At 35.7% G+C, this 123481-nt stretch overlaps 2 protein-coding genes and 1 long non-coding RNA gene across 3 annotated transcripts; all 3 read left to right on the plus strand.

Moving 5' to 3' along the window:
• The first annotated feature begins 6684 nt into the window (after nucleotides 1–6684).
• On the plus strand, nucleotides 6685–42315 carry LOC133517072 (uncharacterized). Its single transcript, XM_061850216.1, has 12 exons — nucleotides 6685–8289; nucleotides 15013–15251; nucleotides 17864–18081; nucleotides 19830–19996; nucleotides 20763–20944; nucleotides 27922–28064; nucleotides 32659–32827; nucleotides 34769–34962; nucleotides 38895–39015; nucleotides 40454–40643; nucleotides 41465–41607; nucleotides 41699–42315. Exons 1-12 carry the CDS (start codon nucleotides 6741–6743, stop codon nucleotides 42272–42274), a joined length of 3891 nt encoding a protein of 1296 aa, XP_061706200.1. The 5' UTR covers nucleotides 6685–6740; the 3' UTR covers nucleotides 42275–42315.
• Nucleotides 42316–45072: 2757 nt separating this feature from the next.
• LOC133517073 (nose resistant to fluoxetine protein 6-like) lies at nucleotides 45073–114833 on the plus strand. The gene is made up of 12 exons (XM_061850217.1): nucleotides 45073–45691; nucleotides 83707–83879; nucleotides 96097–96290; nucleotides 97772–98054; nucleotides 99591–99754; nucleotides 102117–102285; nucleotides 102966–103159; nucleotides 103357–103482; nucleotides 103835–104040; nucleotides 104188–104330; nucleotides 106774–106885; nucleotides 108189–114833. The coding sequence occupies exons 1-12, from the start codon at nucleotides 45205–45207 to the stop codon at nucleotides 108272–108274; spliced, it is 2337 nt and encodes a 778-aa protein (XP_061706201.1). The 5' UTR covers nucleotides 45073–45204; the 3' UTR covers nucleotides 108275–114833.
• A 2961-nt stretch (nucleotides 114834–117794) lies between these two features.
• Nucleotides 117795–121661, plus strand: LOC133517075 (uncharacterized). The gene is made up of 2 exons (XR_009799321.1): nucleotides 117795–120156; nucleotides 121101–121661. It is a non-coding gene; the product is annotated as an uncharacterized LOC133517075 (long non-coding RNA).
• Nucleotides 121662–123481: the final 1820 nt, after the last annotated feature.

A 123481-nucleotide genomic window follows, 5' to 3' on the forward strand; every position in this document is an offset into this window, starting at 1 on the left:
TCATGCGTTTGGCAACCTTATGTTCATTTTTGTCTATATTTATTTCGAATCTGAGAGTATCGGTACTAGGTGCCCACAATACTCCCAGTACACTTGACTCTTTTGACAAATTATGAGAGTCAGATTCTGTGGCTTCCTGAAATATTTGTGGACAATTTGTCTTAAATTTGTGTATGAGAAAACCAGCAGAGTTAAGGACCTCGGTAACTGTTTTTAGGATGTGAGCTAGTTCGCCATTCGTCGCGGCACCTGTCAAGAGGTCGTCGACGTAAAAGTCGTTTTTTATTACCTTAGACACGACAGGATCAGAACATTCCATTGCTAGCTGAACTAGGCACCGGGTGCTTAAGTAAGGTGCACATGCAGTACCGTAAGTTACGGTGTTCAACTGCAGAGTTTTAAGTGGCATGTTATCCTGCTCTCTCCAGAGAATAAGCTGGAGATGTCTTTGTGACTCATCTACCATGATTTGTCTATACATTTTTTGAATGTCTCCAGACAACACGTATTTATGCTGGCGGTACCGAATGAGTATGTTGAACAACTCATCCTGGACTACGGGGCCAACGTGCTGAATGCTATTAAGCGACTTGTTTGATGATGATTTCGCTGACGAGTCGAAAACGACACGCAAGCGCGTAGTTTCGCTGCGCTCACGGATCACAGCGTGGTGGGGCATAAAGTACCCGAATTGAGGCCTGCTGATCTCAGTTAAGTGACCTAGTTCCTCGTATTCACGAATAAACTTGCAATACTCATTTTTAAAGTGAGGATCTTTATTAAGTTTTTTCTCAAGGCTATAGAAGCGCTTTTCAGCCATGCTGTATGAGTCACCAAGTGCTACCTCTGGAGTCTCTTTAAAGGGCATGAAAACTGAAAACCTACCATCATCAAGGCGCTTCGTGGTAGCAGTAAAGTAGCGTTCACAGAATTCGTTATCAGCTGACAAAGTTGGTTTTGAGGTTGGAACTTCTTCAAGGCTCCAAAACTTTGCCAATTGATCACTGATCTCTTTGGTGAAGTTACAATATACTTGTCGCTGTGGTTGTAGATCGGTATTATAAAGACGACCTGCCACCACCCAACCTAGCTTGGTTTCGACAAGCATCGGCTTTTCTGGGCCTAGTTTTATGTTATTGTAACACAAGAGATCATAGAACAACTCTGCTCCTAATAACATATCAATTTCTGAAGGGTGGAAGAAGTTAGGATCCGCCAGTTGAATGTTATGAGGTATGTTAAGTTCCGTTACATTTATTGGGGAGTTAGGGAGTGTCCCTGTAATGTCAGGAACCACTAGACACTTAAGACGTGTGCCAAAATCATTTACACATGATTGTATTGTCACTTCGCAGCTGTCATATATAGGAGTTTTTTGTTTCATCAAGCCGAATATACATGATGTATCCGTACCATTACTAACGTATCCGAGTTTTTCTTTCAGGTTCGTCGTGATGAAGCATGATTGGCTACCCCCGTCGAGGAACGCACGTGCAAGGTAAGTACAATTATTTTTAGGATTTATGACCTTGATTACGGCGGTGCCAAGGACAACTTGACCCGAAGAACGAGCCGGCAGGGACACAGGTGAGTAGCTACAATGATTTAAGGTAGTATTTGTTTCAGGTATGTGACTATCTACATGCAATAATGTATTATGTTTGCTTTTGCAGGTCTTACATGTACCCAAAATCCGACATTCATTTGTAGCGTGCCCCCTACGCAAACAATTAGAGCAAAGTTTTAATTTAGAAACCTCAGCACATCTATTTTCAGGTGACAGCTGCTTAAAAGAAGGACAATCTATAATCCGATGCTGCTGATTACAAAATGCGCACGAAAATGTCGGTTTGGCGCTAGCAGAGGCGACAAAACTTTTTAATGTTTTATTATGAGGGTATTCTTTATTTTTAGGTTCAGGTTTTTGATTATTTTTATAGAAATTAGATTTACTATCGCGTTTGTCGCTTCTGCTGATCGCCATTGTCTCAAGGATGTCACCACGGTTACGCAAAAACTGCATAAAATCGGATAAGGTCGGTAAGTCCTTGAATGTGTTTTTATGCTCCTCCCATTTAGTGAAGGTAGTTGCATCTAATTTAGTAGACACTAAGTATATAATGAGAACATCCCATTTGTCAGTGGGCTGCTCTAAAGTATCAAGCGCTCTTAAGTTTTTTGACACATAGTCTATCATGAACCGTATTGCTCTGTGAGACTCACTTTGAGGTGGTTTGTTGTTTGTAAGAGGTATGTCAGGATCGTAGCAAGTGGAAATCCGTGGTCTCTGCCTACCCCTTCGGGAAATAGGCGTGATTATATGTATGTATGTATGTATGTTTAATATAATAAAGTTATTTTCAAAAAGAATACTAAAAACTATCCCCCTGCGGCATAGTGCCGTAGATGCAAGCAACATCTATTTTTATTGTTTATCTAAAAAAATATTTAATTTGATCAATTCAATAGCCGTTACTAATATTTTTACTCAATTTTCAATCGTGGCTGGATGGCGTATTAGTCTGTGTCTTCGATGTCTAACCTGACAACAATGACAATATGGCGGACGAATGTTTGAAATGTCACCATATTTAAGAATTATATCGCTTGAAATTTAGTTTTTTCTTCGCGAATGTGATGAAAAACATTGTGTGTAACTCCGGGGGTAAGAATATTATGTAATGTCGAAGCAGTAATGCAGGTGCGGTCGGAAATACGTTAAAATCACCATATTACATGCAGTCGGTATTGTCATTCATTTTACTATGGAAATTGACAATAATACCGACGCCTTCAGGCCGCTGCTGCAGCAGTAATGTCGGAGCAGTAGTGCAGCTGTAGTCAGAAATGGACTGTCACCTTTATAGTAACCATATCAAGATCTAGATCTCGTTCAAACCAATTTTCGGTGGAAGTTTGCATGGTAATGTATATCATATATTTTTTTTAGTTTTATCATTGTTATTTTAGAAATTACAGGGGGGGGGGGAGTAGAAACCTCAATATCATTTTTGAAGACCTATCCATAGATACCCCACACTTATAGGTTTGATGCAAAAAAAATTTGAGTTTCAGTTCTAAGTATGGGGAACCCCCAAAATTTATTGTTTTTTCTTTCTATTTTTGTGTGAAAATCTTAATACATCTACTTACCAAGTTTTAACAGTATAGTTACTCGTATTATAGTTTCGGAAAAAAGTGGCTGTGACATAAACGGACAGACGGACATGACGAATCTACGAGTATCAGGGTTCCGTTTTTTGCCATTTGGCTACGGAACCCTAAAAAGATGCTGCCTAATATGAAGAGGTAGTAAAAGAGAAGGGTCTTGGGGGACTTTCAGTATGATTCCTGCACCATCTTCGCACTCAAAAGCTTAATGTGTCGTGTTGTGCCTCTGACTCTTATAGAGACAGCTCTAATTACGGAAATTTGTACTATAACTTTCAGCCAAAAAATAAATTATTTTGGATTGTTTATTGCCGTTAGGGCTGTATGCTTGTTTGCCACCGACGTAGTATATTAAAAAAACATTATCAACGATTTGTTAGAATTGACAAACATTTTATGAATAACGTCATAAATATAATTGGAGGCATGGTAACCATATACAGAAAATTATTGATTATATTATAAAAAATAGAATGCTGCATCGTTAGAATAAGAATTAATGAGATGCCGTTAAATACGTTACCGGTTTGGCCGAGATCATTCAAAGTTCATATCAAAATCGTGTGATATACGTTTTATCTCTTATGTAACTTTAATAAAATATTCTCTCGTTTAACTTGGTTAGAAAAATATACAAAAGAACGGCAATAATTACCTATAAGGGCTAATGTTAAGAAATAACTGGTACTCTGTGTTTACTTAATTGGGGGTGGTGCGGAAGTAGCAGGAACTAGATATGTTTCTTTATAGTACTTATAAATGTATACTTATTTCAGTACTCACGTACGTACATTGTAGTTACTTTTATATTTATATATATGTACACGGTTAGGTATTGTTAAGCGGATAATAACAGTAATGATCCCATAGCAAACCTCGACGAACACTCCAAGAGACTCTACGAGAAGTATCTCGTTAGGTAGATTACCTGTTTGATAACCTTGGGTAGTCTCATGATAGTGTACAGAATAAAATAGGAATTTTAAATACATACACAAACAATAGCCCTTGGAGACGAATGGAAAGTTCTAGTCTTACTTGAGTTACTTGGATAATTGTTAGATTTGTTTATGTGTTCCTAAAACTTCCTCGCTTTCCTCGGCCGGCAACTCTTTGTTTCCCTTAGCCGTACCAGCTACGGTATTTATATTAGGGTCTCTTGAATTCATCATCATCCTCCTAGCGTTTGTCCCGTGCTGTGATGGGGTCCGCTTTCCTACTTTTCTCCTTCCACTTCGCTCTATCCTGGACGTCGTTTACCGATAACCCACAGGCGTTCAAATCTTTGGCGATGACATTGCGCCAACGCTGCCTTGGTTTGCCCCTCCTGTTTGGGCCTGTTAAGGCAAAACTAAGGGGTTTGTTGCCTACGTATTTTGGCGGCCTTCTTTTGACATGCCCAAACCACCTCAGCCGACTTTCTTGGAGCTTATCGGCGACGTCTCCCACTCCGAGGCTACCACGGATGTGTTCGTTTCGAACCCTATCAATCCTGGAGACGCCTGACATCCACCTCAGCATCTTCATTTCTGCCACATGGATGGCTTGGACATGTCGCTGGGTCACTGGCCATATTTCGCTGCCAAGAGTGGGAGCGCTGCCAATTAGGGTCTCTTGAAATACTAGTTGGTATTTTTAAAAACAGTTTACCCCGATTTAAATAAAAAGGGCTAGGCGAGATGATGAATATTAATAATCATGATGAAAACATACTCACGTTCCCATAAATCGAGCCATGAAGATGACATTATTATGGTGTTATGGGACCCGGATTTGAGTGTCCTTGAGGCAAAACCCACGAGCGTTTGACATGTTTATTGTTACTGGGTTTATGTGATATTGTTACTGTTGTCGGTAGTGACCCTGCCTATGAAGCCAATGGTCTATGGTCCTGGGTTGGAATCCCGGTAAGGGCATTTCTATGTACCTATTTAAATACCTATTTGTATATCATATATCGTTGCCTGAGTACCGACAACACAAGTTTTTTTGAGCATATATACCTACTGTGGGGCTTAATCAATCTGTGTAAGGTCGTCCTATAATATTTATTTATTTGTGACATATTATAGTGAAGTGATAGGTAGTCTCAGTGGCCGGTAAAGTCTAGTAAAGCCAAATTCTTAAAATTTGTTCATTATTCAAAAATACCAAGCTGTCTGTTATTTTGCTAAATATTCTAATTCAGACTAAAAGTTGGGTGCTTGGTGGTTCCAAGCACTCCTCTCTTCTTGCTTGACATCGGGCCTTCTTCTGCGTGACTACGGCTTATCGGGTCGTATATTAAAAATATTTGCAAATTGCAATGATTTCAACGGGTCTTATCTAAAACGCAGACAGAGGCTCCTGTTGGTCTTGACTTGACCGACCTCACCTAGTCTTATCCAGTTGAAAAACACTGTAACTTCGTATGCTGAATTTTGTATGCTGAAAGTCATCCTTTGATGGTTAAACTGACAAAGCCCTGCCATTTTATTGTAAAAATGCAAATTAATACTTATATGTTTATATATTTAACGTACAATACTCTTAGTGTTTTATAATATTAGAGGAGAAATTACCCATTCATATTAGGGCTTAAAAGCTAACGATTTACTAGCTTAAAAGCTTATAATACTTTACAAGCATCAATTAGTTAATTTATGTTCTAAGCCTTTCATATAAATACATAACACAAAATGACAGATTAAGACAAAAGATTATTAGCTAATTGAGGCCTGTAGCGCGTTTATGAATATCGCCATAAATAGGTATTTACTTACCTAAAAACGATCACTAATCAGAATCACGTTTATGATCTCGCCCACATGTCTTGTACTTTATACGTCACATGTTTGACGACAATAGGTTATGTAATGTAACACTCGTGTTAGGTCTATCAAAATGATAATCATCTTTCCCACTGTGAACATTATGGTGAATCTCCGAGAGAATAAATCTTTGTTTAATACTGTAATTAAATGCTTAAAACATTGACACACGATGAAAAGTGTGACTTTTATTGATGTCTAGCGGTTTTTATAAGCAAGGTCAAGATTAGAGCGGTTTCGACTTTACAATAAGTAATGTGCATTTTAATTTAAATTTAGTTATGTAATGTTAGTAAATAACTTGTCAAAAGTTTTATTCAAAATTACAAATATACGAACGTGCTTTCTCACGGTACATATTTTTTTTACTTGAGCAACACAACGAATTTAAATGATATAGTTATTGATTACAATTAAGCAATAGACAATGCCGTTGCAGTCAATCCATCCATCGGGACCGGACAATTGCCTCTGCAACACTATTTTTACGCTAATCTTGGACTGTTGCCACCGTGCGTGCCCTCGCGCTATAAGACGCACCAAATCCTAACACAAAAAGGTCCTTGCTATTAAATATAATTTCTAATTGGCTAAATAATGCTCTACAATTACACTGCGATCTTCTACGATTCATTTTTATTTTAAACTAAATATTTGCGTTAAGTTTAGAACGCGTGATACAAATAAACGGTAGCGTTTCTCGCTGAAACTTTCTCAGTCGGTTCGATGATGGCGCGGTGAGCGTCTCACGCGTCGGTCATGGCGCGTAACAGATGGACGCTAGCTCTAATTATAGTCTGCTTACCTATCCTAGCGACAGTGATAACCGCATTCCGTGTACGCGATTTACCTAGAAGTGTCGTTGACAGTGCAGACAAGCTTACTAAACATAGTGTTAAAGATAGTGCCAAAAGTTACGAGGAACTAAAGAAAGCCGTAAGGGAGAAACAACAACTAATCAATCAAAAGGCCAGTGCGAAATCGGGTCCTGTGTTAAAAATAGTCAGTGATAGTGACCTTGATGATGATGATGATGACGACATTTTTGATATTTTCAAAAGTATTAATGTTGAAAAATCTAAAGTGAATTCTAAATTAAGTAGAACTGGAAAATCATCAGAGTCCAAGAATACAAAACATCCTACAGAAGATAAAGTGGAAACAAAAAGGGCAAATGAAAAATCAAAACTTTCCTTTGAAGATAATAAAGACGATGACGACGATGATGATGAAGATGACGATGAAACTGACTCTCAATTTGTAAAGAAAAAGCCTACACCTGTTGAATCGGCTAAAAAAGAAGATTCGAAGAAAGATAAAAAGAAAGAAGATATAAAAAACAAAGGCAAGCCACATATAAAGGTCTACTACAATGACGAGGACGACGAGGACGACGATGACGACGACGACGACGACGACGATGATGATAATGACAAAGGCTTTAAGAATAAAGTAAAAATATCTATTGAGACAAATAAAAAAGATAATATAAAGCCAAGCTTAAAGAAAATGCACTTTAAAGACAAATCAAACGTAGTTAAATCAAAGAAAGATGGCAAGAATGATGGCGATGATGACGATGACGGCGACGACGATGATGATGATGATGATGATGATAAACATTTAAAGAAGGACCTAAAATATAAGACCTCGAATTTGACACAAGAAAAAGATACCGTTGAAAAGATAGTTCTGAAAAAATATACAGATGCAAACACTTTAATAATGGATGAGAAAACGGTCACCGTAGATTCTATTAAAGAAACTAAATCTAGTGAGCCTAAACTAAAATCGGCAGAAATTAAGAAGTCGGAATCACAAAAAGAAAAACCACTACCTCAAGCTAAAAAAGAAGATATTAAACCTAAACTTGAACTCTTAAAAAAAGAGGAACACAAAGAAGAATCTAAAAAGTATAAAGAATCTGTAATAGACCCTTTCATGCCTAAATTAGCTCCAAAACCAGAAGAAGGCAAAAAAGTTCAAAAGAAATCAGAAGCAAAGAAACCTGAGACATCTAAGCATAAAAGCTCTGAAGAGGCCGTTGAAACTTCACATAAAAAAGAAAAAGATGGCAAAAAGAAATCGAAGAAGTTGGACAACGGTGAACCTAAAACGATTAATATTATTGATCAATTAACAGATATGTTGTATCGAAGAAATATGTTAGCCAGTGAATTTGAAGATTTTTACGCTTTTCTACCAACGTTCGCTCCCAATTTCTCAAGGATTCATAATCCAGAATGCAGACGGCATGGGCAAATCCTATTAAGGCAATTACGCGGGACGAAACTATGGGCTTTGAATAGTAAGTACGTAATTAAATAACTAACTTCTGCTCGAGGTTGCTGTGAAATAAATTGGATGATGAGAGTTTTACCGCAAATTTTTATACAATGCTAACATGATTTATACGTTTTAGGGCTGCATGATATATCAAAGAACTTGTAGTAAAGTCAAGCGCTTAATTTAAATGAACGTAAATATTTCTTGTGAAGTTATTGAGAAGACGTATAAATAAATGCTACATACTGCAAAAAAGTAACCTTATTTTAGGAAAGATGCGATTAAAGGTTATAATTTATAATATTACAGAGCTGTTATTGCGAGTGGCTTACACGATACTCGTATAATATAAAGTACTAGCTGTTACTCGCGACTTTGTACGCATGGATATGTTAATATGTCGGTTGCTATTGAGCATAGATCACTGTGCAGCAATAGTGCGTAGTGTAAAAAGAAATAAACAAGAAATTACGAAAAGGCGAGGGCTTCATTAACACGAGATAGTAATTAATTCCTGTACCGCCCGTGGTACACACGTAGAAAATAAATCTTTTGCCTAATTTCGTACGTACGTACATTACAGCCCTAGGTCGAAATTTAGGATTAACTGATCGCATCACCAACGTCACAGAGAAATAAGAAGTAATAGAGTGCTCACTCCATACATCAGTCTTGGTACCAAAATGCTTATTATTTTCGCAGTCAACTACAGTACAGTTTTTTTTAATAATTTTACAATGCATGACATTTGTCAGTCAATTTCAAGCCCCTTAATGAAAAAAATGTTCTCTATGTAATCCCTCTCAACCAGGCCTCGGAACCGGTTTATTTCGAAACTTCGAAATAGCAAAATATTTTTAATAATTTTATACTCTTTACGTAGGACTGGATCATGTATTAAGGTAACAACTTCGTATTATTAAATAGTCCCATTAAAAATGAAATAATAAACCAAAGAACGAAAAAGAACGTAACAATACTGGTATTTTTTGTATGAAGAAAAAGTTTTCCAAACAGCTGAAATCGATTTTATTATAATATAATGTCTTTTTATAGGTTGGAAATAGTAGGTTGTAAACTATGGTATGAAAATCCGAATGCGAGGAGACCAAACAAGACAAGTCAAATTTGCAAATTCAGTAATTATAGTGGTATTATTTTACCTACGGCTAAATACTAGGTCGATACCTACAGCCATGTTTTTTCCTTAGGACTTCGCATGTCTGAAGATAAATAATCCCCAACGAAAAACATTTAGATTGCGACATTCATGAGAAAACAAATAAACAAATATTTAAAATGGAACCTCGGGTCCTCCAACTTCGTCTCAAGGAACAGATGTTGCGCGAAACGCCTTTATAAAAATGCACCCTATATACACTAATAATGATAGCAAGCTTCGTTGGAGACTTGTGAAGTGTTATGTACTATCCGTACTCTTCTACGGCTGCAAAACTTGGACTCTGAATAAAGCGATGGAAAAGAAAACACGCATTTGAAATGTGGCTATATAGGCGCATGCTAAAAATATCCTGGACCGATAGAATTATGAATGTGGAAAGACTTCAAAGAATGAAGAAAAAGTTGGATTGGAGTAAAACCTCCATAATAGGTAACCCTCCTCCTTGGAGTAAAACCCAATAACCATACCACGGTTAGTTTCAAGGCCTGCCTTAGCTTATAAATTTGGTCACGGTCGCAGTCCTCGAATAATATACAGAGTGATACAGGAGACGTCACCAGGATTACCTTACGAATTCAGTAAATCATTTATGACGTCACATCACATTAGAATACTGACATCAAATTTAATCTGTTTGCTTTATCCTTGACAATTTTCAAACAGAATGTCAGCAAAATCTGATTCTTACTTTTGAAACAATTTACTTTATTCATAACCAAAGTACTGTCATAACAGATAAAGAGGTTTTATCTTTATTAATTAGTTCTGTTACCAGAACTGAGTATCGGCCCGATTCGAAGAATAAAATACGATAACGATAAGTTCTGGTTTAGATTAACAGAAGCAGCTCGATTCGGGCAACCAATGTCACTTTGACGTTAGAAATATCGAAGATAGATCTTATTGGGATCACATCAATTTTGACATGTCGTTTAGTTATCGATCTTTTACAGATCATTCTAAGATCTTAAACATGTCTTAATCATTCTTCGAATTGGGACGTTAGTCACGGTGAAAAAAGGAAAATATCATATTTTGGACACATAGACAGAAATTACAAATATAATATACTACAACTAATATTGGCAGGAAAAATTGATGGCAAGAGGGGAAGGGGAAGAAGGAGGTTCATCTGGCTTGACAACATTAAAAAATGGATGAACAAGAATAACGCAGCCATAGTTGGATAACGATCGGTAGCGAAGAGCTGGCCCACACCAGCCACACACACCGTCTCCCAAATGACGGCCAATTGACCTCCTCACCGGTCTGCGAAGAGCGACCGGCGACAGCCGCTACAGCCGAAAGGCGGAAGCGGCCCCTCAAACCCCCCTGACGGGGGGTATCGAACGACGTCCAGTCCAGTAACGCAGCCATACTGGCAAGAATGACCAAGAGTAGGAGAGAAATGGCAAAGGTGGTCGCCGACGTCCGTTAGGGCATGGCAAATAAAGGAGAAGACGAAGCTGGAGGACCCGCACGAAATCGCTTTTTCATACAAAAGTAGTCCTCTTTTCTTCTCTGGATATTAAGCTTATTGAAAATAGTTTGACACAATAGCAACCATGCCCGCTACGTTTGATTTTTTGATTATTTAATTATTATAAGAGTTGAAAGCATTTAAAAATATGTATGAAATATGTTATTCGCTCCTTATTTTTATAATAATCTAAAATCGAAAAAAGCTAAACGTAGAGGCAGAGCAATGATTTATATACATCAAATCATGTAAAAATAGTTTGCAGAATGTCAATATTCAAAGAAGAAAATGGGGACTACGTTTGTATGGAGAAACGGCCATCCTCTTTCCTCTTAAAGTATGAAAATCAGCGGGATTGCCTTTTTAATTTATTACTTGTTCGTTATAAAACTGACATTATTCATACTGCCAACATAATTAAACTAAATAATAAAATAAGTAAAACACTAAATAATAAAACACTAAATAATAAAATGAGTAAAATAAGCAATTTTTATTTTACATTTCACTTTATTTAACTACTACGTGAATAATGCCAAATAACTTTAAAAGCCCATTTAATGTCGTAAAAACCTTTAAGTGTGGCAGTATAAAATTCTGCCTTTGCAAGTTCAAGGTTAAAAAAAAACCTTTTCAGTACATATGGTGCTACTTTTCTGCACTAGTGCGTAAATTAGCACATTATGTAACTATGTCGAAAATTTAAAAGGTCATATGTTCTGAAAGACGTTGTACTCATGTCGATTTAAAACACTCCCTTCGGTCGCGTTTTAATTTATCGCCACTCGTTACGAATTTCCTATTTTTCGCACTTGTATCGTAAATAACTATTTAGGTGTATTCCTTTTGGTACCCGCCTTATGAAATCATTGCAAATACAATAAAAAAATGATCCAACGCGAATTAAAACAATTTATCAAATGATCCAATGATGGCGGAGAAATAAAGGATCTTTTTTCATTTGTTTTCACCTAGTTGCTGATGGGACGGGGACACAAAGGAGTGCACCACTTTTCTGCACTGGAGCAGAAACGTATCTCTTTCTGCGCACTTTATATATCAACTATGACTCACTTTCAGAGTATGAGATATGAAAAATATTATCAATCCCCCTTTAACTCCCTTAAGGACTGAATATTCAGAAACGCTGAAATCTGTTTTCTTATTTTCTGATATTATGATTTTCTAAGAAATTAAAAGTCTATTGGCCCCGCCCCGCATTTCGCACCTTTTGGTGTGAGCTACATTTGTTTATTAGGATGACCAACAGAAGATACCATTCACATACTATAATTTACATACTAAAATACCACATTTATAATTGATCCCCCACTTAAAAGCAACCACAGCATGCGTTATTATTTTAATTTAAACATTATGTTAAGACTCAGAATAAGAGCTTGATATAAATATTATTTATATTTATATAAACATTCATAGACAGACAGACATGCACTGAGACTGATATCAAATCAAGGACATATAAAAAAATTGGGGACGACTCCAGAGTATACAAGTTGCTAACGTTTCTTCGGCATGCCTGCATAGTACATTACAACGGCTATTTATTTATAGTGGCACTGTTTCGACGGTTTCGGCAACAGATGTTGCGCGGGGAAAAATCATAAATAACCATACCACGGTTAGTTTCAAGGCCTGCCTTAGCTTATAAATTTGGTCACGATCGCAGTCCTCGAATAATATACAGAGTGATACAGGAGATGTCACCAGTAGAATTCAGTAAATCATTTATGACATCACATCACATTAGAATACTGACATCAAATTTAATCTGTTTGCTTTATCCTTGACAATTTTCAAACAGAATGTCAGCAAAATCTGATTCTTACTTTTGAAACAATTTACTTTATTCATAACCAAAGTACTGTCATAACAGATAAAGAGGTTTTATCTTTATTAATTAGTTCTGTTACCAGAACTGACTATCGGCCCGATTCGAAGAATGAGATAATTTAACGATAAGTTCTGGTTTAGATATGCTCTCATTTAGATATCGTTTGTTTTTCGTATAATGACAGAAGCAGCTCGATTCAGGCAACCAATGGCACTTTGACGTTAGAAACATCGTAGATAGATGTTATTGGGATCATAGCGGAATCGAAATAAACGTCAATTTTGACATGTCGTTTAGTTATCGATCTTTTAAAGATCTTTCCAAGATTTAAAACGTGTCTTAATCATTCTTCGAATCAGGCCGTATGATTGTGGAGGTTTGAAATCTTACTAACCAAAAAGTAAACAAAAAGGAAAATATGTGGTTGTGTTGTGTCACCTAAATACGATTCTGAAAGATCTGTGTGTGAAGGGTTAATCCTGCTCACGTCTTATGATTCAGCCTGTATGAAAAGTTAATGTTGGCCATTAAGTAGGTAGGTACTTATTTCTGTGTATATTTCTTTGATATGGCTTAATAGTTTATTTAGCTTATTGGATTTTACAGATAGACTTTATAACAATGATTGTATTCAATTCATTTTTGTATTTAATGCATTCAAATTATTTTTCACCAACATTTTCAGTCACCTCTTGAACAATGAGGATATGTATGTTCTTGTATTTATAAAATTGATTTTTTTTTCAAGAAAACTAAAACAAATATTCGCTGCTAAACAACAATCAAATATAACAAGAGCAATTCCCTAATATTATAAAAATCACGTACGATGCGATGGTTTATTTGTAGACTGCCCTCGCTAATATTCAAGTCCATTTACGAGAATGCTAGCTTTGCTCTTGCAGCATGTGTCGTCACTTGTTTTTTGCATGCGACATTTTTGTTTCAAGGTAGACGATAGACTACTCTAGATTAGTGTACTCAGAGTACTCTGATATTATAAAGCCTTTATTTTCGTTGAGATACGTACTACTTATTGTAAACTTTACTTGAAAAATAGTCATCTATATATCATAGAAGTGCGAATAAAAAATAAATGAACGCGAAAAGTGAAACCAACAAAATGTGCGTCTATTAATCCTCCTTCATTAACTTTGTTTTTCGGATTGAATTTATAAATATGCTAAACAAAAGCCAAAATACGTCGGCTTGATTGATTAAATATTATTATTTAATTTGAACACAGATTTATTACAGACGGTATTTTACACCACCAAAGCCCAAACCCTACTAGGAGATACTTAATCACCACAAAAGAGTTTATTTATTGATACGAGGTAAAACAGATTTCCGTACATAGAGTGGCTATGCGCTTTTGCCGCTCAGTATACAGCTACAAAAGTACATGACCATTCATAATGTGTCCATGGAATTTTGTAGCTCGCTGTACATTATTTGATTTAAGCTTTCAATTTCATATCATTTTACTTTTAAGTCCCACCGACGGTTTTGTCTATCGATGCGATGATTCAATTATTAAAAAAAAATAAAGATCTGAAACACCTCAAGAAAAGTCTTGGCACCATTAAAACATCTTACACTTCATAAAAAATAATACAGATGTCCACATGTCAGTGTTTTAAAAGCTCATTCACCTTTACAAGCTGTGACCTTGTGTTAGCTAGGTTATGTATTATGTATATTAGTGCCTAGGTAGGTATTACTACTTATGAAGTATAATTAGCGATGTTTTACGTCACAATGGAACTGTGCTAATCTTAAAAGCCTTTTGGGCATTGAATGACGAAAGTTCCATTTTAGCTTTACAGCAAATAGTTACACAAACTCAACACCTTTGCGTGTTATAGCTCCCAGAGGACCGAAAACTAAGTATAAGTAGTGGCATGTGTTTTCAAGCACAAAACTTCACAACTAGACTTTATGATTTAATACATAAGGTTTACATTAGTAACTAACTCAACGGAAATAAAAGCTTTATAGTGTCAGAGCAGATTGGTATAATTGGAATAGTCTATCTTCTAACAAAAATGTGGCATGCAAAAAACAAGTGACGATGCATGCTGCCTTAGAGGAAAACTAGCATCGTGTAAAGCAACGGGCAGTCCATAATTTGAATGAACATCAAGTGAATTTTTAAAATGTTCGGAGATTACTGATTTTAGTCTTTATACTCTGTAAGTGTACTAACTAGCATTTATAATTCCAGTGCTAGACGCGTCAGCAAAGATTCCCTCGGGTATCCTTCAAGGCAACGGCATTCAACTGGGCGACTTCGACCAGTGCCTGGGAAGTCGGGCACGCGTCCAACTGGAGACCGGAAGCGTGGTGAAGGTCCAGGGGAAGTACTGCTTGGCTCGGCTGGACGTGAAGGCAGAGCATCAAGATCTGGAGGTGCCGGTGCATCTGGCTCAGGCCAAAAGCCTGATCAGGAGCCGGATAGATGATGTGAGTTTTAGTATTATGTTGGAGGTTGATTAGTCGACGTACATAAATAAACTAGTTGCTCTGTGAGCTGTAGACTTCGAGATTATAAGATCGATAAGCTTAAAACATGTAAATACGAAAAAAATACTTACTCAGTCATTTTCACAGCGTACTCACAATAGTCTTAAGTGCCAAAGACTCCAATGGCACTTAAGTTCTTTATACCAATTTCCACCATTTTGATAATTTTCAACAAAAACGTAACGACAGTAATATTATATATAGCTAATGAACTTGCTTTCAAAGATTCAGTTGAGAATTGCGACCTGTAGAGGAGAACCGTCCGAACGTACATAAGAAAATTGCCCAAGTCAAAACGTGGACCTTCGCTACCGCTTCGGCCAATAAATAAATAAATATTTGGGGACAATGCTCGTCGTACTATGGGTACTAGGCGACGATATATGTAGATACGTGTATAGATAAATACATACTTATATATACCCCGTTTCATTTACCATGGCGGGATTCCACTTGAAACTGCACAAAGAGAGCTTAATGATGGTCTATTGTTTAACAATTGCTTTAGGAGCTCAGCCGGCCTAGCTCAAAAGCTAAAATAGAACCCTTATAGGATTACGTGTGGCTGTCTGTCAATCCATCTGTTACAACCGATTTGCTCCGAAACTACTGTACCGATTGAATTGCAATTTGGCATAAATACTTTCAACATTTTTCATGTCCACAATATTACATTTTAAAATCATTCAATGCCATTTTCGTAAATAACGTCCCAAAAAACCATAAAACGACACCCATATTTAAGTAAGCTACCAACACGCATTTCGACCCCATCGCACCCCAACAAGGGATTTGTATTTCAAGTCCACTTCGTTAGATTTTACAATCGTTGTTTTTTTCGTAATTAGCGACCTGATAAACCATAGAAATAATACCCATGTTGCTTTTCCCGTAGACTTTGTCACCATATTTCCCCCTTTTAGGGGTTGAATTCTCAAAAAACCTGAAACACTTGTTTACTCATTTATCGTTAGGAATACTCTTGTAAAGTTTCGAATAAAATATTCTTACTAATCTTGTTTCCCCATACTAACTTTGGACCCCCATTTCACCCCCTTAGGGGGTGAATTTTGAAAAATGTTTTCTTGTAAAGAACCTACGTGCCAAATTTGGAATCTCTAAAACCAGCGGTTTAGGCTGTGCGTTGATATGTCAGTCAATCAGTTTCTTCTTTTATATATTTAAGAAGATAGATAGGTAGTGACACTACCCACTAGGCCAGACCGGTCGTCATGTGTCATACAATTTAATATGAAATGACGATCTAGTACAAAAGTTTAATGGACAAGGGTCCTGTCCTGCATTCCAATGTGACAGTATTTTTCGATTCAATACATTATTTATACAGGCAGCATAGATGCATAATACGCTCTGCGCCTGTGTTGCGGATTTGTGGTAAAAAAAAACTTACTGTAAATGAATTATTATGTACTTGGACGTACCTCATTGCTAATAGAAGAAGAAATAAATCTCTTTTACAATTGAGGGCTAAGGTAATTTAAAAAGATAAAAGATTTTCTGAAATAAGTCTTAATGATTAGATTTGACCAGACCTCAGGTGCTGTTAGCGAGCCATGGTGATTAATTAACTCTTAAACAGGCCTGACACTTTTGATACTTTTGAATATTGATTACGGTAGATCCCAGCGCTAATAGAAAGTAATTTCTTATAACTAATAATTCTTTAAAAAAACTCTGTGGTCGATCTATACCTACTGCCCATTAGGTACCAGTGACTCTTCTGTGGTACGTAGGTATGTGGCTGGTACTCTACTAGCCATACATAGAAGTTTTAAGGGTTAGTTAGGTCTTTACTACATGTAACCGTTGACATAATAAAACCACAATAACAGTTATGAAATATAGACATTTATTAGTTTTTATATTACGAAATAGTAAAATAAGGTCCGAAATTAAAATTTACTTATATTGTGCTAGTTTTGCCGTTAAAAAAACGGTTCATTCATCGTAATAGTCTAAACCTTAAATGTCATGTAAATACCCTGCAGAGCAGTGACAGGTACTGACCACTTGGGTTGATCCTAAACGGACAGAGATTCATATTCGAACCACAAACGTTTAGAGCGTATATTGTTCTAAAAACAATAACTGTGATTAATTGTGACATGCTACACATACATTATTTTGTATGTTATGTAACCAACAAATTAGAACACATAGCACTTGGCGTATTTTTTTCGGTATAACAGCAATTTTAGCGAGAGAAATGCGCACAAAAATGACCAAATTGTGTCAGTTTGTACTTGACAACTAAAACGTCTCAGAGAAATTTGTTTCGACACATTTCCTTTATCTTCGTTCTTAAATCGGTCACTTTATAGACTGCTCACCAAAAAAAGAAAAAAACATTTGCTATGTGGTCGCTATGAAATCACCGCCTGTTTAAGTAGTAAGTAGTATTTGTTAGGGAAAGTGGGCGGATAAGCTACGGCGTTGCGATTAATTGGCGTGTCAGTTACTTCGGTTTTCATTTTTGCGGTTGAAATAAAATCATGCATTATAGATACTAAGCCTTATCATAATTCGTTCAGCCAGGTCACTTCGTGCCGCGTTTTTCAACGTTGAGCTGGGGGGTTTGCGTGCCCTCGCCCTGCAACTCCGAGGATGCCGAGGTTGTTATCAAGGACTCGGTCAAGCACTACCAGCACACCAGCGGTTTGGTCATCAGGGTCAAGATCGATGAGAGGGACTGTCATATCCACGAGTCATCATGGGATGAGTGGTTTGAACTTCCGACAGTTCTGACGTTGTAAGTTTTTATTAAGTCAACATATTTAACTAGGCGATTAAAGTTAACCGCCCGTCGGCAGGGTGTTCATCCTCACACCTTAGAACCTAAATGGTCGCGTACTGTGCGGTTCAAGAGGAATTTCCTCCCGCGGACGCTCCGGCTGTGGAATGAGCTCCCTTCCGAGGTTTTCCCGAGGGTCTACAGTATGGGGTTCTTCAAAAAAGGAGTGTACAGGTTTTTAAAGGGTCGGCAACGCGCATGTAACACCTCTGGAGTTGCAGGCGTCCATAGGCTGCGGTGACTGCTTACCATCAGACGGGCCGTATGCTTGTTTGCCACCGTCGTGGTATTAAAAAAAAAGTTACTCTATAAGTATCGTTCAAAAATTTTAAAAATTGTTCGCAAAGGCGTGTTTAGTACAAAATTAATTACGATTCGGGATAAAGTTTTCGCTGGGGATTATTAGCAAATTTATTACTTAGCGGCAGTCAGTGTGTCACTGTTAGCATGTTAAAGTACTTATAAGGGACCACTGAGTTATTTATTTGGGTAGGTATTCGGCGGTTGCCAATTGTTACAATGTTTACACTATTGTATATAATTACTTAAAATTCATTTAAAGTAGGAATTAGCTTTTCTAAGCTTCTAAAAGATCCAGCTTTTGTTTTGTGGTTTAGTAATCAAATGTTTTCATACATGATTTGCCATAGTACATTATGATACAAGTGTGCTAAGTTGGTCATTACACACGAGGCGATATACCCATGCACACGCGTTTCATACGACGTTTTTCAACACACTTGCGAGGAAAAACAAACCGTATAAATTTGGTTTTTTTTTTTTTTGTCAAAACAGTAAAAGTACAATTTTTCGAATGGTGGCTTACAATTTTAACATCTGATAATTGCACCAAAGCGTCCTGGGCTTGTAGGCACTTATTCGCCAGTTTATTGAAGTAAGCTACCAACACGTTTTTCATTGAATAAAATTTTCTTATGCCGCCAATTATTTTTCACCCGATTTTAATGGTAAAAGGCTATCGTTCTCGGCTCTTGACTCTATTATAGTATTACTGGCAGCGTCAATTTTATGTGTTCTTCATTTTCAATGCTTGAAAATGACATTTTCGTCAATACATAAACTAAAACATGCAAAACTATTCCAATTTAATGACAAATACAGAAAATGGCTGGCGCGTTATTTTTTTAACGCACGATTCCAATGCGCGCGCAAGGCAAAGGCACGAAGGAAATCGACAAACCCCGTTAAAAGCCAATTAAAAAAATGTAAAAAGATAATATTTTCGTATTTCTATTCCACGGATGGAGATCAAATTGATAAAATGTTATGTTTATTCATTAATGTAATATACGAGATAATTTAATCTATAAATAATGTTTGGTGCGATAAAATCTCTTTGTACTAACATTTGAAACCTAATAGTTGGTTAAAAAAAATGTATTACGTACTCGACCAAATTAAGTAGGCTCCGTTTCCATGCATATTATTAACAATCAGTTACCTTCTTAACGCAGTCGGATAATATAATGAAAAAGCACGAGTGTTATAATATACTGAAAAAGCACGCTTGTGTAATATTTAGGATTATGAGCCAAAAATCAGTGGAATAAAAACGTCGTTTTGAGCAAGTGTGTTGAAATTATGTATTACACGGAATCCGGAAACCGCATGATATATAGCTTACATTACGGTGACGATTTATAAATGTTTGATATTTTATGCGTCACACGAATGCTGCTTCACAGGTCGTTCTACGCCGTCATCGTTCTCTTGGTACTCGTGGCCACCGTCCAGGACTATCTGTCTAGTGGAAACTCTGAGGAGCTGCCAAGCGAAGATACAGACGACAAGGCCGAGTGTGACCAGGCTGAAGAAGGAGAAAAAGAAAGAGACGATGCACCTAAATGTACAGGTAAGTGTTTGTTCAACTTTGGGGAATCTATTCTGTCACAACTTCACATATTATGTGTTATTCTCATATCCTGCACCTCAATTATTTTCCGTTTGGCCCATGAATTCACTAGTAAGGGCGAATCATCTTTTCAGCCCAATTAAATGCGGCGAAAATCCATAGACTGATTTAAAATTTGACCTAAACATACATACGAACATGTGTCATCAAAACAAGGAATGTCGAAATAGTCCAATGCTATCCTAGGTCAAGTTTACACTTCAAAAATCTATTGACAGAAAACAATAAGACTTGACCCTTCGATAGTTGCAACAGCCCAAACAGTACACATACGCATAGGTAATTTATGCTAATGAAAGTAATGAACACATTGTACTGTGCATTAAATTAGATGGCGAATCCGACGCTACACGAGAAACGTAACTTTAAAATTAAATAACTGATAACTTGAGAATTTCAATGAAACAAGCCAAAAAGCCAAGCAAAAATTTGAAGTAACTGTTTCAAACATTTTATAAATGGACAAAACACAAGTGCTGGACATTGATGTGCACGTACCAGCTATAAGCTGCCGCTGCATTCATAAATAATAATAATAAAAATTCCGAAAGTTAGTGTATTTAGAACTATTTTAACATGGTGTTGCGTGACTTAATAGGTCACGCAACACCATGTAGACGATGGTTGAAAGTGTAGCGTGATCGTAGTGATAATAAACAGGGAACCCAAAGTGGTGTTAACAATACATATCTTTTTTTATCTTCAGATAGTTTCCTCAGTTCCTTCTCCCTGTACAACACGCTGAAGAAGCTCACCGCGCCAGGCTCCAACGACGAGATATCCTGCATTCACGGTGTCAGGGGGCTGGCAACTATCGCCCTGCTGATCGCCCACAAGTTTTTGCCGGTCGCCGTTACGCCCTACAACAATCGGTTGAAGATTACTGAGGTATGTAAAATAAAATTGTGATGTGAACTAAGTACCAAACAAAACTTAGTTAAATCTTCATCTGGAATTAGTTGTGTGCTGTTTACAAAGTCAAATTTAATAAATAGCATGGCATTGACAACTATATCTGAACGAATAATAAATAGACGGGATTAAAAAAACGTCAAAGTTAATTACATAATGCGTCTGCAAAGTTGCAAACCTTATCTGATTTAGGTAAGCTTTTACCTATAGGTAATTATTTAAGAGCCACGCATTAAATTGTTCACCGTATGCTCGTCTCGTATTCACACTCTAAATCCAGAATAAATAGAAACTAGTTTTCCAATTCAAAATTGCATATTTGTAGTTGAGTATCGTAATTTCCAAAGAGCCTATTTTGTAGGGTTCCGTAGCCAAAATAGCAAAGACTGGACCCTTATTGTTTCGTCTTATCCGCCTGTATATCTCAAAAACATTTGTATGAATTTATGAACATAAGTGTAGAGGTATTAATTTTTGTAAGCCGCTACAATGGCCGCTACTAAGTTTACAAGTTTAAATTTAAAAATATGTAATATATATTTAAATATATTATATTGGACATGTAACTAAAAGTAGAATCGACATTTGGCACATTATTCGATAGGTCTTTAAAAATAATAATAAGGTTACAGATTTTTTCAATCAGTAATACCTTTTGGAAATAATCGCTCCGATGGTCAAAATATTGCACCTAAGTTCCAAATTTTGTTGATTATGATATTTATAATGTATGATGTGTCATTTTGGGAAGGGAAAAGTGATTAATTTGATTATTTATTATTTACTAGTCTGAGTCATATTTATTGGGTACCTATTTGTTTGTTACAATCGTAAATTCGCTTAATTTCAAGGCATACATCTGAAAATAATAATTTAATGTACATAGTCTATAATTGTTAGCAATAACTTGCTAAAGCTGAATATAGCTGAATTTCAAATGCTGTGCAATTAATTATTAAACTACTGCCCGGCTCGGGTCAATATAAAACTTGATGAGAGCGATGTACCGAGATTAATATCTAAAGGTATGGATCGGATTCAGACTATACCAACATTACTGCAGCCCAATTGCAGCACGACATTACTGCTGCAAATGTTAAAATCGATGTTGCTGTCTGAATTATTATTACTTGCTTGTATGGAGTTATGTATCTTCTAATCTGCAGTTCTGATCTGACCTCACTCGCACTTCCGAGCGTGCTCCAACTAAAGAATTGGGATCATTGAATCCCCGATGTCGCACCTAATACGCTTGGCAAGTTGCCAAGCTTGTTCTAGCGTATGACGCATAGGCGGCACATTTTTAATTGCTATGCCATTGTAAATATACGATGGCATTGTATTGTAATTATTAATTGTAATGGTTTATTGTCTCGCATACATAAATACCTTACTATGATATCTGCTCGTCTTGTTTTGTAAAAAGCATGTATCTAATTGATCCTATATTGGCAGGTAACTATGCAAGTAAACGAATGCACTGCACGGGCGTAAAGGAAATGCGAACTTGTGGGACAACTTATTTTCAACTTTCCTTTAGGTACTTATATATTATGTTTGATTGATTACGATTAGGTACTTGTACTATTGTTCATTAGGAGATACTCGTACTTACTTATTTTATTCCCGTACGTTGTTTTGGCTTGAATGATAAAATTGTTGACATAAGATTGATTATTATTTTTAGGACATGTTTTCAATAGTATCCATTTTATATTATTATTATTATTATGTAAATATTGATGACGATCATAATATAAATTCATGTAGATTAGTTTAGCAAATTTTTTAGTGTAATTTTATATTATGAGTACTTATAAATATATAAATCTAAATCTATTGTTCCGTGTTTAAGCACTACATTCATGGAGCTCTCTCTTCGGCCTTCGTTATTTAGAATGCTTAAGACACGTTTAAGATCTTGGATAGATCTTTTAAAGATCGATAGCTAAACGACATATCAAAATTGACGTTTATTTCTAACGTCAAAGTGACATTGGTTGCCCGAATCGAGCTGCGTCTGTCAATAATACGACATACAAACGATATCTAAATGAGAACTTATCATTATCGTATCTCATTCTTCGAATCGGGCCGATAATTGGGGAAGTTGCGGGAAGGGCGCTCCGAGCTTTCAGCCCTACGCTTACTCATAAAACTTAGCAAACCTTTGTAACATTTGGTCTCTTTGTAACAAACACTAAGGTCAAAATGGGACAAACGATTATCAACGGCTTATTAGAGTTAAGATACGTCACTACACCTTATAAAACAGTCCCCCGCTGCGTCTGTCTGTTTGTAAAATTGTATGTTCGCGATAAACTCAAAAACTAATGATCGCATTTTCATGCGGTTTTCAGCTGTCAATAGACTATGCTATGATTCGTGAGGAAGGTGTACGTGTATAATTTATTAAGGTTTTGTGTAGCCCGTGCGAACCCGAGACGGGTAGCTAGTTTATGAATAACGTCACTTAATGTATGTCATACTCACTATGATGGTGCCACGGCACGGTAAAGTACAAATGGAACTAGGCTGCAACTAGGTAGTTTTTTGATTACTCACTTACTATTTACCCAAAATTCATTGACTGTAGAAGAAAAAACAGTAAGATCGGAAGAAGATGGCGCTGTACTGTGCCGTTTTGTTAACTTTTGACAAACAGAGTTGCCGCATATTATAATTTATAATGTACTACATTAGTCACAAGAATGATTAAGACACGTTTAAGATCTTTCCAAGATCGATAGCTAAACGATGTGTCAAACTTGACGTTTATTTCGATTCCGCTGTGATCCCAATAAGATCTATCTGCGATATTTCTAGCGACAAAGTGACATTGGTTCCTCGAATATAAACGATATCTAAATGAGAACTTATCTAAACCAGAACTTATCATTATCGTATCTCATTCTTCGAATCGGGCCGTAAGTAATATTTGCTTTCCAAATTCGAAACACGAATTTGTTTATTTACATAATCCATTACTGTACTTATTACAATCAATGAATGTTTGTATAACATAGATTTGACTAATAAATTAACTTATTTGTTTATACAGATGCGTTTAGTATTTATTTTATTATATTCCGGTTCTATTTCCATTTATTGGCTTTCGAATCTATTACAGACTAATTAATTAATTATAGTCAGGTATAAGTAAAATTCTAACTTGCCTATGGACATACGACTTGGTAAAGGATAGTTGTCATAACATAGCTAATGAGACATTTCAGGCGCTATCACTATTTATTTTTTCATTATTATTACCTATTTGTTTTTTATTTTATATAAGTCATATATGTATAGTTAAAAACTTCTGTAAAGCCCCCCTTGATAAATTAGTTGATATTATCAACTAGTAGAGCACTTATATATTTATACGGAATATATTTATGACAAGATGGACAGGGTTAATCAAACTTAGAAGGATAAGTAAATAAAAAACAAAAACAAAATATATTTATTGGACTGCATTTCCGCATAATGTTTATCATGATACCCAATATGGTCTATTTTTTATATTATCCTAATGATAGCACTCGTTTTATCCGGAAGTGATTGTCCAACTCAAATAGGACCACCGTCACGGCTATATCTAATTGTTTCGTCGACATCAAACAGTTGGTGACAGCCAAAGTGGCCAAATAGGTATATTTGAAAACATCTTAGTTGCCACCATCTACAGTGAGTTTTTGATGTAAATGTGTCGTAATATTTTTGCGATTTTACTTTTAAGATACGCAACGCCTTGCTACTAGGTACAATATAAATATGACACATTCATTATTCACCGCATCATTGCTTATTTTTATTGTAAGGTCTAATTTAAAATAAAAATGTTAAGAGTCTCTAAATAAATAAAATGTTAAAACTCTTACATATTTTAAGGCAGTCCATAAATACAAAATAATGATATTTTCTCCCCAAAGGATTGCCTAATTTTTGTCAACACATTAAAAGTTTTTAGATAGGTAGGTACCTATCAAAGTTTTAAGATTTTAGATTCATTTCTTATTGCACATGTCGATTTCATGTTCATGTTGTTTTTTCATGTTGTTTGTGTTAGTAATTATTGCGTGTCTTTGAGAATGAAACGGTTTAATGAAATCTGCAGGTGTAATCAAGGAATTTTTTATATATTTTTCAAAAATAATTAAAAAATGCCATTATAAGAGTTTTTATTTTTTATTTTAGTAAATTATCGAACTTATACGTTGATAATAAACATTCCAGTTTTGGTCGGTGGGGGGTGTGGTTGGGGGAGGGATTTGAAAGGTAACTTTTTCATATTTCTAGGAATTTGTCAGTAATATCGAAAAGTGTTGTATGTACAAACTAAAATAGACAAAATTTCCTACAAAAAGGTTATATACATTTTGTTATAAAACCTATATTTGACTTATGAGCTGCCCAAATTGTGATGCTACACACATTTTTTTTTAATTCACTTGTAGACTTAATTTTCATCTTTATAATGTATATAAAAAGCATTTTAAAACATCTCTGGAGGTCAGAGATTTTCATAATTCACGGACTGTCACGTTAAAATCGAACGTCACCTGATAACAAACTTTTCGTTATTAATTTGAATATACATTGTATCTACCATTACAAAACACGACTTACAGTAATCTTATTTAAACTCACACACCACTTAACACATCACATTAAGAAGAAAAAAGCGGCCAAGTGCGAGTCGGACTCGCCCATGAAGGGTTCCGTACCATTTATGACGTATTAAAAAAACTACTAACTAGATCTGGTTCAAACCAATTTTCGTTGGAAGTTTGCATGGTAATGTATATCATATATTTTTTTTAGATTTTTCATTCCGTTATTTTAGAAGTTACAGGGGGGGACACACTTTTTTTCACTTTGGAAGTGTCTCTCGCGCAAACTATTCAGTTTAGAAAAAAATGATATTAGAAACCTAAATATCATTTTTGAAGACCTATCCATAGATACCCCACACGTATGGGTTTGATGAAAAAAGATTTTTTGAGTTTCAGTTCTAAGTATGGGGAACCCCCAAAATTTATTGTTTTTTTTTTTTTCTATTTTTGTGTAAACATCTTAATGCGGTTCATAGAATACATCTACTTACCAAGTTTGAACAGTATAGCTCTTATAGTTTCGGAAAAAAGTGGCTGTGACATAATTGGACAGACAGACGGACATGACGAATCTATAAGGGTTCAGTTTTTTGCCATTTGGCTACGGAACCCTAAAAAACGAAAATACCCTCGGCATTCAGCCACGATTGAAAATTATGTAAAAATAATTTAAGCGACTGTTAAATTAATTGAAATTAAATAATTTTAAACATAAACAAAAATATTAAATTATAAACGTCAGTATTTTAAAAGTAAAACTCATTTATGATACTCGGCTTGTATGAATAAGTGAAATAAGATCTTTTTAGAGCAAGTGTGATAAATAAATAAAATAAAATAAATAAAAAACTTTTATTTCAGGCAATCAGTACCCATAGTGCATACAAAATTAAAGTTTTGACCTGCCGAAACAGGGGGCCCTTTACCTTATTTGGACTCTTGTTGTTTGCAGTCACAGTATACAGTGTGTAAATTCAATACAGGCAAACCTTTGAACGGTGGTTAGCATAGGACCTAAGAACTATATTGATTTATATTAAATTGAGATAACTTTTGTAAAGCAATACACAAGTTACGAGATACGAGCGTTTCATAGTAGAAAATGTTAATTACGGGGTTACAATTAAGTGTAACCTATTCCAATTTATAATTGGAATTATCTTATATGCAGCGTGACATAAATTTCACGTCATCGTTCGCCAAGATTGCGATCATGATCATTATCAGGGCTAGAAGAAATCATGCCGATGACGTCAAGCCACTCATAGAATGATTTCAAATAGTATTTTTTTATTTTTCATAGGTGTTTCTCAGAGCGTTTCAACCGCTGTCAGCCAGATCAGTTGTATTCAAGACATCACCTTCATTGTTCATTTTCATTCCCACATATTTGTCGTAATTAATTTTAAATAATCGTAACTTACGGCATAGAGAAATTATTAATCCCTAATAGAGTGCTCACTCCATAGCAACCAAAAAGTTACACTAATTTCCTATTTACTCGTACAACAAGTTCTAAGCGAGCTTTGCCAAAACCTTTTATTTATAAAATTCACGCTCCGTACATATATATATATATATATACATTGTAAGTGAGGTAAAAACTTGCAAATATCAAGTTTTACTAAAACTTATTAATAATCTCCATATATTTTGATACTACTTGTTGTTTAATATGGTTGTTTTAAAAGTATCCGCAGGTGTTTCTCAGAGCGTTTCAACCGCTGACAATCTCCTGTTTATGTCGAAGTTCCTCAAGATTGGTATACTATTTTTGGTTACGGCAAACTAGTACCTTTCTTATTTAAAATAAACAAAACTGACCCACCGATTTTCTAGAACTTCATCATAAATGTGGGCAGGGGACTGTTAGCGATTGAAACGCTGTGAGGAACGCCCATGGAGTGAGCACTCTAAGTTTGGTTATATATACCTCTATCCTTACAGTAGCAAGTTTCGTGAGATTATTTTATTCAAGACATCACCCTGTCACCTAAATTCCATGGAATTATTTTGTTAGTTAGTGCGACATGTCACACGGTGGTTTAAATAAAAACATCCTGTGTGCAAAATTACGTCACTTTTGCGCCATCCGCATGATTTGTTCGAGCCCTGATCATTTTAGACTCCTGTCGCTTTCATCTGAACATAGGCATCTCTTCGTGTACGCCACTTATCCCGACCCTGGTGTATTCATATCTAGTCTCATTCATTATTTGAAAACTAAAAGTTTAGAGGAATATTAAAAACGTATGAATACGCGCGATGAGGTCCCGTTTTACTTTTAAATGATGTATTGTGTTGGTTTAAATCAACAGACCCACATCTATTTTTCAGGTGGTAAGCTCGCCACTATGGTCGTGGTGCCGCGCCGGCTGGGTATACACGGACTGCTTCCTGTTGCTGAGCGGCACCCTGACCGCTCACCGCATGTCGGCTGATGGCTCAGGCGCGTGGAGGCTGTTTTCGAGATATCTCAGGTACACATGACAGATACAATAGAAGATCGGACTGCAATTGAAATCAATTATTTGACATTGATATCTAATCTACATAAAAAGTTTAGAACAAACAAACAAACAGTCACATATATCTGTTCCTTTGACTATTTCTAATTTTACAAGAACCTAAAAATCGGCCAAGAGCATGTACGAGTACCTTTGCAACGCTTTGTACGTGTTTTTAATAAGAGAAGATTTTTTGCAATAACTCAAAAACGACCGGACTGATCATGTTCGCTATAGTTTTCATTTAGCTTTTGTTTCACGATTTTATTTTTTATTTTTTGGACTCATGGTTCAAAAGTTAGAGGAGGGGGGGGGGGGGGGGGGACACGTATGTGTTTTCTTTCAGAGCGATTATTTCCAAAAATATTAACTTTATCTAAAAATGTTTTCGGAGGCCCTTATTCGTTTTATAAGACCTATCCAACGATACCCCACATTATTGTGTAAAAGCAAAACAAATTTCTTATCTGTGATAATGTAGTTATTCCTTCATAACTACTTACATCAAAATCGATTTGGTTATACATTCAAATTTGGAACATCTCTGAATAAAAAAAACAATTCGGTTTGCCCTCTATTCTAATATCAATTGAGATGCCTTTTTGTTCGAAGTGAAATGTGAATTGCATACAATTTTGACTATCTCGCATGTTAGTTTGTATGGAATGATGCGGAAATAGGCCCCCGACTCTAGTTGTTGTCTCTGAATTAAAAAAAAAAACGAATGCGTGACAAGCGTGAAAAACGTTTTAATTTACCGCCATTTGACGTACAGTTTATCTTTTAATTCGTTTTAAGTATAAAATGAATATGTTTTGTGGTTTTTAAAGTAACTATGGCAAAAGTTTCGTGTAAAATGAGCGATAAAAATATTTCGGTGACGATGACGCCACCACATATTCGCGAGGTTCGCCAAGAGAGCAATGATGCTCCGTTGGCTGTAATTTGGGTTAGTGAATATATCATAGAAAGTTTATAATATGGGTGTAGATAAAATAGTGTATGTAACTGTACATAATTAGGCATTAAAACACTCGTGTGATTTTATTAACAAACTCACTTCGTTCGTTTCTTAAACCCACACTCGTGTATTTTAATGCCTTTTATTATGTAGCAGTCACATAAACTACTATTTTATTGTTTTTATTTTATCGTTCTATTGCAATGCATGATTTATGTATCCATGTCAAATTGCAGCTTTCTAGCACTAACGATCACGGTGCAAAGCCTCGGACGGACGGACATGGCGAAACTATTTGACTTGCAAGTCCAATCGCCTATTATTGAAGTTGTAAAAAGTGTCTCATTCATGTAGTTGTCACTAATACGAAGTACAATGCGGGAAGTACCGGCCTTCCCCATTATGTAACGTAACTGTAATTAAAGGCACTTAGGTTTTTGATAAAATCCTACCTATCTAACGAACGGTCGCACTTAGTTACTGTTGAGGCATACAGTAAGTTTGACGAGTTTTTCACATGAATATTTAAGTAAGTACTAAAAGCTTATGCTGTTCGTCTGAATATCTGTCAGCGAGCTCTGTCTCAAGTAGCTTTACGAGTATTGGTGACAGTTGAAATTTTCACATCGATTTTGATTATGTGTGATTCTAAAACTAATCATGCATAAGGCGGACTTAAGAAAATAAAATTAAATCATGCATTGTAAAAAAGATTTTTGATGGCACGGAATCCTCGGGATACGAGACCGACCGAAAAGTAGACTTTTCAAGTATTTTAAAAGGTTTAACACCTGTTGGTTGGTATAAATAAGGCTTCGCAAGTTAACTATTCAAAGCGTTCTAAGATTACGCGTGGCGTGGGGTTACATTCCAATTCCAATTGTTATATTCTTCAAATCTTAATGGGTTTTATTAAAGAGTTTTATTTGAAATATATTTTATTTGCGACAGTATAATATAATATGATAAGTCTAATTTTTGGATAAAAAGTGTAGGCGTTAAAAGTAGGTATTTGTTACTTTCTCACGACTAACTAAAAAATTAACTACTGTGGCACAGTGATCCAAAGAGGGTCTTGGCCTCCAAAACGAGAGAACTTACTTTCTCACAACACTTGAATAATATTATCATAGTTATTGTACTCTTACAGGATCTTATCTATATTAGGTAAGTAGAGAACATTTAATTGGATTTGAATTCCCAAGTGTACAGGTGCACGATTTTACGAAACACAGCCGTTCAATTCAAAGATAACATGAACGTAACATAATTACATACGTGAATTATTTTCATAATTTTCATAAATATTTGTTAGGTACTAGTACTTACTCAATAAAATATTTGTTACTAGTACCTAGTCTAGTAAGGGGTCATCCATTAATTACGTCACACGAATTTCTAGGTTTTTTTACCCCTCCCCCCATCCTTGTCACACTTGGTCACATTTGGTAAGCCCCTCCCGTGGTGTGACGTCACATTTTTCGAATATTATATAAAAATATTTTTGACAAAAATGTTTGTAATTCTATTACACAAAATTGATTAGGAAAAAAATTTACAACGAATAAATTAAAAACAAAATGTCGATTACTGATGATGTTAAAGTGATGTCACAAAGTTTGTGACTCCCCCCTGCCCCTTGTTGTGAGCAACATGTCACATTTTTTCCCTCCCCCTAAACTTGTGATGTAATTAATGGATGACCCCTAAGTCCTTAAACATTTTCAATTCCATATTCACCCCCTTAAGGGATGAATTGAAAAGAAAAAAATCTTTAATGTTTCTTCTATCAACATTTGTAGAATATACCTAGGCCAAAATATTTAAATAAAAAAAAAATTAAGATTTCCCTATAGGCTGTGCGTTATCAGCCAGTATCTAAGTGACGGAATATCTAACGGAGTAGGTACCTATAGAGGTAGGTAGGTAATTAGGTAATCCTTGCTCCAGTCCAGTCGCCATGAATAGAATAGTAAAAATAGTAAAACAAAGGTTTTAAATACTCTAGTTTACGAAACAGTTGGTTGATTTTGTTGCTAAAGCACTTTGGAAGATTTAATTACTAGAGTTATTAGCTTCATTTTCATTCCATTTTTATGAATAAATGCTATTTAGAAAAGCGCAGGCGTTAAAGTTCACATCAACAAACGAGTGACCTTATGAATACAGACGCCCAGTGGATCGGTACAATAAATTCGCTACGCTAAAGCTAATTTTTATTTCCAACTCATGTCAGTTTCAGACATGAAAAAGGACGGTACCCGGCGCCGAAGTGAATTGGTGCTGAATTTTTGACAATGAATTTAGATTTTATGAAGGTAGTGGCGTGGAAGGCTTGCCGTTATCTATATAAATAACCTGGAAAGTATAAAATACACTGTTTGTATTCACATACGATTGTTGAAATGAAATTTACTATCAGTTATATTATTTTTAGATGAAACTTAGATTTCACCTTTAAAAGTATTTTGCATGCATACATTAACTCTGTGTTGTGACTTTTTTGACAGTTTTCTGATAATTTGTTAGACCAAGGAGTGAAAATGTTATAGTATGTTATATATTTGTAATCTACTCATAAAGCCCTTTCATTTGATATCCTACATGGTAGGTATCTTAAAAAAATCTTTATTCCGTCGACTTTATGACGTCACAGTTCTTACCCCCACCATTTAGCGCTTGTTATCTTATACATTTGTATTCAAGACATCATGCTGAATACAATGATACTAAATATATCCATATCCAAGATGACTTGATCGAAAACCGTTTCTTTGAAAACTTTTAGATAAATTACCGACTGACTAATCCGACTAAATTGTATTTAAGTAAAATCTACTTTATTGACTTTTAGTTAGTGAACGGAAATAAAACTGCTTTTAGTACATTGTAAATTCACAGGTTCGTAAGGTTTATTTTCGCTTTTGACCTGTTAAATTTGTCAAAAACAGTGGTTCAAATATTTACATTTTACACTCAGCCAATTTAAATTTACGCGACTGAGTAGGATATGGGCCGCAATGATATTAAGTATGCTGGCGTGTAGCCAGAAAAAGAGAATAAGGTCTACTTTAGTACTAATTTCAACTGTCCCATCTTGATCTGATCTGATCTTATCAATCTTACGTACCTACTTATCTACCTTGACATGGGATTTTATTTTATATTCGAAGTTTAAATAAAATAAGTCAGTCTTTGTGTGATGTAGGTGTATCTAGCTTTTAAGAAAATTCCCTAAAAGATTGAAAACAAAAAATAAATTTATACAGGATTACAGCCTGGTAAAATTAAATATAGTCGGGCTATCTTTTTTGTGTCTGCAAACCTTACTGTTCGTAAAATAAATACCTAAGGACCATTTTAAATTTACGGTATTCTCTCAAGCTAAAATTACTCTACGGACTATGGACTAAAGATAAAGATAAGTGTCGCAGTGTCTTAAAACAAAGGTTTTCAACCAGTGTGTCTAGCCCGTGTATATTATGACATAAAATCGTGGTATACCGACAATATGTTCAAGAATTGTAAAGATCCTTTAGGGCTGCTTTTGTCCGGAGTGTACTTTTTGGATGGTATGGTATTGATACATATTTAATTAATTTCCAGATTGACCCCTGCCCTACTAGCTGTGGTTTTGTTCTATGCATACATCTGGGATAACATCTCCACTGGCCCCATGTGGGGCACCCTCGTCACCAAGAACGCCGAGATCTGCCAGGAGGGCTGGTGGTGGAATCTGCTCTATGTGCAGAACTGGTTCGGTTTCGAAGACATGGTGAGGATTTCGTCATTGTTAATATCAACAAGTTTTGGTTCAGGTACAAGTTTTGCTATTGACGCCGATATGAACTCCTTTTGAAATAAAGGATGCTGTGCACACGATAAATTGTGGTCATGCATGATCTGCCATAGTTTTTTATCGAATGGATATCTCCAAGCAGTTCTTTTATTTATAATATTCTGTAATAACTTTAAAACAATCTAACCCTTAACCTTAAAACATATATACCTAGTAACATTTTTTTCTACCACTACAATATTATCTACAATTACAAAAAACAGTTTTAAGTTTCTAAAACCCTGCGTACATTTTTGTATATACATACTTATTCCACCATCTATTTTGAAGTAACTAAGGGTTCCAAATACTAAAACAAAATAAATGCTTCTGGGTCTGAAAAGGTTAAACAAATTGATTCATTCAGACATAATTTTCTAAAATTATTTATTAGTGAATAAGTAATGAAAATAAAAGTTACTTTCATTTATAAAAATATATTAAGTATAACGTGGTAATCTCATTAAAATCAGGCCCGGAAACGTCAATAATTTTATTATTCTCTAATTTTGGATACCTACCAATGTAGCATCGTCAGACTTCAGAATGTCTATAATGCTATTTGAGAAACATCAGAAATTTTAATAAGATGCTGATGTTTCACAAATAGCCTGTCAATAGAAATAAGTTATAATATTTATTTATTACACATTCAACAATTACATACGAGTCATACTAGACAATGTGATAAAAATAAATTATAAATAAAATTAAAATTAACACTCATATACTCGTAATGTTAACTAATAATAAATAAAAAATGCGTTCTCTAAATCACTATCGATGTAAAGTGTACGGCTGACAGCATTGCCACGTTTAACTTCAATGCTTATTAAACGTTGAGCGAAATAAATAGAGTTCACATATACAAAAAGTGTAAATATTAACATAAAACACTATTTAAATAGCTTCCTCTTTGGGTCATAAAGGCATAAAGAATAGGTGATGACCGAGACATCGGTAAGTAAGTATGTATTCTTCGTGAATCACTTCATATACATTTATCATTCCTTTGCTCGATGTGTTGCAAATTGTGGCTAAGTAATGATGTGGCAGACATTCGAAGATTTGCCGCATCAGAATAATATCAAAAATGAAATGTGTGCGCTCTGTCACTACTAAGTGCAGTTACATGTGTGAGAGTAACACAATGTAATGCTGAATCATATTGGTATCATAAATCCAGCACGTTACGTTTCTGAATAAGCTTTCAGGTCGCTAAACAGTAGCTTATTGTAGATTGGTTATTGTTGTTAATAACTTGTGTCCCCAATAGCTAAAACGGGAAAAATTAAACAAATCGACATAACGAAGTGTGCACAATTTATATTAACTGTTTTCAAAATACAAAAGTAACTACGTAGATCCTTCGGCATTTGTCTCTCAACCTGTCAATAAATACCACTACCACCACCAACTAAATACCAGCTCAGAAACTGCGAACAATCAGCGATTTGTCTGAGATGCTGCGATAAATATTGTATATCGGTCTTTGGAAAGAGACAATTGGCTACATACGGCGATTTCCGAATACTGATGACGGTCCATCATAGTATTTAATTTATTACCGGCCGTGTTTTAAATATTGCACTTTATGGACTTTATAGTATTAATTTACGTCAAATCGATGTCATGTCAATATTAAATATGACATCTTACGACAAACATCCCTTACATAATAGTGTGCGATAACGCTCTACCAAGCTCAAATTAGCCGACTTTCTTTCCAAAGATCGGTGTGCAATACTTATATATCGCCGTGTACTGTACATTCCTAGTTGCCATGTCGGTTTGATATTATATTTTGAGCTTGACATATCTGCGCGACAGCATATTTATAGTATCAAATAATTTCGCTTCTTTTTTGTTTTATTTCAGTGTGCCCCTCAAACTCACCAGTTGGCTTTGGATATGCAGCTCACTATCATAGGCGGTATGATAGTCTGGGTGATGCAGGTCAAGCCAGGCGTCTCCAAATTCCTCCTGCCCACCATAATAGGTCTGGCTGCATACTCCAGATATTCCACGGTCAGCGAACATCGCTTAACTCTGCTGGCCTATCATGGCGTGAGGTTAGGCTAAATGTAGTTTTTTTTTATTTACTACTATTTTGTGATGAAAACCATCTAAATATTTATGACCTATTTGATTTAAAACAGTGACAGATGCAACCTGGTATGTTGCAATATGAACTTAAGAAACCATTGAATCACGACAAATCTGTTTTTTTTTTTTACTCCTAGCTAAGATTCATTGATCGTTACATCACGCTCCGATCATTGAGCCATTTAGGGTTCTAGCTAAATTGGATACTCAATACTTTATGCTATCAATGTCCAATTTAGCTAGAACCCTATACCTTTACCACAAGTCATTGATAGTGTCAACACTGACATACGCTAACGTCTACGTAATTTACTTTCTATGCATCTCGCTCGTACTGACATATTAGTGCGGGCAAGATGTCTAGAAAGGAAATTATGTAGACGGTAGCGTATATGTTAGTGTTGACACTGTCAACAACTCGTAGTACGGGTAATAAATAGCAAATCATGGAGCGTAACTGGACCTGTAAAGCCTATGTCAAATTCGTGCTTCGAATTACAGCTAATGGCAGCTACGAGTAATGAGCGCTGTACGGCTTTTACAGTCGCCATCAGATATATCGGCGCTGCCGAGGTGCTTAAAAATATCTGAATACGCACTCTAACGCCTTGACAATAGAGGCGTATTCAGATATTTGTGAGTACCATGGCCGCTCCGATTTATCTGATGGCGACTGTACCTACTAAATTATGCGATATCTCAAGTTATCAACAGTTTACATTTGACGATCCAGTTACCATAACATTTGGGGTCATCTAGTACTTCAGTTATCAACCTCGGGGCACTTTTATTTCTTATTGTTCTACAATCAATGTTTGTTGGTCCCTAATTATGTTGTTTTCAGGAGAAATATAGAGTGGAACCTCAATAATTAATTATTCTCGATATGGCGAAATCTTCGTTCACACGAAATGGCGACTGGTCCTTTATGTACTTGTGTAATGTATTCGTTTTACCTCTGTACGAGTAAATCGAACAAACCCTACAATAGCTAGGTAGATCTCTAATTGAGAGAGACGTACCTTGTTGAGAACCTACAAAAATCTCTCTGCAGTGACGAAAAACCGGCCAAGTCGGCGAGTCGGACTCACGCACGAAGGGTTCCGTACCATTATCTAAACTATTACTTTTTAGTATGGGAGCCCCCTTAAATATTTATTTCTGTTCTGTTTTTAGTATTTGTTGTTATAGCGGCAACAGAAATACATAATCTGTAGAAATTTCAACTGGCTAACTATCCCGGTTCATGAGATACAGCCTGGTGACAGACGGACGGACGGCGGAGTCTCAGTAATAGGTTCCCGTTTGACCCTTTGTGTACGGAACCCTAAACAACACATTAGGTTCCATTGTATTTTATTACTAAAACCTTTCACGTAGAATCTGTATCTTCACTCTCTTTCTTAGGGGCTTTTGCCTCGTCTCAGTCAGAGGGAGATCTTAAGATCCCAATTCCCAATCCTATTGCCCCTTTTGTCAACTTTTACAACATTAGCATTACAGTTGGTATTATCTTGATCGAGTACCTATGAACTCGTATCATTCCACTACCAATAAGGATTGTTGGACCTGCCTGACTTCACCACGTGTACAGGCGATGTTGTCAGGCAGGTCACTACATCAAGTCGCCTCCCTATTATTATAATGTTAAGTAACAAGAATCCGGTTAATATATACGACACATAACGTTAGAATTCGCAGGTGTCCGTAAACTATTAATACATTTACGATTGAAGGTAAAATGTTAAAGTAAAAACTGGTTTAATTTAATTATCACGGCATCTGATTACCAATCAGATGCCGCTTAATTTTACTTTTTATTATATGTATATCTAGGAAAATCAATGAATTGTGAATACAGAAGGAATGACTCATAATAGTTTATGTGACTGCTACACACTTAATGAAAACCATTACAATACGAGTCATGAAATGAACTGAAAGCGAGCTTCAATAAATACCACACGAGTGTTTTAATGCCTAATTATGTATAGTTACATAAACTGCTTGTTCTACACACATATTATAAGCTCTCTATAATGTGTTCAAGAGCTGCATGGGCTGCATGTTATGATCGCCATTGCGGAATTTAATCACATACTGTTTGCATTTCAGATTTCATTTCGAATAAAACGTCATCTCGATTGATACTAGAAAAAAGGTTAAGTCATATTCATTTGTTTTTCAGATATGTTCGAGAATGTCATAATTAAATCGATATTGACGTTATTACGCAGCAATAACATTTTCACGGATAAGAAATTAGTTCTAACGTGGCCGTAATTTGCGGTTTTTGGACGCATCATATATGGTTTGTGATACGTGTGTAGATAAATATTGTTTCATAATTAAACGTATATACCATCATACTGACATGGCTGATTACAACAATAGAGTATAGCTACACAGTACACATAAAATATAGTCGTGCTTAGGTAAAACTGAAAATTCTTTGAAAAGGTCACTTAGAGAAGTTAGAGATCACATACCAAAATAAGTAATTATTAAAATACAACTCTGTATTTTTTGAGGTACAATATATTATTCGGGGTTCCTGGCAATTTTATATGTCAAGAGTTATTCCAATTTTGACTCGAGAAACTTTTCGTGTCATAATTTTATACGATTTTGATTGTGGGCAATGTGAGCCTTGCCAACAACGGAGTTAGAGGCTTCAGTTATATTATGATAAAAATACCAACGAAAAAGAAATGCATATCAATCAATATTTAATCAATTGTTTATTTTTCTTGTATATCTTTACTGAGGTGTGCCAATAAAGAGTATTCTATCAACAAATTCTGACATTCTTGAGTATTCCTAAATATGACACCTGTAAAATTGTGCTCGTAATTTTTTTTTATTCAGGATAATCCACTAACATGTTGACTTTTGTAATGGGGTTCGTTTGTGTCAAATTCAGTAGTTCTGATTTTTTGCAGACTTGTGTATGATGTTGGCTCAATGAATAATCCAAGTTTGTGATCTCGAGCGCCGATCGTATCTTTGTCGAAAATCGATAAAACCGCTAGATTTGGGTGATTATAACCCTAAAAGACTAGTTTTCGATATTACCTTCTCAGAACGTTTCTAAAGAAGACTAAATTTGCTAGTATAAGTACGAGATTATAATTGTCTCTGTAGACCTAATAGTTTCCGAAGACTTTCAAAGTTACGCTTTCACCCCCTTATTCATAAACTTGTACGAAAGTTACGATGCTGCTACATACAAAAAGAGAAAACGTTTTTCCACTTCTAAATATTTTGCATTCTCCATGATTTTATAGTATGTTATTGACACATTACAAGTAAGTTTTTCTTTTTTTAATTTTTTCAATATTTGTTAACCAAAAAATCTAAACTTATAAACCTAAATATAATACTTGGCTGAAGCGATCGAAATCAAAATCAAGATGATATGTTAAGATTTAGTTAGTGGAAAACGTTTTCTCCCAAAATTGACTTTCATAGAAAAAATACCGTTATATCGCTATTCTTCCCTATTAAAAAGTTTCCAGCACTATATGAGATATGTACCTCAGTACGACTTCCTTGACAGTGTCAAACTGTCGTATTCGCTAACGTCTGCGTAATTTACTTTCTATACAACTCGCTCGCACTAGTACCTATGCGAGTATGACCGAGATATATAGAAAGTAAGTTACGTACACGCTAGCGAATGTGTCAGTGTCAAACTGGCAGTTGCCGTATTCACTGGCTTGAAGTTGTTTACTTTTTATTGCTACATAATTTTAGCCATCAGTAAAATTAAATCTGTTTCCTGATGTCGGATTGAACTTTGGAGTTTGAATTTTAGATTTTTTTATAGTATAGCCTCAGTGAGAAACGGGTACGATAATGGACACTGAACTGACTGCAGACAACTTGTTTTTTTTAGTGTCAGCCAACTCTACAGGACAGCCCGTTTAAGCTACACCTCCGTGTATCACCGCTGCACCCCATATCTCATCGGAATCAGCTTAGGCATTGCTTTGCAGAAACCTTCTCAACTCAATAGGGTATGTTCATCATCCTGCTAGCGTGTGTCCCGTACAATAAGGTATGTTATAGTAATTTAAGAAGCGAGTGATTCATGTAGGTACCTATATTATGATTTTCAATTAAAAGGTGGTGTCATCTTTTCTACGAAGAGCTAAAAGATCAGATTACCGTCGTTTTCATAGTTCCATAGTACCAAGTGTCGTCAATCTTAGGTTGAGGTAGTCGAGCGACTCGCGGATCCCTTTAGGATGCAGCATGGATGATGAAGAGGATTTAAGCTTTGTGTCCTTATAGTTAAACAAAACAAATGTGAAAGTCTTTATTCTACAATTTAGGGATAATAGCACTTTAATATGAATTTCATAAACTAGCACCGGTTCTAACACTACTCCATATAATATTGGACTTTGACTTGACACCAGATCCCCAAGAACAATATCGTCGCAATAAATCGGCGGGACTAATTTTTTACGTGAGGCATATATCTTACAGAAAATATATGAAAATAATTTTTAATGTCATAAGTCATAATCCGTCGATCTCTTGCCACCATCAATGTGCCTGCTCTTCTTGAGCCGACTGGCATTATCAGGTATGATGGAAAGAGGCCTGATGGGGTGTCCTTAGTTCCTGTTAGTGCGGGATGCCACCTGTGTAGACACACTTGGACCGTCCCAACTCCAACGGACTAATGTAAAAGCAGCGACGGAAAGCGCCGAAATTTTGAAACGTAATAAATATAAGAGCCTCGGTAGAGAGTACCATTTAGAATCTTCCCCAGCAACAGCAACAACTGGGGTCCCAGCGCGCACAAGTTTTTTGGAGAAATCGCGAAACGTCTGGTTAACGTAACTGGTGACCGCAGAGCTGGCGGCTTCCTCGCACAAAGTATCAGTATTGAAATATGCCGCCAGCATCCTAGGTAAAATGCCTCAAGGGCCTATTTTAGATATAAGCTAGTTATAGTAATCATCTGTATATATCCATTATGTGTAATCTTTAATAGAAAAATCCGGCTCCAGAAAACAGTTTGAAATGCCATTAATATTTTTTATGGTTAAAAGTATAAAACAATTCATCATAGCACACAGCTGATACTTTATCTTTTTTCAACTTATTATATTAGCAAGTATCTAGTAGTACCTATTATAAATATGTCAAATTATTTCTAAAAATGTATATTTAGCATTTCATAGCTTAAGCAACATATAACTGAACATCGTATTATATGATAAGATGTATAGTGAAACATATTCCTAAATACGAGTAAAACTGCAATCATCGCAATAATGTGACTAGAAATGTACCATTTTGAAAATCTTGAATGAATAATGTTAATAGGTTTTGAGATGATAATGTGGATATTTTTCAAAATTTCCTATATTTCCGACGTTGTTGACAGGGTTATTAAATAGCAATCGGTTTAAAATGTTGACATTATTTTTCTTCTTATAGGTCCTCTTAGCCTTGGGTTGGTTGACAAGTGGCGCTCTCTGGAGCCTAGTGTGGTGGGCAGGACTAGATTCTGGCAACACTCAATACCGGTACAGCGCTTTGTTCGCCGCAAACTACGCCGCCCTCGCGCCGGTGGCCGCTTCCCTCGCCGTAGCCTGGGTCATATACGCCGTGCATAATGGATATTGCGGTAAATGATTACCTTTCAGCAAGGGATGGCAAAAATATGTTAAAATAATACAAAACAGACAGATTATATCAACATTTTTGTACATGAAGCCCCATCAAGAGCATGCGAAAAATAAAATCATATATAGATAGATACCCACAGATGTACACATACTCGATAAACATTACCCACAATCGTTTAGTAGTCAGTTTTACAATAAGCAATCCCTAAAACTTTATTATGTTTTAATCAAAATATTTGTATAATCAACTTATAAGCCAATTATTAAGACGGATGTAAATACATCCGTCTCAAACTCACCACAAAATAGCCGGAAAAATACTAAAACGTGTATATGTAATATTATAGAACTCCTTTATTTTACATTAACCGCTGCTTTTGACGTCCTCACTTAGTTAGTTAACTAATTATCACTTTTATCGCTGACTCCCTACAGATTATAAATTAAATATAGTATTTAGTTTTATATTCACGTTTGTAAATTTATTCTTTCAGGATTAGGATTATGAAAGCGTTCATGATATTGCGAAATTTGCATGAAATTTGTGTTTTTTTCCATTATACCCCTTTACCTTTGCCTACTTACCAGATTTTTTAATTTTTTTAGTTTAAGAGTATCTTTACATTATCATTTGGTGTATTTCAGGGTGTCGTTAAAACTACTAAGCAGATTTCCAGTGTATGTGTTTATTTGTAAAGTATTTTTATTTTACAAATTTACACCTTTTTTTATACATGAATACATTTAAAAATTATAGTTTTCCCTGTAGTTTACCTTGAATATTATAATTACTGAACAGAGTCAATATTTCTTACTACAGAATCCCTGGCCAATTTTCTCTGCTGCCGTCCGTTGGTACTAATCAGTCGACTCTCCTACGCATTATATCTTTGCCAATTCATCGTGTTTCTCACTGAGGCTGGCACCATTCGGACTTCAAGCGAGTTTAGCTTAATGTCTATGGTACGCAAAACATTACAAATTATAATAAATGTTATTTTCCTTGTGACCGAATTTCCCAATTTTTATTATCATATTTTTCTTCTTGTTATAGATTGATCTTCACGAAATATCTCTAATAATGCTTTCATCAACGTTATTAACACTGACATTTGTGATACCGATGCAATCCTTGCACAAAGTCTTCATTTTCTCATCAAATTCTGACAAAGACGATAACAAAGAAGAATCAGAAAAAAAACCAGATGAGAATCACACGGGGGCAGATGCCGAAGCTACCAAAGAACAAGAAGAGGAAATAGATGTTCCACAAATAAAAACAAGGCAGCTTCTCGTTGCTCATAGAGAACTCTTAGAAGAAATTCCTGAAGCTGATATTGAGTATGAAGTTCAGAGAGATAAACTTGAAGGTCTAGAAGAAATTTTAGAAGAAGAAGAAGAAGAGGAAGGAGTGGATGATGATTTCAGAGAGAATCATTTAGATGAAGAAGATTTGGAAGTGATCGAGGAGGAACAGGGAGGCGAGGATGATTTCTGGGGAGACAGAGATGAAGACTACGTTCCAAGAAGGGCATATCCCGTACGAGATGATGATGAGGATATCGATGAGTGGGAATGGACCGCAAATGGCAGTCAAAACGGAGCTCAACACTACCGATATACCAGATAATGTTATCCGATTATATAAATTAAATCTGACGTTTTCATGAAGTTTTTTTGTCCATATTTTAATAAAGAAATAATAAATATTATAGGCAGTCTTACACAAATCGACCTTGACCTTTAAGTTCAATAAGGCTTGTATTGTGAGTAGGTACTAGACGAAGATATATATAATATATTTAGAATATTTACAAAGGTTATATAATCTATCTAAACCTTTTCTAAACGACAAACCCCGATGCAGTGACAATTCTTGGATGAGTATCGATTTTAAGACGAATCCACGAATTGCTATTCCTGTCGTGGCATATATAGAGCTTTTCTCCAAACATGCAAGGAAATAAGGTAAACCAATCAGTATCAAGCATCAAGCACGCATCGCGTCAAAAAACATTTCCCTTTTTAGTTTTTTTTTTAAACCTTTAAGCCTTAAAGGCACAACTCATACTGCCATTCAGTGCCATTTAAATATTCGTTCATTCAATTTAATTGTGCAATATAAGCTGTATGTGCACGCCTGAGATCCTTAATAGTACATTACGATACAAGTGCGAAAAATAGGAAATTCTAAACGAGTGGCGATAAATTAAAACACGACCGAAGGGAGTGTTTTAAATCGACACGAGTTGTGAATTACTCATTCGCACATGTATCGTACAACGTTTTACAGTATACATGGCCCTTTAAATTTTCAACATATTTACGTAATGTGCTAATTATCGCACTAGTGCGGCAAAGTAGCGCCATATGTACTGTAAAAAATATATACAAGTTATGTAGTCTTTGATTGAAGACCGGGCAAAGTGGAGAAGATTATGTAGGAAAGCGGACCCTGGCGCTAGGCCGGGAAAACGCTATGTTGAAGAAGAAGAGATGTATGTAGTCTTTGATTTTACTAAGCAGTATTCGTACGATCACTAGGGTCTTGTAAGAACGAGACATGTAAGTTAGTTTATCTTCTTATCTCACTCTATCCTATAGCTTAAAATGACTGCTGATCCGTGTAAACGCGGCCATAATAATAATTGGCTATTTGCATTGATTTTTCTTAGTAGATCTTCCCGTCCGCAAAAACAAACAAACAACGTAGGGTTGCAGGCCAAGCCGGATAGAGATACGCGGACGGCAACCCCGTTTCTTGCCGAGATTTGTACCTATAGTGCTTTTCTCAAACTTAATAGACTAGTCTATTTAAGACCGTCGTGTATGATCGTGCGAATACTGTTTAATAAAATCAAAGATATACATCTTTAATATATTTTTTAAGGATAGCATGCGTGCAAATACAGCTTATATTGCACAATTATATTGAATGAGCGAATATTGAATGGCTGAATAGTTGTGCCTTTAACGTTTAAAAAATAATTAAAGAGGGAAATTGTTTTTGACGTTTTTGATATGAAGGTCCGACTTGAGTGCTGGTTGATGATTAAATTATGATTATTTTACCTGATTTTCTCGCATCTTTGGAGAAAAGCACTATAAATGCCTCGGTAGGAACAGCAATTCATGGATTCGTCTTCGAAAATCGAAACTCATCCACAAATTGCCCTTTCCCAGCCTCTGCAATAATTTAATATTGTTTTAATTATTTTGAGATCGTTCTGAGTTTTAGATTTAATTATTCAAAGGTTATTTTGGATAATCACATTAGATATGTACATCTAAATTACGTACTCGTAAAATAGTTATAAAATAGCTCGAAATGAGTTAGTTGGTTTTAATATAATTACATTTTAAATTTATTTCACAAGGGGCAAAGTTGTTGTTCAACCTCGCGTGCCAATATTGATACCCAAGCAAGCGAAATATTCCATGATTGCTTCGAAAAGTGGAATCTTGAGCACTGCGAGGGTTTTAAGGCATAAACAAACTTTGAAGTAAAACACAAAACACAAGACGTAAAATAGTAATTGTAAAACATTAAAAATCAAATCTAAATAAACTCTTTTCTTATCATTCAAGATCATAGCTGAAAAGTCCGTTCTACCAGCCAACATGAGTAAACTGAGGAAAAAACTCATCAAAATTTGCCTCAAATTAATTTGCAAATGGTGTGTCATTTATTTTTATACTTAATAAATAAATATGTTGAACATTTATTTTTCAATATTAATGAGTAACACAGAATTATGTATGTTAAGTTGTTGTAACACGGGCATTAAATTTAACTCTACCAAATTATTGAAAACTGTCACATATCAATGTCATTTCTAACATCGATCGTCAGAGATAGTAGGAACTTACGTTTAGTAGCAAATGTATGAACTCGTACTAAACACTTAATCAATATGCAAACAGGCTCAAAGGTAAGTGTACACGCTCGTAGGGGCCTTGTTAGATAAAAATAAATTATGATTATCTCTCGTTAATTAGAATACCGGCGTTTTTGAGAAAATTGCTTAATCAAAGCTCAGGAATGCATCCTTGAAATTAACGAAAAAAAACGCAGTGTATAATGTCACCTGGACAAATATCAAGGACGCGGTCACGCTAACAAGACTGGTCAAAAATAGAAAAGACTTTGCAAAGGTGGCCACCGACGCCCGCTCGGGCATGGCAGTAGAAGAAGAAGAATGACACCTGATCCTTTTTTAATCAATCGTAAAATATAACAGACATTATATGCACACCAAGTCACAAGCAAATCATACTAACATATACATGCTATATTAAATATTATGCTTGGCTCGCGAGGTTTAACATTAAGGAGGTTTAATTTAAAACAGAAAAACTAATTTAAGTCTAGACCCATAGTTATAAACTTGGTTTTTACGTGTTTACTCTTAGTATAAATAAACTAGGATACAATTATGTCCAAGATAGGAATTTGAGCAAAATGTCATCGGAATTATAATCAAGACGAAGGCACTACAGCTGAGTGGACAAAGGCTGTCAGTGATATTTGTGCTTTCGGCGCGGGCGCTCGTTTCCGCCATGTTGCTCGCCCTCCTTGCGATCGCGTGCGTGTGCGCCGCGGCCGACAACTACACCAACCTCAAACCTAATACCACGATCGACCAAACACTTCTCAACAGACTCTCCACACTCTTCGATACCAACCGGACTTTAGACAGACACGACCTCGCTCTTCTTAATAGAACTGCGCAAACGTTAGGAATAGAAAAGGAAGTAGTTGAACAAATAAGTGAATTGATTAAAAACAATGGCACGGTCGAGTCGAGGATTTTGAGCAGACTGTCAGAAGAAGCTAAGGGCAATCACAACCCCTATAAGGAAGAAACAGGAAAGGATAAGTTAGTGCCGATCGACGAGTCTCCTGATTATGCTTCGTCGGTGGTGTTGGCCAGTGACCTGCTGTCTCTGACGAGCGCTGTGGCGAGCGTACAGGAGACGGTCTGCAGAGAGCAGGGTTACCGGTTTCTGGATGGTCTGCTCTTGAACAAAAGATGGGCTTTGCGAAGTAAGTGATTGCAAGTTATTAGTTATCAGTAAGTGCCTACTTGATTTAAAAATTAAGATTATTATTGGTTGTGTGTAATACGAGTACACAGCATCAATTAAATGATAAGTATTCATTTGAGTCTAAAATTATTACGTCAAAACTCTTTAAATAAATGTAATTGCAAGTACCTAAATTAACTTTTCGAGCATAGGAACAATTTTATTTTTAATGAATGGGGATGCAATGTTAAACATTAATATTATACGATCACATTTATGATATCACAACTAATCACAAGTGTTCTCGTTGTGACGTGATTGTGATATAACGCGGTCAATTTTGTAAAATTTAAATTCAGTATTAAAACTATTTTAGCCCCAAATCTAGTTAAAACCAAACGTACTGATAATTAGTTAAAAATATATTTAATCAATTATACGTTTCTAAACAAAGCGACGCGCAAACTTGCTACGATGTAGTCAAAAGGTGTCAAGACGTGACTTGCACTGTAAACAAACCAACCGTACATAGGTAGATTATATATTATTATGTAGTATTTTTTGCCTAAGCACTAACGACCAGAGGTCAACTTTAACCGTGTCGCGGAGTTTTTCTTTTCTCCGTCCCGTATGTGCGGATTTTAGTTTACTTCAAGTTAATTGATACTTTTAGAGATTAGGCATTTGCAATTATTTGTCTCTAAACCTACGATATTACATATAAGTTTAGGTACAGTATATACTTATTCATAATTTACCGAATATATTAAGACATTATCATTAATTATAAAACCTTGGAATTAGAGATAAATGTTTATATTATGGCAAGAAAAATCTTCGTTCTTTGCATCAGGCTGCCCAGCAGAGAATGGCTTGGCAGAGTTGAAAATTATTTTCGCAATAACATAGCATGGTAGATAATTAATTCTACATTTTTCCTTTCAATGGATGGCCCTAGGCATCGATTTTGTATACGATAATGTATGTATGTATGTACGTATATACTTTAATGTACATAGAAATAAAAACACGAAAAACACAGTTACAGAGTAAATTAAATACAACAAAGGCGAACTTATCCCTGTAATGTAATGAGTATTCATAAAATAGTATGCAAATCAGTGTAAGATTTTGGATGATGTTATGAATATTCAAAGCCTATTACCTACTGAACGTAGTTGAATCCCTTTTTCAGTAAAACTAGTCTTAAAGTACGCCTATAATTATCTTACCTAAAAATATCGTACACAGTGATATCGTAATTAGAATAGAAAAAGAATCAAAATCTTTAGGCACCATGAAATGTAAGTATAGGGCTTAAGCCTGTGCTATTAAGGTAGCTACACAAAAAAAATGGTAGCCTATAAAAGGTTCTACTGATGAGCAAAGGCTGCCCCTTCTAATCCGCCCGGTTTAGCATAATATCTGGCCAGTTGTTGAGAATTCAGTCCACTTCATCCCGCAATCTCCTCTTGTTTAACTTCTCGTATCCGCCGGCACGTGAATCCGCGTATTAAATATTAAATTAAATATTATAGGACATTACTACACAAATTGACTAAGTCCCACAGTAAGCTAAATAACGCTTGTGTTGTAGGTACTTAGACAACGATATATATAATACATGGGTATATAAATATTATAAATACTTAGAAAACACCCACGACTCAGAAACAAATATCCGTGCTCATCACACAAATAAATGCCCTTACCAGGATTTGAATCATCGGCTTTATAGGCAGGGTCACTACCCACTAGGCCAGATCTGGCCTAGTGCCGATAATTATGTTTAGGTCGTTATTAGGCGTATGAAATAGAAAAAGAAATATTTCTTTGCTTAAAGATGGTCATTGCATGGTCTTGAGGAAACTATTAAAAAAAAACTTGCTCCACACGAGAGATTAAGTCGTTTAGCCCACCTCTGTAGGTGCATGCGTCGTACAAACATGGTCTGCGCAGTCCCGCTTAAGCGTTTTACTTTGGACCCGTAACCCGTATACAAAGAGTCCAATGTCCAATGGACAAGTAGAGGTATTGTGTCGTTTTTCAATTATATAAAACCATATAATGGATCAACTATATTAAACTTAAACAAGTGCAGTAGCACGATTTTGAGTAAAACGCGAATTACTCCAGGACGGTACACATTTTCCAAGATGGCTGCGATTCCTCGAAGTCCCCAAATGTCAAATGGTATGAACATGAATAAGGGGCCTATAATTTACATACATACCAAATTTCAGGACTGTCCAATAAAATTTCAAGGTTTGTTCTATTCCGATTGTGCTATAGGTTTTGTGTAAGTACTTATATGTTTAAATTTCAAACTGTGATGAAGATTTTTAGACAACATGAAAATGTGTTAAGGGGGGTAAATTAAGAATATGAATAATTTACTGAAAAAACAGTATTGCTAATGTTACATTACATTATATATGTATGAAGCAAGATAGTTCTTAAAATTTGGTTTTCGCTTTCTTCCAAGAGAATTGCGCTAAAATGTAAACAAGAAGTGTCACATCCAATAGGGTGGCTGAAAGAGAAGACTAGTACTTTTCACTAAAGAAAATTAGATGTCATTAATTTAAAGTCTTCAGGTGGCATACCTACGTCATTAATATACTTTTGGAATGCAACAGTTTAATCAATTACGAGTAAAGCAATTTTGATTTAAATAATTAATTGAGTAAGGGTTAACTTGTCATTGTGATCAATATTATTTTAAAATCATTACTACATAAATTTCGAACCTGATGATAAAAATATTAAAAATAAAATATTAATTTGAGATAAACACATTGGCATGCGGATTTGAGCCGTTACGTTAAAACCGCAAAATAATATTTATTTGCATATTAATCTCTATAAATAATCCTCGATAAAGTAAAAATATAACAATAATTAAGCAGTTTGTGGTTTCGTTACGTGGGGTATTATATATATTAATAGGGCAACGAACAGCGCCATGTGCGTCATCTAATACGTCATTCTCCTTTTGGGATAATATTGTTTACCCTTAATTCGAACGGAATTATGATTCCCCAAGTTGTCGTCATATATGTTTAGGTCATCATGAATGAACATCGAACTAGTTGACTTCTCAGTTTTTTTCGTTTTAATAGGTATTATCATTTTTTTGTAACTTCTACGTATCAGACAATAGCGGCTACAAAAGAGAAACACAGAAAACCTACAAGGAATTTTGTCAATTTAAGCACATCACACTTTAAACTATTTAACAAAAAGTTGCTTAAATATCTGTAACATTTTTTGTACGTTATAATAGCAATAGTTCAACTTCTCATTTCTTTTACAATGAACAATTTATCTATGGGATAAGTTGTAATTATCGTCGGCTGGTACATTCTTTACTAAGCATAAATGCCAATTCGAGTTTTAGGTATTCGACCTGTTTTCCATATGATACGTGTGTCAGTGTCAAAAGCGACATTTCTTCAAGCGAAAACGTCACTTTTGACATTGACCATATCGGACATAGATCGAATGACTAAAACTCGAATTGGCTTGAAAGTTTTGCTTAGTTTGGGGCAAGGCCGATCTATGTATAAAAGATTGACCCCAAAAAATCCGCAACCATCAAGATGTGTGTCGTATGACTTGTATGTAACCGTAACTACATGTGCATACACATAGCGTACAGTCGGCATCAATAGTAGCGGATAAACCGACAATATATCTGGCACCCTGGAATACTTTTTCGAATAGAGATATATCTCTATGTATGGTTCGCGTTCGAAGGTATTTGTCAGTCTAATTGTTATACAGGGTGATTCAGGAGACGTGAGCAGGATCAAGCTTGAGTATTCAGTAAGTTATAAGGAACTGTTTCGTACCAGTATTTGTGAGATTAACGTTCATTTATTTTTTACTGTTCAAAAAAAAATGTTTTAATTTATTTACGCCATGTATGGTCACCCTCTTTGTTTTATCCATAACAAGTGACAAATTGAATGTCATCGGAGTCTGGTTACTTTTCAAAAATCGTATCTCACTCAATTGTGACATTTTGTTTTCTTCATAATCAAACTGCTGTCATAACGGTTAAAGAGGTTTTATCTTTCTTAATTAAGTGTTGTAGGGTGTCCATGATTGTAGATTATCAAATTCGTCCTTCCCAAAAAGTTAAATAACAGAAATAAAGCGAGATTGTTTTACTTAAATATGATGATGAACGGTTCATTAACATTTACTGATTGTGTAGGCTTAGTCCTGCTCACGTCTCATGAATCACCCTGTATATGTACAACTAGAGTCAACTTTTTGTTAAGTTGTTACAAAATGGTAGTATACTTTTGACGCATAACTCTGATCCGCTACTTTCAATGCTGACTGAATAATACGTATAAAGGTAATTAATAGGTACATATTTTTAAATTAGGAACAGGATTAGGTACTGACTATACATATTTACCATTCGCGTAGTGTGCCACATCACATTCAACTAGTTTTAAGCAAATAATTGCATTCAGTCGGATCTATTATATTTAATAGATTTATGATACGCCCATTGGTTTCTCAGGTACCAAAATATATTTATAGTTCAAATAGTTTAAGCAACACGTTTAGTAAATATTGATTAATCGGCTCGCAAACAAAGTTGCCATGATATTGGGCCTTGGAAATCGCTTTAAGCGAAATACTGATCGGAAGCCAATTTATCAAGCACACAGGAAGTGATATTCAAGGTATATTCAGTACTTGATGTCATATAAGTCATATACGACGTTGATGCCTCTTTAGAAAGATGCTCTTTTGATTTTGCACTCTATGGAGTTGATCTATAAATAAGGCTTCCTCATATAAATTTGAACAAGCATGAATGTCTATTCGGTTTTGGTATATGTATAATATTTATGTTGCGTTTATTTCGGTGTTAAGGTTAGTTTCGGATAGCAACTGCAGCAGAGTTTCTGTTGCAGCGTTACTGCTACAACGTCGACTCGGACAATGTCGCAATATTTTTAAGAATTATTATTAAGTAAAATACCTAGTTTTATTTCTTGCGAAATTCTCTACATTGCGCGGATATTGCTTCAATCCCTAGGCATTGCACGGATAGCTGTCTAGGAATTCGAAACCTGATTAAGGCCACCGCGTGTTATGATGTAACCGGAGTAAAGCGACTAAGTGGCTTAAGCAGAAACACACAACTTAATCGACTGTCCTAGATCAAACATAAGTAGTAAGGGACCACTTTCCGGAAATTCTTTTTTTTCTTACATATTGGTAACCACCCCACCTAGTAAGTCCTCGCCCGGTTACAGAGACAACGATCCAAAATCGGCATAAATATAAGAGATTTCGTCACCTCCAAACATAGTAAGTAGCATAGTGGCAGTTCACCATTGTAAAACTCAGCAAGTCACAAATCTCATATCAAAGCTTAGTAAAGAAATGGAGACAATACGTTTCAGCGTGGTCATCCAGCAAGCAGGCAGGCATTACTAAGCTTTTGAACTGGGTATCAATGTGCGACAGACGCGAGGGGTACTGCGCCTGCTCTATATCAAAACCTAGTAAGGGCTTCAGACCAAATTTTAAACGTAAGCGTAATATGCTATCATTATTAGTAAGCTACTGACACAGATAAATATAATTCTTGAACGTTGATAAGTGATATCCCAGTTCACACCTACTTAATAGGTGCAGTTAGTAACGTATTGGAGCGGGAATATTAAGACACTTTATCAATACTAATAATGATAGCATATTACGCTCGTGTTTAAAATTTGGTCTGAAGCCCTTACTAGGTTTTGATATAGAGCAGAGCAGGCGCAGTACCCCTCGCGTTTGTCGCGCATTGATATAAGGGGCATAACACGTATATAATATTATAAAATATGGATGGCGATACATACAATGGTTAGTAATCAACCCATTTATGTACTATCGGCCAAAGCCAGAGTCGTCCACCTTAAAGGCGCATTTTGTATGAAGCGAGAACATCTGCCCGAGGCTCGTCAGCTTTCGGCCACCAATGAAATTTGGGGGCGGACCACAAGGATTTCTTTTTAAGTTTTTTTGTAATGGGGAAACAAGCTCAATAATTGCTTCAAAGAATCAACTAACTATTTGGTGAAAACGAAGAGACAAAAATTTACAATCTCGACGGCCTTACACATCTGGCATTCGATCCTTTGAGCCGCGATGGGTTTTATTTTTCGTGATATTTTACGGTGGCCCTTGAAACGATTGTTACATCATTTTAATACCTCTACCTATATTTTAAAAAAAATAATGAATATTGTCACGGATAGTATCATTGTTGGAATATTCAATTTTGACGTTTCGAGTCCTAAATAACACTCATGATCATGATAGTTAGTAAACTTCTATGAAACATGAAATAAACATTTGAGTATTTCTTTTTTGTTTAGTTTAATTTATTACTTAACGAGCTGATAAAAATCTGTATGGGTATCGGTCAACTGTTTGAAATGCAACGTCTGGTCATGTCCTTTACTTTAGGACCCCAGCAGGTAAATGCAGTTATATTAGATGCTTGACAGGTCAACGCAAAACCCCACGGTTATGAACGCATAAGGCCCGTGTAAGAGCCATGGTTGTGTGATTTTATATGAGAAAGTTCAAAATATTAGATTCGTTCAAGGAACAACCAGCCCTTTGTTATAAGTTATAATAGTCGAATGAGTCCTAATATTTTGGAGCCCTGGACTAATATAAACTGTTGAAACAGGAAGCTCAAAATATTGTTATGTTTGACTACGAAATAAGTTATACCGCCACTCCAAAGGTGCGCAAGACACTTGTAAACTACTTTTTATATTACCGACCATATTCCAATACAATCGAGCTTCAGTTTAGTCGACAATACTTGAACGCTCTTACTGCCTTAGCTATAAAGTCGAGTTCATTTATATTTGACCACTTTGTCCGCGTAGAAATTTTTAATTCAACCGCATTCAATACTATTCGAACGTAACTTTTTAACTGATATTGTTTTACATTCTCAAAGCTAGCCGACAAGTCAAGAAATCATTTGTTGTGCACATTCCAAAGAAAACACATGCCCTTGTTTTTAATTAGTAGGTAGGTCGGGAGAGAAAAGAGAACAATTTAAGACCTCGCATCTAAGCAACAATGTTTTTTTGCTTAGGTTGGATAATAGCAAATCTGTTTCAAAAAAAATGTTAGGGAAAAGGGCGCATCTGGATAGCTTTCTTGCAGGTGTATGTTATTTCTCTCGCCATTAGCAAGACAAGTTACGGTGCTGACATGCGGTCACAGAAAAATATGCACCACAAAGGGTAATAAAAAGCCGCTCGTCTGAATAGACAGAACTTCTTGACAAAACACGTGCAAGCTGCGTAAAGATTGTGAACAATGACAGTTACTTAACAAAAAAAAAAAGATCTTTGTTTCTCATTGGTCAACAAATTAGGGGCGGGTCAAATCCAAAGTCAACGTTTGCAAGCGATACTGTTTTGAAACTGGTCGACTCTGGCTTTGGCCGATAGTACAATGTTAATGGTAACATGAATGTTGTTAATTTTTCATGTTACAAATATATCACACTGAATGTTACAATATTTTTTTAAAGAAAAATACCAATTGAACTGGAATGCCATTAAAATTATTTAAAAGTTGAGTGGATTTCATAACAATTACAATTAGCTCCAAGACATGAAATATACAAGTATTTAAACAACTACATATATTTGCTTTCAGATGAAAATAAAAAATCGCTTTAAGTAGTATTAGATTTCAAAACTCCTCTCAATTCCTCATGGAATCCATCGGAGAACTCGACCTTGACAAAAACGGGACCAAGTTTATGCTTTCAAACAAAAAAAAAATCCAAATCGTTTGAGATACGGCGGAGTTCTGAGGTAACAAATAAAAAAAAAAGATGGAAGATGGTTAAAATATGGAAATCCTCTGGGACGTTTAAATCGTCAATCTGACTCTTTATATTTACTAAAAATATGTTAGTTTTAAGTATCCGTAACGACTTTATTAGATGTTTACTGCCGGTTCGTTGAAACAATGATACGTTAACATATTTCGGAAGTAGGATGTCGGTTACCAAGGCTGCGCGGAGGCAGCTATGTAATTTAATGTATCTACCTACGTTCCACGACTCTGCTGTACCGCGAACAGCAAAAATAGCCATTGAAAAACGTATACAATTTTCAACCATATTCTTGCGCAACAAATTTCAAATTCAAATTGGTCATAATTTAAAACTTTTGCATGTTTCTTACTATATAATATGCACGTTATAACATAGAGTATCTACACTTAACTTTTTGTGTACAGTCACGTCTGAAAATATCGACACAATATTAGTGTAGTGTATACATATTTTTGGCACTTTGTCCGTATCAATATTTTCAGACGTGGCCGTACATAGTTGCAATGTAGTCTATAAAATGCATAGAATTTTATTTTATTTTTCGGGCTCCGAAACAAGTCTAATATTTATTTCAGTAGGTATTAAAATAATAGGTACCTTGTGAATAGTATTGACTAATTGGTAAAGGACAGTGGGTTTTTTGGAATTAAATATTGTAATTTATTATAATAGTTATTATCGATGTAACTAAATCATTAATGAAATGCTTTCATTTAGGAATAAATAATCTGAAAGCACAAATAATAATAAACAGCGGTGTTATAGTAGATTGTTAACCATGGGTGAGATGGTTACTTTTACCCGAGTTAAACAATCTACTTTTCATTTCGACTATGAGGAAAGTGAAACACAAGAAATGTAGGTTATGAGTTCTTTATGACTGGAATTGGCGACATTTATATTTTGTTCGGAAAAAATTCTTAAACCATAGACAAGCCGATCTTAAATTGCGATGTGCCTGAAACGGCCTTAATGTATACGTGTCTTAAAAAAGTGAAACTGAATGAATTAATGTAATGTAATGATAATATTATTTAAAACATTCTCGTCATTTTTATTGATTTATTAAAAAAATATTTATGTTTATTTTATATATTTAAATATTAAATACAAGCAGTATCATTTTTTAATGATGCAATGCAATTGACATTTAATTTCAATAATACTTGGTCTAAAAATGCGGAAGCTAATACGAGAGCTTTTAACTGAATAATTTGGCATATATGGTTGGCATAGACGTTGCTCGAAGTACAAATTAAAAAAAATATACTTTCCATCCTAGGGTGGGAAATGCAATCTTCCACCCGGTTATCAGCCTATGAAAGGCAAACTTTCCGAGTAGGAGAGATGAAAAATTACATAATAGCAGTTTTATATATACAGGGTAGATTTTTTAAATGGGTCACTGAGGGCAGCTACAAGTACACGATCCAGTGCTGCTACACGAAAATAACTAATGGAAACCTCCCTTAACTTTAATTAACGATGATAATATACATGTATATCCAAAATTCTCATATTGCTACTGTTAATATTGATTTGTCTTTCACCTGTTAGTGTTTGATCCTTTCGCATTTTCTCAAAGGTTCGCTGGAAGAAGTTCCCTTTAGGGATAAGATCGCCTTTGTACATAACTTTTTTTTGTTTTGTTTTGTCTGTTTTATGTTAACCTGTTCATGTGCAATACCTATAAAGTGACATACATACATCCATATATCGGTATGATGATTATTTATAGATTTTCTTTTGTAACAAAAAAGTCCAATTGATTCAATTTCTGCCCAAGATCAGAATTTCTTCTTAGAGGCCAACTTAGATTAGAGCCCGAAATAAAGATAATGTTATTCATATTTTAATATGAAATAAAATAAAAAGTACTCACTTTTTCTTCACCGCACTAAACCTTACTAAACCTTAGGAACCATAATTAACACTGTATGGACAATTCACAATAAATCACTTGAAATATCAACTCTTATCTTACTTACTCTTTTTTCCATACATTTCTTAAGTCACCATAAAGGTCTGTAAAAGTATGACCCTTATTGTGGCACTGCCACACTTTGTTACATGAACGTTTTGTACCGTGATCTTGGACCGACTACAGGCAGCGTATTAGGCAACAGGTTCAGTTTCATGTACTTACGTGTTTATCTCAACATCATGTTTTGATTTAAATGTTAAACATAAATAAAACCGTTTGCAAAAACTTGTTTTTCAATACGCTAAACTTTACCATACTTACGTCTAACATGTTAAATATATTTTTAATTGAGATACCGAGTTTAAAAATCGAAAACTTGTGATTCGTAAAGATGATGACGCGCGATTATCGGCCTGTAGGGTTATTTATAAGAAACCAGTTTACTGCGATCATATCGAGTGATATTACGGTGTTAGTATTTCAACGAGTTTAATAAGGATGAATTCTATTCAACTTCTACACTTTTTAAGTTAAATAGGTATAACCAGTGGATCTGTGAGCTGTAGACCTCACAAACACAACTTAAAACTGAATACCTAACTAATGTATGACTCCGGTATTTAGAATCCCTTCAAGAAACGGAATCGGCAAAAATGTTAACATTGAAAATGTTTACAGATTGTTTTCGTGGGGGAGTGTAATCAGGCTATATTTCCGAAAGTTATAAAGATAGGCGAAAGGTAGTGATGTCAAAAGATGAAGGAGCTCAATCAAATTTTTGAAAATTGGATCGCAATTTTTTTTTGAAATTCAAAAATGGTTAAAAAAACGACAATAATTATATAATAATATTCCCGTTTTTTGGACAAAAAGTAGATTATTTTGAAAACAAAAACCGATATTGAAAAAATGAGAGAAAATAACTTCCGCGGCAGATAGACTGTTTACCTCTTGGAGAAAAATTGGAATAAGTTGAATACAGTGGGCTGGGCAGGTGCCCTATTCATTGAATAATTATCAGATCAGTCACCTCGGGGAGTCAGATTCGGCAAACGGCCGTATTCGAACAATGCTTATAACATTTGCTATGGCTCATGGGAGCTTGGGGTTCGCTTGGCAACTACGGCCTTTTTCTACCATTTTCGATGTTCCAAAAAAAGTTACGGACAGATGCGATGACATCTTATAAGCATTGTTCGACCATACATTTTTGAAATTTATAAAGATAGACAAAAGGCAGTGGTGTCAAAAGATGCAGGAGCTCGCGGGGATCGTATGGTATCAAATTTTCAACAATCGGTCAGTAACTTTTTTTTGGAAAATCGAACATGGTAGAATAAGGTGGTAGGTGCCAAGCAGACCCCATGAACCGTGGCAAATTGTCGGGACAACGCGAAGAAGAAGAAGAAAAAAATAGTGCAAGCAAACGACGAAATTTCCCGTTTTTTGGACAAAAATTTGACTTGGATTGAGTAGAAAATATTTATAAGATAGTTTGCGTGTGGGAGTGTAATTCGGCTATATTTCCGAAAGTTACAAAGATATACGAAAAGCATTGCAAGCAAACCCTTGAGTGATCACTAGTATATAGAACTAGCATCGATAGTCGAGTTTATCGATACAGGAACTCCCTACTTGTCAAACAATTTTGCCCCGCGGATTCCTATGTCTGTTTATAATTAATAGATTTTTAGTTACGTGCGGGTCAAAAGTGTCTTCAAGTGGTTCGTGTAATATACACACGGCCGCTGCGTCGCCAGAACTCTTCTTTTGAACTTGGCCTGGCAGCGTGTCTACATAGATATAAATGGATTATCGAGACAAATCTCACACGAAAAAAAACAGTTATGTTAAATTTACACATAATTCGTAAAATTTACAGAGATATGTGTTAAATTTACAGATTTCTCTGTAAATTTTACATAACTATTTTTTCCATGCACTGGCTTAACAAACTTTTTGTTTTAAGTATTGTCCTTGTACACCCAGTTGCAAAAGTGCATGAAAAAATAATTTCGCGACCCTATACGCTAGCTCATTGAATACGGAATCAGAAAGGAAAACCCAACTTAATATGGCATAGACAATTCGTTGTTTTACTAATAACTACTCTATATAGTTTTAATTATGTCTATTACTTTTTTCAACGCACCTCTGCCAAAGGGGATATTTTAACAATGTCATCGAGATCATCAAGATCAAATCAGTTTCAATCAGGGGAAAATTTGGAATTTATTAATCTGGTTTGCAGTATTTTCCAATATACGTGCATGCTGCACTGAAAACAAAGACATTCCTAGGACGCTGACTCTTGGAACCGGTGAATAGAAGTATTAGTTGTCTTCAATGTCCGGAAAATCGAGTTATGCCAGTAAGAGCACTTAATAAGGAGACACATAGAGACCAGTGACAGGTCCGTGTTATGATCGATTCGGTCTGAAATTTTGTTGCACAAAACGTACTTCCGTTCCAGCAAGTAGTTCCAGTAAGTAGTTTCTTTGCCATTGCTTGTCACACAAAATTGTACAAGCATGCAACTAGACTCTCGGGGTCTCAGTGTTTAACAGGGTGGTATATTAACGCCCACGGCGTTAATACAGATTCAGCAATAAGTGCAAATTTCTTCAATAAAGTAAGTTGTTAACACAGTATCTGTAACAAAAACCTGACGCTTTAGAAAACGGTAAAGGTACTTACTTCAAAATAAATAAAGCGTAATGTTTAACAATAATATGTTTGAAACTACTTAGATATATTAGCGAGTGCACGAAAATTACATATGCATAGAATTAATAGGATAAGTAAATTAGACTTAAATTTAGTTATTTCGTTGGTATTTTAAGTAAGCTTTACAGAACAAGGTACATATTGCAACAAAGTCAGTAACTCAAATCATTGCCTACTTTCCGCTGCTGCAACGCTCCGGTAACATCGCTGCAGTAGTAACGCCGCAGCAGTAGAAATCCGAATGTGACTTCAAATAAAGACACCACGACGAAGCGAATACGATGATTATAGGTATATCTATGATCTGAGACGATGATCGTGGCTGCGTAAATAAATACTGTCACAGACGCGTTACGTAAGGTAGAGTTCGAGTGCTCGTCACTGTACTCTGTCTAAGCAATTGCACCGTCTTGAACAGAACAAAGTGAGGAATTGTTTTTATAAACGTCATATTTTCTTAGAAATTTGACATTAGTGATGACATTGCCACACTTTGTCTGTAGCGGAGCTCCCTGAGCACGCAGTGGTTAAATAACACAACGCTATTTAGGCATATTAGAATATATATTGAAGAACGTATATCTCAATGTAAACAACAAGATCGAGTGACATGATGATGTCAAGCAGACAAAAATTAGAACATAGGCGAAATACAAAATTCAAATAATATTATCATAGACATACATCATCGTAAGCCAGTACAAAACTAGTTCATATATAAATAATAAGTATATACACATTACATTGAAAACCAAATCCAACACGCCCCCTTAATGTGTATATTCTAGCTTGGGAATAAAATAATAACTACAACACAAAATATTTAAGACAAAGAACTAATGCCTAAACCAGACATAAAAGCGTGGTGCTTTGCCTTCGGCAGAGCCTTAGTCAATATATCTGCCAACATGAAATCGGTTGGCAAGTACACTAACTTAATGCCCCGATTCTCCTTTAAAACATTTCTAATAAAATGGTGCCTTATATCAATGTGCTTGCTGCGGGAATGAAACACTGGATCATTGGCTAGGCAGATTGCTCCCTGATTGTCCGCATTTAAGGTTACTTGTGCAAACTTACCCAATCCGATTTCAGTTAGCAAGCTGTTCAGATACATTGCTTCCTTCATCGATGACGCTAAACTAACATATTCTGATTCACAAGTGCTAGTCGCGACACACTTCTGTTTCTGAGATTTCCATGACACACACGCACCACCTAATACAAAAGCATAACCAGGTATGAACGCCTGTCCAATGCACAACCTCCCCAATCTGAATCGGAATATCCTTCTAACGACTTACCCGTTTTTGTGAACACGAGACCGTATTCCTTCGTCCCTTTTAAATAACGCAATACGCGTTTTGCAGCGACCCAAGCTTCTTTACGTGGAGATTCTACAAACTGTGCTAACTTTGAGACGGTATTTGAAATGTCGGGCCGGGTCCCCACTGATAAATACATCAAACTTCCAATCAACTCCCGGTATGGATATCGCTCTTTTGATTTTACATCATGCTGTAACTGTTCAAATTTCATGTTCACTTCCATTGGAGTCGATACGGATCCCTTACAATTTTCAAAACCAAATTTCTGTAAAAGATTTTCAATATATTTTTGTTGTGACAACTTAATTTTGCCGTTGTCATTTCTTTCAATGTCAATACCCAAAATATATTTCGCAATCCCGTAATCTTTGAGTTCGAACTCACTGGCCAGTTCCTTTTTAAACTTTTCTATGCAAACCTTATTTCGTGAGACTATCAAGATATCGTCAACGTACACTGCTACAAAAAGTTTGGTATTTTCGTCGATGTCTTGAAAGTATAGGCATGGCTCATTTAACGATGGCCTCAGTCCCATGCGCTGAAGCTGCTCATTCAACCTGACATTCCATTGGCGGCCTGCTTGTTTCAACCCATATAATGATTTCTTAAGCTTGCAGACATTACCTCCCGCGCTGATATCGGTTAACATTCTCTTAGCCCGTTCGTGTATGACGGATCCTTGTTCTTCTAACTCCAAAAGCTTCTGTAGACTCTCCTTCAGTAATTCTGGTATTTCCATATATATCTCTTCGTCCAATGTGCCATTTAGATAAGCTGTATTAATATCAACTTGGTGGATTTCCTTATCGAGTTCAACTGCGACCGATGTTAACAATCGTATGGTATCTAACCTAACTACCGGAGCAAAGGTATCTTGATAATCAATACCATGTTTTTGGCTGTATCCTTTCGCTACGAGTCTCGCCTTTTTCTTTTCTGTCTTGTCGACGTTCAATTTAGTTGTTAAAACGTAGCGGCAACCTACAATGGCACGGCCGACCGGTCTTCTAGCTATTTTCCAGGTGTCATTCTTTACTAGGCTTCTTATCTCCGATAAAATGGCTTCATCCCATTTCTGTTTTTCTTCACTCGACAATGCCCTTTTTAAAGTTATTTCTGCAGCGCCAACGAAGTCATGGCAGTCAGAATATTCATCTGTGCTACTTTCTACATCATCCTCTGGTTCCACCTTTTTAGCTGTACCCGTGAAATCTTGGCAATCAGATGAGTCCTCTACACCACTTTCTGCTTCAATTTCTTGTCTCACTTCAACCATTTGATAATTTTTTCTTGGTCTTCCAATATGCCCTCTTTCTAAGCGCGGCCTACCAGGTCCTCTTTTCATAATCTTGTTTCCATCACTATGAGAAGCAACATCTTGCTGAGGAGTATGAGATGAACCTGCAATCGGTACAAAGTCTACTGTTGATACCTGAGTATTTTCTGCGTGTGGTTCTAGTAGCTCCAAATCACTTCTAACTTCCTGAACGCTCGCTGTTTGTGTTTCAGTTTGTTCACTTTGAGGAGTACAGATGGCCGGTTCCGTGACATGACCTTTGGGCGAAAAATTTATCTCAACTAAGTTGGGTTGTGGGCTCTTATTGACATATATCTGTACCTCTTCATTTCTGACTTCTAGTGGATCTGACTTAGGATACTCACACTCGTTTCTCCGCTCAATAAATTTTTGAAATTTGACATCTCGAGATACAACAAATTTTCGTTCTCCCGGCAACCAAATCTTGTAACCCTTTCTGTCATTGGGATAGCCTACAAAAATACCGTCCACGTAGCTCCAAACATCGTTTTTTACAAGGACCGCTTCAGCCTGAATCTTCCACGTTTCATAATTTTCTTGTGTAAGCGGTTCTATTTTGACAGTATTCATTTTGTTTACCTCTCTACGCCAACCTCTACTTCTTCTTCTAATGCACGTACCTCAAATCAAGCGTACCTAAAACAGACTCGACTGCAAATTTAAATATATCTCGGGCTCCCTGGGCCCATAACCACTGTAGCGGAGCTCCCTGAGCACGCAGTGGTTAAATAACACAACGCTATTTAGGCATATTAGAATATATATTGAAGAACGTATATCTCAATGTAAACAACAAGATCGAGTGACATGATGATGTCAAGCAGACAAAAATTAGAACATAGGCGAAATACAAAATTCAAATAATATTATCATAGACATACATCATCGTAAGCCAGTACAAAACTAGTTCATATATAAATAATAAGTATATACACATTACATTGAAAACCAAATCCAACATTGTCATGGCAAATGTCTAATATAATGGAACAGTTAGCGTGGTCTTCGTAAATTTAAAAAAGTCAAATGAAGGGGCACAGCTGTGGTTAGTGTATAAATATTCTCTATAATGTTAATATCTAGAGAGGAAAAAGGGTAAGGACTATTTTTGTATAGAGAAGAAGCGGTCGTCCACTTTCCTCTGTCACAGTCGTGTTGCCACAAGGTCGCTTAAACCAGAATAACAATAAAGTTGATAAAAGAAACATGATAAGACAATTGAAGCTTAACAAACCATCTTTAATGACGTCTTTCGATCTGTGTCAACGTAATATAAGGCAAAATGCAAGGAGTGATGTACAGTGACTCACAATCAGCTCGTTCGATATTGCGACATCCAAGTTATTAATGAGAGACAATACGAACTAATTAAGTAAAAACAGAGAAAATAGTTGGACCAACAAATAATACAAAATAATATAATTATTGAGAGACAAAAAATACTCATACGTTCCTTAATTAACTTGCTTATATGTATTAGATCAATGTGTTTTCTTTAATCAATGAATAACAATTTTTTACACAAAAGTACAGTGACGGTACAATAAATAATTAAGTACCTTAAAAACTAGTACTATTAATAAACATCAACATTATAATTAAATACAATTAATTCTTTAAAGTTGAAGGACGACGAAACGAAGGACGATACGACAAAACAATTTTTAAATCTAAGTACCTAGTAAGTGTTACTTACAAAACTAATTGTACTGAACTTGATCTGCATTACGCAATAACAAAGCAAGTTCAAACCTAACCCGCTATGGCGTGAGATTGCTTTGCCGCTATTATGTACTCACTGTAGCTATTTATTGCGTGTTACGGTTAATTATGGAAGAATTTGATTTACGATCCATGACACGCCATCAAAGGCAGTACTTGACCTACCCTCAACTGTACCTACTATATAAGTATATTATACCGAAACCTCGTTAATTTACAAATTACAATATTTATTTTAATTAAGTATTACGATTTTTACACATTTTATAATTTTATATAAGTATTATGAGATATGATCGCCTAGATACCTATTTTAAATTCGACGCATTGGAAGCCACGTTGTGCATATGGTCCTGGAGACAGGTTATAGTAGGTAATTACGCAGGACTTAAGGAGCCATTTGAGGGTATATTTTGTTTACTTTTATTTAAAAACCTAAAGATACAAAGTATAACCTATTTTGTGATAAGCTGGCCAGTTAAATAGAGATAAAACGATTGCAATGTCGACTTCATATGCACGACAGTGTCATATGCCGTTTGTACCATATAAATATTATAAATTAATTAATCGCAAAAGTTACCGGAATTTGTGATATGCTTATTGTGATTATTTTGGCTGTCCCTAACTGATGGACTCCGATTTGCTCCTCATTGGGCGAAGTGAAGTTTTGTTAGTTTAAATAAGAACAGTATTAGATCTTTCTACCTAACTCAACATGCCTCGGAAAACTAAGAAATAAATTGTTCTAAGCTGGATTTAATTATATCCCGATTTAAAGTATGACTCGACAAGACATTTAATACACCATAGAAAATATGAAGTTGATATAGAAAGAGTACAGTGAAAAGATCGAAGGGCTTGTTCACAAGGATTGCATCGCAAATCAGATGAATTTTTAGTTCGACCTGATCGAGTTCCTCATACTTTGCAATATCATATTGAAAATCCAACATTCACATCTTTTTTTCAAAAGTACTTTTGCTGTACTTGTGCATATCAGCCTCTTCGAATTCTACCCAGTGAATCAACGATAAGAAAAGTATACCTGGACAAGTTTCATCATCAAGCCAGTATATGTGCTATAGACAGTGAAGTAGCAAATAAAAAATGCGGATATCGCTTGATGAAACGACAGACTTTTTAGGTAGATATGTGGTCCATTTCTTGGTGAAGCCCTTGGATGCAACTGTCCCCCAAAAAAACTTATTTAGTGGCATGTAAAGTGCCTGCAGTAGTGAATGGGGAGACTATTGCTAAGTTTGTTAGAACTGTTTAGAAAATATGTGGGGTGAATCCTATGAAAATCAACTCGATAATGTGCTTCTATTATGTACTGATAGCGTTGCGTATATGTTGAAGGCGGGGCGAATTTTAAAGTGTTTTACCGAAAATGAAACATATTACATGCTTAGCTCATGCTCTGCATCGGGTGGCAGAGCAAATAAGATGTCAATATTTGTGTAATGTGTAATGTAGACACCCTGATCGTAATATGAAAAAAGTATTCTTAAAGTGTCCTAGTAGAGTGCAACTGTTAAAGGAAATTTATCCAGATAATCCAAATAAATATCCAACAGCCAGTAATTACAAGCTGGGGGTGGGGGACCTGGCTCGCTGCAGTGTCTTACTATGTAAAGTACTTTAATGAGATAAATAAGGTCTAAGAACTTCAGATGCAGTTTCGATTAAAAAGGCTAAACAAGTGCTTAAAAAACACAACATTAAAGAAGATTTAGATTTTATTCATGAAAGTTTTAATATAATCGAGGTGGTTTTAACTCGTTTACAGGAACGTAATATGTCAATGGTCGATGCCTTAATAGATTTTGATCAAGTTAGGATGGTCATAAATTGGTTTACTAGGTTACCCGTAGAAACCAAACTTGAAGCGGTCATGTCTCGATATCCGGATTTAGATACTATAAGAGAATGCGCAGAAATTATTTCAAAAGAAACCGCATCTGATGACATTTTGTTTTATAAATTTGCCCCGATGACACCAGTAGAAGTTGAAACGTCATTTTCTACATATAAATGGATATGAGATGTCTAAAGAAATAGATTGAAACTAGAAAATATTGAACAAATTATGGTTTGCTACTATAATTCCAAAGAAAGTAAGAAATAAAAGATGTTAATAAATAACGAATAATTTAATATAGTGACAATGATGTTTCGTGTTTTATTTTAAGTTTGTATTATTGTTATTTGTAACTGTTAAACAAAAGTATTTTTAAATGAATGATGTACCTATATATAATGATAAAAAAATACTTTAGCGTTTTGAAGAAATTTTTCTGTGAGGAATACGAGTCGGAGAAGCTCAAGTCTTATCCATGTTATGTACAATATTTAAGGTCATTCACCCGAAATGGCACTACCTATTCCGATCACTGGAAATTAGGTACCTATGCATCTGAACATATTCTAGGTTTGTGCTTTTTCGGATTACTCGCATCTTGTATTTTTTATACTAGAACATTGTCACATGATTAGCATGTAAGTGACTCTCGTAATATCCGGCTTGGTAATCATTGCTCTGCTAATTATGTATAAATCAGTACCATACCATACTACTGAATAAATGAAGTTTAATACTATTAAGTGTAAATAATTCCAATTCGAATAATGCTTATAAGATGTCATTCATCAATTATTTTAAAATGATGGCTTCAGTTCAGTGGGACTATTTCGCCAGTATCCAGATATTAGGAGCTTCAAATACGACCAAAATTATACGGTTAGTACAAGACAGTGTACGGTGATTTTGTCAGCTCTTGTAAAACTCTTGAATGTAGCACGTGAACTACCGGCCGTAGACTCCAAAATGGTGGTTAAACGCGTTTCAAGATTAATTCTCTATTCACTGCACACTACCACATTAGTTTACTGTATTAAGCTATCGATATTACATTTTAAACAATATGAATGAGCATAAAACAAAGGAATTAATCACGAGGCGTGATTATCAAGATGGCGCTCGAACCGGAAGTCTTATAAGATGTCACACCGATACTATACCGATCTGTCAGTGTCAAAAGTGGTGTTTTTGGTTGAATAACCGTCATTATTGACACTGAGATATCAGTATCGCTGTAGCTGTGATTGAAATGAAATGTATAGTGCAAATAACAAGTATATATATTTTAAATATATACTGTAACTTATTACAATTAACTATATTAACATACGCTGTGGCCTCATGGCTGTCGTTTACCTACTGAGAACCGGTTTGGACAAAATGTGCGAGTTCACCCAACAAATTCACGTCCAAGCGATCTACTTTAAATACCTGTTTTACTACATACAAAACCAACGTTTTATTTTAAATGTCCGCATGACATAGAGTTTATATTCGGACCAAAAGTGGTAGTACTATAGCAGCGGCACGTGATGCCCCTGGACTGGAGTGGCAGACTTCCGTAGTTGCAAACGACGGCACTAAGGTGACCATTGACCGTCAAGTTGCCTGTGGGCTGTAAGTGTAGTGTGCTCGTTTGGTACGGTCAGCGTCAATAGTAGCGCGTAAACCAACGCGGCAAATGTATCTGCCATCCTGTAATATTTTTCCAAAAGGAGATGTATCTCGACAGCGTTTAAAAATGTCGACAGTAGTTGAATTGTTGTATATACAGTCGAGTTCTTACTTCAACTTCAACATTTATTCAGCAAATAGGCCACAAGGGCACTTTTACACGTCATGTTACATGGAATTTACATACAAGCACATCAACAATTATAAAATACAATTAACTGAAAATATTAATGCAAACGAAAGTATTATTTTTACTTAGAGATGTAAAAAGTCTCTAAATGTCGAATTACAAAAACAACTAAAATAATAACTAGACTCTCGCTAGGTGGTTAGATCAAGGGTCAGATGCAGAAGGCGGTGATCTTGGACACGGCGCGGATAGTCCGGCGGTTCCTCTCTCGGCGGCCCTGACCACCGGCAGCTTGGGCCCTGCCCCGCTGCTGGCGGCACCCTAGGTTAGGTTTTTAATAATATTTTTATATCTTTTGTATTGTTTTGTAAGTGTTTTTATATTTTATTTTTATATACATATTGTAAAAAGCCTAGCCTAAGAAATGAGGTAAATAAAGGAGATAATAATAAAACGCAAACAGATACAAAGAAATCTAATAATTATGTACCCGTGTACCTATACATTCTTTTACTTTATGGCAATGGATTAAGGTGAAGAAATGCATATACATTTATGAATTCGACTGTATATTACTCGTTATTTTAAGAGCCACACGAACCCGCCGCCAATAAGCCGCTCACATGCAAACGAAGTTATGCTTTCATTTTAAAATAACAAATCCAGATCAAATTCACAACCAATAATAAGTATACAATCAATTAACAATACAAATTATATAATCAGAACACACCTCAAGGTAATTGATTTTTCATTGTGGTCATTCATTGCTATTTCGCTCTATCCTGAACTTCCTGAAGCTCAAAATCGAAACTCGGAACATGTTTTAAAAAGTATTGGAATTTAATTTATATTTCGGATGATTAAATTCGCACTCGTGTAAATAATAAACGTTGGCGATTGGACATAATATTATATACATATACTAGTGTTGTCAGCATTATTGTCATTGTTTCTGCAACTAGCTACGATGCAGTGTTTACTTGTTTATATATATACTTTGCGACACCATATTTGGTACAGTGATTTACCTCTGCTATGGTATAATACTTAGGGTACTTATTATACAAAACGTAGCACTTTCAACTAACTTCTTTGACAAGCAATAATTAACTTTCAGAGTTATGAGAGATGAACTGGCTATTAATGTAAGCGTCTGAGGGCCTACCGCGAACCACGTTCGACGTGTTGCCTCTCTGTCGCACTTGTAAATTCGTACGTAAGTGTGACAGAGAGGCAACGTGGTTCGCGGTAGGCCCTCTGATTCCAACTCTGTGTGACTTAATTATGAGATTATGACTCACCTTAAAATAGAACCTTTGTTGGAAAGGTCCTGCCCTCTTACGTCACACGCTCCAGAACAATCCAACTTAAAACAATGACGCGGTGCGACGCGTTTAGCATTTGAATAAAACTGCACACTACCAAGGAATGGCATTAGGTACAATAAAATTGCTTGCCGAGCACTGGTAATTTGTTCGCTAAGGCGAACTTGTATAAGACCATCTCGATACCTTTTAAGCATAATGAGGCAAGTGCAAAATGAGGATTACAAGAAAGGGGTTCAAACTGTTCAAAGGTACCTACAACGGAACATAACTTCCTTATTTGTTGATGTAGTTCCATAGAATGTTGGATTTGTTTTCGCGAAATATCTAACTTATGTCTGCATTAGTGGAATTATAAAATGTATAGCAGTTTGTGATGTAAGAGTATAAACTCCGTACACGCGTATTAACGAAAATTTTTAGGATTTTTTTTATTAAAAGTAGAATTGTATGTTACTTACCTAATTATAAAAACATTAGTAATTTATAAAACAATTTTATTTCAAATTGATATTATCAGTTTTTTACCAGGTCGACCCAGTGAGTTGTATCATTATTATGCCACCCTTTTTTACCCTACTCCGTGTTAACTGTACCGCGTACTGTGGTGCAAGTAACTTCCCTCAGTACAACCATGTTCGAGTAAATTAATAAATAAATAACAAATATAAAATGATGTTAGTTGCATCCATATACATCACTTTATTTCTAAAACTAATACGAAATTCAGCATGAAATTTCAGTGGAAGGTTAATATTGGTTTTTAATCATAAATATGTAAAAAATATAAAATCATAAAATTGTCACTTGCCTCAGTATACTTAGGAAATATCATGTTAAGGAAGTAAAAATGTAAAATAGATAGAAGTTCTATTCCAAAAACTCAGCTACCTTTTACTAGAAAATTGCCACATAAATTCTTCACCACCCACCTGAGATATGTGGGAAACCTCAAGAGTTCAAGTCGCCTGCACTTAATCCGCAATGTGAATAGATGGGCAAGTTCTGATCAAAGACTTTGAAATTCAATTAATTCTAATGAGTTCAACTCCTCGACTAAAGGAAGTCGGTGCAGCCTGCAATCTCATTATGAGGGTGGAATAGATAAAATAGTTCGTTTGCAGTTTTGTAATATATTGTAATAAAAGCAAGATAGTAAAATAAAGGCGTCTGCTCACGAACGTACTAGTAGGTATGTATATTCCAAAAAAAATGTCCAAGTTTTTATATTGCACCGTTTATTACTAATTACACATATATATACAAGACTTATTCTGATTACAGAAAAATGATATTACAATCATGCATCCCGCTCGCTTAGTTTTATGTTTTTTATAATCTGAATACGCCCCCTGATGGCTCTTGATATCTAGACATTTTGAGCTATGGAGAGACAGAGAAGTGTGTTTTGGTTATTAATTAGACAGTATTTTTTTATCATCTTTATTGCAAGATTTTTTATCATTTTGCTGATCAAATGTCAAAAACCCAGTTATATCAATTAATTATAGCATAAAGGAATTTGTGAAAATATGTAGGTAATTCTAAGGTTTCAAGGTTGAATCAATCCCAATGTGTGTTAGCCAATCAGATGACGAAGTTACACAACAATGAGGAAATGCTCGCTTCAGACACGATTTATCTCTTTTGAACACGAACAACTGTACTCATAAGACTCCTGAAAGTATCAAGAGGGCGTCTTTTATGCTTGCGTGAGGTCATGTCAAACTCCGTTTTCATGTCAAGTATCATGTTTCAATTTTTTGGATCCTTTAAGGATGAGGAGGTTCTTCAAAATATTAATATTATATTTAATATTGTTTACATTTAGAGCTACGATTTCAATAAAGTACGTAAAATTACACAATTTGGGTCATTACCACACGACGAGCGGGTGCGATTTGAATTCACGGATCGAACGGTTGCCAGTAGCCATGTTTGTAGCAGCTCCCGAATGTCTGCTTAGGCATTCGCGACGGGCGCCAAGGCCGAGCAAGCGGGGACTACTAATGTGAATGGCTTAAAGAGCATAAGACAGCGTGGTTCAAGTAACTTGCTTAAAACGATAACAATAACATCTACATACTTTTTGGGTACATACTTTGTTTAGACGAATAATAATAATACCTAACAACTTTGAGACCGTTTTTTTAGCGCTAACTCGTAGATTTTTTTATCATAATATTGAGTAGACCTATTAAAGCCAAGCTTAGGTACTATTTCAATTTAATAACTATTTGAGTATTCAACACAATCAATTGTGTCACTGTTACCAAAAACAAACGTAAATTAAAAAGGTCTTACTGCAAAATATGGGTACCTATTTCTTTTTAGGGTTCCGTTCAACTAGGAACCCTTATAGTTTCGCCATGTCCGTCCGTCCGTTCGTCCGTCCGTCTGTCTATCTGTCTGTCTGTCTGTCTGTCTGTCTGTCTGTCTGTGTCTGTCTGTCTGTCTGTCTGTCTGTCTGTCTGTCTGTCTGTCTGTCTGTCTGTCTGTCTGTCCGAGGCATTTCTCAGTGGTCGTTAGTGCTAGATTGCTGAAATTTGGCATGGATATATACATCAATAAAGCCGACAAAGTCGTACAATAAAATCTAAAAAAAATATTTTTTTAGGGTACCTCCCCTTTGCGTAAATTGGGGGTGAATTATTTTTTTTGCTTCAGCATTACAGTGTAGGGGTCTTCAACAAACATTTTTTTATAAAATGAATATGTTGGGAGATTCGCTCCAAAAGAAAAAAAAAATGTGCCCCCCCCCCTCTAACTTTTGAACCATAGGTCCAAAAAATATGAAAAAAATCGTGGAAGTAGAGCTTAAGAAAGACATTATATGAAAACTATAGTGGACATGATCTGTTTCGCTGTTTTTGAGTTATTACAAAAAGTTTACCCTTCATAGTAAAAAGACATACATCCACAGTTCATCCCTTGGTTAACAATCTACTATACTTTAAGCTCCATTTTAGCTTACTGTGACGGAAAAGTAACTACTGAACCCTACTCTGACATGGCCCGACATGCTCTTGGCCGTTTTTATTTTATTTTGATACCTAACGTGAGTTCGGCAAAGTTTCGGACGTTTTTAGGTGGGTTGAGATGATGTTGGATTTTATTTTTTTCTCAGTTTGTGGATAGGGTACGGACGTGATTTAAAAAAGGCATGATAATATATGTGTATGTATGTATCAAAATACTTTATTTTACATAAGACATATTACAAACACAATAAAGCAAATTTATATATACAATATACAAAGTATAGGTAAACGTATATAATTTAATGTTATTATCTTTCTAGACGTCAAAGTGAGCGTGTGATGAGTGGTTTTTTGGTTCTCCCCTAGTGTAATTTTTTTCGAAAGCCAGACGTGACGTACGCGTTTTGTATAGGATTTAGAAACAGCGCGCCAAGCGGGACGTTTTGGAAACTCAAGATAAATAGATAAATATTATAGGACATTATTACACAAATTGACTAAGTCCCACAGTAAGCTCAATAAGGCTTGTGTTGAGGGTACTTAGAAAACGATATATATAATATATAAATATTTATAAATACTTAAATACATACAAAAACACCAATGACTCAGTAACAAATATCCATCCTCATCACACGAATAAATGCCCTTACCAGGATTTGAACCCGGGACCGTCGGCTTCGTAGGCAGGGCTATCCACTAGGCCAAACTGGTCACGATCATTATTTTTTACACTTTTTCTGTCCGATGTCCATGCATTCAATATTATAGAAATTGTGGTTGTCAAACTTTTGGGCGTTATCATGACGTTAAAAAATCCACATGAGCGCGGTAGGTTCAAAGAAAGTGGTAACGTAAGTATAATGATGTATAAGTGGAGGCTAAATTACATTATACACTACAACCATTATTAGTCTGAGCGCTTGCGCCATCGACCCTGAGCGTTGGGAGGAGCTTGTTGGAAGGAGGTCTTCTTGGCGTTCTACCATCCATATAACGGTGTCAAAACATTTGAAGATAACCGCCTCACTAGCCTAGCATAAAACGCCAGTTACGGAAAAAGAGACGTAAGCCCTCCTATGTGTACACGTTCAACGCAGCTGGCCAACTTTATTGTCGTGCGTGCAATAGAGTACTTAAGAGCAAGTTCGGCCTGGCCAGCCACATTAAGGCTCATGCTAGACAACGTCCATAATGTTTATTTAGGGTCGGCGTTATCGAAAACGATGAGGAGGACTATATATATATATATTAATCAGTGTGCGTATTTACTATTTAGAAAGATTAAAAAGAAATTTAATCGAGCATTCAAGTGACCACACAAAAACACATATTACGACATTTTCATTCGACTGCACTTATTATGCGGTTTTTCAGTCGGACCAACAAGTGTGCTCTGAACTGAAGAGAGATGCGGTACAAAATGGCGCACTGACGACATACGTTCTTATCCGGTGTCCGATCTTAGTCAAACTAACCTACTACGTAGTCTATATAGACTACAACAATTAATACCAACAATTATAGTATATACAACAATTTTACTCAACTATAGCATTAGCAACTAAAATTGTAAAGTTATCTTTAAAAAAAATTAAGAAATATAGATTTATTTGCATTAAACAGGGCGCAATAGTTCTTATACTATTTTTATTAGGTATCACATGTTTAACTACATAGTGCCATTTTACACCTTAAACTCTAAGACATCCAACACATCAAACAAAATAGACAGGTATATACAACATAGTTCAAACTTCAAATGTCAGGTGATACTAAAACTAAGAGCAATTAATCAGAAAGAACGGTCAAGTTAAAATGTCGTTAATATTATACAAGTTTTTTTTTTTTTCAATTTAATCCAGTAACTTTGTCGACTTTTGTAATGGGGTCCGTTTGCGTCAAATCCGGTAGTTCTGATTATTTCCAGACTTGTTTATGATCAATACTCAATGAATAATCCAAGTTTGTGACAGCGAGCGCCGATCGCAACTTTGTCAAAAAACGAAAAAAACGCGCAAATTTTAGTAATTTATTAGATTCGGGCGATTATAACCCTAAACGGCTAGTTTTTGATATTACTTTCTCGGGGCGTTTTTAAAGTACACTGAATTTGCTACAGTATGAGACTATGTCTCTGTAGATAATACTTTCCGAGATAAAGCCTTTCAAAGTTCATAAAAGAGGGGAGAAAGAGTCGGCTCTACCAGGTCCAATCTATGCTATATTTCTTCCTACTCTTACCTACTACAGCAAGTTATATATCTTTTACGTATAATTTAGGGACATTTTTTAAATATTTGCTATACTTTTTCATACACAAAATTGAATTTTGCACTTTAAATGAGAATTATGTATATGTATTTATTTAACTTTGGCCTTTACAATCACAGAGTGGCGATTTGCACTAGATAAAAACTTAGCCCATTTATTCCTTATTCTATAAAGTATCGCTACAAAGCAGGCCGCCATATATTTTTTAATAAGTATGTAGCGGATGGCAGTGACGATTTTCATAGAAATGTAATTATGGCCAAAGATAAAAAAATAACTTGGTGTTTTAAAAGTATGAATTTACTTGTCCCTCAATTATATGAAAATTATATATAACTTGCCCTAGTTGCTCAGAGCAGGAAGAAATATAGCAAAGATTGCACCTGATGAGCCTCTCTTTTCCCCTCTTTTTGGGAGGCAGTCACGGTCTGATCTCGTGGCTACCGGGCCAAATCATCTTTGTTTAACCTAAGGAACAATCGTACCAAGCGGCATCGCCCGAGGCAAAAGTGCATACTCACTGCACTTGCTTATCGTACTAATTCAAGTTCGAAAAAATTATAAACTTTGAAAGGCTTCGGAAACTATTAGGTCTACAGAGACAATTGCAATCTTGTATTCTAGCAAATTTAGTCTACTTTAAGAACGTTCTGCTAAGGTACTATTTTAAACTAGTCCTTTAGGCTTATAATCGTCCAAATCTAAAAAAAAAAGCACGAAATTTTCGCGGATTTCTCGATTTTTGACAAAGTTGCGTTCGGCGCTTGAGATCACAAACTTGGATTATTCATTGGGCCAACATCATAAACAAGCCTGCAAAAAATCAGCACTACCGGATTTGACGCAAACGCTATAATGTATAAAGTTACTGGATTAGTTTACAGAGCCTTGGTTTTAGTGCTTTGGCATTCAATTCTTGAAGGTGATCAGGCAATTTGTTAAAAAGCTAGTTTGGAGAAACATCTAATACAAGCCTGTTAGGGTCTCTACGAGGACGCTTGTACAGGTCAGCCGCCTTTTTAAAGAGATGCTTATTTTTGCTGACAAACATACATAAATCGTAAATATATATAGTGCGGGTAGCGATAGTAAGCCAAGATTATTAAAAAAAGGTTCATAACTTTCCCAAGGTGGTGTTATAAAAAAGCAATAGTGATAATAAATAAAGTCGTATATACACAAAAATAAATACATCATAAAAAAGAACAGTTACCTTTTTGATATACGACTATATGTTTTCTTATGTTAGCTAGTAGAATTGACTTTTAAATGATGATTTTGAATGATTATTTTTTCATTACGTTCATTTGGATTTGATTACAGTTGAATATTTTGGTATTTCATAGTAAGTAGTTTCCTCGTGTTGGTGTGGTGAAAAATTTTGTGTTTCACTCGGAGGCAAAGTTTGTTTAACCCTCGTGCATTGAAACCCTTGCAACGCTCAAGATTCCACTTCTCGAACACTAGTTACGCTCGTGGTTCAATTTTGGAATCTTTCGCTTGCTCGCGTATCAATATTAGCACGAGCGGTTAAACAACAACTTTGCCCCCTTATAAAACAAATAACTATTAATATTGTTAGAAGAGCTAAATACTAGTAGGTGTAACTATATGAAGATCTTGATTGAAAAGTAAAGTCCTGACATCTTTAATACGATGACGATGCTAATAGTTGCAAAACTGACGCTTCTAATCACACGTGCATTAATTACCTTGCATTTTTGTATAATTTACGTGCAAGTGTAATTTATTCTCTCTAAATGGTTGAATTAAAGTATATAGGTTCAAGAAAATACAAGTTAGGTAGAAGGATGAGAAAGCGATGTATGTTTATTTATTTATATATCTTTCTGTGCTATAATGCTATCCTTGCAGTTCTCCAAATTTACAGGTTCACTCTGTTCGCAGATTAAATACCTACTAGCTTTTTATTTACATAATAGATATATACAGAGGCATACCGTAACTATAAAAATACTAAACTAAATTAATAACAAGCTACTAGTTAGTATTGCCAGCAAAAATGTATACACTCAGCTTTTCACTTCAATGGCGCGGAAAATTTACAAAAATTTCCAATATTTTAGGTTATTTTATCGTATTGTCTCAAGACTAAAGAAATTGTACTCGGGTCAGTCGGGGCACGGGGCGCGCCGGTCGGAACTCGGCAGCATGCCGGTCGGGGACGCGGCAGCAGGGCTGGCAGTTTGTATGACAGATGAAATAGATGTTTTTACTTTATAGTCTAGAGCATAATAATCAATTTTATGTCGTTTACACGCGACTTAAATGTCAATTTTACGAGCATGAGAAGTGCTATTATTAATAATTTAAAACACAAATTTCTTCTTCGTCGCACTCTTGACAGAGTTGTTGGTTTTTTTTTATCGTCAAATATGATTCGTCCATCTCATGGGAGATCATCTGAACGCTAGGGTCCGGCAATTTTGCACTGTATAGTATCACACAGACGCTCTAATGCCCGGTCTCCTCTATATGTAACGTGTCAAAACAAAAGAAGGTGAGTATTTGAACTTGCACCAGTGAGGATAGACGCGTCGTTATGCCGGTAGTTGAAGTAAGGAGTCGCTGTTACGGAATTGAGTCCAAGCGAGAATGCTCCAGCACCACTTTTCGCTTTTTTTTTCGCTCTTTCATAGGGTCTATGCCTCTGCAGCAAATGGGAATATGGGGAAAATAAGAGCTTGGCTGCTTGTCGATTTAGTGAATATGAAGATCGCGTCATAAAAGTAAAAAAAAAAACGTAATAAACAAAGTATAATATATTTTTTATTAAATTATACAATAATAGTTATTACAAAGTATTATTTTTTATTAAACTACTTGCGGAGTAGATACCTAAACATTATTTAACATTTCGTCACGCATTAGCGCTCTAGTGAACAAAGACTCGTATTTTGAATACGGAGATTAGCTTTTTGTAAAACTAGCCCGAAAAATTAAAAATACTAGTGGATATATCAGCGGTGCGTATTCGAAAAGCGGATTTATTCCTATCTATCAGATTAGTCCATAGAGCTAAATATAACGGACATGTTTTGTCTCCGGGCTTTGGTCACGGCTTTTAGAGTATATTCTATTTGATAATCCACATGGAAAGGGAACTTGTGGTGGGAATGAGTATAAGCTCATATATAACTCCAGGACTGAAATCTATACCTATACTTAACATAAATGGAAGAATCAAACTCCAAGATTTTATAGTTATTATTTTACCTTAAAGTTTTACCGTTTTAAGAAAATTACAAATAAAGTTCGCAGCACTAAAAAGTTATCTTCTAGTGTGAAGTTATGTAGCTGACAGTATACTGTAATTGAACACGATGAAAACCAAAAATAAATCACAGAGAGATTTCGTACTTTGAAAACTAGTAACCAATGCCCAAACACAACGAGGTGCAAATTATCGATAGTGGATTTAAAATATATTAACTGCCAGATTCTTGGATCTTTTTTGCTACTTGCTGGTGACCTATATTGTTCGGGAAAACCTGATATACCTATAAATAACACCAAATATATCATTAATAAAAAACATTTTTTTAATTATTTTATATTTGCCTTTTTGCATGAAATATGAGACCTTATGTCAAGATTCTAACACTTATTCATTACAACGTCATAAATTTAACGTAAATCTTAAAGTTTTAATAATCTTTAGTTACATAGAGACGGTAATATTATTACATGATCAAACGAACTTACCTGGAGTGAAGTCTGATCATAATTATCCTGTCTTCACCGAAGAGTTATACTTTTTAGAAAAGGGACCTTATGAATTCACTAAACCTAATTCTGTATTTGCAACAAGCAAAATTATGGGGGGATGAAGATTTATCAAGGAGATAACACAGAAACATAAATGGAACGTGCACGTACAATAAAACGTTGGTTACATATTTGAGTACAGATGTTTCCTTAAAAGTAAGTAAGTATTACGAGTAGTGTAATATTCTATTAATATTATGTACCTTTAATACAACAGTAACAACATAAAAATTTTGATGGGTTTTATTATAATAGTACATTGTGTATTAGTATTAGTATAAGGCGGTAAACACACAATGTTTTTCATCACACTTGTGATATATCAATTATTAGGGCCTGTTTTACAACGTACAAGTAAAGTTCTGAATAAGCTACTTGCTCGATGAATAAACTCATCGTTGGCATTTCACAATTTTCAAGTAAACTTAACTAGTAGATAAAGTGCAAAATTTTGCTGGAAGTGTTATCTAGCGGTTAATTTATTTGTTGATTAGCTATCCAATACTTTACTTGAACATTGAGAAACAGGCCATCAATAAAAAAAATATAAAAAAGTAAATAACTACGTATTTTCTTTAGTTCAAACCAGTACTTTTTTATTTCTTTTAATCGATCCTGTGCTTCTTAAATCCTTTCCATATGTCTTCTAAATAGTTTATAACTATCCATTTGGATAAAAAAACTAGATATCGGAGCATCTGAAATTTATCTTTTTTTTTAAATGAAAAAACACTTTTATATAAAAAATACATAAAAGTAAGCCTCCTTCTCTTGAAGTAGGTAATACTGCAATGCAGTCGTCCTTGATTGATCACATACTTGTAATCTAAACATTCCAATCACTTCATTAAACACATAGTATACTATAGGTACTGGTAAATTATCGCATATCCGAGAAACTCATTACTCTAGTAAAAAACTAGCAAACGACCGTCGTCTAATGGGAATTTCACACTAGATATATGACCAGGGAACTTTCCCGATCATCCATCAATGGTCTTTGTTTTAAACAAAGGAATGTCCTTGCGGTCCTCATTGACGTGACGTAATGGTTTCCGTAACACTGAGTCTGACTTACTTATTCTTTTTGTCCGAGCACAATGATGTGTAGAGGCATATATGTAAGAAAGTTAAAAACATACGGAAAAATACGTAGAGTAAGGGGTGAATTAAAATGTACCGTTAAGGTGAAGTAGGCTCCCAAGAACTTAAAATGGGAATATTAGAGATTTCAACTCTTTGCGAAAAATACAATAAAGAATAAATAAAACATTGATACTTGATTGAGTACCTGACGTTTTTCTATGTTCCCGTGTAAGTAAGAAAATTACGACTAAACTCCCGATATTCTTAATTCAAGAAATTTCCATTTCAAAAGAAAAAAATATACGGGAAGTATAGCATAACGCACTGAACTGAAAGGTTTTTCTTTGGCGCGGCACAGAGACTATTAGTCCGTACCCCATGACCCCATACCGCGCCGAAAGGCGGGTACGCAGCGCTCAGATTGCTCATAGCGCTGTGCATTGTTCACGTTTCTGCGTCGATACGACATTTTATGAATGCGTAAATTCAGGACTATGCCATCAACAGGTATTGAAAATTACCTACTCTAAAAGTTCTACCCTCTTTATAATTATATATAGATGAATAATATTTGTTTTCAATTCAATTAAAATTCAATTCAATACTTATACCAGACACAACTGTCTATATACACAAAACATACAAGTAAAAAAAAAAACAAACTTATCTAACATACAAAATACAAACACATCCAAGTCGAATAAATTAAGGTAACATTTAAATATAAATAAAATAGAGATATAAAATCAAAAATTGATAATTCTTAAGTAATTAGAAATTTCAAATTTAGTATAAAAATAAAAAAAATAGTAATTGGGGATTCGAAACCAGGACTATCGGCTTCAGAGACAGGGTCACTACCCACTAGGTCAGACCGGTCAAATATGACTCGTAAAGCACTGGCTGTAAGTTTGCGTTTTGCGCTGCTGCACCGAATGTGTTAATAAAAAAAAAACTATTTAAAACTAACTAACTATATCCCTTACGCGTGTCAATATTTGGCATTAAGCAATGTGTGATTGCGTTTCGTTGATTTCATAATTTTAGTTTTTCTCAATTTCAATTGCTGTAGAACTAAGTATTTAATAATATTAAAACAACTTGATTCTGAACCTTTACTTATTCCTGAGAAATAAAATCTTGACATACAAACAAATGTATGCATTGCAGTGATACTATAATATTAAGGAGCAAAAAAACAAGAATATTTGGGCTAGGTATGGGTGGAACTGACGGAACTTTTTATTCATAGCAAACACAGGGTCAGGGTAGAATATTGTTTAGATTAAATGTCAAAGTTGCATATTACGGGTTGGCGCCCGTGCCCAACCTCCTACTTTTGGGACTTTCAACAGAACTTTTTGATTTTTATTTATAAAGGAAATTCTAAATACTTTAATATTTGATGTAGGTACCTTAAAGTAATTTAGTGACGAAAAATTAGACCGCGAGCCAGGAACAGATTTCCATGACCAATCGCCTCCCGGGCGAAAACTCGTATAGCCTCCCGTTTGATACTTTGTCAGATGATAATTCAGATGATATTGTTAATTAACAAAATCGTCAGCCTGTTGTATCGCGGTGGTAATAACGTCAGATGGTCGCATGAATGTGTAAAAAATAATAAGTAATATCGTGCACCCAACGAGCCAACGGACGCCAGGGGCTTCTTTCATCCGAAAGCGGCTAACATTTTAGTCCACCGCCATCACTATGCCTAGCAACATGTCCCGCCCAACTTTATTTTAGTTTGGTAATGACGCAACCCACGTCTAGCATATTTATTTTATGGTAGTAATAACAAAATCATGAAGCTTTGCATGCAACATTCTATCGGGCTTTTCAAATAAATCAAATAAACGGATTACGCAATTTACACATTACGCATACTTTGCGGAGATAAAGTGGTAAGGCGCGTATTTTTTACATGTTCATGTCAATAGCTGACGGTCTTTCCACGGCGATACAACCGGATGACGGTTTTTTAAAATTTAAAACAGCCTCTAAACTATCATCTGACAAAGTATCAGCCGGGAGGCGATGACGATATATGCTCCTGGCTCGCGGTCTAATTATTCTCCGAGCAAATTCAACCAATATATTGTAAGTGAAAACCAAATAAATGGCGGCTGATAGAGCCAGCGAGGAACAAATGTAGGACTCAGACCAGGGATATAACCGCAAAAATCGAAGTTCGCAAATTGGGGGCATTTTTCTCTGTCACTCTAATTACGCCTTCATTGGAAATAAAGAGAAAGATTCCCGAAATTTGCGAAATTCGGTTTTCGCGGTAGGCCGTCAGTTTCATTTCGGGTCACATGCAATACATACCTATACAAAAGTGAGATAGAATTCGTAAAGTATAAAATTATTAATGAAAATATAACAGTTATATTGCTTAATAACAAAATAAAATTTGATTAGTCCAATAAATAGTAAATTAAAATTATTTTGGCTAAAAAGCGGTGCATGATATTTTTTTTATTTATAATTATTTCTTCATAAGAAATCTGTGTATTTGGACTGCTTAAAAATGATTTTGGATTGATGTTGGAGTCCGATACGCGAAGAGAAAAGTCGTCTTTTTAACCTAAGTAGAATACCTACTTAGAGCAGTTAATACTACCACCAAATATTATTAATTTGACATTTTATTTTTCGTGACGATGACGTTTCATAAATCTAAATTATCAATCATAGGAAAATAAACATATAATCACACAAATAAATGCCCTTACCGGAATTTCAACCTGGGATCAACGGCTTATGAAGGGCAGGGTTACTACCCACTAGGCCAGACAGGTCGTCTTGACCAGACATTGATTAGAGTTTATTGCGAGTTCATACATTGGCCCCTAAATGCAAATTACGTATGTATGAACTCGCAATAAACACTGGTCAATGTATAAACAGGCCCTATGTGAAGGCCAGCCACACTTACCCGTATTGATCCTTTTAAAGAACTTAGAATAGTGCTCGATGATGTTAATTAAAACTTCAATTTGTGAACTCATAGAATGACATTTTACTGCTGTTCTGTTTTCTTAACAACTCACAATTTTTTTTTGACTTAGAAACCGTTAGTAAAGAATAACCAACATTGTAAAAAACCCTATCTTTATGCTATTAAATTTAATACCTATTTGATTAACAATTATATTGTTTTTTTTTTTATAATTATTGCACACCTCTAGCGATAATTTAAATAGAGAATCCTACACCTTTTTATTGCTTGTGTCAGAAAAGGAGATCATTAATTTTGTTAGGCAATTGAGTCCCCCATGAAATCGGACTTGTACGAGTACATACCTCATGACGTGTTATGACGCCAATTCAGAGTGACTTCTAGAGAGCACTCGAACATAGTCCAACACAATAATACTTAAATAGCACTTGCAGGCAAGTATTTGATCATCAAATCAAACACAGTATTTAGGAAACTCAGCAGTTTATATAAATTAGGTTCCGTAAATTCAGGTAGGTAGGAAATTATAATCCTACGCAACAATTTTTTTAATACTACGTCGGTGGCAAACAAACATACGGCCCGCATGATGGTGAGCAGTCTCCGTAACCTATGTACGCTTGCAACTCCAGAGGAGTTACATGCGCGTTGCCGACCCTAACCCCCTCTCATCGAGTTCTGATTATCGTTCAATTATTCATGTTGATTACTAACTATTTGAATTATCCAGTTTCACTTGTGGGTGTTTCAATTTAAGTATACCGTTTTAAAATTAGAGCGTAACTTTGATTGTATGGATATGGCTTCGCTCTTCTAGAAAATATATCTTATATTTTCCGAGTAAAATGGCTGTGGTCTGACACACGAACAGACAGACGAACGGATGTAACGAAACTATAATAAGGGTTCCGTTTTTGCTATTTTGGCTACGGAACCAAAAGGCCACCGTTAGAATGACCAACTTTTGGGGACAGGTAATATTATTTTACTTACAAAATAAATATCGATTGGACATTTAAGAGCCATTTTCAAGTGTTTTTCACTAATGCAGTGTATACTAAACTAATATGGAATTTACGTCAAATTCAAATGTCAAAAGTCATCTTGAGACATTTATATACAAGTACGTTATTTACATAAATGAAAGGAGACTAATTGGAATTTTAAATATTTCATCTTAATGTGATTAATATTGTGACGAGTGGCGGAAGACATAGGGGAAGCTCTTGCCCAGCAGTGCGACACAATGACACAATATAAGGCTATCAAAAAACTGAGATACCTTTAAAAGGTCCACTGTGTCCAATCTAATTATTTATTCCTTCTGCGAGGCGCAAATTGGCGTCAAGCTGCTTCAATTGAAAATACTGTCAGGTAGTTGGTATGTATGCCCGTGCCCGAAGTAGGTATAGTTTCTAGATTTCCAATATACTTATTATAAAATATTTCATTGATTATAATAACTGCAGTTGCTGTTTGCTACTCAATATGTATAAAATAGATTAATAGGTATTAATTCATTTGTATAAGTTCATTGTTTTGATTGTATAATAAAATACGGTATTAATTTACTAATTTACTATATAATTTATAAAATAGAAATTGTGTCTGAAAATAACTTCTGTCTACGTTTTTCTAGTAATATTCTGGTGCTTTAATTCATTTCAAGCATGGTGTGAAGTAACTTATTTTAAATACAGTGAACATCCCTATACATAACGTTGTTAACATATTATTGCATGTGCCTATGTAAAATAGTGCGTGTTATTTAACTTAATGTTAAATATTAAGATGTTGCTATATGTGAGATCCTATAATTGGCTCTGTGTCACTATTTATGTTGTTATTAGCATAGTTATAGCTGTTAGTCCTCCATGTAAAAAAAATAAATGGAAATTATTCATATTCATATTAATTTATTTCGTATATGCATGCTATATTACACGTCAAAACATTTTAAACATAAGATTAACACTTAATATTAATACCTTTTCGATCATTATTAATAAGGAAAATACATAATAATCATACATTATCAGATTATTAATAAGAATCATATCAAAATATTTAAAAATTAAAATTAAAGTAAATGAAATTCAAATTAAATGTCACAGAATTCTGGAATGTCATACAATGCATTATTAATTAGCCATGTCTTTAATTTCTTATCAAATGAATAATTGTTTTCTACGTTTTGTATGTCATTTGGGATAGCATTGTAGATTTTCGGACCGATTACATAGCTGGTTTTGATAGACTGGGTTAGTCTGCATTTGGTTGTAGCTAGTTTCCCCCTTCATCGAAGGTTATCGGGCCTTAATGGAAAGTGGCTGATGTTAGTCCTTATGATTTTTGTGACTTTAAATATGTATTGTGACGGAATTGTCATTATATTTAGAGATATAAATAGCTGCCACGCCGGTGAGACGGGAGGAACTTGAGCTATTATCCGTACCTCCCACTTATTTGTTTGTTATCATATATTATGAACCGACTGAGATGAGGTTTTGTAAGATATGATTTTTAACTCCAAACGGGGTCTGGGGATCATAATCTCTGGCAACCCAACGCTGCGTTTTAGCATATTTTATTACTTATATGAGGATTTAGTACAAAATTGGTAACTACTTAATTTGTATTTACTTCAAAAAACCCTTTTAGTTTGGGAGGTTAATGAGTTTGGAGTTACTGTAGAGCATCTCACCAGCACCTCCTACCGAATTCCAGCATAGGTATATCTCCTCGTGATAAAACGTAATGTGGGGTTGCCGGACAGCATGACATATTATAATGCTGATATGCTATGAGAAAATAATATCCCATCAAAACATTTTCATGTAAAATGTTGCCAAGACGAAACCATAAGGCTCGCACTGTCAAAAAATTATCAGATCTCTTCTAGAGCCAAGCTTCTAACTCTACAAGCCCTAACTTCACAAACTCTACACCTTAGTCAAAATATATGGCTTGGCCGTATGATTTTTTTATACATTGAAACTTGTTAACAATTCATTGTATTATTTCCAGTGTTCGACGCGTCGGCAAAATCTCCTCAAGGCCTGCTGTTCGGCTCGTCCTACCACCTCGGAAACTTCGACGAGTGCGTCGCCATCGACGACTCCACGGATGGCGGGATCACCGTCGAGGGGCAATACTGTTTGGCGACCATCAAGTGGCCGAAGAAGCACAAAGCGAAAAAGGTATGGCATATCCTTATTCATTAGATACTACAGGTGTTATCAGTAATATCTACTGTAGCAAAAATGCTACATAATCAACATCTGTCGGTTTATTTTTAAACTTCTTCTTCTAGTTGTCAGCTGGCTCAGTTCTCTTTCTGTTGTCTCTCTATGCGGTTTCATAATTCAGGCGTTGATGGTTAGATGGCGCTTTTAGCAAAAAAAAAAAGAAAAAGAAAGCGCCGACCTTTTTTTCGTATAATTCCTGGCCGTTTCTAATAAATTAAGTGCTTATTTGCGCTTATTTTGAATTTAAATTTTTATGGAATATTCGAAAAAGAGAAGATTGAAGTTGTTTTTCGGCAGATGGTTTGGTGAATTTGGAGTGGAGAAGTCGTTTGTGTTCCCGGGTCGTTTTAAACCAGTTTTGCAATTTATAGCCAGTTTAATAGTTAACACGAAGTCTTTTTAAGTGCGCATAAATCCACGGGTTCCTGGTAACAGTTGACTACCAAAGGCGCGCGTAAATCGGCGTTCGAAGAGGAGAGGCCTCTCATAAACAGTTGGTCTCCAAAGCCGTGCGCAGGTCGGCGCTAAGCAGTGGTGAAGTGAAGAAACCTCATCGTTATCGCCCGGTCTGTTGCCATACGCGCTAGCCAGGAAGCGACAGGTCTCCAAAACCGTGCGCAGGTCGGTGCTAAGCAGTGGTGAAGTGAAGAAATCTCATCGTTATCGCCCGGTCTGCTGCCATACGTGCTCGCCAGAAAGCGAGTAAGGCTACCTCGTCGGCTTGTTTAAAGTCGCCAACTTGTGCGCCATCCATTCTACACAAGTAAACCTGAATCCAGCTGCCGGTACCTTGGCGTGTGCCACATTCATCCCCTTTACCCTGTTTCCACTGAAATATTTTTGTTTTTAAATTTTAACGTCAGTTCCAATTATTTCTTGTGTATTTTTGTGTTATATTTTTAATTTATCCATTTGCTAAAGTTCTGTGATCCGCCATACTAAATTTTCCTAAAAATTCTAAAAGCCTCTTTTGTCGGGCTGTTTAATTAACCGGTTAAAAATTTAGGTATCATGCGCCATCGTATCAACCCTCATAGTCCATAATTATTCATCACATTAATTCATTTTTTCTCTAAATTTTCAGCCGTATTTTTTTTACTTTCCTTGCAGTTTTACCCCTCCTTTCCCCTTATGCGGAAGGCAGACTTTTAGTTCTACTATTTTAAAGTGATTTTATAAATTTTGTAAATTTTAATTTTTTATACAGGGTGAAAACAAACTTTGATTTTTTTGAAAAAAATGTTTTAAAAATTATACGTAATCTGCAAAAGTTCTTGTTTTACTGCAAATTGGCGCCCGAATTAAGGTAAAGAATCCTGGATTTTTTTTTTTTTTTCTTATTGAAATTAAATATAATTTTTTTGATTTTTTTTTTTGTATTTGTGAGACGGTGACCGTAGACCGGTCGCGATTCTTTTAACCTTCGTTTTTTATTTTCAGCCCGCTATCTCCCTACAAATACGACCCAGTTTTTTTGTACTACGCGCTCTGGATTTCTTCGTATTCGAGCCTTGATATATAATTGTTTACGTTATTAAAATTTATTCTGCGATATTTACCATTTAAAAAAAAAAAATTCTCTTAACCTCATATGCCTTTTACTCACTTTCCCATAACATATCCCGAGAACTTTATTTAGTAGTTAGAATCCTGTGGTTAGAGCCCGTAGACGTTAGGGAACTTACAGGTAAGTCAGACGTAGATTTTATTATTTTATTATCGTTCTTGATCCTTTGAACGTTGAGGTGTGAATTTTGAATTTTTTTCTGAAACTGAATTAGTTTTCGAATTCGAACTTTGGATTTTAGTTTTAAGGTCGATTTATTGTAATTTTCCACCATGTCACATTTGAGTGATGAATGGTCAATTGCTGAGACGCCTCTTACATACTCGTCTTTAAACGCGCACCAGCCGAGGATTTTAGATCCAATGACCAATGATGAGGAACAGTTTTTTGACTCTGAACCACGATGCCAGGCAGTGCATGAGCAAGAAAATGTCCCGCCTTTTCCTTTTAAAGATTATTCACTTACGAAATGGAATTTGAGTTTTTCCGGCGACACCTGTGTTCGCGATTTTTTCTTTCGAGTTGAAGAAGAAGGCATGGCGCGTAACGTCAATCCTACATATGTTGTCAGGCGTTTCCATGAATTGTTGTCAGGTAGTGCTTTGAAATACTACAGGGCGATCAGACATCCGGGTCTTACTTATGCTGAATTGAAGTCTGCATTCGTTAAAACTTTCGACGTAGCCGACTATGATTTCAAGGTCGAGAGTCAACTCCGCGCTTTATCACAGAAGGCCAACCAGTCGGTGGTTGATTTTGTTATTCAGGCACGCGATTTAAACGCAAAGCTTCGTACACCGGTCTCCGAAGCCAACTTATTTAACATTATAAAATATGGAATGAATCCTAGATATCATCCTTGTCTTGCAACTAACGTGGTTAGGGATATTGATGGTTTGTTAGAAGTCGCGAAAAATTTTGAAGCCTTCCAAGGTCCACGTCCAGCACGTTTGGCTATTGCACCGATTAGTGCTCAAGTGGTAGAACAACCCAGTACTTTAGTGTGTATGAAGTGTGATGCAACCGGTCATAATTACCGTAATTGTCCTTTCGTTTCAGGGGCAGTGTGCTTCAAGTGCAAGCGTGTTGGAGCAATTACCCGCGATTGTCCTAATTGTAATCCTGGTCCGTCAAAAAACTAATTGGTGGCGCACTGAGAGGTCCATCGGTGTCGCCTGTATATATTAATAATTCCCCGGATAATAGACTTTTTATTGATGTTATAGTTGCTGGCTCCCCGGTAAATGCTCTTTTGGATTCTGGTGCTCAGGTTTCACTAATTGATATTTCTCTCCTGTCGAAGCTCGGTATAGCTTTCCGCGAGGATATTCGGCCTTATGTTGTCTCCGCCGACAATTCTCCTATTGAAATTTTAGGCGGTTTGGATATCCCTATATTTTTTAGTGGCATTCGCGTTATGCACCCCTGTCTAGTGAGCAGTAATCTTCCTACTGCATTTATTTTAGGGATTGAGTTTTGGAATTCTTTTGGTCTTATAGACATTTTAAAGAAGGCGTTTAATGATGGTTTGTCTGGCAAGCTTTATGTCGCTTCACATCATGTTCCTGCTGCAGTCCCACAAGTCGTAGGTCAGGTTCGCTATGTCCACCCCCGTACGGTGCTTACACCCGATCAGGAATCAAAGCTACAATCTGTTATTAACGAGTTCGAGGGGATTTCTTCTGATAAAGCTGGTTTAGGTTGTACATCGTGGCTTTCGCATAAGATTGAGACTGTTGGTTCACCTATTCGCCAACGTTACTATCCCTTGTCTCCTGTCAAGCTTAAGGTTCTCAATGAAGAAATTGACAAGATGTTAGAGTTAGGGGTCATTCGTCCATCGCGATCACCTTGGGCTTCTCCAGTGGTGATGGTTACCAAAAAGGATGGTAGTGTCAGGTTTTGCGTGGACAGCAGGAAGTTGAACAGCGTTACCATCAGGGATTCATATCCTCTCCCACGCGTCCAGGACATCCTTGACAACCTACGAGGTGCTAGATATCTAACTTCGCTGGATTTTAGGAGTGCCTTTTGGCAAATTCCATTAGCTGATAAAGCCAGTTGTGAGAAAACTGCCTTTATTGTACCGCAAAGGGGTCTTTTTGAGTTCGTTCGCCTTCCGTTTGGTTTAACCAATGCTGCATCCGAGATGCAGAGACTCACTGACATGATTGTCAATTTCGAATATACCCCTGAGTCTGACGATTTTATCTTTGGTTATGTAGATGATTTGATTTTGGTGTCCCGTGACTTTGTTAGTCATATGCGGCTTATTCGTAAGGTTCGTGATAGGTTGAAGGAGGCTGGTCTTACGGTTAATTTGGAAAAGTGTGAGTTTTGTAAATCTGAATTGAAGTATCTCGGCTACATTGTCAACGAGCGTGGTCTTCAAACTGATCCGAAGAAATTAGAAGCTATTAGGGATTACCCTACTCCTTCTTCTGCCAAGTCTCTACGTGCTTTCATTGGTATGTGTTCATATTATCGCCGTTTCGTGGATGGTTTTTCTTCGATTATTGCTCCTCTCACGGCACTTATCGGAAAGAGGAAGGGACGTGACCCCATCGATTGGAACGATAGTGCTGGTGAAGCTTTTTCTAAATTAAAGGATGCCTTGATGAACTCTCCGTTGATGGCCTGTCCAGATTTTTCGAAACCTTTCATCCTCCAGTGTGACGATAGCCAGGTTGGTCTGGGGTCTGTCTTGGCTCAAGAGATTGATGGCGTCGAACATCCAATTGCTTATTACTCCCGTTTATTTACTAAGGCTGAACGTGGATATGGGACAACCGAGCATGAGCTTCTCGCTGTTATTGATTCCATCAAGCATTTCCGTGGGTATCTCGATGGAATGAAGTTTAAGATCGTTACTGATCACATTGCTCTTAAATGGTTGATCACTCTTGATAATCCTACTGGACGTTTGGCTCGTTGGGCGACTTTGATTTCCCAATATAATTTTGAAATTGAGCATAAGAAGGGTGTTCTTAATGTTGTTCCTGACGCCTTGTCCCGCGCTCAAGTTGGGCTTATTTCTTTCGCGCGTGGTGTGGATCCTTCTGGTGATCCTTGGTACGAACGTATTTACCAGGGAGTTTTGGACAATCCTCAGATGTTTACTGCGTTTGCTCTTCGGGATGGTGTCTTAATGCGCAGGGTCTCTATTGAAAACCCTTTAGCACCTAATCCTTGGCGTATAGTTCTTCCTGCTTCAAGGACTAGAGAGGCGGTTGCTGAAATTCATAATGGGTTTCCTAATGTTCATCCTGGTGTTATGAAGACGTATTTAAAAGCTCGTGATGTATATTATTGGCCAAATATGTACCGTGATGTTACCAAGTTCCTTTCCGAATGTCAGGTCTGCAAGTCTTTTAAAATTGCAAATTCACAACCCCGTGGTCTTCGTTTGTTCCCTCGTCCTGTTGCTGCTCCAATGGATCTTCTTTCCATTGACTTAATTGGTCCATTACCTGTTAGCCGTAGTGGTTTTCGTTATATTTTGACTATGGTTGACGTTTTTACCAAATTTGTTTGGTTGGTTTCGTTAAAGTCGGTGAATGCGAGATCTATATCGATGGCTTTAGAATCGGAGGTTATTTTGCGGTACGGTGTTCCTACTAACATTCTCTGTGACAACGCTACTGTTTTTCATAGTCGTCAATTTCTGGATTTCTTAACGAGCTACAATATTCCGGGTCCGTGTTATACCCCATATTATTCGCCACAAGCGAATGTTGTGGAGAGATATAACCAGGTCGTGATTACTACTTTAAGCATTCTAGTTGAAAATGATCAACGCAGTTGGTCATGTCATTTACATCGGGTCGCTCTCTATTTGAATTCGTGTATAAATTTGGCTACTGCCTACACACCGAATTTTTTAATGTACGGCCGTGAGTTGTCAATGATTCGAGAGCGTGTTGAGAATCAGGTTGTGGACCAAGATGTGGGACTCAGCCGGATGGAACGTGCTTCGAATCTTCAGACGCTTCGAGAGGTATATGATAAAGTTTCTGATTCGATGGCTTTGGCCTTTCATCGTAACGCCGCCAAGTTCAATACGAATCGTTCTTCGCCCAGAATCGTTGTTGACCAAATCGTTTGGCGCAGGAATTTCCAGCGTGGTTCTGCCGACCCTATTCGGGGCGGTAAATTCGCTCCACGTTTCGTTCGGTGCCGAGTGGTTAGAAGAGTGTCCCCGCAGGTATACATTTTGGCTGATACCGATTCCGAGCATATCGGTACCTATCATATTAAAGATATTTTGAAATAGTTTCTTCTTTTGGCCCGTTCACCTAAATTATTCTCAAAATTCTAAAATGCGCTTTAGTTCGCCCTTCCCCTATTGGTAACCCTTACTTGGTTCGTTTCTTATCGTTCTTTTTAGTATTTTCGTTTGAGCGTTTCCTTGCTCCTTTTTTCCGGATTTGACTTTTTCTACCGTTGGTGCTTAAGGCCCCGGTTATCTTTCTCGGTTTATGACAGTCTGGCTATGTAATTTGATGACTCGGTGTAAGGGATCAAGATCTGTAGCCAGGTGCAGTTTCTGTCCTATCCCGGCCGTTGCGTTTTGGACCGCGTGACGCGTTGGTTGGCCTCGTGTCATCTCGTTAATCTATTAGGTTGGTCTTTTGGGGTAATGTTAATAATTGTCTGAGGTTGGTTTTATTGGAATTTTATTGAGGGTTCTCTTGTTATATTATTTTGGGCTTAGCATTAGGTTGTTTTTTTGTTTAGGGTTAGTCTTCTTGTTTGTTTGTCTCTTTGTTTGGTAGGGGGGTGCTGTAGCAAAAATGCTACATAATCAACATCTGTCGGTTTATTTTTAAACTTCTTCTTCTAGTTGTCAGCTGGCTCAGTTCTCTTTCTGTTGTCTCTCTATGCGGTTTCATAATTCAGGCGTTGATGGTTAGATGGCGCTTTTAGCAAAAAAAAAAGAAAAAGAAAGCGCCGACCTTTTTTTCGTATAATTCCTGGCCGTTTCTAATAAATTAAGTGCTTATTTGCGCTTATTTTGAATTTAAATTTTTATGGAATATTCGAAAAAGAGAAGATTGAAGTTGTTTTTCGGCAGATGGTTTGGTGAATTTGGAGTGGAGAAGTCGTTTGTGTTCCCGGGTCGTTTTAAACCAGTTTTGCAATTTATAGCCAGTTTAATAGTTAACACGAAGTCTTTTTAAGTGCGCATAAATCCACGGGTTCCTGGTAACAGTTGACTACCAAAGGCGCGCGTAAATCGGCGTTCGAAGAGGAGAGGCCTCTCATAAACAGTTGGTCTCCAAAGCCGTGCGCAGGTCGGCGCTAAGCAGTGGTGAAGTGAAGAAACCTCATCGTTATCGCCCGGTCTGTTGCCATACGCGCTAGCCAGGAAGCGACAGGTCTCCAAAACCGTGCGCAGGTCGGTGCTAAGCAGTGGTGAAGTGAAGAAATCTCATCGTTATCGCCCGGTCTGCTGCCATACGTGCTCGCCAGAAAGCGAGTAAGGCTACCTCGTCGGCTTGTTTAAAGTCGCCAACTTGTGCGCCATCCATTCTACACAAGTAAACCTGAATCCAGCTGCCGGTACCTTGGCGTGTGCCACATTCATCCCCTTTACCCTGTTTCCACTGAAATATTTTTGTTTTTAAATTTTAACGTCAGTTCCAATTATTTCTTGTGTATTTTTGTGTTATATTTTTAATTTATCCATTTGCTAAAGTTCTGTGATCCGCCATACTAAATTTTCCTAAAAATTCTAAAAGCCTCTTTTGTCGGGCTGTTTAATTAACCGGTTAAAAATTTAGGTATCATGCGCCATCGTATCAACCCTCATAGTCCATAATTATTCATCACATTAATTCATTTTTTCTCTAAATTTTCAGCCGTATTTTTTTTATTTTCCTTGCAGTTTTACCCCTCCTTTCCCCTTATGCGGAAGGCAGACTTTTAGTTCTACTATTTTAAAGTGATTTTATAAATTTTGTAAATTTTAATTTTTTATACAGGGTGAAAACAAACTTTGATTTTTTTGAAAAAAATGTTTTAAAAATTATACGTAATCTGCAAAAGTTCTTGTTTTACTGCACTACTCGTAATTATTAAGGACATAAGATGTTATTATAGTGGTATAGCGAATTTTGTATTATAGGTGGTGATTTGTAATATTGAGTTGAGTTTATTTCTTTTTGTAGAGGCAATATTACAAGCAAAAAATACGTAAGAAATATACGGCAATAATTGACTGGCAAGTTATTTAACATATTATTAGTGCTCCATTTCATAGTCACTAAAAGCCTTAATGGAAAAACTCTTTCTCCAAAAGTCTCTCTCCATGTGCTTTACTCAGTAGCTGCCTAGTAGTACAGTCATTATATCCAAAAAACCGACCCTACCCGTGAATAATCAGTTCTTGGATTTTTTTTTCGTAGGTCCCTCAGGGGTGTCACTGGGAGTTTAAATTCAAAAAGTAGACCGAATCAGGCCCCTTTGTATATTCGAAAAATGTTTTTTTTCCAAAAAAAAACGGTTTTCCTTGAATAACTCGGCCATTTTTGATTTTATAGTAAAACCGTGAGGACAAAAATTGTAGGAAATTTGATTCTCTACAAGTTTGGTTCTTACAATTTTTCTTCTAGGATGGATATTTTGGAAATTAAACCTGAAAAACGCGACAAATTCAAAATACTCTCATTATCTCCTGTTCCACGTTTTACGGCATAAATGGGTAATTAATTAAGTTGTAATTAATTAATTACCCATTTCATTAATTAAGTTTAATTTCGAAAATATCGATTTTGGGGGAAAAAAGGTGGGAACCAAAATTGTTTAGAATTTAATTCTCTACAACTTTGTTTCTCTTCATTTATGCCGTAAAACGTGGAACATAGGAGATAATGATGATATATTTTGAATTTGTCGCGTTTTTCTGGTTAAATTTCCAAAATATCAATTTTGCGGGAATAAAGGTGGGAACCAAAATTGTTCAGAATTTGATTCTCTACAACTTTGTTTCTTTTCATTCATGCCGTAAAACGTGGAACATAGGATGGAAATAATGATAATATTTTGAAATTGTCGCGTTTTTGAGGTTTAATTTCCAAAATATCGATCCTAGAAGAAAAATTGTGAGGACCAAACATGTAGAAAATCAAATTTCCTACAATTTTTGTCTTCACGGTTTTCCTATAAAATCAAAAATGGCCGAGTTATTCAAGAAAAACCGTTTTTCCAATATACACAGGAGCCTGATTCAGTCTACTTTTTGAATTTACACTCCAGTGACCCCCCCCCCCCCCCCCCCCCCCCCCCCGAGGGACCTACCTATAGGACCTAGGGTCGATTTATTGGATATAATGACTGTACTATAGTGAACAGTGTTGGCCGAACGTTAATTGCAATTGACAAATAACCATTACAAATTGAACAGTAAACCGAAATGAACGGTTACAGTTTACGGTTTGATTTGTAATGGTTAATTGTCAATTGCGTTAACGTTTCGGCCCACACTGCTAGTGAATCACCTAACGAACTTCAACAGCAAGTTAACAAAACAAACGATTACGGACATTTATAGATAATGGAATAAGCGTTTCGTGAAGGTCAAGCAGGTATTTAAAGGGTAGAGCAGTACACAAAAACACAAACAGAATTCTACATAAATATATTTTTGAACATCTCGGTGGCGGGGTATATTGTGCTCTACGCGTTTAAAAATCTCTTTTGTGTAGTGTATGTTTGGTTAGTTTTATGATTAATACAAGTGTAATACTGTTGAACGTACTAATTAATGACTACGAGTACAAATGTACGAACGAGTATTTTTGAGTGAGCGCTGCGCTGAAAAGTTAAGGTTTTGGTTAGCTGAAATACATTTCGTTTTAATGAAGGATCTAATGATTTTGATACGCCTTGCATTTTTTTCATCACACTTGCTCGTAAACGGTGTTATTGTATGCCAGAATGAGCCATATGCCCACGGGCGTTATATATATTTTTTAATTTACGCATTACGCCCATAGGCATATTGGGCATGTTTTTTTTCATGTAGGTATAAATTAGTTTTACTTTTAAAATATTTATTTTAAAAGCCGTATAATAGTACTTTATAAAATCGTGATATAATACAGTGCATTTCACTCCAGTACCGTGTTTAGGCAACGAAGCTTGCTGACTTGCCTAAGTGGGGTACGAGATTAAAAAGCTTGATTATATCGCTATTGTATACGATACTTTTTCTACGAATTATCAAATATATATATATATATATATATATATACATATATTTTTTTTTTTACCATAAAACCTAGTAATGAAAGTTGGTAAGTATCTAAGTAGACAAAAAGACATAAACGCGCGAGAATATTTTTACATAATTTTAAATCGTGACTGAATGCGGGATTGTGCCTTCGATACCTTAACCTGGCAAAAATGACAATGTGGTGGACGAATGTTTGAAATGACACCGTATTTAAGTATTATTTCGCTTAAAATCTAGTTTTTGCCTCACTCGCTCGCCTCGCCTTCGGCTTCGGTCTTAAAATGTTCACTTGTTCGTAAATTCTTGTTTACCACCATTAGTAAACAATGTACTATTATCGACGATAGGTATTCTAAGACAAAATACGGTAAAAGATGAATATGTAACGTAAAAAAAAACCTAGGGATTTGTATAATAATTTTCTTAAAGACTTTATTCTTATCGATACTAACATACATGCAGCTTTGTATTTTTATATAGGGGTGTTTCATCTATCAAAATTAAATTATGAAAATACATTTTTTTTTTCGTGAGTGACGTCATGATGGTGGTTGCAGGTGTTAAATTTGTTACAACGGCGAAAAGGTTGGCATTGCACATTTGACGTTTCTTTGTTACTGCACTACTATTATGACGTCACAATAATAGCGGCTGCCTATTTACGCAAACATTTGCCGTTTGAATGTTGAAACAATGTTTCTTTACCTTGATCGCTATTATTTCCAGGAAATGAAATTACTAGTTGGCTATCGAAGCTACAAATATATTTAAAAAATGTAGAATAGCCTATTGTAGTTAATGTAGTCATCATCAATACAATACACAGCACACATCTTCTACTGCGAATTGCAAGATGGAAAGCGCAAACAAGGTGGCCAGTTCTTGCGGTTCAAAGATGTGTTTAAACGGCATATGAAGAGAGCTCATATAGAGCCAACGAAACGGGAGAGTCTAGCCAGTGACCGTCCACGTTGGAGGCATATTGTGCAGACGCAGGTGCGACAGTTTGAAGCTAGGCGGGGCACAGAACTCGACTCTAAGCGTGACGAGCTGAAGGCCAGACCACTTGTGGCCACACTTAACAATTATGTCGGAGGGGTGCTGGCTTGCAGCGAGTGTGGTCGCACATTTGCTGCAAAAATTGGCTATATCAGTCACCTGAGAGCGTACCAGCGACGCTCTCAGCGGTAGAACGCAGTCGCTGTGGTCGAAAACGGCTAGGAAATGATGATGACACAGCACAGAAACGCCTGAATATAGTGAATATTTTATACTATTGGGATATTTTGATTATCATTTCATTGCCTCATTGGAGAAAATGTTATTAAATTTTAATAAATATAATAATATAATTAAAGCTCTCCAAGAGGCCTCTACGTGTTGGATCTATATCCCCATGCAAGCCTATCAAAAGACCGGGATTTATAGGCCCGTGAAATCCAAGGAGATACAATAAAATAATAATATTTTTTTTTTTTTTGTTTTTTTTTTTTTTTGTAATCAAGATACTCGGTTATAAATAAATAAATAAATAAAATTTGTTTATTTCAGACCATCAGATCCATATTTTGTTAGTAAATCAAAACAACTTACATCCTATATTAGTACTTACATAAAAACACATATACACCAACACTTATAACTATTTATTACTACAATACATCCCTGCGTGTAGAGAGGACCACGGGGCAAGATGGTTTATTTGGCCCTGCCTATCACCACCTCAACCCAGTACTTTGTGAGGCGGCAATCGGCACGTTCGGACAATGTCCTCAGGAGGCTGTTGCTACTGCCACGCACGCGCTTCAGCAGAGACGCTATTCTTTTACGCCTAATGGCGTAAAAGTCATCTATTCGCGCCTCTGCAAACATGCCCGAAGCACTACAGTGCTTCGGCAGTTTCAACAGCATCCTCAGAATGTTGTTGTACTGAACTCTCAGCGTGTTATAGGCCCTTTGTGTAAATGTTGCCCACAGACTGCACGTGTAAAAAGTTTGACAGTATGCCCTAAAGAGCGTTAACTTTACTTCTATACAGCGTGTTATACAACCGCATAATAAAAATCAGTTGTTAAAGCTGTAATGAACACACCTTCTTAGATTTTATAAAAAATGGAAGACTTTTATTTTTCCATATAAAATAATTCAGCACGCAGTGTATCGCTTTGTTTTAACTCAAAACGTCGCATTTAATGACGCGACAGTCATAAGTGACTATGATGTACCAAATACATTGTCGCTCGAAAAAAAAAAAAAAAAAATTATAATTCAAAAAGCTTTCAGAATTTTACTGCACTGCGTGGAACTGCGCCGCCTGCGTCTCAGCATACGCTTAGCCTTACGATTAACATTGCCATGTTTCCTAGGTTCGAACCGGCCGTGGAGAGACCCTCCGCTGGGCGGTGTGCGTGCCCAGCGCTTGCAGTGCCAATGCCATTAATAGCTTCGTGTCCAGCGTCCTCTCTCATACGGTCGGAAATAGGACCAGTGTTCAAGTCACCGAGAGAGACTGCTACTCTCGAAGACCGTTGACCGTCACATCTTTGGACATCGCCTTTTTGTGAGTAATCTTATTTAACTTTTTTTTTTTACGTTCTGACTAAAATTGCCATGAAAATAAAAAAAATGTATAGACATTTCCATACAAAGTGATCGACTTTGAATTGATTTTTATTACCTATGTTAAATTGTGTCCTTAACACAATCAATTGAGATGTCAGTCATACTAAACATAAAACAATGTACCGTTTTTTACCATTGGTATATTAACTATCAATTGTTTTTTGATGCAAAAGGTAGGTTGAGATATTTTTTGTGGCCGCACAACACCCACATATTCAAACCTAGTCACGACCATACCACACCATTATGCCATGAAAATGCTGATCACTGGTACCATTACGACAAAACCTGTTTGAACTTTTATTGAAAATTATACCTTTTAATGCAATACCTCACGCCTGATGAATTCTAACATGGACCAGCGTGTAGACAGGTTAGTGTAGAGAGACGGTGGGGGGCCACGGTACCATCGAAGCAGCTCATCTACACGGCCCATTCTAGAACTATATCCAGAGCTGGGCCATCGTGTAGAGGAGCTATCACCATCGCATGGCTATCCCACTGGTCCAGTGCTGGGCCATCGTGTAGAGGAGCCATTACATCGGGGGTTTTCGGTGCGGGAATGATTTGAGTATGAATAGATAAATTGGTAGGTTAGTCTGAGAAAACATGCCTATTATGCCTAATCAATAACAATCTTTTTGTGAATTTTATTTTATACAATTATATTTTCACCACACAACCTCCTAAAGACCCTCTTTATTTTTCAAAAATGGAAGAGAAAGTTGCATTTTATCCACGAGAGTGATAAAGCAATTTTATGCAAATTTTGAGGCAAATTGACTTTTAAAATTATGATTTTTAATGACATTGGATTGAAAATGTAGAATAAGTATTATCTGGTATTATCCTAGCGTTGGTATGGTGAAAAAATGTTTCACTTAGTAGAAAAGTTTGGTTAAACATAAAAATTATTATTTTTAAAACAGTTGCTCAAAAATTGCTACTTTCCGTAGCTGTTTAGCGTGCGGAAAGTTGGATTTCGCGAACTAGTGCTTTTTACTTTTCCACTTGTTCCAATTCATGACTACTTATTGATGAGTGTTAATGTTAGTTTCCTTTAAAAGGCGCAATCAATATAAAAACCTAATGTTAATGTAAATATAATAAATATAAGCATATTTCATATATTATTACTTACCTCTTCATCATTATAACACGTTTATTTTTTAACATCCGTTTTTTAAGTCGATACCTACTCTTTGGCTAATGTCGAACATTCCCGCACCAAAAAACCCCAATGTATGCAGTGATGGTAAGCGCGCATCAGAGTATCGTGAATAAAAGACAGGTTTAGTAGTAGTAGTAGTTATGGCCGGTCTCACTAAACCGTATTTCCCAGTATCACTGCTCCAGAATCAAGCACGTGTACATTTCATTGTAGTTGTAGCAGACTGAAAATTGAATTTGTATTTACAGGGCAGTTATCCTATTCTTCGCAGCCATCTTGCTCTTCAGCACAATCTACGAGTTCTACAAGATCAAATGGGGTGTGAACAAGACTTCGGTAGTCCATGATTTGGTTGTATCCTTCTCCGTCATCCATAATGTGAAGAAACTGATATCGTGCAAGCAGAATCACACGCTGGGCTTGGAGTGCGTGACGGGCATCAAGACTTTGGCCATGGTGTTCATCATAGCTGGGCATGCGTGTTTGTTTATTGCCAGTGGACCTGTGATGGATGCTGAGGCGTGGGACCGGGTAAGATAGTCATTGTTATTTTTTGTCTTAAAAGCAAGTCCAAGTACAATACAATACATGTACAGAATCAATAGTATATTATGCAACGAGGGGGGTAAGTGAAATTTTGGATACGAGGGTAGTAATTCCCGACAGTCGCAGGCTGGAGGGAATTAAAGACCCGAGTTTGCAATATTCTTACCCCCGGAGTTACACACAATGTTTTTCATCACGCTTGCGAAGAAAAAAAACTAAATTTTAAGCGAAATAATTTTTAAATAAGGTGACATACCAAACATTCGTCGCCATTTTGTAATTAGTTGACAGGTTAGGTATCGAAGGCACAGACCTATTCAGCATTCAGCCACGATAGAAAATTATGTAAAAATATTTTAAACTTAAATAATTTTAAACATAAAGAAAATTATTAATTTATTAACGTCGGTATTTTAAAGGTAAAATTCATTTATGCTACTTGGTTTGTGTGAATAAGTAACACAATTTAAAAAAAAAACACTAACTTCCTTGGGAGTTATAGTTTATTTCACAAACCATAACTCCCGCGGGAATAATATAGGCGTTTGTCCTTTTTCAGTACATCTGCATAAAATAAGATCTTTTCGAGCAAGTGTGACGAAAATAAAGATAATTGGATAGAGGTAACAACATACGGTCTTATCTTCCAGACAACCTGTGGGTAACGGAGACATGAAAATATGTACTTATTATTAATTTATTACATGCATTTATTTTATTGATTGATATTTATTAAGAAGAAGCGAATCATTTCAAAGAGGAATAAAAATACAGTACAATATATAACATCACATAACATCACCATCACCACCAATTATTTCATACATGAATTGACATGTCGTTTGATGAAAAGCGATGTCAGTAAGTATATAGAAACTATGGGAGTATTTAAAATTCTGGTGGTTACCATCTGGGACGGGTACTTAAATAAAATTATTTACTCTGTGTCACACTTCAAAGTCTGTGAAGAGTTAGCTTGGTCCGACTCTAACAACAAATAATAAAACTGGTTAAACGTTTACCGGACTTTTATGAATATTGTGTAATGGCACGGAACCCTCGCGGCGCGACTTGAACTTGCAGTTTGGACATATACAATATGGATTTATTTTTGTCGGCTTTTTGACATAAATGTAACAATCAAATTAGTATATATAAATATGACACTCGACACGAATATTCAGTGTAGTACGTACCCTTAGTGGACCGAAAAATGTATACATAATATTACACCAAGCTTTTACAACAACATGAGCTAAGTTGAGGCACTTAAGTAACTTATGTGGGTACCTACTTACAGTCTGTCCTTTACTACGCCCTGGACCCGGGCCATTGACCCCGATTAGTGATTTAGCTGCTAGGCAGTCAAACTGGTTGGCAAAGAATTCATCGAAATTTATTTTGAAGTATACGTAAGATAAGGCCAAAACTGCGCGCTTTATAATGACAAAAATATCACAAATGTCGTTTCATATATTAAATGCCTATTGCGGTGATTTATAACATCTATTTTACTTTTAGTTGGTGCGTCACCCAGCGGACGCGTTCATGTTAAACAATTCCCTGTTGGTGGATACTTTCCTGTTCCTGAGCGCGTTCCTATTCTGCCGGCTCCTACTGATCGAGCTGGACAAGAGGGATGGCAGGCTCAACGTCATACCGATATTGATCTTCCGGTACATTAGGTAAGAACTGTTAACAAATGAATAGGTACTAGTTTTTAAGTTGAAAAGAACATTTCTGCTTCAGCTTTTTTGTGATCTAAGAATTTCAAATAGTATTGCAAATTTTGAATAACCTTTGTAAGTATAACCTAATTAATTTATAATGCTTTACATTTATGTTTCCCCAAGTGCATTAGATATTTTATTTTTGCATTAAGTTTTTTTTTCTTTGTGTATGGCATCTAGAATGCTCCGCATGTTAGGTACGCTTTGTTCTTGAAATAATTGGCCGATACTAAATGTGGTATTTTGTGTAGTAATATCAGTAGAAGGCAATTGAAGCATTTTACAATATAAAGTACAAAGGGCGTGATTACACGCGCTAGTTGTTCAACGCACAACAAACGCAACTATAATTCCCAAAATCATGATTCAAAATTCGGTAAACTAGGTGAGGTCCATGTCAAATAAATGTAAACACTTTTTTCCTTATTTCAAGTGAATAAGGTGCAAAACTGTAAACATGTGTTTGACGTAGAGAGCCTACATAAACAATGGGAGTCCTTTGTGGCGAACCCTCACAGGCGCGTGCTCGCGGCCTTTGATGTCGCTCACGCGGCCAATTAACTACTAGTACACAGTTATCCTGAATGTTGTTCCATTTACGAGCTTAGTGCAGAAGCTGAGAACCAATTAAAGCAGGGGATTAAAATATTACCAGTACCTATTTTCTTCGAGATTATACTTACTTTCTTTCTTATAGCTCTAGCTAGATATCTGTAGTGTATTTAATATGTTACGAGCTATATTTATTAACACATTCCCGGCACATACACTACATGAATATATACGTGTCTTTAGTTTAGAAGGGTTGTTCCCTCCCTTTTTTACCTATTATGTAGGAGTTTCTGTTATAGCCTAGTGTCGTAATCTGTGCGATAGACAAGCGATTCTTCTCCTATTTACATTTTTGCGAAGCTTTTATCGTGACAGTGTTCAGCCAACCATATGAAGGTTAAAATTAGTGAAATACTTAGATGTGTGCAAACTCCTTTTTGAAATTGGCTAACAAGTATCAACTATACACAACAATACAAATTGTATTATCCCTGATATTCAAAGTAATAAAGGCCGGTTGTAGACGTCCGGTGTTTTCGCCGGAAAACGGTTCGTCTTACGCTGCAGTAGTCCAGTTTTGTATGTGGCTACCGATAGGTACACCCAAGAAAACAGGACATCGTAGCTGAACCCGGACAGTTGTCCGGCGAAAACAACGAAGGTCTTCAACCGACCTTAAAAATTAAATTTTTTTTTATTGAATATGATGTAATTTTTTTAGTCCTACGTTACCAAATTTTTAAACACCAAGAAACTTAAAGCTTAAAAGATATGTCAAGACAGAAAATCCGCTTTAGCTAAGCACCTGTTTCTTTTGTCTGAAAAGTAAAATAGTTACCAAATTTTGAAATTTCCAAGTCAAAAGAAAAACCTGCTTTCCTATTGTATAAAGACACGCATAACAATCTTAAACTAATATAAACATTAAAAACAAAATTGCTGTTATGATTATATTCTATAGAATACGAACATTTATTTTTATGTAATAATTTATGCTTTTTTCTAAGAATTTATTTAGGCTTTTATAATGTACCTAAGATTGATAGTCCAACTTTGTAGGTACCAACACTTGTCTTTGTAAAAAATTTAATCTTCCAAAATTATTTTATTGGTCAATATGTCAATATCTTATTTTTTTGTATGAAATAAATATAGAAAGATTAAATATATACGCTCTTCATTAAAAGTAAGGTGAGGGAGGCGAAGTGCGCCTGCCGTGTAAGTGCGCCTACTGCCTACTATATATATCTTTCTAGATATATTAAAGGTAGGCGCACTTACACGGCAGGCGCAATTCGCCCCCCTCATCTTATACAAAACATTGTTTTTTTTTGTCTTTTATAAGATTAGAATTCTCCGCCAAAGTCATCTTTGAGTGGAGTTTAGGTAAACTCTTAGGTAACATGTAGGGTAGGTAGGTATCATAAAAATTATTAGGAGATGTTTAAAGTCACAACTAAAATATCTGTGTAAAATAATCACTGCAACAAATCATTACTATGCATAAAAATAAAGTAACAGAACATCGCCCACCTCCTTATACTAAAAGTTATACTAAAAGTATAAAAATACCTTATGGATCCGTATTATTTCCTTTTAATACTAGTCTTCTATATAAACGAACAAACAATTTCTTCAAGTCAAATATGAGGAAAGGAAATATTACAAACAATAGTAGTTTGCTAGAAACTCCTAAATGAGTATTTCTGTTTTTACGGTACGGTGAGGCGCTTCGATTTTAAAAAGGCATTCAATTTTTTTTTAGAGTAACTCCCGCGTACATCGTGGTGATTCTGTTCTACATGACGTGGCTGCCAAAGATCGGAGAGGGGCCTCTGTGGGAAGACAGGATGCAGCTGGAGCAGGAGCGATGTATGACGTCCTGGTGGGCGAACATTCTGTATATCAATAACTATGTCAACACTGATCATCTGGTAAGATTAAAGTCCAGTAGATATTGGTCCTAACTTAAGGTCCCGGTAAATTCGTGTTCTTCTCACACTCTCACTGAGCGTAAGCGTGAGCGGGATGAAAGTGCGTGCCTGGGAGCGTAGATATCATTTTTTTTGTACGCTTAAATAAAAGAAGTAATCGATACGTCCCCTCAAAGATATTTCCGATTTTTAAAAGTAATTTTCTTATTTTTAGCTTTTGTTCATAATTTTTTCTATCGAGCTAAGGTCAAAAAACTCTGGATAAGAATCGAACCAGACCCTCGAGAAAGAGCTCAAGATTGCTAATAAATGTATGGCAGCTGCATTGTGATCTAAGAAAATGCTATGAATCGACTTTTTAAAAACCCCGTTTTCTAAAACCAACTGCACTTTAACTGAAGTCGTATAGATACATATGAGCTTTGATAGTTTTTTTTTAAGAAATAGGAGCTTATATTTTAGATGTATCCGAAACTGCTTTATTGGCTCAGAATAAACTAACAATCAATTAAATCACTTTTTCTCAATAGTAGACATAAAACAATATTTTGTTTGATTTTACTGAAAATATTATTTCCAAGTAGGACAAGGACAAGGTTTTAAAGAAAATTCTACCTCTTTATAAATATAAATTGTTGCACCACCTTGTTTCAAGCGCTAAGTTGCCGTTTCTGTTTCAGTGCATGTTCCAATCGTGGTACCTATCCGTGGACACTCAGCTATTCTTCGTGGCACCTATCTTCATCTTCAGTCTGTGGCGCTGGCGCCGCGTCGGACCTATCGTCCTCTCCATCTGCATTTTCGTTTCCGTTATCATTCCTGCTGTTATCACGTATAAGGACAATCTGGATCCCACCTTGTTGTTCTATGCCAAGTGAGTTTGTGAACATATTGCGACTGAACGATAGTAGGCTTGAGAATGGACAAATAAAACAAGAGTCAAAAACCTTTTGTTATCTTAAACAATATCTTGGCAATGTCTTACTTATTTGTTTACTTGTATCTGTAGTGTATTTTATTTGCAGTGCTTGTCATGACAGATCCTAAACATCTTTAAAAAATGTATTTCAGAGAATTTACTGACATCGTATCTAACTTCTACTTCAAGACGCAATATGTCAAGACCCACATGAAACTGACTACGTACTTCATGGGTTTGCTTACTGGTTACATATTGCACAGGATACAGAAAAAAGAGTGAGTAGGACCTAAACCTGAATCACTTTTAGTTCTTAAAAGTCGTAAATAATCGTACCTAAATCAAACTTTGGTTTTATTAATGTAACTTTCTGATGCCTGAATAAATTAGTCGATTAATTAGGGATCAATTGGACAATTTTGGATAGAAATCGACTGTTTAGTTACCAATCTAAACAACAATACTGTACAACTCCATTTATAAAAAAATCTTCGAGATTTTAATGGAATATATGTATTTTTTGGTAATACTCATGCCAAGCGTAGTAGTATGAAGCGAATCAGGTGAATAATATAATGTGACACCCGTATTACCCGTATTAAGTGTAACGTGACGTGTTTTGGTTTTCAGTTACAAATTCTCTCGTATCTTCAAAGTGTTCGCATGGACAACAAGCATAATCCTCGGGACGGTGACCACGTTCACCGTGTCAGTATTCTACCAGGATTGGTACGAATACAACAATATCGAAGCTGCCGCGTACATCTCCTTGCATAAGGTCGCGTGGGGCATCGCCAACGGGTGGCTGGTCACTGCTTGTGCTACTGGCAATGGAGGTGAGACTACAAACCGTAAAGTATATTAGCGATAAAATGTAAAATGGTCAACGATTACGATTGGCATGTTGCATACGCGGGCAGGACTACAGACGTAAATTATTCTTTTTTCCATTTATTTATGATACGTTTCTTAACTTTTCACAGGTTATCTCGGCAAATTGCTGTCATGGAAGTTCCTCGTACCGCTCTCTCGGCTTACTTTCTGTGCTTACCTCGTCAATGGAGTCGTCGAGTTGTACTATGTAGGGCAGCTGAGGCATCCACTACATATAACATTCTTCACTGTGGTAAGATATTATTCATGTTCCTTTATACGTGCTTGACCATAGACATAAATGCCAGAAAGATTCGTCGTTTTTCGATCAAAAATATTAATCTATTTAGTCTAATGATTTTTTTAACATAAGTAAGTATTATTTATTGTACCACAAAAAAAAAACAAATTCAAAAGAGATTTACATTGTAAATAAAGGTAAAGAAAGGCGATCTCATTACTGTAGGAAATCAATCCAGACAGGCAGGTATTGATAATGGAAAACAGAAAAAACAGCCCAAATGTAATTAGCGGATAAGTTTTTTTTTATAAACTATTTATTAACGGCTCAAAAATTTTTTTATGAGTAATGGAATAAATCGATTTGTTCAAGTTCAAGATTAATACAACTTATGTAAAGGATGTATTATAAACATATAATAATATGTAGGTACGAGTATGTAACTCCTTATCAATATGATTATATTTAGTTAGTTATTTCCAAAACTCATATTTTTCTCTGTCATCTCGAAATAAAAGTTTTCACGTGCCTAATAAATCTGCTGAATCGATGTGAGCGACATTTCATAACATATAAACAAAGTTGAATAAAAGTTTGGACAAGAAATCATGAAACTTATGACTTCACATTTTCTTTATACTTCAAGTGATCGTTTAGGCGCTATCCTTTTCGCCAAACATTTTTTTGCCATACTGACTAATCAAGATATATCATTATTACTCGAACATACGTAATGTGGTCGTTGGTATCTGTTTCCTTATCTTAAATCACAGAATAAATAATAGTAGGTACTAGTTGCAGGCGTCCATAGGCTACGGTGAGTGCTTACCAATAAGCGGACTGTATGCTTGTTTGCCACCGTCGTGGTATATTAAAAAGTTCTCTGTATAAGAAAACCATCACTTAAAAGTAAATTCCACCAGCCAACATAAGGTACCAACGCAAACGCAATGCATCAAGTCACTTTGCCTCTCTTTGGATAAAATGTTACTTTCTCGTCAGTTTTTTTAATAATATTGGCCTTTGCTCTTGCAACCTGCTGCGATGCAGTATCTTTTTTTTTTCTCTTCATAATTTTAATATGCATTATTTTGTACCACATTAACGAGTAGGTACGATTATGACGTAAATAAAATAATGATGTGCGGTGCATCCATTTCTAGGCCCGTAATTACGGACCGGTGGGATGTAGGTACTTGCGGCGGCGAGACGCAATTACGCGGTTAATGCATAAATAACAATAATTATGTTGTATGCTCTTAAAATATTATTTTTATAGTAATCGGAACCAGATATTATGACCCGAACAAATCAAAATTTGCTGCGGGCAGAATCCTTGAACAAGGGCTTCAGAATATCCCCCAATCGCAAAAATTGGCAAGAAAGGACTAAAAATAGTAATAATTCGAGCTCGATCTGAACATGACACAGAATACGATAAGAAATAATTGTACATGGATTAAGTAATTAGGTACAATTATTGTAGGTTCGTATGACGGATTGCGAAATTGCAGATAAAGGATTGTTAAATTAAAAGTAAAAAAGCGAGGGGATGATGTGGGAAAGGCCTGATATCTGATTTGTTGGAAAACAGTAGTAAATACACATTAGAAGTCAGATTCCGATCTATTTACTTACTGATTATGCACGTTACAACATTTTAAATGAAAGGCGAGGACTATGTATTTCCCTACAATTATTATCTTAGGTCAGGGGTTCCCAATCTTTTTCAACATGCGGCGCAGTTACAAGTTTAGTATTTTGCAACGGCGCCCTTGTAAATTTAAAATCACGGTCGAAAAAGAGTGACACGACGCTATATTATTTAACGCTGCGAGCGCTCAAATAGGTACCCGCGAATATTTGTGGTTTCGGATAATGATAGAACTCACGGCGCCCCTCTTTACTTTCTACGGCGCACCAGGGCGCCGCGGCGCACACTTTGGGAACCCCTGTCTTAGGTAATGTTTACAAAAACTAGAGATGAAAAACTACGAAAAGAGCGTACTCCCATCTTAAAGGCCTGCAACGTACTTACAACCTCTCTGGTGTAGCGGGTGTCTATGGGCGACGGTAATCGATTACCATCAAGCAATTCATCTGCTTCTTTGCCTACTATATAAAAAAAAAAAACACATCACTCTTCTTCGGCAGTCGCGTAATAACACCGATTATTAAGCATCTTTTGAGATCGTAAGACCCAAATCAATTCAAAAGTAACATCATTCAAAAAATATGAGCATTTGTTAGTGCGTCAAGGGGAAGAGCTAATTTGTAACGTAACTTGCACTGTACAGTTGCTTGAGACTGCCTCATAAATCGGCTGAATGAGCCAACTTATGGGGCATATTTAATTGAGAGTAGCTAAACGAGACAAAAAAGTTGTATACATAAGACTGAGATATCAAACTTTAACCTTATATAATTTACAAATAACGTAATTATTTTATTTCAGGTAGCTAATGCCATATCCCACATAATACTGACGTTCTTTTTGGCTACGCTTCTTTGCCTGAGCTTCGAGTCACCCATTCATGGAATCGAGAAAATTCTTCTCAGAATGTTTGGTAAGTAAAAGAAGTAGTATTATAGTATGTACCTTTACGTAATTGATAGTTTATTGACAACCCAAACATTCTATGTAACATATGCATTTTACAAGCATTTATTTACCTTGCCCTGTTAGTATGTACGTTACTTGGATAGTTAGTGTGGGTCAAATCTTGGAAACTAAATTTGATCTCTTTCCCGATTCCCGATTGAGCTGAAAATTTGCATACATACGAGTATGTATAACGGGGAGTGCTCCGAGGAATTGTTCGGATTAATCCCTAACGCTTCTTTTTGCCATCGCCCTACGCGACAACATTTCCATCCTCACCACTTAGATGGTTGGCAGTCCTCAACTGTGCGTTTCTCCAGAAACTTCCAGCCTCGCACAACTAAACTGTGGAATGAACTGTCGCCTGCGGTATTTCCGGACCGATACGTCCTTCAAACCTTCAATAAAAGAGCGTACTCTCATCTTAAATTCCGGCAACGCACTTGCATCCCCTCTAGTGTTGTGGGTGTCCATGGGTGACGATAATCGCTAACCATAGGTCCGTGCTCGTTTGCCGCCTATATCTTAAAAAAATGTAAGTCGGGTGACAATGCAATATTGCTGAGCTGATCTGATGATGGAGACAAAAGGTGGTCATAGGTACTATGTGATGAAACAACGCAACCTAATAATTGTGTTTGGGGTTTTTAGAATAATTGCCTCGATGAGTTTCCCTACGGTAAGAAAAGTACAGACAACCATAAAAGCTTGTACCAAATTGTATAAATATATTTTTGCCAAAGACTTATTTATTAGGTACATATATAATTATTTATATACCTAATATTATTAAATAATAAGTTTATGGAAATACTGCAATTCGAAGTACTTATTGGTTATTGGTTTACTCGACATGATATGAGTCAGCAATGTTTTACGTACCCTCTAACAACATTTCTTCAACCAAAAACGTAATTTTTGACACTGTCAGATTAGTATCATATCAGCATCATGTTGGAAACAGATCTAATAATCAAAACTAGAATTAGTCTGTTAAAAAATAAGGTTAAATTCATATCGTAATAAAATTGGACTGAACAAAACAAATGCAACTCTCTCCCTGAAATTAATTTGTACTGATATCATGCTGATATCTAACTTTTCTATGCTTATATTTGATTATTTAACTCCACTGCGTAGGTACTTACTATACTAATTACTACGTATCATAAACTAACTCTTCTTCAAACAACTACAATATTTTGAATAGACTTTTTAATATTTTTGTATCAACTTATTTTTATAAGATCTCTTTCTTTCTTTTTCAGCTCGGCCAGTTTTAAGTGACAACGCTATGAGAAACCAACAGGACCAGATATCGAGAAACACTAGTCAAAGCAAATTAGAAACGTAGCAGTAGTTAATGTATAAATTAATTAAATTAATAATCGAATGACGAACGGAGTGTTGCGCCAGAGAAAAAGCCGCAAGCAAAGTGTCAGAGCATTGTAAGCTACAAGCATCATGAAGATACTACTTTGGTTACTCGTATATGAGAGTTTAACAACGCCAATCGCGTTAACGCGGCGGGGCACAGCACGCCAATGATGTCAAAGACAAATGTTACTTTGAAAGAGACCTAATAGAAATGAGTTTTGCCGATCGATTTGTAAAAAAATATAAGTAAGTAATTAAATTAGGTTGCCTCATGTCGCGGCGGTTTTGACGTCTGGAAGAGACGTTATGTAGTTACGTAAACAACTTAAGTAACGCCCTTCTTGCAAATTTACATAATAAACATAATATAGAATTAAAACTCTAAAAATGAACATTAAATTATACTTGGACAGCATTAATTAAATTTCTTAACTAAGTATCTCATGAATAAGAAACTTTACATTATAATACTAATTTAAAATATGGAAGGGCTTTAGCTAAGCTTTTTACTTACGAATCAAGTATGTAAGTGATAATTTATATTTTTATACGGTGATTGGATGCTAACCAATCCAAAACTCATTTTATATAAATTATTAGTCGTAAAATTTGTTACCTTCGCTGTATAAATTAAAAAGGTATTATTAGCTAATATTTTATAGTCTGAACGTGAGCCCCGAGAAAGTTTAAGGGCCGCTCTGCTTGTGCCCCCCACATGCGTGCTGTTGTTGCACGGCGCGGGGCACCAACCCAACTATCTATAGTCCGATTTTTTTTTTGCATTAGATAGAAGGTAAGCGATTTAACTTGTCTTTTTATTGAAAAACACTTTTGAAAAATAAGTCATGGCAAATTTGTAACAATTATAAATCATATACGACCATTTACACTATTTTACTCTCGTAAGTAAAACCCAGTTACTTCCTGATTTTTAAAAAACCGTTTTTCAATAAAAATACATGTCAAGATTGTTTGCCTTTTTCTAACGCTAAGAAAGACTATGCCGCTTATCGAAAATGCTCGAGTTTCGTGTGCGGACTGTAAACTAGATTTAGGCTTTGGTTTCATTTGATAGTATTAAATATTGGATTCAAAGTATGTAACAAGTAAAATGCTGTAAGCGAGAGTATTTATACAAAATGGAACACGTAAATAAGATAATAAGTAAGAATCGAGGTGTAGGCTTAAACACGGAATGGTACTTTTAGACGGCTTTATAGTAGACTAGTATTCGTATGTACCTAAGTACCTGTGACTCTATTGTGTTCTACGAACATTCTCATGTTTTAATTTATTTAAATCTTGGTATATAAATATTGTTTGTTTTGCACCTGTTGGCAAACCTAAATCAATAATTAAATATCGGCCAAGAACATGTTGGGCCATGCTCAGTATAGGGTTCCGTAGTTACCTATCCGCCGCAATAAGCTCAACTGGAGCTATTAGTATAGTAGATTGCTAATCAAGGGATGAAATGGTACCTTTCACCCGAGTAAAACAAATGGGCAAATTTGCATAATCAGTACCTAATTAAAGTAATAGACGTATGGCCATGATTTGTTCCTTTGGACCTGCTTTCGACTTACTTGCAATCGGAGACTTTGCATGTCTAAAGATAAATATCCCATAAAAAAAATGTAGACGAAAAAACACACATTTTAGTAAACTGCGGTAAGTTTAAAATGATTTTTATCATTAAAGCATGAAAAAGTAAAGTATAGCAATAAGTCCTAAACATAATGCATTGTACATGAGTGCAATAAACGAATATGAATATGAATATTAAATTAGCGGGATTGCTTCTTACTTTTTATTGGAGTGGTCAACTTCACGGGCCTCTAAAACTACCAATAGTCAACGGCATTACTCATACAGTCAATGAAACTGTTTTAGAGAAATTAAATATTAAATAAAAATAGAATGAGTAAAATAAGAAATTTTTATCTTAAATTTTAGTTTAATTACATGAATAATGCCAAATAACTTTAACAACCCATTTAATCTTGTAATAACGTTTAACTGTGGATGTTACGTCTTTTTACTATGTCGGGGAGACTTTTTGTGATATCTCAAAAACAGCTAAACTGATAATATCCGCTATAGGTTTCATTCGATGTATTTAATAAGCTCTATGATTTTTTCATATTTTTGGACCTTGGGTTCTAAAGTTAGAGGGAGGGGAACACATTTTTTTCCTTTCGGAGCGATTATCTCCGAATATATTCACTTTATCAAAAAATGTTTGTTGAAGACCCCTATTAGACCCGTATAGACCTTTCCAAAAATACCCCACACTGTAGGGTTGAAGAAAAAAAAAAACACCTCCACTTTACGTGAAATTGTTAGATTTGATTGTACGTCTTTGACGGCTTTCTTGAGTTATATATCCATGCCAAATTGCAGCTCGCTAGCACGAGCAAAGCCTCGGACAGACGGACATGGCAAAACTATAAGGGTTTCTAGTTGACTACAGAACCCTAAAAAACGCCTACTTGCATGTATACCTACAGGGTGTATATTTCATATAACTGCAAATTTAACCTAGACGTAGGTTTTAGTGCTAGAAATCAATACTGTTTTTTTTTTTTTTTAGTTTAGATTTACTACCGGAGTATAATTAATTTTTGAATATATTTCGCGCGGCAATGTATTTCGTACATCATGGTCACTAATGACGTCGTGTCATTAAATGCGAAGTTTTGAGTTAAAACTAAGTACGTAACGATATATGCTTGCTGAACAATGTTATATGGAAAAATAAACGTCGTCCATTTTTTACAAAACCTATGAAAGTGTGTTTATTAAAGTCTAAACGAACTACCCTTTGATTATGCGATCGTATCATAAATACACGCTGTACACATTAGATAGCCGGTACTGATACCTGTACGATTGTTAAAGGTAGATGTCCGAGGTTTATAACTATTGCAAAATTCTATAATTCTGTATTGGGTTATTCTTCTATGTACGTGGATATTTTATATTGTAAATTAGGCGTGTTGACGCGTCTGCCACTACAACTAGACACACATAGTTTGACTAAATCTAATTTTAAAACGAGTATTAAGGCCAACTTAATGAACGGCGGTAACAGTATAATGACTGGGTTAAGAATATCTGTCGTAAATCACCCTCTAATTCCCATTACGTTGACAATTTCTTACGGAATCCTCCCCTAGGGTTCTCATGAATATTCATTATTTCCTCATACACGACCGCAAAAGTCGATTTAAGGCCGCCCGTCGCGCTAAACTATGTTTTTCTATACAAAGTTTGTTTAGGATGTTTTATTACATTCTTCTAAAAATATCTAAGGAGCATGTCAGTTTTCTTAAATTAAGCGTCAAAGTATTGTTACAGAATTGTTAATAGAAGGTTACCAGTTACCAAAAATAAACTTTATAAGAAATATGTTATCAAAAGAATGTTCATTGAAACCAAACAGAAATATGCGAAGTTTTGCGATATCTGATATTTTGTATATAATCGGCTAATATAATATTTGTATTTATATTTAAACCTGTAAAAAATTGATATGATTGGAAATACGAAAACACAAAAATGCAAAATCATGTAAAGATTAGCTTACACGAGGTCTCGGCTTCGTTTAAAAATTAAAATTCTCTTTATTAATAACAAAACTTCCGTGAGACACAGATATATTAAATATGTTAAAACGGGTCACTCACGTATTTTAAGTCGAAAACGGTCGTCGTCGTCGTGATTTTAAGTGAAAAATGTCGAGCGTTTTCGACTTAAAATACGTGAGTGACCTGTTCTAACATATTTAACAATTCTCTTTATTGCACAACTTCAAAATAAAATTACAAAGAAACACACATAATACTTATAGACATGGGTAAACAGCGGGCGGTTTTATCGCAATAGAGTGATATCTCTCAGACAACTTTTAGGTAGTAGAGAAAATTATAATACTAACTATTTAGAAGTTGCAAAACACTAAATTGAATTAAATTGATGAAAGTGTGTTCCAACCACTTCGTATAAATAAATACATATATTATTAATAATGTTTTTGGTTTATATAGTAATTATATTTGCTCAAATTAGGTTTTTAAGAGAAATATTGTTATTATAGATGTGATCACATAATAAACAAGTTACCAATGTAATTTATGAAAGTATTTTTCTTAAAATCATTTAATTGATTTTGGAGTAGATACAAAGATTTATTCCATCTCTACTAAATACGTTAATGTTAAGAGGAAATATAAAAAGTCATTCTGATAAAAAATTATAACTAGAAATAAGCCCTATGTCCCGTTCCGACTGTCACCTGATCCAATTCCAAATGTGCTACAGCTAGCGATATTTGCTGAACCAGGAAAGAGCCGGCACGGGGGTAGCTGCCCCTATCTCTCAAACGCCGCCCCAAAGACTAATAAGTTTTTTTGGCCTCCACACACCAAGGCCCCGCAGTTTCTATAGCGACCGGAACAAAGTCGTAATTTTGGAGTTAAATTTATTTCTGTTCTCTTTGTACGGTCAGCAGCAATAACGTGTTTCGGTGGCTGCCATTCCTCAATCCACCAACGGAGCAGCAGCTGACTTCCACGAGAGTGCAACATACTTAGCGCTTAACCACTATACGAGTTATCGCCCGGGAGGCGATTGGGCATGGAATCTGTTCCTGGCTCGTGAGCTAACAAAAGTATGCGGGATGGAGTGTAGTTGGGGACGAAATTGCAGTGCCCTCATTTAGCTGGCCAACATCATAAGAGTTATTAACACTTTTCCAGGTATAGTACGATTTACCGACCACATCATATGCGTCAATAAAATTTCATCATTAACGGGAGTAACGGGTGATAACCAAAAAATTGAATTATTTCAGAGCTGTGAAAAAATTACTCATATAACTTTTTTCGATACTTTGTTCTTAATAGGCAACAAAAACAAAAAAAGATAATAAAGCTCTATATTCTTGTGGGGCTTGTTTTCCTCTTTTTAGTGTGCAGTCGGGTTTTTTTTTTATAATAATTAATTATACACTTAACTAGGTACTCAAACAGCCACAAAAACTATCAATCAGCAGGACTTTCTTACATATAAATGATATGTTATTGGAGTCCTGGAATTGTAATGTACAGTCGCCAACAAATATTATATTGGAGTGGCCATGGTGCTCACAAATATCTGAACTCGTCTCTATTGTCAACGCGTTAGAGTGCGTGTTGAGATATTTTTGAGCACCTCGGCTGCTCCGATATTACTGATGGCGACTGTATGTCTGCTCAAACTTGTCCATAATACTTGTGTTTGATATTGCCTGGTATTGTAGAATCATTGCTAGTATAGTATCGACCACTTCCAGGTATATCAGTTTTTCTAAAAGGAAAATAACTTTCGTCATCCAAACTGAATGATTTCCCTTTGTAATTTCGAGTCATCTAGCGTCACTGAGACATAATGGTCGATTTTTATTTGTACGTTTGGCACACTTAAAAAAATTGGCGGTATCTCGTTGGCTCATGGAATTCCTATTATTAAAAGTGCTTTGGAATAAATTCAGGCTTGCCTTGGTTATTATATTCGCTGGCCAGCCACTACCACATGCAGAGATTCTTGTTTTGACTCTATTTTAACAAAACAAATGTCTGAAACTCTTTGTGATGGGGAAAAAATGTTAAACTCGCGACAGGTCACGTGACCGACAGATTCGTCACATTGAAAATTCGTAAGACGGACACGTGACCTGATCGAAAAACTCCATGATGGTTCTAGTAATGATGATGGTGTAAGAGTCGTTGAAATTCTGCATGGAAGTTGATTTTTCTGAGAGATAAACTTTTTAATGTTTAATAATTGTAATAATTCTGGAGTGTTAAATTTTTTATGTAATATAAATTGTCATGATTGTGTATGATAGCGCAATATTGTATTTTACCACATATATGATACGAGTAGTACTTTTAGACTGATAATTAAAGCAATTCGTGCAAAATTATTCCCTAACCATTCCAAAATATCAAAAATGCACAACGTTAATAAGTTTCACTTCTGGCGGCACTGCCGGAGTGAAACCCGTTGTTTTTTTTTTGTTATAACCAGTTAGCAATCCGATTTTAGATTAAAATATTTGGATATTTTGGAAAAACCGTGTAGATTGGTGCTGCCTGGAAAAGGGTAATCATGGCTTTCTTAATCATTCACATTACTTGTAACTAGGTACAAAGCGGCCCTAGAATCAAATTATTCGAATGTATATCTTAATAGACACAATTAGCATCAAAAACAACGCGTCAAAATTATCTTCCATTCTTTAATAGTTTAACAGATATAAATTTGCTCCTGTACTTAGAACAATTAGTTTGTGAGAGATAGAACGAAATATTATCTGTATTGAATAAAAAAAAAACAAGGATGACAGGAAATTTTGAAGCATTGTTTCCGCGTCCTACTCCTATTATCTAAACATACTTTTCTCAATAAGATAATAGAAGTTATATTTTAAAATGTATACTTGTTCTGTTTCAATCTATTTAATAGACAAATATAGTTGTTGAAAATTAAAATCACTGACATTTATTTTTATTAAAACCTTAACTAAGGTAAGTATTTAGAAATAGCTATTGACCGCGATTTAGTTCGCTTGGGAGTTTATTAAGTTGTGAATATTGTAATTCTACTTCACTCCAGAGAAGAAGTTTAAAGTCTTCTACTAAAGTAAATTACAAAAATATCATTACTAATTTCTGTGGAACTTAGTAAATTTGTGAAATAATATTTAAGATACTAAGCCAATCCCAAACCCACAACCCACAAACCCAGCTATTAATGTAGAACCAATATCCGGTCCATCTACAATAGCCAATCTATCAAGTAAAACGTTTGTACATGTTTGTTTATCCGGCCAAACGAATTAAGATACTAAGCCAATCCCAAACTCACACCCCACAAACCCAGCTATATCCAACCTAACCTATCTAATGAAGAACCAATATCCGGTCCATCTACAATAGTCAATCCACCAACTATAACGTCTGTACATCCGCCCAATCAAATTAAGATACTAAGCTAATCCCAATATCGCGTGTCTACAATGTCTACACCTCCAATTATAAAGCTAAACCCAAACCAATCAAGATTATCCAGTATTGCCCGCCTGTCAACAGTTCCAGTAAGAGAATACAGCCTTAGTCTACTAGTAGTATGCCATGTAATACAGTAACATTATGAGCTTGAATATTTAAGTAACATATATATGTGTCCACTAGGTTTTTTGTGCCCATACATTTTAATACAAAGAAAATGGAGCAAGTACAAGTTTTGCACAGAAAACTTCTACTCGTTATATTTTCTTTGTATTTTTTCTATGAATTATGTTCTGGCAACAACTTCTGATGTCGATATTGTTTCAACATTATTAAGTTTCTGGGAGCCGATTATAACCATTGCATTCATTTGAAGAATGAATGAATGAATGAATGAATAGAGCTTTATTAATTCCTTACAGATGAGTAATATTTATGTGAAATTAAATTACACATAAATATTACCATTGATAAATTGATTTTTGCATGCTAAGTACAATAATTAATAATACATTTTAAACAAAATTTAAAGGAAAAATATCAACAACATGCAATCATTTAATTATTTGTGAATAAAATTAATATTTTAAGAATCCTATTATTATTATTATGTATTACATTATTATTTTTATTTATTTATATTATTTTAAATCTGTGTGGACCCCCTTCGGGTAAAAGCCTCCTCCAAAGAAATCCAGGTTGTTCTATTTCTCGCTACTTCTATCCACCCTTTTCCAGCTACCTTCTCTATTTCGTCGGCCCACCGAGCGCGTGGTCGGGCTTTTGCTCTGGTGCCTCGAGGACCGGTCCACTTTACTGCTCTTTTTGTCCACCTATCGTTGCTGTATCTAGCTACGTGGCCAGCCTACTTCCATTTTCTTTGCAGGCAAAATGTTAAGGCATCATGAAGCTTGGTTTTGTTACGTATGTCTGTGTTCTTGACTCTGTCCTTTAACTTTATATTAAGGTAGCTTCTTTCCATTCGTCTCTGAGTGGTCTGGATTTTATTTTGAGTCTTGCGATCGTAGGTCCAAGTTTGGCAGCCATAGGTGAGGCATGGCAAAATGTCCGAGTCCATAACAATTTTTTTCGATGATAGCGGGATACTATTCGATTTGAGTACTTCTTTATGGGACCAATATTTCTTCCACGTTATGGCTATTCTTCTGTCTACTTCTTCTATATTCATCTCTTTTTTAAAGGAGATTTGTTTGCCTAGGTAGACATAGCTTTCTACATATTCGACAGACGTGTTGTATATCAAGATAGGGTTTTTATAATGGTTAGTCATGATTTTTGTCTTATCGAGGTTAATTTCTAGCCCTTTCTATTTGAAGAATAATTGTATTATAAAATAGTTTCAGTACAATACTGGGGCCACTTTTTACAATTATTCTGGTTTCAAAAATTTTATGTATTTACAAGATAAGTTAACACCACGAGTACCACGACGAAGGATTTAGTGTGTTTTGTGTAAGTTATTTGTGATTTTTGTGTAAGTTATAAGGCCAATTTATATTTTGTTAATTGAATCCTACGTTACTTGTGAATGTTACATTGAAAAATTACTTATGAAATATCGCTAATTTGATTGTTAATATTACTCTATTCAATTATGTTTTACCCAGTTTATCTACTTATTTCACTTGTTAATTGGTTGAATTTTATAGGTTTTTTGTAGTTTTGATAATTTAAAAAAACATTTATTCTGCTGATACAATACAGAGTATTTCAGTAGAAATTAAATAAATAAATATCGGATACAAAAAATTAACTATGATATTGATAATGTTCAAAGTCGGATATAGATGCCTCAACCTCACTGTCCAAGGCTTTCGATCACGCGGCCACGGTAGGCCTAAGAAGCGCTGGCTGGACGTCGTGACAGCGGATATGGGAGAGAACAATCTCACACCTGAGGATGCCGAAGACCGGGCAAAGTGGAGAAGATTAAGTAGGAAAGCAGACCCTGGCGCTAGGCCAGGAAAACTAGGTAGATTGAAGAAGAAGAATAATAAAGTTCATAAGTCCGTCTGTCAGTCGGAGTGTGGAAGGGCGGCACCATCATCGAAACCAAATAACTTCGCAGCTGGCTTCCATTTGCTTTAATGTTGATTTGGTTGTGATAGATATTTACATTGTTGATTGTAAAACTAAAATTTATAAAAAATTGCTCAATATCCCCCATAATTTGCCTAATTAAAGAGGCTCTTTTCTCTTGCCATTTGTTAAATTTAGTAGTTCAGTTATCATGGATTCCCAGCCACAAAGGCATTCATGGCAATGAAAAAGCGGATGAAGCTGTAAAAGAGGCAGCTACAAACGGTAATAGATCCTTCTTTCGATGTTTCAGTAAGGACTTGGATGTAGTTTCCTCGGAGAAGCTACATTCTGATTGGTCTGATCTTTGGGTTACTAATAATAAATTACAGTTCTTTCAAATTCAACAAAAAAATTATTCTAAGCCTTGTTTTTTCAAATTTAAGTTTAAAAAAAAAAGTAACGAGTAGTCTAATTCGCCTAAGGCTGTGTCATGTGTGTTCTCCGGAGTTTCTGTTCAGGATAAAGGTAAAAGGTAGCCCGGAATGCCAATGTGATTATGGCGTAGGTACAATTGAACATATATTTTTCGAATGTCCGTTGAACCGTCTTTGCTTCTACGATCTCTTGCTCAAATTCAAAGTATCTCTCCCCTGTAATGTAAAGTCTCTTCTAGCTAGTTCTGAACCTAATTTAGGTAATGGGTGTTTGATATCGAGGGAAATATTCCTTAAGGATAGATCTTGATCGTCGAAGAGTATTTTATTCGTGAAAGCTTAACTAGACTAGAGGCAACACTATTTTGCTCTACTAGCGTGACGATACTCAGGAGGTTGACGTTTACCGAACGAGTGCGTGCGACAGAATGCCCCGGGTAACCATATCCCTTGTCCTTTTGAGGGAACATTGCTATCTCCTGATAACGGTGTAACGGTACCGAAAGTTTCCCACGCAACTAAAACTTCGCTTAATTACACACAATAAAATGGACAATACTTCTTTGACTCTGCCGAAATTCTGCGGAGGTGAACCCTAATAAACAAATATAATACAATGACGTTACTGAACTTAATGAATAAACAATAGTCGACCATAACGGTCTCAGGTTATACAATAAGATAGTGCAACCTTACGGGGTCCGGCTTACGAGAAATAACTCAGATTGTATTGCGTTGCAACAATAATGAATCTACATACGTATTCTATTTTCTACTTATAAAACTATTTCCATTTCTAATTATTAATAACACACACGGACACGTCGCCGGCTACACCAATGTATTAAAACTGTTGGCGTATTTCCTTGATAAAAGATAAGTCTTTAAATATTTTGTATGTATACAGCTTTATGTGTTTATTCTTAATGTCATATTGTTTAATTTTCATAATATAATTCTCTAAATTTAAAATTCTGGGCTAAATCATAGGTGCACTCCTAAGTTTGTCCCTAATAAACTTGACGTTGGCAAAGTGTCCTGGCAGCAAAAGCCATTCTAACAAAAAAAAAAGCTTCACACAAAACCGCGGCCCTTTTTACTAATTTTAATTTTAGTTTTATGCGTATAAAATCTGTACCTTCTGTTTTTATAACTTACATAGGTAAAATGTGATGTTTTCGGCCGCCGTCATATGCACAAAAGTACAATTAAAGCATAATAAAATCATTTTAGGCATATTCTTCTTTAAGGCCCTGCGGTTGCAGGTTCTTCTCTTCTCTAACTAAGCGTAAGCGTGAGCGAGGCTCAAGTAAGTAACTAAAATGTCAAAACAACAGGTATGTAATATCATCTACTTTGTAGAATCGTCATTGTTGTAGATTCGACAACAATGACGTCAATGACTATTCTGACAGTTTTCTTTATTTACTAGAATCAATATACGAGTCAACTAGGGAATAATTGAATTTATTTCATTCACGTTGGTCCGATCCCTTCCCAGGCCTGGGTACTGGGGCCTTGGCCACTTTTTCCAACTTGTTTTGACATTTATAAACAATATTAAGAGGGAAGAATAGCTTTGCGATACATGAAATAACGGTACTTTTTCTATGAAATTCTATTTCGGGAGAAAATGTTTCCTCTAACTAAATCTTAACAAATCACTTTGATTTTGATGTCGATCGCTTTAGCATGATATATTGTAGGTTTATAGGTTTATATATTTTTTTGTAAATTTTGTAAAAAAAAGGAAGACCTATAACCTAGATTTTCATTGTGCCAATAACATACTAAAAAATCATGTAGATTGGAAAATATTTAAAAGTGGAAAAACATTTTCTCTTTTTGTATGGACGATCATATGCTTCCCTCTTAAGCACATAATCTATTCACTACCTATGTTGTAAAACTATTAAACATCTTACAAGTACCTCGAGGTACTTCCCAGTTGGCAAACAGCCCCGAGTAACACAAGCAAAAATATGACATCATTCCTGTTTGTTGACGGCAGGGACTTTACCGATGCTCCGCTAGCCGCGCTCCGCTTACAAACTTAAAAATTCACTTAATGTTATCAATAAGCAATGCTTTTAAATGAAAACTTCAACCGTGTAGTTTGAACTCAACGAATAACTACTGCAAATAAAAGTTTGCTGCTTGAGGTTACAGTTTTGCTTATAAGACGAGGCACCACAGCTGTAATAACATTCCGTTTAGAATACAGTCGTGTGAATTGGGATTGTCATTATAGGAGTTTTGTAATAAAAATAAAATGAAGGGATATCTGCTTCTATTTTTCATTATCGCAGCATTTTTGGCAATGTCTGGTGAGTAAATAAAATTTACATTTGAGCAATTTTTTTTTTTATACTACGTCGGTGGCAAACAAGCATACGGCCTGCCTGATGGTAAGCAGTATCCGTAGCCTATGTACGCCTGCAACTCCAGAGGAGTTACATGCGCGTTGCCGACCCTAACCCCCTCCCACCCTCGTTGAGCTCTGGCAACCTAATTAATTATCTTAAAATTACTTTTTAGTCGACGGAATATTTCTGAGATTGCAAAATTGACCATACTATAAAAAAAACCGGTGAAATGAGTTCGTTTTACTCGCGCACCGAGGGTTCTGTAACTTTGAATTATCTCGTGTAACTATAAAGGCGCAAGACTTGATCAGAAGAACATATACGTATGATTGTGTACAGCGCCATCCATCGGCAAATACTAGCTAATTTGCGTAATGGAATGCACGTATGTTGGTTTTTCGAGGATAAGCCTCTATCATGTGAACCGATTTCAAAAATGTTCTTTTATTAGGTAATATAATATATAAAAGGTATATTTAATGTAATCTCATAGAAATTTCAAGTGTATTAAACACACGTTAAGTTGGTTAAATTGCAAACTGAATTCTAAAATGTTTTTTGTTAATAAAAAAAAGTTACCAAGATAGAGGTCTGATTATATTTTTCCTCTAAAATTAAATAATATCTTTTCTTCGGTAAACTTCGGAGACAGAGTATTATGAACATAAAAATAAAAATATTTATAGAAAAAATAGGATTTCTGTGTCTTATTTATAGTATTATAACTATTTTTTTCTTTTTTTAGTAATTACGTCGACATTCTCCAAGACCGCATCTCACACTTTGTTTAAATTAACAGTCAATGACTAGTACTCCTACCTGTTCTTACTGTATGCAAATACATATAGGAAGGCAGCAGAAAGGGATCTTCCTTCTTCCTTGTATGTAATTATTTTTGTTTCCAGTGGCCGCCTGCAACAACTCGGACTGCGCAAGCGACTGCCGCGGCTCTGGGCGTCACGGAGGACAGTGCATCCAGGGTGCATGTTACTGTACTGGACAGGAATTCAAATTTTAAATACCGTTCGTCATATATCATTCGTCATTTATCATGTCATTTCTATTAGTTACCAATTACCACCATGAAACTTGTCCATATTGACAGTTAAGGTTGAAAGGTATTTTTGCATAGGCACTGGAAAACGTAGGGTTGGAAATGTAAGAAAGTGCAATGAGATAGACGAGTCAACAAAAACAGTCAATAATTTGATAAGAGCAAGACTGATTATTGGCAAAGTCCTCAAGGCCATTGGCTAAGTCGATGCACTTAGACTGATACTATGCTGACCATCGCCATATAAACCTCTAAGAACTCTTTAGTATTAGTTAGGAGCGGTAACTAACAGAAATAACTTGTTACAAATTGTTGTTTGAGCAGATGAAACTTTTTAGAGAGCAATTATGCACCTATATAATAATATATCAAAATTTAAATGGCAATTTAAATAAACTATTTAAAATATTCATTTTTTGTTTACTTAATTCCCAAGTTTGTTTACAATAATAACAGCGTTTGTAATAAAATTGTAAAGCTTCCAAAGCACAGTTAAATTATTTAGACAATGCAATAAGCCAGAATTTAAATTTAAAAGACTTTAACCACGAAGTTTTTTCAATATAATATACTTCATCCTACGCTGTTGCGGTAAATACCGCGCTGAACTATTCTGACCTTTTCAGGTAGGTAACGTGGTTTAACAAATCAATGCGGGCAGTAGCTCAGCTTCGTAGAAATGATAATTAGCAATTAGTGGTATAGGTTCTTAATTACCTACACGTACGTTTAGAGTTTAATGATTATTTGCTTTAAATTTTTGGGAAATTCACTATTTATGGTCCAACGTTAATTTACTACCATGTCACCGACATGTGTCACTGGGAAGGGAAGTTTTATTTGCCTATTGGTCTCTGCGATTATGTTACTGTAGATTGTTATAAAAGCTTTAAAAAAATCAATATATAGACGACCTGGTTGGTGTTAAAGTTTAGACGTGCGAAGAATTGCGACTAAAAAGTTTATTTAACGTCGGTGGGGGATTAAGTTCACTACCATTAGCCAAATTGCTTTGTGGGAGGAGACTTCATTTGTTTCAATTTTAGTCTAAATTAAGACCATTGTATCATTTCCAAGAAATGATGTGTGATAGTGATGTTGGTACTTATCTTAAAGGGCTGAATTAGTTATCAATGGTAACCGTGAGCCCTTAATGTTCTACGCAATAATAAGAAAATGACACACAGAAAAAGACCGCCAGTATCAATTGTATAGCATTATATTGATGTTAATGATATGATTTAGATTTTATTGATATCATTGTTTATTTTTGTGGAATTAAATAAATAAAAAAATCATAAATCTGTTCATCTTCAATAATAGTAGCTAAGATATTACTCTTTATTTTAAATCAATATTATAAGACCTCACCCTATGCTATTTGACAAATTATTGACCGTGACCGAAGCGTTAGTGAAGTTCTCCGTTTTCATATTATTATGTCCGGATTTTTTCCTCTACGGTCTGTCTAAAGATCACAATTCTCAACCGATTATCAGGTTCAGTAGTTATATAGAATATTTCTGTCATGTCTGTTTTTTGAAAATGTTCAAAATGGTGGAAATTGGCATAAAGTACTTAAGTGCCATTGGCGTCTATGGTATTTAAGACCATTGTGAGTACGCGGTGAGTCAAAGAATTAAGTATTTTGTGATTTTACATGTTTTAAGCTTATCAATCTAATCACTTGGTCTATAGCTCACAGATCCACTAGTTTACGTACCTACTACCGGCCAGGGACAAACTAACTGAATATTATTTGCTGTCATCGCAGTTTGTCCCCAGTATTATGCCCAATTTAAGTGTGTATTTTAATCATTAGCACTTGCTAACCTACTTAGATGCCTTTAAATGGGAGAAGTTCCAACCAGAAAGTAATGAGCAATTAGGTAGGTATGGATGTACATAGATAATTTATAAATAGAGCTAGTTAAATTTCTGCAACTATTCACACTTGGAGTGGCATCTAAACTTTAAATTATTTATAAACTTAGTATTTACTTACTACTCGCAGTGCGATTATTTGCGAACGAAAACATTGCTAGAATCAATATCAAATAAACAAATGTTTAAAGAGCGAATGACGCCCTAGATTCAGGTAAAAAATGGTTATATCAAAATAACCAACCGCATTGCATATTCTTTATTTGATGGTACATAACTATACATGTTGTACCATACTTTTTATACAGGTTATTTATAATGATGTATTTAAGATGATTTTGTTATGTC

Source organism: Cydia pomonella, chromosome 4 (genome assembly GCF_033807575.1).
Source record: "Cydia pomonella isolate Wapato2018A chromosome 4, ilCydPomo1, whole genome shotgun sequence".
Taxonomy (NCBI): Eukaryota; Metazoa; Arthropoda; class Insecta; order Lepidoptera; family Tortricidae; genus Cydia; species Cydia pomonella.

Bases quoted from the DNA above. Each gene is read 5' to 3' on its own strand.
- LOC133517072 (XM_061850216.1), top strand. From the start codon at position 6,741: ATGGCGCGTAACAGATGGACGCTAGCTCTAATTATAGTCTGCTTACCT. The intron at 8,290-15,012 runs GTAAGTACGTAA...TTATAATTCCAG, and splicing joins GAAACTATGGGCTTTGAATA to TGCTAGACGCGTCAGCAAAG. The intron at 15,252-17,863 runs GTGAGTTTTAGT...TAATTCGTTCAG, and splicing joins TCAGGAGCCGGATAGATGAT to CCAGGTCACTTCGTGCCGCG.
- LOC133517073 (XM_061850217.1), top strand. From the start codon at position 45,205: ATGTTGCTCGCCCTCCTTGCGATCGCGTGCGTGTGCGCCGCGGCCGAC. The intron at 98,055-99,590 runs GTAAGATAGTCA...TTTTACTTTTAG, and splicing joins ATGCTGAGGCGTGGGACCGG to TTGGTGCGTCACCCAGCGGA. The intron at 106,886-108,188 runs GTAAGTAAAAGA...TTTCTTTTTCAG, and splicing joins AATTCTTCTCAGAATGTTTG to CTCGGCCAGTTTTAAGTGAC.